This window comes from Miniopterus natalensis, chromosome 7 (assembly GCF_054644295.1).
Source record: "Miniopterus natalensis isolate mMinNat1 chromosome 7, mMinNat1.hap1, whole genome shotgun sequence".
NCBI classification, from domain to species: Eukaryota; Metazoa; Chordata; class Mammalia; order Chiroptera; family Miniopteridae; genus Miniopterus; species Miniopterus natalensis.
Window position 1 is genome coordinate 13,965,643 of NC_142087.1, and position 121,896 is coordinate 14,087,538.

The 121,896-nt window shown below is 53.2% G+C and overlaps 1 protein-coding gene across 4 annotated transcripts; it reads left to right on the top strand.

The window, feature by feature from the left end:
- Window positions 1–56,082: 56,082 nt before the first annotated feature.
- NOL4L (nucleolar protein 4 like) lies at window positions 56,083–121,557 on the top strand. 4 transcript variants are annotated; one of them, XM_087818800.1, is made up of 9 exons: window positions 56,083–56,141; window positions 64,609–64,718; window positions 93,789–93,930; window positions 108,869–109,146; window positions 111,367–111,552; window positions 111,630–111,821; window positions 112,111–112,233; window positions 112,640–112,841; window positions 117,009–121,557. In XM_087818800.1, the coding sequence occupies exons 1-9, from the start codon at window positions 56,108–56,110 to the stop codon at window positions 117,227–117,229; spliced, it is 1,488 nt and encodes a 495-aa protein (XP_087674926.1). In that variant the 5' UTR covers window positions 56,083–56,107; the 3' UTR covers window positions 117,230–121,557. The 4 variants fall into 4 exon arrangements, with proteins under 4 accessions (XP_087674926.1, XP_016056123.1, XP_087674927.1 ...); XM_016200637.2 differs by lacking the exons at window positions 56,083–56,141; window positions 64,609–64,718 and adding an exon at window positions 83,876–83,965; XM_087818801.1 differs by lacking the exons at window positions 56,083–56,141; window positions 64,609–64,718 and adding an exon at window positions 85,392–85,523.
- The last annotated feature ends 339 nt before the right edge of the window (window positions 121,558–121,896 follow it).

Sequence of the window (121,896 nt, forward strand, 5' to 3'; positions counted from 1 at the left end):
CTGAAAGTCAGAATAAGATCCAGATTACATGGAGAGGTGGTCTGGCTCAATGTGGGTCTTGGAACTGGACAGAGAAACATGGGCTCAAATGGAGGCCCTACCACCTAGGCACCAGGGGACCCTTGCTGAAAGTGACCATTAGCATTGCTGGGCTAGAGCACTTTTGCTCTCAGGAAGGAAGGCAGCTGCGTGGTGTCAAGGGGTATATTGGAAAAGTCAGGGCATGGGTTTCCAAATCATGCAGGAGCCCCTGCATCCCTGGAGCTGGGTAGCCTTTGGATAATGCCTTCCCCTCTCTGAGCCCCAGTGATCATCTCTGAAAAATGGGCATACCAGCATGGAACCAAAAAGAGCTCTTAGGAAGATAAAGAGGAAAAATGACTGTGGAGTTGTTGGTGTATATAAAGTAACATGGAAATGTAAATTATCTAAAAATAGGTCTATGTGAAATGCAGAGAGAGGTTGGGACTTGGACTACCTCTTGGGTTCTTTCAGCATTAATTGGCACCTACTGTGTGCCAGGTGTTGTCCTAGGTCCTGGGGTATAGAGATGAGTCAGACATGGGTCCTGAGCCCCCTGTTTGGGGGAAGGGAGCTGGGCATATACAGTGTTGGGATTCCTCCCAGTGGGGTGGTAGGGAGAGACTTCTTGTGTGATGTGGTAGCAAGAGCCAGATAGACCTGAGCTGAAACCTTCTCCTCTCTGAGTGACCTTGAGCAGGTCAGGCCACCACTCCAAGCCCCAGGCCTTCATCTGTAAAAATGAGTCCATCCCCTTTGCCTCTCAGAGTTGCCAGGACATGGTACACTGTAGGTACCAGGATGGGGGACCTTGGGGTGGGGGTAGTTAGTAGTTCCTAGGCAGAAAATAGTCCTGCACTGGCCAAAATCTGGGCCTCCGGCTTTCAGTGGTGACTTGCAGGAGAGGCCTGGGAATGTGTGGGCTAGACCCCAGGGAAAAGCAGGGAGAGAAACACAGCAATTCCTCACGACCTGTTAAGAAAGGAGGGCAGAAATTCTGGGAAATTGGCCTGTGCCTTTATTTTATGTTGGTAATTTCATTAAGGGGGAGGGGGCTGGCTCTATTCAAGCTCAGCCCCACCCAGGGAGGAGGGGGCTGGTAGGCCACCTGAATTTACCCAGCAAGAGATTCTAGGCCAAGGTGCACCCACGAAGACAGGTTATTTTAGGCTGAATTTATGGGTGTGTTGAGTGTAGCTTGAAGCCTTGGTAGGGTTGGCTTGAGTGAGGTCATGGGCCAGTGTTGACGACTTCCCTGGGGCCTGAGGCTGTCCCATAGCAGTGGGACTGGCAGAAGCAAGGTTGACCAAACTTTGGGGAATTTGGGGTGAGGCTTAAGGGAGGAAGTTGGGGGGCCCCAAGGGCGGCGGTTAGGGGTTCCCCTGGGGAACACTGCTCTTCTGGCCCCGGGATAGAGCCAGAGAAAGATCAGGCCAGTTGCAGGGCCTGGCCCTGTACGGCTAGCGCGGGTCTAAAATCGGCCGCCGGGGCGCCCGGGGAGGCAGGGACGCTAGTGGCCAGGCGGGGTCTGTGCCCTGCTCCCTGTGAGACCGCCAGGCCCGGCCAGAGGGAACTCAAGGCTGAGCACTGCGCGCCCGCGGCTCCCGTCCTCCCAGTGGCTGCGGGCGCGGCAGCCCCCGCGCCCCCAGGGGCCCGGCCGGGGCGGAGGCTGGGCCCCGCGGGCGGGCGCAGGAGGGGGGGCACGGCGGCGAGGGCTGCGACGCTCTAACAGGTGGGATCCCGCGGCGTGGTGGAGGCGGGCGCGGGAGGAGGAGGAGGAGGAGGAAGAGCAGAGGCAGCGGGAGCCTGAGCAAGAGCAGGATGAGCCGCGCGAGCTGACAGCCGCCGCCGCCGCCGCCGCCCGCGCCCAGGCTCGGTCTCGCTCCCCGCGCCCGGGGCCGCTCCCCGCCTCCCGCCTCCCCCGGCCGCCCGCGGGGCGGCCCGCCCCCTCTGCACCTCCGGGCCCGGAGCTGCCTCCATCGCTCCTGCATCCCGGCCGGGGGGAGGAGGAGGCGGAGCAGGAGGCGAGCCGGAGCCGCCGCCGCCGCCAACGCCGCCGCCGCCCGAGCAGGACAGAGCGCGCCGCAGCCCCGTGCGTCCGGCCGCCGCCCGTGCCCATCAAGCAGCCGCGCCGGAGCCACACCGCGGGACAGCCCCGGCCGCGGCGCGCCCCGGCCCGGCCCGGCCCAGCCCAGCCCAGCCCAGCCCAGCCCAGTCCCGGCACCGGGCGGCCAGGCGGCCGGCCCGCCCCCGAGGGCGCCGGGCGCGGCGGGAGGATGCCGAAGCCGACGCTGCTGCTGCGCGGGGGCTGGGAGCGCGAGCGCAGTCCCGGGGACTCGGAGCTGGGCCGCCAGTTCCGGGACTGGTGCCTGCGCACCTACGGCGACTCGGCCAAAACCAAGACGGTGACACGCAGCAAATACCAGCGGATCACCGAGGTCCTGCAGGGCGGCGGCGGGACCGGCGCGGGCAGTGGCCCGGCGGCCGGCGAGAAAGGCAAGTTCCAGTTCTGGGTGCGCTCCAAGGGCTTCCGCCTGGGCAGCGGCCGGGAACCCAAGATGGGCCAAGTGGTGTATGTGCCAGTCAAGACGGGCTCGGTGAGTGCGCGCGCGGCGGCAGCGGGCCGGTCCCGCCGCGGGGCTCGGGGTGGGCGGGGGCGGGTTGGGGGTGTGGATGTGTATCGGAACCTGTGTCCCTGAAGCTGTCCGTGGGTCTGGCCCGCCGGAGACGCACGCTTCCCTGCTCACCCTCCCGCCCCGGCCCGCCCAGGCAGCGCTCCGGGTTCGGGTTGTCCCTGCCCCCTCTGCGCCGCTGCCCGGCCCGTGGTCGTGCGGGGCGGGCTGTCCCGGGCTGCTCACCCCAGCATGTTCCGTCCTCCTGTCCCCTCCCCCCGCCAGCAGGCGGCTTCTGCGAAGCCTGAGCCTCCCCCCCGCCCGCCCCGGGGCTGCCTGTCCCGGGCGCCTCGCGCTCCCGCCCCCGGGCCGGCTGGGCGGTGTGTGTGTGCGTGTGTGTGTGTGTGTGTGTGTGTGGAGGGTGGTGCCGCGGGAGGGGGCGCAGGGGCAGCCACGGGACGGGGAGTCCACTCGCCTTCCCAGTGCCCGGGGAGGGGGCCCACCCGGGCACTGTCTTCCCGACCCCACCCGGGGTTGGCTCGGGGAGGGGCAGCCCGAGCCGCAGCCTGGCGCAGGAGCAGCCTCCCGCGGGTGGGTGGGGCGCCCCCTCGGCCTCCCGGGCCCCTAGCTTTCCCCCTCCCTGGGACGGGGGCGACCTGACCTATCCATCCCTTCCCCTCCCCCGTCCCCGGGGCCGGCCCGGTCCGGGCGGGGTGGCGTGGGGGAGGGGGCGGGGAACCGCAGCCGCCGGGAGGGAGGAGGCGGGCGGCCGGGCGGGGGCGTCCCCTCCAGTCCGGGGCGCCCTGGAGAGGGCGTGCGGAGCGGGCCCCGCGGCTCCCCCTCCGGGACCTCATTGTTCTGCAGCGGGTGGGGGCTTGGGGGGGTCGGCTGCTCCCGGGGCGCTGCTGAGCTTTGAACTTTCCGTCGCGGAGACCCTCCATTAGTGCGTTCAGCCCCCGGCCCACCCGGCCGGGCCGGCCTCCCTCCCTGCCCCCCTCACCCCCTCCCTGGCCTCGCCCGGCCCGAGCGAGCGGGGCCGCCCCGCGCCGGCCTCCCTCCCTCGCCTGCTCTCCCGCTCCCCCCTCCGTGCTCCTCCCCCGTCCGGCCCGCCCGCCCCGCGCTCAGCCCGGTCCCTGGCCAGAGCGGGCTCTTCACACACAATTGATTCGGTCGTTACGAAAAGTGCACTTGTCCCCTCCCCCTCCCCTTCCCCCTCTGGCGGCCGCCTGGGCCGGGCCTGCGGGGTGAGGGGGCCGCGAGGGAGGGAGGCGGGAGCCAAGGAGCGGATCCGGAGGCGCCTCCCCCCGCGCCCAGGGGACGGGGCTGCAGGCCGCGGGGAGTGGGGAGCCGCGAGCGCGGAGGGCGGGCGGCCCATCTGCGAGGAGCGCTGATAACCGCGCGGCTGCCGCTGCGGCCGCCAGCAGCCCATCTGCGCCGCTGCCGCCTCGGCCGGACCCAGAGCAGAGGGCCGGGCCGAGGGGCGCGCCGGGCCGATTCTCAAAGAGGAAGGCTAGGGCAGGGTCCGGCCCCGCGAGAGTCAGAGACCCCCTTTAACCTAAATCAGTGCTCTTCCCCAAACACCAGGCCTGGGTCGTTGCCCCCTCCCCCATCGAGTCAGGGACCCCTCCCCCAGCCTAAATCAGTGCCCACTTGCCCACATGGGGAGTATGGATCATCGCCTCTCCCCAGCCTAGGTCTGCCCTCCCCAACCTGCCAGTTCATACCCTCCTCAGTTCTCCCCCATCTTGGGCTAGTGTCCCCAGCCTAAGTGTGATTTTTGGAGGTCAGTGACCCACCAGATGGTTGGCTGGGTCTGCGCCCCCTACCCTGGGTCATTGCCCTGAGCCATCCAGCCTTCCCAGATCAGTTAGTTAGTGCCCCCCTACTCAAACATCAGGGTTATCCCTCCCTAGGGAGCTGGGAGTCTTAGCCCAATATCCTTCTTAGTCTGAGGCAGGAGCCCCCACTGCACCCACTCCTGGACTTGGGGGGCAGGTGACCCTCAGACTTGGCAACTGGTTCATGGTTCTCTGAGTGGGTCGACCTCTCCTCTAGGGAGTGGGCATCATGGGGTAGTGCCCTTAACCCCTTAGCCAAACAGCTGTCAAGGTGGAGCAAGAACACACACGCCCATACAGGCCACATGCAGAAATTGGGTACTAGGTCTAGGCCCCCGGTCCTGCCAGCCCAGCCAGTCTTTTCATAACCTTCATAAGGCCTACACTGACCCGCCCTGGCAGAAGGGGCCTTGAAAGCCTCCACCCTGGTTTCCAGACCAATAATAAGCCTTCCCCAAGGGACCACCTGCCTGGGAGGCAGAGAAAGGGGACCCAGGCCTCCCTGCCCAGGCTGCCAGGAGGACAACAAACACAACAGACATGCCCTCCTGTGACAGCCCGCCCCTCGAGCTCCCCACGCCTGCCTGCCTGCCTGGCCTGCTGGTCCCCAGAGAGCCTGTTAGTTACCTGCCACTTGCCCAGCCAACCGGAGCCAGCCGCAGGAGATACCCCTAGTCTTGCCACCCCCATCTTCAAGCACCTTTTTGGTGTTCAGTTATTATTTTTACATTTCCATTTTCCTTTTCACTGATCTAAGAGGAAAGAATCCTGCTGGGAATTCAGGGGCAACCATGGCCTCTTCCTGGGAGGGGCTGAATGGGACCTTTGAAAGGTGCAAAGGACGTCCCCCCCTTCACTTGTCTACATACATACACACACACACACACACACACACACACACACACAAAGTTATCATTGCCTCTGGTGGCAGTTGGGAGAGATCCTGTAGTTTTGTCCTGGGTGGGTTTTATGAAGGTCATTGGGCCATAAACCTTTGTCTAAGGCATTTGTTTAGCACCCACAGGCCTTGTGGGAGGCAGTGGGGCATTGGGATGGGTTGGACTCTGTGCCTGCTCATGGAGCACCCAGCTGGTCGGGGAGGTGGGCACAACTGAGGATGTGATCAAGAAGCCAAGAAGAACAATTTCAGGAAAGGGGGAGTGTGGGAGTTGGGTCGTCCAGCAGCTGAACAAGGGTCCCCTGCATGGGCTTGGTTCCCAAGGGTAGCCCTGGTGTGTCATCTCTTTTCCATGCTGCCGCCCCCTCCCTGGGCCCCCTTTCCCCCTCCCACAGCCATGTGCGGTGCTGTGGTTGGGGCCCTTCCCTGAGTCCCGGCCAGCAGCGGGTCGATGATCTGACACCACTTGTCCTGTCCCATCTGGCCCTGAGCTTTTCTGGGTGTGTGTGACAAAGGCTTAATCTGTCCCGACCGGAGGGCTGAGAGGAGGGCAAGGGGAATTACACTCTGCCTGGGCCTCCTGCAGCTGGGGCCCCGGTGGGGGGTGGGGCAGGGCGGGGGTCTAGCAGAAGCCTGGGCGTGGGGGGGTGGAGGCAAGTTGGTCTTTAGTTTGCAGGTTGTCACAGGAAATAGAAGTAGAGGCGGAGGGCTGAGGGGAGGAGGGCGGAGTCCCCCACGCTGGGCATGGGGTGCTCATGGGGATAAGATCTTTTTATGACAAGAGTCAGCCGGGCCTCCCAGCTGGGCAGAGCCTGGTAGGATTTATTATTTCTTGTATTTGGACTGCATTGGCCTCCTTGGCCTGCCAAGCAGGGGAAGCAAGCCCCTCGGAGGCAAGACCCTCTGAATCCGTTCCAGTGTCAGCCACAAAATGAACCAACCCCTTTCCTTTTCCTCTGGTCTCTCAGAGGGACTGTCCCCGGGGCCTGCTAGGGCCACAGGTTATGTGTGGGGCAGGGCCCTGGGCCATCTATCAATTCCCTGGATCAGAGAGCCCCAGGGCTTCTTGGAGAAAGATGTTCTCAACCCAACTCTACCATCTTCCAGATGGGAACACTGAGGTCTCGCGAGAGGAAGTTTCTGTTGGTAGGGAGCCAGGACTGGAACCATATCTCTGTGTTCCCTGTGGCTTCTCTGTGGCCCATCACATGCCAGGATCCCCCCATTATAGCCCCATTCCCTGAGGGGAAACTCCGGATTGCCAAACTCCACTCTCAACACCAGGCTTTTTCCAGCAGGACCCCAGGTGTTCTCCTGGCCAAATTGACTAATGGTGGTCTTTTCCCAGTTTGCAGACACGTTCATTTAGCGGAGAGCATTTTCACAGTCTTCATTCTTTCTCCCCAGAGCTTTTGTGTAAACCTTTGGCACCTGTGGCCGCTGGTCGGGGCGGGAAATGGCCTCTGACTTAGCACAGTGTAATATGTTCTGTGACCTTTGGTTGAATACCTTAATATTTCCTGCTTTTCTTCAAATTATCACCACGGCATCCCTTTCTGAGTTTCTACTCTGTGCCTGTCATTGTGCTGAGATGCAGAGATGCAATGACTTATTGAATTCTCACAGCAGCCCAGGTCAGCGCTGTTACTGTTGCCATCCTTCAGATGAGTAAACTGAGGCTGAGGGAGGCTCAGAGCTTCCCTCAGCCACTGCTGATAGGGGCAGGTCCTGAGCTTTGGTACTGCCTGCACACATGTCCACTCTGACCCTGTCTAAGGTGTCTTGCAGTCTGACCCAATTTGAAAACCTGGGTCTTTGATGACAAGCTTTTAGTTCATTACACCTTAATCTGAATTAGTTGGAAAGAATCCTTCTGGTCAACATGTCTGTGATCATAGGCTGGTGCTCGAGGCAGGATTGGCTCTGTGTGAGATGTTGAAGGCTTTCCTGGGGCTCACTAGGATGGATATGGGGTAAGAAGAAGAAAGGAGGCCTCTGTTGTTCTGGGTCCTGGGGGACTTTGGGGAGAAGGTTGATAATGGCATCCGGCAGGGCCCCATTGAGATTTCTCACGGCAGAAGTGGGCTATTTTGTTAATTAAGCCTCAATAATTCTGGTGAATATGGTCTTGGGGACTTTGGGGGACTATCTTTTGGAGGCTGGGTGATGCTGGAGGATCAGATTTTGCCTTCCTGTGACCTCCCTTCTGGGTCCCGGGTCACCGTCTGCTGTGGGGTAGAGACCACATATAGTGAAACCTAGCATGAACATCCTCTCGCTCATGGCCCAGTGTAGGCTACCTTCCCTTCCCTGAATGTCTGGGAGTCAGGAAGCCCAGCTGGGATCCTAAAAATGCTTCTGGGAGAACTAGGGATCAGGGAGCTGGCTTGGGCTGCCCAGGGACAAAGTGAGCCGGCTTTAGGCAAACCTGGGCTTCTCCAAGCCAGCTCTTATCTTGGAGGTGATGGGGTTGAGTACTGTGTCCGTCTGTATGAACTCATGTGGTAGAGCGTGTGTGTGCACGTGGGCACTTGTGTGCATGTGTGTGTGCGGGCACAAGTGTGACTGTGTGGGCATGAGTGTGCATGTGCCTGTCCATGTGCAGGCTGGAGATGCTGCATGCCTGGAGCAGTGTGTGTGTGTGTGTGTGTGTGTGTGTGTGTGTGTGTGTACAGGTGGAGGGGAGACTGCATGCTCATGAATTATGTGATTGTGAGCGTCTGTGTTGGCAGATGTGCAAGCACCTGGGGTGTGGGCATTGGCAGACCACGAGTGTGACTGTGTGTGCATGCACACATGTTCAGGATGCTGTTGAGAAGGCCCCATCAGGCTGGTCATACCATTATTGGTAGGGGTGTCCTTCATCATAACTGAGCCAGCCTGAGCTGCTGCCCTGGCTTCTGTTGCCCTTGGGGTCTCAGCAGCTGCTGAAGCCAAGTGTGAGAGAGGGAGTGGACATAAGAGGTAGCACCATGTCCCTGTCCCCATGACAGTGGCCACGGCACCTCCCTGTTTCCAGTCTTCTTCCTCCCTCTCCTCTATGCCTTGCCCTACAGGACAGCAGGGAAAAAAGCTTGTGACCTTCGCCATGGTGGCACTTAGCTAAAACCCAGGCACCCTGGGGGGTGGGGTGAGTCTCTCTGGGAGAGAGGGCTCTGAACTTGAAAAGAGGGGGCCAAGACCTACGGGATCCCAACTCAGCCACTTCCTTGCATGTGATCCAGGTAAGTAGCCTGCTTGACCTCTCCAAGTCTCAGTTTCCTCATTTGGAAAACGGACTCCAAAGCCTCACTTCCAGGAGGCTTTGCAAACTGGAAAAGGCTCTGCTATCATTTGAGGAGGTCTCTCTCTCTGCTAAGTTGTCAGAGCAGGTCTGGCCTCTGGACCCCAAAGCAGGAGAGGGAGCAGAAGGAGCTGTGTGAGGGCCCACCAAGGCAGGCGGCTTATTAGAACAAGGACTCCTGAGCCTGTTTTCTGCCCTTGGCCCAGCCTGACACAGATAAGAAGTGAAGGGCTTGGGGTTTCAAGCCACAGGGCCTTGGTTTCAAATACCAGCTCTGCTTTTTCACCAATTAGATCTTAGTTTTTTCATCTGTAAAATGGAGCTGATAATCCTATCTCCTTCATAGGACATGTGAAGGTGAATGCATTAATGCATGTAGAGCCCGAAGCATGTAGCAAGTCTTAGGAAATGTCAGCTGCTATGTGATCTCACTGAGCCTCACTTTTTGTCATCTGGAAAATGGGAATGGTGATTAAAGATATCATGGATATTAAATGGGATAGTAGAAATAAAGTACCCAGCGAAGTTCCTGGCATGTAGTAGGTGGCCAGCAACTATTGGTTCACGAGCTTGTGTCTTAGTTATTTCTCTATCTCCAGTGCCATTGGGAGCCTGGTTAATGTTGTAGTGAATTGCGCGGAGCCAGATAAGTCTTGGTGAAGAACAGAAGTTTGGCACAGGCCCCCAGAGCTGGGGATATGAAGACTTGGGGTCTCTCTCTGCCCTTGCTAACTCCTGCCCTGCGCCTCAGTTTCCCTAGTTATTGTACAGGGAACTCTCCCGTGGTTCCTTTTGCCACTGATTCCCTGGTGCTGCAGGAGCCAGATCCCAGAGGTCAGGGTGCTAGAGGGCAGAAGGTGGGGGCTTTACCAAGGTCTGTAGTCACTCACCCGGTAGAAGGATGAGCCTCCCGAGGCTTCTCAGACACACTCCCATTCCCACCGCAGCCCCAGTCCCTGCCTGGAAACCTGAGTTCTGGACTCTGGGATCCTACAGAGAACACAGTGAGGCTGGTGTAACGATTTCCTCCCTTGGGCAGGGGTCTGAGCACATCTCCCATGTTTTCAAGCCCCTGCCATGTGCCAGACACTTTATTTCATTTACTCTCCCCTGGATTCTGTGAGGTAGATGAGAACCTGGCATTAGAGGCCAGGGAACCTCCCCAAGTCCCACAGTAATCCAGTGGCGCGGCTTGGGTTCCTTGGCTGTCTGACCCTCTGTGCCCCGGGGCATGGGGGCAGGGCTCCACAGGTGCTGTAGCCCACCCCACCCCAAGCTTACGATGCCCCTCATGTGAGAGCACTCCACAAAAGCTTCTCAGAGCTCAAGGCAGCCCTCCCACTGGCCCAGACCCAGCCTGGTGGAAGACAGATGCCACACCTCCCCCCTGACCCTTCCCTTCTCATCTCAACTGCTGCCTGGGCAGGCTGCTGGGAGTGGAGGTGGGGGGTGGGGAGTTGGGAGGCTGGGCCTGTCCTCTCCCCACAAGGTCATCGACCCCCTCAGCATCCAGCCCTCTTGGACACCCTGGGACATGGGGCTTCTCAGCTGTAAATGGGGAAACTAAGGCCCAGAGTGGAGAGGACACACTCAAGGTCTCACAGACCACCAGTGCAGGGTGTGTGCCCATCTCATTTCAAAACCCATTGGGTCATTCATTCATTCACTTGCTCACTTACCTGCACCTTCCACTGTCCTCCCCATCGTAGCGGCTCCATCCTTTCCTTGCCCCGTCCATGCCTATGGTTATTTTTTACTTCTTTCTCCTACCGGCTGCTCTCCCCATCCAACCATTTGTAAATCCTGTTGATTCCACTTCTAAAACATCTCAGATTTTACCTTCTCACCACTGCCACTGCCGCCAGCCTCGTCCAAGCTTGGAGATGCATCCGTCTCCCCACCAGGCTCCCTGTGCTCACCCTGGTGCCCCTGTAATGCCCTCTGGCTCACACAGCCAGAGGAAACTTTGCAAAAAGCAAACCAGATTCTTTCCCTTCTCTATTCAGAACCCTACAAGGCTCCTGACTCACTCAAAGCAGAGCCAGTCTTTCCCAAAGCCTACAAGGCCCTGCATAATCTGGCCCTGGCTGCCTGCTGCCCTCTCCTCCTTCCAGTCTCCCATTGCTCACTCAGGCTCAGCGACACTGGCCTCCTTGCTATCTGCAAACCACCAAACACAATTCTGCCCCAGAGCCCTTGCACTGGCAGTTCTCCCAGCCCGGAACACTCTTCCCCCAGATCTCCACATGGCTGGCTCCCTCTCCTGGGTCCTTGCTTAAATGTTACCTCCTCCCTTATCACCCAGTGAAGACCATCTTAGGTCCCTTGGACCTTCTCCCCCTACCCCTTTCTACCCTGACATCATATATGTACACACATACACACACACACACACACACATGTACTTTTTTTTACTAGTTTATATATTCAGTGTATGCCTCTTCGTAAGGCTATGAGCTCTACCAGGGCAACCTGTTTTGTTCACTGATGTAGCCCCAGGGCCCAGAATAGCCCCTGCCTCTAGGAGGCTCCCCACTGTGGGGTGGGGGATGGGAGGAAACAGCAGTGACAGCAGATGTCTCAGAGCCAGAATCAGAGAACCACTCATTCAATTCTGCACTCAGAGGGCCTCAGGAGCCTCAAGGCCCAGACCCATGCTCCTGCCTGAGGGTGTCCAGGAGGTCCTCAGGGAGGCGACATTTGAGCTGGACCTTGAGGGCCGGAACAAATTTTTCAGCAAGAGCAGAACAGAGGAAGCTCATTCCATGGAGTGGAAATATGAACAAGGGCTGGGAGGTGGGGCAGGTTTAGGCACAGTCAGCGCCCAGTGTGTACAGTTGTGGCCTGGCCACTTTCCTGGAGAAGCCTGTTCCGCAGAACATTTAAAATGGGATAGGGGTGGGTGACTGGTCAAATCAGCTTGGAAGCGCTGTGGGGTACAGAAGGGGTGAGCTGGTGAAATTGGTTGAGGCCAGATGGAAGAGAAGGATCTGGAAAGCCACTCAGAGGAGCTATAGTGTGTCACCATCAAGGAAAGCAATGAGTTCACAGGACGGTTTTTAAGTAGGGGGGAGATAAGGGTCGATATGAGTTTTAGAAGGAACCCTCGAAATGCTGTGGCAAGAGGGAGATGAGAAACAGGTGCAGAGAGAGAAGGCCTGACCCAGAAGCTGGTGGCGGAGCTGGGATCCAAATGCAGCTCTGTTGTTGCCCACGTAACCCCTGGCCTTCCCTCTGGTTGCTCTGCCCGTCAGAGCCCCTGTTGCCTGGACAGACCTCTCTCCATGCCCCAATGAAAATGGCAATCCCACTGTTTAAGCATTTCACACCGTCCTTTGGCCTGGCTTGAAGAGGAGGGCCTGATTTCCTTGTAGGAGGAGAGGTGGAGTGGCTGGGACTGGGTAACATGGGAGGTGGGAGCTAGGGAGGCTTGAGGGTCATGGTTGGCCCTGTGTTCTTGGGTGGAAAGAGGGATGTTTTTGACCAGAAACGTAGGAAGATGCACAGGCCTGGGCCGAAGGCACAGGGACAGAGTTCAGTGGGCAGAATCCAAGAGCCATCCTCCAGACCGGTAGCATGTGGCATGGGAGGGCCTGGAGGAGACCTGGTGACTCAGGCCTCGATGGGGACAGCTTGGGAGTCATCATGTTCCTGGGGCCCCCTTCCCAGCTTGGAACGTTTCCCACCCCTGCTGGGACCCGATGCAGGCTCCTGGGAGGCCTATGCTTGGGTGGATGACTCATCGTTTTCTCAGCATCCCGGGCTGAGGAAATGTTCAAGGAGGCATGGGGCCCTTCCTTTGGCAGGCCGGGCCCTGGCTGGATGCTGGTGGGTTGAGAAAAATGCACTTGGGCCTCGAGCTTTGAGAGCATCTCGAGGGCATATCTCCAAAAGCCCCTGGCTTCCACAAACTTGCACAGTCCTCAACGACCCTGGGAGACCATTATGACCCCATTCTACAGGTTAGCAGACCAAGGTACAGTCTTCGCTGGGCACCCAGCTAAGGAGCCACTTGGTGCTTCAGTTTCTTCATCTGAAAAATGGGTCTGATGATTGTCCCTCCCCTACAGCTTTGTTGGGAAAAGCAAAGGAGAGAACTATGTGAAATGCTTAAACAGTGGGATTGTCGTTTTCGTGGGGATGTGGAGAGGGGCCTGCCCAGGCATCAGGGGCCCTGCCAGGTAGAGCGACCATAGGGAAGACCAGAGTGTAACATGGCCAACAACAGACCCTCTGGCCTTCCCTATGGTTCCATATCTGTGACATGGGGTTGTAATAGCTGTGGCTTCACTTATACCCTCCTCTGCTCTGTATTCTCTCTATAGCACTGCAATCTGTAGTATAGAAGCACCCGCACCAGGGTGTGGGCATAGCTTCTCAGTAAAAAGAAGCTGTAATTGGAATTATGATTGTGATTGCATCAATAACCCTAGAATCTGTAACGAGGCCATTTTGGAGCAGTGCTGCTGAGTTGGGCTTTGGAGCTCAGACCGATCCTAGGTTTGAACTGAGCTCCATGACTTACTAGCTGGATGACCTTGAAACAAGTAGTTGTTCCTCCCTGAGTCTCAGTTTCTTCCTCTGTAAAATGGGCTCAGTAGTATTTCCCATTACACGGGGTTGCTATGTGGATGTGAAGAGAGACTCCATGTCACTTGCTCAACACAAGAAACAGGAGTGTGCTCTGCTTGTGCCTGTGCTATGACCAGTGGCCTTCTAGAGCAGAGAACTGCAGAAGGGGCTGTGGACAGAGGTAGAAGAGAATGAAGGAGGGGTATGTGTAGGAAAACTGGAGGGAGGACTTCCAGGAGGTGGTCAGCTGGATCTGCTCCTGAGAGGAGAACTGGGCTTCAGAGTCCAGGCTGCCCATTATGGGATGACAAGTGGGCATGCTCCCTGCGGTAGAGAGCCCTGGGCTCAAATCCTGATTCACCAACCTGCTGTGAAAAACTTTGGACATGCCTGGCCAGGTGTGGCTTAGCGGTTGAGCATCGACCTAGGATCCAGGAGATCACGCTTCGATTCCCGGTCAGGGCACATGCCCGGTTGCAGGCTCGATCCCCAGTAGGGGGCGTGCAGGAGGCAGCCGATCATGACTCTCATCATTGATGTTTCTATCTCTCTCTCCCTCTCCCTTCCTCTCTCTGAAATTAATAAAGATATATTTAAAAACAAAACAAACAAAAAACCTTGGACACATCTCAACCTCTCTGAGCCTCCATTTCCACATCTGTAAAATGGGGATAGTAATAGCAACTACCTTTTAGGGTTGTTGTGGGGATAATTTGAGATACATAAAGTACTCAGTCAATGCCTGAAACCAAATAAAACAGTGACAGTCATGACACAGTATTTGTTGAATGCTTACGAAGGGCCAAGTGCTCTGCTAAATACTTTATGCCCATGTGGTTGTTCAAACATGGTTACCACTATGATCCTCATTTTGCTGATGAGGATGTTGCGGCTCAGAGAGGTTAAATAACATGCCCAAGGCCACACAGCTGGTAAGAACCAGAGGAGGGACTTGAGCCCATGCAGCAGAGAAGTATCGTGTCCTTGGCTCCTTAAGTCACCCAGCCTCTCGACAGCAAGGCTCAGACGTGGGGAGCCCTGTGGTAATACATGGGCTTGGACAGTGGCTATTCCCAGGATGGGGAGGCAAGCATGAGTCTGCCTGGCAGAGTGTGCTGACACTAGGACATGCTGCTTGGGCACAAACAGTACCTACTGGTGGGGGTGACCCTCAGGGGTCACCGAGGGATTCTTTGATTAAGGAAAGGCCAGGGAGTGGCATAGAGCCCCATAGCCAGCTGAGGAGGAATGGGGAGCTTGTGCCCACCTGCATGAGACAAGGCTCAGACTTACACCCAGGCCACAGCCAGCTGCTAGCAGTCCCAAAAGGAGATGAATAGTCAGTGCCCACTGTGGGCGGCACTGATGGGGATCAGTGCAGGGAGAGGGTGCCACAGAAGCTGGGGAGGAGCTAGGGTGGGCACTTATGAAGAGGTGAGCCGTGAAATGGGAGAGGAGGGGATAGGGCCTCCCAAGAGTGGGCAAGTGGCGCTATTGGACAAAGGAGCAGGAGAGGTTTGTTTTCAGGGTAACACACACATGACTTAAAGCCACAACCACCACAAAATAACACCTTCCAAGGGGGTAAGAAGTGCCCAGGCCACCCCATCCCCCTCCACCTTGTTCCCTGGCCAGAAGGGTCAGTCCTTTATGTGTCAGTCCCTCCCTGATATACATGGCCCTAAAGCTGGGCTGCCTGGGTTTGAATCCTAAATCCTCCATGTACTTGCTCTGTGACTCATTCAGTTTACTCAACCTCTCTGTGCCTCAGTTTCTGCATTTAGAAAGTGGGTGTAATAGTAGGACCTGCTTCTCTGGATTGTTGTGAGAATCAGGGCTGCTGGAGCCAGCAGAAGGCAGGGCCCTTGGCTGAGTGTTCTGTGAGCACTGGCCATTGGTATTGTTGTTGCTGTTACTATTATTACTGTGATTACTATTGTGCACTGCCCAGCTCCCCTTGGGGGCCTGAAGCTCAGTTTTTGTGGCTTCTACCCTTTTAAGCAAGAACCAAAGGTGAGAGGTCAGCCCAGTGGCCTTGGATCTTGAGACAGGCTTCCAGTGTGGAGGGGTTTTCTATCATCAGCTGGGCCCCAGGAATTAGCCACTGCCTCATCCAGGGCTCATGATGTGGGGACTCCATACGCTGCCCCTGTGCTGGGGACATGGGCTGGTTGTGGGGACAGGAGGGATAAGGGGGCTGTGGAGAGAGCTCTTGGCCAGGGCCCAGGAAATGAGCTTTCAAGGCCCTCCTCTGCCACTTCTCAGCCCTCCAGTTCTTGAAAAAGTTCCCAGCTCCTGACCTTGGCTGCTTTATCAGGAAGGTGGTACCAGGCTGCAGTGAGGAGCCAAGGCAACTCCTCAGATGTGAGAGAGCACTGGGGATGTTCGACCAAGGGACCAAGGGACGCACCTGTAAGGTCCCTGCCCTCAGGGGATTCACAGTTGATGGTGTCATTGATAAGATCCCAGTGTGGGAGGTGTTAGAGCGAAGCTGAGAAGAACCCATTCCTGGGCTTAAATCTTGGCTGTGCTGCTTAGTAGCTAAGTGAATTTGGGGAAATTAACCTCTCTGGGCCTCAGTTTCCTCCTCTGTACATTGGGCATAATAATAGAACCTGCCATGAGGGGTTGTTGGACACAGGTAAGAGACTGAGCCTGGGGCCTGGCTCACAGTAAGGCTCTGTGATTGGCAGCAGTTGCAATTATTTTAAGGAACTCAGGCTAACATGGGAAACTACCAGCAAACAATAGGAGGCTGCAGGCCATCCCTTCCTTCATTCACTGATTCGTTCAGCAAACTTATCTTGGCACTGCTATGTACCAGGTCCTGCTCATTCATTCCACAGAGGTTTCCTGAGCACCGGCTATGTGGCAGGAGTGATGGATAGACAGACTTGACCTCTGCCCTCAGGGAGTTGGGAGTCCCAGTTACCCCCACTGGTCGGTGGTCAGGGCAGACTAGGGGCTGGCATACCATCCAGCTAGTTGGCTCAGGCAGCTGGACCCCTATCCAGTTGTGCCAGGCTTGCCGAGCTCAAGGGGACCACTTCTGCCCGGTGTCCCAAGCCAGCTCTGCTGTCCCCAGGTCCAGCTCCTCTGAGTCCCCATTTCCTAGGGAAGTAGAACTCTGGGGGTGTGGGGAATACAGGGCCTTTTTCATCACTCCCCTCCCACCCCAGTTCTTGTCACCTCCTCTCCAGCAATAGCACTCATTGTCCTTCCTCCAACTCTATCCCCGTTTCACACCGCTGCCAAAGTGCTGTTAAAATGTAAACCTAGCCATATTCCTTCTCTGCTCAAAACCTTCTTGTGGGTCCCCCTCACCCTATTGGAAAAAGCCACCAAGGCCCAGGAGCCCCAGCTCTGGCCCTTTCTCCACCTTCCAGGCTCCTGCTCACTGCCCTTAAGCCACACTGGCCTCCAGGCTGTCCCCCCAGCCCTCACTGGGCCCTGATGAAATGTCACCTCCTCAGTGAGGCCTTCCCTGACTGCCTTTTCAAAATGCCCTCTGTCCCCCATTATTCTCAAACCCTTCACTCTAACTTTGGGACCCTCATCAACCTCTGATAAACACTGATTTTGTGTGTTTCTCTCGGGCTCCATGGGAGCAGAGATGTTTGCCATCTGGTTCATGGCTGTGTTCCCAGCACCTGGTGCATAGTAGGCAGTCAGTAAATATTTGTTCAATGAATGCCTCAAGCCTTTTCACTCCCATCTTTGTGCCTCAGTTTCCTCCTCTGAAAAATGGAGGGTCAGGCCTATTATGGGGCCTGCATGAGGACTGGCGTGATGGCCAGGGTCCCATCAGGGACTGTCTGACCTGCTCCACAAGCAGGCCCCTCTGAGAGAGCCAGAGGAGGCTGGCAGGTCAACAGGTGGTTATGAAGGCCCCAAACCTCTCGTTGAAGCATTTGGATTCGTGCCTGGCCAGAAGGGAAGCCCAGACATGGCAGGTATACAGCTGTAGGAAGAGAAGCTGGCTTGAAGGGAGCCCTGGGGCTGGGAAGATATCGCTAGGTGGTCTCTTAATGGGACCCCAGAAATCCAGATCTCAGGCATTGGGAGCTATTGAGTACTGCAGAGCAGGGGAACACAGGGATGGAGGTGTTTAGGGAGCTGAGTCTGGTCCATTGTGTACAGAGCAGAGACTGGAGTCCGAGGCCCAGAGAGGCTCTGGGTTCTAGGGGACAACAGCTCGAATGGGAGCGGAAGCTAGAGAAATGAGGTGGAGAGGGCTGGGGTCTGAAGGAACAGGTCTAATAGGCTCCCCTTCCTCCTCCTCTTCCTCCTCCAATCAGCTACTTTGATTCTCCACAAAAACCTCTTAATCATTCCTTTATTCATTCGTTTATTCATTCAACAACTTAGAGCCTCCTGGGGTGCAGTGGGGAACCTCATAGATGTGGGGTGTGAGGAGTGCAGGTCCTTTCCTGTCATGTGGAGCAGAGCTCAGGATGCATTGTGACGGACAAATGCTACAGGACATGGTAATGGTAGTGGTGGTGGTGGTGATGGTAATTACAGTAGTGATGGTGATATTGATGGTAATTGTGATGGTGGTGATAGTGGTGCTGATGGTGATGATCATGGTGTTGGTGGTGTTGGTAGTGATGATGATGATGGTGGTGATGGTGTGTCAGCTCACATTTATTTATTGAGTGCTCACTAGGTGCTGGGCCTGCTCTAAGTGCTTCCTGTGTGTTTGCACAATGGGCTCCTGCAACAACCCTGTGAACCACTACTGAGATCTTAAGCAACTTGCCTGAGGCCCCCTGTGAGCAAAGGGCGGCACCCGGATGTGAGCCCAGGCAGGCTGGCTGACCAGCAGCTGCCCCCAGCTATGGCCACCTGCCACTTCAGCTGTAGTTCGCTCCCTCAGGTCCTTTCCTAGCCTCCTAGACCCAGCACAGGGCTTGGTGCAGGGGAAAGTGCATGATTCTGACTTGCCCGAGCAGGGTTTGAGGTCTGGCATTGCCCCAGCAAGCTTGGGTGATTGGTGTCCTCACTCCTCTGCCCTCAGCACCTCATCTGTGAAAGGGGAGAACCGTCCTCCAGGGAGGCCACCAGAAAGGCAAAGAGCCATCACACACACTGTGGCAGTCAGTGTATCCAGGGGGAGATCCCTTTTTCTAAATCAGGAGGCAAGAAAGAAAAGAAGGTTCTATTCTGAGCCCTGCCTCTGGAATCTGCGATGGGAAGGGGGCAGGCAGGGAGCCAGGGTCTCCTAGATGGACACACTATACACCTCCCACCCCCTGCTGCTTCCCTTACACAGGCCTCTCTGGAAGGGGCTCTTCTCCCACCCACTGCTGACTCCCAGGCCTCTGGGGAGGGGAGGGAGGCAGGATCCAGGCACCTGCACCCCCAGTTCTAGCAAACCCAAGCAGATCCTGTGCCAGTGAAGGGGGGGGGACATAAGGTGGGGGTCAGGAGCAGAAGACCTGGGCATAAATGCTGTGTTCTGGGCTCGCTGTGTGCCCTGAGGTCCACCACTGTCCCACTATGGGCTCTAGTTTTATTCAGTTGTTCAGAGACCAGGGTGGGCAAAAGAAGGTTTACATGAGTACATGAAACACAGTTTATCTTGTATTATTATTTATTAATTATATATATGTTTTTTGTATTACAACTATAAGCCTACTTTTGCCCGCCTCTGTATTGACGAAGTAGCTGCTCTGTGGAGACACAAGTGAAAATCTCTGCCCTCAGAGAGTTGACAGTCTAATGAGGCTGACACGACATAACAGGCAAGGAAAGCACCCTGCTGGTCAGATGCTGGTAAATGCTGTGGAGGAAGATCAAGCGAGTGAGAGGAACCGGAGGTGCCAGGGTGGAAGGTACTGGAATTTTAAACAGAGAGATCTCACTGAGAAGGTGACATTTTAAACAAAGCCCTGAAGGAGGTGTGGGAGCAAGTTATGCGGGTATTTGGTGGAAAAGCATTCCAGGTAGAAGGAACAGTGGGTGCAAAGGCCCTGAAGTAGGAGTGTGTCTGGTGGGTTTAAGGAACAGCAAGGAGGCTCCCTATGTTTGGAAATCAAAAGACCACATTTACCGCTTGAGATCTTAAACCCTAGAACAAAATTCTTTCTGAGCCCTCCTAGCCCATCCCAGTGAGAGTGGTGATGCCAGCCTCCTGGGTGGGGCTGGGGCAGGGGACTTGCTGCCTGCTTCCTCAGCCCGTAGGGTGGATTTTAAGACCCATGGGGGCTTGGAAAAGAGAACACCATCATCCTGACCCCCAAGTGACTGACTCAAACAACTCTGGGTTCCAATCCTGGGTCTAACCACTTTCCAGCTATGTGACCTTAGGCAAATCATGCTCTGAGCCTCAGTGCCCTCATCTACAGAATGGGAATACAATGCCTGTGTGTAAGGTTGTGGCGAGACTCATGGGAAACACTCCAGGAAGTGTGTGTAAGTGCCCAGCCTTGTGCCTGCCTGTAGGAGGTGCTCAGTAAATGTTTAAAACTGGAACCTAACATTTGTGTGGCTTTGAATTGTTTTCATAACTGTTGGGAATTTATCCTGTTACTTGAGTCTTCTAAGAACTCCAGGAGGAAGAGGGATTGGGAGATAATAGACTTACAGAGGGATAAACTGAGGCCTAGAGAGAGTGAGTGACTTGCCCAAGGTCACAGTGAGGCAGGGCCGATGGAGGGCTAAGATGTGGGTCTCCTGGCTCAGGGAACCTCGGGGATCGGGGGAGTGGAGATGGTCCAGAGCCTGCCCTTCCTCGCCAGTGTGCGTGTTCACGTGCGCACACATCGCCACGCAATAAGAGCGACTTTCAGATTTGTGGTTCCCAAGCAGGTTTTGTAAGGCATGGCTTGGTGGGTCCGGAGGTCTGTCGTAAGGATGTTGAAAAGCTCAGAGGGTGGGGAGGCTCAGGCCACAGGCAGGCAGAAGGCAGAGTCTGGGCAGGTCCCTGAGAAGAGGAAGAAGTTCGGGCTCATGTGATCGTTCACTCAGCCTGTTTGTCCATCCAGTGTCTGGCTTTGCTGGGCAGGTCAGTCTGGGTCTCCAGACTGGTCTCCCAGCAGCCGGCCCCTAGTGTCCTGTTGCCCAGATGACCAGGACAGCCCTGGGGTGAGGGGCAGTACAAAAGAGGAAGCTAAGCTTCAGAGGGTGTGCCCAGCCCACGTGGGGAGCCAGGATCTGGACCCAGGCCTGCCGTACCTAACCCCAGCACTGGCATTCCTCCTGGGGAACTGGCCATAGCCAGGTGCTGGCAGCTGGGCCTTTTGCAGGAGAACCCCTTCCTCCCTTGGCCCACCTTCCTCACCACAATCTGTGCTCTTAGCCCTTGACGGAAGGCCCTGCCCACCGGTCTCTGCTCCTTAGTTGCTACAGCCTCAGCCCTCATCTCATGGGCCTTAGGGCCACAGGTTCTGGCCCCACCCTGCACCAGCCTGCTGTGGGCACTGGGCTGACTATCTGACTCTTGGAAGGAGAAGTCAGTGAGCCCGGCCTTACTCAGTGCCTTTAAGACCCTAGAGAGCCTTTCCCCTGTGTCTGCACAACCCAGCGTCTTCTAGGCCCATTTTCTAGATGAAGAAACTGAGGCACAAAGAGGAAAGGTTATGTCCTGAAGCACACCGGACTTGAGAGCAGAACTGGATTCTGAAGCCCATGCTTTTTCTATAATGCAGCCCCCTGCCCTCATTTTCTTCAGCTGTGATACAGGAGAATGGAAGTGGATGGACTCAGTTTAGAACACAGTGGAAACAGCACAGACTGTGGAGTGAGATAAGCTGAACTCAAATCCTAGCTCCTTCACTTCCTAGCGGGGTAGCCTGGGGTAGTCATTTCATCTCCCTGTGCCTCAGTTTTCTCACCTGTAAATGGGGCTTAGAGCAAATCCCCCCTTGAGCTGCTGTGATGTTCAGTGAGCAGCAGTACTGAGTGCCCAGAAAATGATGGAGCCACATATGTGGCCATTAGTTTTTGAAATCGCTGAGGTTCCTGTCTCCCCCTCCCTGCAGTGCTCGAGAGGATGGCAGGGGACATGGTCATGCGCTCTTTTGCTCCTCCTGAGGTGTGGCCCAGAGTGACTCACACTGGATGGGGGCTGTGTGTGGATGAGTCCTATGGACAGACAACCGTCTAGGGACCCTGTCGTGGTGGGTGGCGAGAGGTGGATGGTTCTGTGACAGGGACATGAGGCTGCACTGGGCAGCAAAGGGCGCCTTTGTCCCCTTTGTCTCCTCTCGTGCAAATTAGCAATTACCTTTTCTGCTCCTGCAAGCTTGGCCTTTCCTGGGAGGATTGCTCCAAAGCAGCCACTGAGCGAGCAGAGCCGCCTGGCTAATTAGCGGGCAGCCACCGGGGACAGGCTGAGGGCCTGGTGGCCAGAATTGGGGCTACAGCTGCCTGCCGCTCGCTGGTGCCAGCTCAGCTGGGAGACTAGGCAATGTCCTGGGCTCCAGGACAAGGTGGCCTTTCAATCATGGGGTTTAGATCCTGGCTATGTGGCTTTTTAGCTGTGGGACCTTGGGTAGGTCACTTTGTCTCCCTGGGCAAGTTTCCTCATCTTTAACTTCAAGACTCTGTGGGTTTGGAGCCCAGCACCTGAGTCTCCATTATCAGCAAGTAGCGTTACTACCACTATTATTGTCGCCACTGCCACTGCCAGTGCTGGCTTAGGTGGGAGAATATAAAAAAAACGCAAGCCCAGTGACAACCCTTGGGGACCCTGTAGTGCCTGCCACCTTAGCATCACAGGCAGCAGAAGCCCAGCTAGGCCTCAGGCCCTTAGGCAAGAGAGAGGCTAAATCTCTCTGAGCCCAGTCTTCCCTTTGCTCCTCTACAGATGGCATAATCCAGATCCTGTGTAGTCATGTGCCTAGAATAGGGCCTGGCCTGGAGCGAGTGCTAATGAGGGTGGAGCCCCTGCTCCCCGCCCCCTCTCTCTCCTCCATCCTTCCCCAGGCCTCAGGAACACACAGGAGGGAGGCAGAGCAACTCCTGAAGGAAAAGCCGATTGAAGGGCTACCTTGGCTTGGGGTGGTCGGGAAAAGGCTCCAAAGGGAGGGTCTGAACTGGACTCAGCAGGACCTGGAGGGGGGCTGCTGAGCAGCCTGGGGAGGACAGTGTGGTGGCGGTCCTGTGTGAGCAGAGAGAAGCATACATGGATAGTCTGCTCAGGGGCTGTGACGTTGTGAGGCTGGTGACCCAGGACAAAGGCTGCAGCCAGGCAGCAATGGCACGTTAAGGTGGGGCAGAGATTCAGGAGATAGGGTCTGGATGCCAGGCCAGGTGCATTTTCCACTTGGCCTGGGACCCCAGGGAGAAGAGTTTCCAGGGCTGGGAAAGCTCCTGGAGCATAGGAGAAGGGGTCCCTGTCTTGTCCTGGGGACTGGTGGGCTGGGAAGACTTTCTGGAAGAGTGAAACTTAAGGCCAAGAGTCAGCCAGGAGTGAAGCAGAGGACCAGCATCTAGGCAGAGGTGACAGCCTTGCAGAGGCACAGGGCATGGTTCAGAGCTGGGGTGAGCAGGGCCACATTGCAGAGGCCTCTAATGCTCACAAGTGAGCCTGGATTTTGTCCTGGTACTGGGGAGCCAAGGAAGTTTCAGGGCAGGCAGCATTAAGATCTGATTTTCAAAGTCAAAGAGCAGCTCCCTTAGCTGGGAGGTTGAGGAAGTGGTTATGCGAACTGGAAACCTGGTGGTAGGTGGGAGTCAGCCTAGCATCTTATCCTCCCGGGTGTCCGACCAGGGCAAACCCCATCCCTCTTGCAGCCTCAGCTTCCACGTGTGTCCAGCAAGTGGGCTGTCGACCTCCTGCCTCTCTGAGTGAAATCGTCCTTATGAAACACGTGGGGCAGGGCACCCTGAGGCATCTCCGTGAGCAGCACCCATGATCTTCCTCAAGCACTCACTCTGCTAGATATTCATAGGGATTATAGCATTTCATCCCACACCCTCCCCTTTAGGGAGGTCCTCCTCTTTGGTTGAGGAGGAACCGAGAGGAGACATGACTTGCCCCAGGGGCAGAGCTGGGATTTGAGCCCAGGCTGGCCTCTGGCCCCAGAGTCCTTGCTGTTAGCCCCTCCACACCCCGTCCCCTGGTGGGGTGACTGTGGCTGGGTTGTGGCCCATCCCCAGCCAGTTCCCCAGGGCTAGCTGATCCCCTCTCAGGGCCCACCATCACAAGAGCCAATTAGTGCCTGCCGAGGGGCGCCGCACCTGCCCCCCTGCCCTGGGCCCCCAGAGGCCCCACCCCGCCCAGATAACTTTGGCACCACCCTCAGCTCTAGGCGCAGATGCAGTCAGTATTGCACCATGAAAAAAAGGCACTAAGGCTAATAGTGTTTTTGTCAGAGGATCTGGGAGAAATAGAGGCCGTAAGAGAAGCACCCCAGCATCAGGCTTTTGCTAAGCCTTGGTCGGGCCGCCTGGGAAGCCCTGTCTCCCCTGCCACAGGCTCCCTCCCTGTCCCTCTCCCCAACCTGGCCATGGACCCCCTGCGGGCGCCCGTGATGGGGGCTGCTGGTCATGTTGGCTGCAGCCTCTCACCTGCATGCAGGGTCTGCCTCCAGTGAGAAAGGAGGAGGGAAAAAGGTCCTTGAGATGGTGACAAAGGTCTGAGTGTGGGCTGCCAGAGCAGCCTGTTTCCAGGCAACTGCTCTACCCCGGGCTCCCCACGGCGGCGGGCACATCCGTCATGCCGCTGCTTGGCTCAGTGAGGGAGCTCAGGCGCCCCAGCAGCCTGGGCACATGGCCCAGGGCCCCTCAGCTCCAGCCCTGCTGGGGACATGAGGCCCCTTCAGCAGGGGCTGCCGCAGAAAACACAGCATTGTCATGGCTACTGCCTGTCAAGCTCCTACTGGGTGCCCAGCCACAGGCCTGGTGCACACAGGGCAGAGCTCGCATTCATTAGTCAGTCTGTCCACCCATCCATCTATCCTTCCAACCATCAAGGATAGAATGGTAGCTTAGTGTGCCCACTCCGATGTCTGGGTTGAAACCCCATTCCACCACATATTTACTGTTTGATCTTAGTCAAGTTACTTTACCTTTCTGGGCCTCAGTTTCTTCATCTGTAAAATGGGCATTATAATAGTTCTTACCTCATAGGGTTGCTTTGAGGATTAAATGACTTAATATAGGTAATATCCTAGGTACAGTGCCTGGCATATATTAAATGCTCAATAAATATTAGTTGTTTCTATTTTTATCATTAATTAATTACTGTAAAGAGACAGGGCAGTGGGAAGCATTTGGTCTGTTACAATCAGTTAGACCTGGGTGGGGTTGTGTTTGCCCCACTCTTGACTGTATGACTTTGGGCAAGTCACTTGGCCTCTCTGAACCTCGGTTTCCCTTGGCTAAATCGTGGAAATAATTAATAGATGCCTGGATATCTGCTCTCTTCTTCTTAAGTCTGAAGCCTCATCTCTCGTGGGGAGGATCAGTGCTGCTGTGGCTGCTGAGCGCCCAGGGCCCCGCCCTGACAGCTCTGGGTACCCAGCGTGGTCATCACTCAGTGGACCTCGATTGGTGCCTGCTGGGTTCCAGCTTGGGGCCAGCCCTGGCCAGCGCCCCACGCGTCTGATTTCTGGGCTGCTCAGCCCTGTGGGATGCTCTGCTCATGCTCACTGCTTCAGCCCTGCCCTTGGGGCTGCCTGGCCGTGTCCCTCACTCTTTCATCCCCTCCTTTTCGAAAACAGCCTCAGCCAGTGCCCCCAACACAGGCCCGGAGGGAGAGCAGGAAGGAGCAGAGGAGGCAGCCTGAATGCCAGAGAGGTGGGTGCTGCAGGCCTTTGTCTGGGCTGCACCCCGCCAAGGCTCAGTCCCCTGGGGCAGCCACATTGCTGGCCTGCTGGCGGTTTAGGGAAGGCCGCGTGGGCGGCAGGGCCTGGGCAGGCCTGGGCTGGCAGCATCTCCCTGAGACAGCCTGGCCCACTCTGGCAGGAGGGAGACCCAAGCCTAAGAGGTGAGTGGGATCACAATGGGGCTCCCTATGGTAGCGGATTGGGGTAACTGTCCTTCTGGGGCCCACCACAGACAAGTCTCAGCACCTACTATGTGCCAGGATTAGTGGTAGCTGCTGAGCCCTCAGAACAAGGCCACATACTCCAGCCCTGAAGCCTGACAGCCTGGGGTCAAATCCCTGCTCCTCTGTTTGACAGTGTGTAGCTTAAGCAAATTCTCATACCTTCCTTGGCCTCCATTAGCTGGTCTGAAAAATAAACATAGTGGTCCTACCTCAAGTGCTTAGAGCAGTGCCAGAGCAAAGAAAGCACCCAGTAGGTGTTACTGCTATTGTTGTTGACTCTCTTCCCTTGAAAGGAAGGGGCTGAACATTTATTGAACTACTACTGTGTGTTAGATCTGCTGGAGAGACAATCCATTTTAAGTACCTACTCTATGCTCGCATCTGGGCTGGGCATTGGCGATACCCAAATGAAAGTCCTGGGAGAAGAGGTTTGGGGAGAGAAGGAGAAGGAAGGGGGAGGAAGTGATGTATGAGGTCCCACTGTGTGCCAGGCTCTTTGCTAAGCACTGGGAATCCAGATAGGAGTAAATTGGCCCCTGCCCTCATGGTAGGGAAGGGCACAGAAATCTGGAAACCAATTATTATGACCCAGGATAATCAGTGCTATGATGGGGGACACCCAAGGGGGCTGCCAACCCAGCCTTTGGAGTCAGGGAAGGCTTCCTGGAGGAGGTGGCCTGGAATCCTGACATTGTGGTCCAACTTATATCCCCAAGTAACAGCTCTATCATGTGTGGTCTGGGCTTGGTTGAAACATGTCCAGGGACAGGGAACTCACTAACCAAGGAGGAATATAATTTTTCCATTTGCAATCAGCTGCTCTTCCCTTGGACCTATTCACAGCTCTGCTCCCCCTCTGATTCAGCCTGCAGCCGCTTCTGCATCAGTCTCCTGTTCCCTCTTATCCCTCCAGTCCATTCTCCACCCAGCAGCCAGAGCAATCTTCTGAAACATAAATCAGACAACATCAGTTCCTAGCCTAAAACCCTTCAGTGGCTCCCCAGGGGCTCTTAGGACAAAGACCAGACTCCACACCACAGTCTACAAGGCCCAGCCAGGCCCAGCACAGCTGACCCTCCAGCCTCCTCAGGCTGCGGACAGGGCCACGGTCAGACCAGATGCTGCACCTGCCCAGGCAGCCTGTTGAGGGTGCGAGAGTGAATTTAGAGCAGATTTTCCCCACCCCTGATTGTGGCTGTCAGGGGATGAGTGGTGCCGGGTGATGGGGTGGAGATGTGCCTCGCCTGGTCGTGCCATTTGGGCACATAGTCCCTTTCCAGTTCCATGCCTCAGTTTCCCCATCAGTAAAGCAAGGGTGCTGGCTGCCAGGGTGATGCCCTCAATAGTCTCATTCAGAGTGCTGGGCCACTTGGGTTTTCATGAGCCAACCCCCTCACCCCATGGCTCCTACGATGGACTGTTTCATGCCTTCCCCACATCTGATCCAAAGATGAGACCAACTAATTGGGGTTCCATGATGACGTGGATTTTAGCAGCTCTCTTGATCCCAAGGAAACACGGAGGCCCGTGAAATAAAATGAGCCTGATTGCACTCACTCTGCATTAGCCCAGCCCCTGTGGCCAGTTGTCATTTATCTGCACTGATGATAGAAGGGTCATGCAAACTCCCTCCACTCAGAATCCTAGATTCAGTTATTTTTTATTTTAATTTTTGTTTTAAATACATGAAGTATTCACATGACTTGAAATTTGAAAGTTTAAAAACTATGGTAAAAATCCCCTTCCCACTCCTTTTCTTTCCCCCAGATGCTCAGCTCCCCTCTCAGAAGGCACCACTGTGACCAGCTTCTGTCTCTTTCCAAAGACATCTGATGCACATGTAGACAAATGTACAGGACCTGTTTTTAGAGCTAGAAAGAACTGGTGAATGCCCAGGTTTGTCCCCTTGCCAGAGCTCAGCAGAGCTTGGTAGGGTGTAGAACCCCCACCAGGCTTCCCCTGCCCAGGCACTGGGCAAACCCAAGTGGGGAGATTTGGGAAGCTGCTGGGTTGCTCCTGACTTCCCTGCAAAGAGGCTGAGGATCCTGCTTTCAGAGTGTCTCTGTGGAAGTAGGAAGTAGAGATCAAGGGGATGCTGAGAACATTCTGAATAACTACTTCAGCACCATCCTCGAAGCCAGCCATGAGGAGAGTTGGTGCCATGACTCAGCATATGGAACCACAGAGAAGCTCAGCAGCAGGGGGCCCAACCATAAGAGTGGTGGGGAGAGGGTGAACCCCCCTTTAGGAATAGGGTCAGTGGGTGGACCCCACTTTATGTGGTAGACCAGCTCTATGTTAGTGGCTTCACCCTTAACATTAACAATGAATGAATGTTAACCTTGACATTGTTTTCATTTAACCCTTACCGCATCCACACCAGGTAGACACAATTAACCCCATGTTACAGCTGTGGAAACACCCCCAGAGTGATGGAGTCTCTTGCCTAAGATCATGTGGCTGGATTTGACTCGGGTCTGCCTGATTCCTAAGATCCCCTATCTGCCCTGCTGCGGGAGTTTGATCAATAGAACATAACCCAGCTCCTGCATAGTCGTGCAGCGTCATGGAAGGGGCAGGGGGGCTGTGTGGTCAGCAGCTCAGGCTTCAGTGCTTCTAGCTCCAGCTCCTCTATTTATGCTGGCTGTGTGGCCTTGGACAGGTCACGATCTCTCTGTGCCCTAGGACCTTTGCTGCGCCTGAGGTCAGCTCTTGCCAGTCCCTACTCAGTCTAGATTGGATCTGCTAGGAGGGGTAAATGGAGGGGTAGGGCAGTTTCCCCAGGGCTGAGGACACTTGGTGGAAAGATGACACGGCTGATGCCCCAGAGCCGAGATTCACAGATGCGCCAGCCTCTGCCTGCCTGTTCGACTTTGGGTCACTCTCTTTCCCTTTCTGAGCCTCTAGTTCACGTCTCCAGGTTCCCAGAGGTGAGCTTTTCAGGGAGGGAAGCTTTTGGATGTAGCCCCAGTGAGTTGGCAGGATTTGGGCAGGGCTGGAACTGGGGAGCAGGAATAGCAGGGTTGAAGGAGGCCCACGAACAGGTAGCAGAGGGTCAGGCACCTTTTCTTTTGCTGACTGGGAATGGATTTTACATTTTTCAGCAAGGATTTGATATGAAGTTGCTGGGCAAAACCGAGCCTGGCAGAGCTGAAGCCCCTCGAGAAGAAATATTTGGTTCAAAAGAGGAATGAAGTTTAAAAGTCCCATAGCCTTGGATTTGCTGTTTCATGGCCAGGAACACAGAGGCACAGTGGGAGGCGAGGAGCTCCCCAAGGCCCGAAGGCTTTGCTTGTCCTTCACTCCTTTATCGCCTTAGCACATGTTCATTGAGTACCTACTATGTACAGGCGCTGTGCTAGGCTCTAGCGGAGGACATGGCAGACCTGTCCTTTCTGTGACCTCACAGTGCACACTGTCAACCAGGGGAGATAGCTGTTAACCGAACAAGCTGTTAGTCATACGAGTAAACAGAGCGTTGCCGTCGTGAGAAGCACCACGGAGGAAATGGTGCTCACAAGGGCCTGACCCGGGTATGGGATCAGAGGGGGCTTCTCTGAGAGAAATCCACTCACTCGTTAGGACCTCAGACCAGGGGGCTTTCCTTCCAGGCTTTCGGATGACTCCCTTCTCCCCGTGGCTTCACATGGTCTGCCGTCTTTGGGTCTCTGTCCTGATCCCCTCTTCTTATAATGACCTCAGTCATATGGCCCATCTATATGACCTCATTTAACCTTAGTGACCTCTTTTAAAGACCCATTCTCCAAATACAGCGACATTCTGAGGTACAGGGGTTAGGACTTCAGCACGGGTTTGCAGTCGGGGCAACACATAGTTTAGCCCATAACAGTAATACTTGAGCTGGGGCCTGAAGGTCAAGTAGAAGTTTATTTACCTTGTAATAGGGAGGAAAGGGTGTTTCAGGCAGAGGGTGCAGCAGGGCAAAGGCCCGGTGGCGGGAGGAAGGTACGGCACAGGCGTGGTTCTGAGAGAAGCCAGTGGCTGGAGTGCAGGGAGGGTGTGGAGCGGGGGTCAAGGTGAGGCCGGGGAGATCACACCTCAGTGCGGCTGCTTCACCACCATGGGACTGTCCCTTTCCAATCATTGGTTTCCCCGTTGGTGAAATGGTAGTAACCAAACCAGCCTCCAGGGGCTGGAAGCCTGGAGTGAGGTCACATGGGTCTAAAACGTCTTGTCATGTTCCAGTTCCTTTTAGGTACTCAAGACAAGTCCCTTTTCTCTTCCCTTCCTGGACCACTCTTAGTCTCCCTTAGTCCCAGCCTTGTCCCTCACCTTGATTTGTATGACCCAGCTTGAGATCCTGAGCTACAGGGCCAGGAAAGAACTCTTGGCAAACAGTATCATGAACTGGAGAGGCCATTTGGGTCTCCTGGGAGCCAAGGAGAAAAGGACAATTTGCTGGGGAGTTGCATGGGAGAGCATGCCTGACTTCTGAGCTTTACAGGGCCAGGCATGGATTCTCAATAAAACATCTGAGCCTCCTGTGATATTTGGAAAGAAAAGCTCCACCCTCCCCCAACACAACTTTGCCCTTTATTGCAAAGGAAATGGATCACCAGTGACGGGCCTCCTTCTCTTGGGGATGTTTGCCAGGTCTCTGCCCATGAGCCACTGCTTTTCATTGGCTATGTACCCTGTGCTTTCACTCAACACGTTTTAAAAATTTAAATAAATGGTTTGTTTTAGAACAGTTTTAGATTTACAGAAAGTTACCGAGATAGTCCAGCGAGTTCTTGTAGACCCCTTATCCAGTTTCCCCCATGTTAATATTTCACATTATAAAGATGTGTTTGTCACAGCTAAGGAACCAACACGAGTAATCACTATTAACTAAACTCACCCTTCTTTCAGATTTCACTAGTTTTTCCCTAATGCTCATATTCTGTTCCAGGATCCCAATCAAGGTACCACATTACATGTAGTCATCACGTCTCCTTAACCTCCTCTGGTCTGTGACTGTTTCTTAGGACAACATTTATTCCGACAAAATTTTTGAGCACCTACAATGGGCGTTGTTCTTGGTGTTAGAGAAAGACACAGAATACTGCCTTCCGCGAAGCCTACATTTGGGGGTGGGGAGACAGATCACAAACAAGCAAATGTAAATATTAAATGTGTCAGATGTTACACAGAAAAAGAAAGCAGGAACGGAGATAGGCTGGGACTGCTGTTTGAGATAGGGAGGTCTGGGAAGGCCTCCGTATAAGGAGATGGAGCAGAGGTGTGCAGGAGGTGAGGAAGCCTCCATGTAGATATCCAGTGGGAGAGTATTCCAGGCCAAGAGCACAGCGAGTACAAAGGCCCTGAGGCAGAAAGTGCCTGGTAAGCCTGAGGAACAGCGAGGAGGCTGGTGGGTTGGAGCCCAGGCTGTGGGGTGTGGTGGGAAGCAAGGGCAGGTCTGTATGGAGCATAGATTGGAGGGGGGAAGTTGGGAGTAAGCTGGTGTGGTGAGCCAGGGGAGCCCAGGTGAAAGGGGATGGCAGCTGGGGCCGGAATGGTGCCCACTGAGGGTAAGAAGTGGGCAGATTCTAGGCCTGTTTTGAAGGAAGAACAACAGGATTTGCTGGTGGAGACGGGGCTGGTACTGAAACCTTCTGGCAGGGCTTGTGTGAGGAATGAAAGAGAGGATGGATGTTAGTGAGGCTTGGAAAACTGTAAAGTTGGGTTCCTCTCTCCATCTCTTGTGTTTCAGAGCTGTCAGCTCAACATGTCCTCTGGCTGAGGGCCAGTAATAAACCGCTGTGTATTTTTTTTAAGTGTAACATTTTGAAAAGTTAATAGAATCTCATTATTTAAAAAAACAATTCATCAGTTACCAATGCATAGTGAAAAAAAGTCTCCTAGCCTTGCTTGTCAGCCACCCAGTTCCACTCCCCAGGGAAAACCATTGTTATTTCTTGGGTATCCTTCCAGAGGTATTTGACACGTATATAAACACATATGCATATATATTTGGGGGGTTTGTTTCTATTTTTACACAAAATATGTTGTACACTGTTCTGTAGGTTGCTTTTTTCCTTATAATGGCTTTATTGAGATATAATTCACATACTATGCAACTCACGCATTTCAAATACAACTCAGTGGCTTTTAGTATATTCAGAGTTGTGCAGCCATCACCACAATCATTTTCATCACCCCAAAAAGAGACTCCATACCCATTAGGAGTCATTCTCCATTTCCCCCTGACCCTCCCCTATCCCAACCTAGCCAACCACCAATCTGCTTCTTTGTAGATTTGCCTTCTCTGGACATTTCCTATAAATGGAATCACACAATATGTGGTCTTTGTGCCTGACTTCTTTCAGTTAGTGTAATTTTTTCAAGGTTTGTCCATATTGTAGCGTGTACTTCATTCTTTTTTATTACCAAATAATATTCCATTGTACGGATATACCATATTTTATTTATTTATTCAGCAGTTGATGGATATTTGGGTTGTTCCCACATTTTGGCAATTATGAATAATTCTGCTTTGAACAGACATGTAATAGTTTTTGTGTAGACGTACGTCTTTACTTCTACGTAGGAGTAGAATTGCTGGGACATATGGTAACCGTGTTTAACCTTTTGAGGAACTGCCAGACTGTTTTCCCAAGTGGTTGCACCATTTACAATCCTGCCAGCAGTGTATGAGGCTTCTGATTTTTCCACATCTTTGCCAACACTTACTATTGCCTGTCTTGATTAGAACCTAGTGGGTGTGAAGTGGTATCTTGTGGTTTTGATTTGTGTTTCCCTGATGGCTAATGATGTTGAGCATCTTTTCCTGTGCTTATTAGCCATTTGTGTATTATCTTTGGAAAATGTCTATTCACATAATTTTATTGTTGTGTTTTTTTTAAAATATATCTTTATTGATTTCAGAGAGAGGAAGGGAGAGGGAGAGAGAGATAGAAACATCAATGATGAGAGAGAGTCACTGATCAGCTGCCTCCTGCACGCCCCCTGCTGGGGATGGAGCCCGCAACCTGGGCATGTGCCCTGACCAGGAATCAAACCGCAATCTCCTGGATCCTAGGTCGATGCTCAACCACAGAGCCACACCTGGCCAGGCAATTTTATTGTTTTTTAATTGTGTTATTTGTTCTTTTGTTATTTAATTATAAGGGCTCTTTATATATTCTAGAAATAAGCACCTTATGAGATGTATAATTTGCAAATATTTTCTTCCAGTCTGTCAGTTGCCTTTTCTTTTCTTTTTTTAATGGTGTCCATTGGAGCACAAGAGTTTTAAATTTTGATGAAGTCCATTTTGTCTATTTTTTCTTTTGTTGCTGTACTTTTGGTGTCATATCTAAGAAATCATTGCTTAATTCAAGGCCATGAAAATTTAGCCCTGTGTTTTCTTCTGAGAGTTTTCTAGTTTTAGCTCTTATATACTTCAGGTTGTTTTTCCATTAAACAGTAAATCTATGTGCTGTTTGTGCATAAATATGTCAGAGCATAAAGAACTGTCTCATTCTTTTTAACAGCTGCATAGTATTCCATTTTAGGGATATACCATAATTTATTTACTAGTCCTCTGTTGATGGGCATTTAGGTTGTTTCCAGTATTTTGCTCTCATAACAAGACTTCAGTGTATATTCTTGAAGATAAGATGGCCATTTCATATACATGTGAGTTTATGTTAAGGAGCAGAATTGCTGGGTCTGAAAGAATATGCTTTTGGTCTTTAATAGATGATGCCAGATTGCCCTCCGCTCCTGGCAGCAATATCTAGAATATGAATCATTAAATAATAACCAGGGTTACTGTATGTTGCGTGCTCACTATATACTGGCACTTTTCATCCCCGCACAGTGACCCTGAAGGTCAGTGTTAAAATCTCCACTTCATAGTGATCTTAGGTCATATGGTTTGTCTGGACCCTGCTGACTTCTCACCATCCTATCCAGCCCCTGTGCCTTCAGAGTGCCTCACACCCCTTGGAAATCACTACAGAAAGAATGCAAATTCAGCATATGTTGCCTGGAAGATCTCTTTCTAAGACCACACTTAGAGGACGAAGTCTGTTCAGTGACTAAGGAATCTTGAAGGAGCACCTATTGTATGCTTAGCACTTTCACCGGAGAAGTGGCCTCTGCCCTCAGGCTGCATCCTCCTAGTGAGGCAGTTAAAACCCAGAGGCAGACTTCTGAGATGTGGGCTGACTCTGGCGTTTGGAGGTCTAGTTTTGGGTCAATCCTGATTTTGTCCCATGCCATTTTGGGCAACTCACTTCCCTTCTCCATGCCTCAGTTTCCTCATCTGTAAAATGGCATTGTTAATAGTACCTACTGGTATATCTCAGACATATTAACAATACCCTATTGATCAAGTGCTGTAGGAAATAGAAGGCAAGAAACATGGCTGGGGGTGGGAGAAGTCTTGTGGAGGGGGCAGGAGGGGTGGGTGGGGAGCGGGGAGAAGGGCATTTGAATGAAACTTGGAGGGGGCATGACTCAGAATCCTGGTGATGGCATTCTAGACAGAGGAACAGCTTGTATATAGGCACCAAGGCAAGACAGCCTCTGGGCTAATGGGGTAGAGAAGCAGCTAGGGTTGCTTGAGTGTCGTCAGGTTTGTACTGAGGCCTGAGGGAGGGGGAGAAGCAGCTGGAGCCACTTCCAGGGGCCTTGAGTCCAGAAGTGGGTACCTGGGTATTACTGGACTAGCAGTAGGGAGCCATGGAAGGATTGTTGAGCTGGCAGCCTTGCCCAGCATATTCCCATCTGCAACTTGGGCTGCCTCCTTGGAGAGACCTCATTTCTTCTTGAAGGGCTGCCTGGAACAGTGTTTAAGGATGAGAGTTTGGGGGGGAGGGGGCGGAAGGGGGCAATGGGGAAAAGGGGGGACATATATAATACTTTCAACAATAAAAATAAATTTAAAAAAAAAAAAATGAGAGTTCTGCGGCCAGGCTGGCTGGGTTGGTCTCTGGCTCAGTACTTATGAGCTGTGTGACCTTGGTTATGTCACTTAACTTCTCTGGGTCTCGATTTCCTCAATCATAAAAGGGAGTTGTTCCTATTTCCCAGGTTACAGTGAAGATTAAATGAGTTAAGATATGTAAAGCACTTAGACCAGTTCCTGGCACATAGTGTTCAATAAATGTTACTTGTTACAGAGACGGAAGGAAGGGTATCAGGTTACTCTGGTTCTAAGATAGGAAACTTAAGGCCCTCTGAAAGTGAGTGAATGCCCAGGGTCCTTTTGGAGGGCCAGGATAATTTGTTCATTCATTCATTCATTCTCTCATTCAGTAACTGTTTCCTCAGAACTACTCTTTCTAGATATTGGGAATCCAGTCAGTGGTGAACAAGACAGGGAGGAAGGGCAGGAGCCGGGCTCCAGGGCTCTCACTGCTGGCACATGCCTCTGCGCACACCCCCAGGCCCTGGGCAGGAGGTCCAAGCAGGAGAAGGCGGTTGGATTCTGGATATAGTTTAAAGGTGGAGCAAACAGGATTTGCTGGTGGATGGGATGAGCATGGAGGGATGTGGGAGAAAGAGGAAGGAATCAGGCTGACTTCCAGGTGTTTGACCTGAGCAGGTAGAGATGGAGAAGGCTTCTGGTGGAGGAGATTCAGTGGTGATAACTGGGCAGTGGGCAGGGTGGTGGTGGTCCACACACTTGTTGGATGAATAGATGGATGTTTTCCCCTGGCCCTCCAACACACACTCACTTTTAGATATGTCCAGTCAGCTGAATGGAGACAGGAGGAATGTGTCACCCACTGGAGGTGTGACTCTGGGCCACAACATGGTGAGATTCAAGGACTGGGTTCTGGGGATGCGAACATCAGGAGGCTCCATCTAAAGTTCAAGTTTTCTTCTTCTGTGAAATTTCCCTACTTTTAACTGTTAGTAATAAATTCAAAATTGTAATAAACCTCTGCTTGCCCCTAAAAATACATCCATAAGCCCGTTTGACCTGTGGCCTGGTTAGGACATCTGGTGTGTGGGTCTGGAGTCAGACTTCCTGGGCAGCCTGACTCTTACTTCCCAGCTGGGTACCTTTAGGCAAGTGATTCTCAGAGCCTTGGTTTCTTCATCTGTAAAATGGGAATGATAGTACCCACCTCTGGGCTGATCCTAAGGGTTCTATAGCTGACAGTTATGATGAAACACTATTTATGATGGATTTTGTTAGTGACCAAGACAGATGCTGCTAAAGGGGAAAGAGGTCCAAGCTTCAAGTTTGGCCGAGGGTGGGATCCCTTCTCTGTCTTGACAAGCCCTGTGACCTAGGACTAAATTTTAGACCTCTCTGGGGGAGAAGTTTCTGTTGCTCTTGGAATTGGGCGATGGCTGGGATGCCTGTTGAGGCCTCTGAGCTCCCACAACCACTGTCCCTCCCTGCCTCCTTCCCTCCAGCCTCGCCTACCCACCACCTGCAATTCTTCCACCCTGCAGCCAGAATGATCTTTCAGAAGCACAACCTTCAGCATGGGCTCTCTTCCTTGAGAAAAATGGTGTTGGTTTCTTGCTCCTTCAGGAAAAATGCCCAAGAGCCTCAGCCTGGTATGGGGAGGTGGGAGGTGGGAGGTGGTCCTCATCTCTCTCTGTTACCTCCCTCCACCAGCCCTGCTTAAGGACCAGCAGCACACAGCCCTTCATCAGGCCGAGGGTGCCCCATATTCTTCTGCCTGCCCTCATCCATCTAACACATAGCAAGCATCTGTTGTTTCTCCAGGCCAGCTACCCACCTCCCGCTTGCCCATGGTCTCCCTGAGTTTGCTCTTACCCCTTCCTCTTTTCAGCCCATTTTCCACAAGCAACCAGAGGGATCCTTAGGAAGTTAATTTGGCTGGTGTCACCCACCTGCTTAAAATTCTTTCAAAGCTGCCTATTTCACTGTGAGTAAAGCCACAACCCCTATCCCATCTCTCCAGCCACATCCTGCAGGTTCCCCACTATCTACCCTCCAGTGCTTAAGATGACATTGCCTGGCTTGTCTACCTGCGGACCTTTGCACATGCTGTTTCCCTTCCTAGATGCTTTCAGCATCTCTCCTTCAGAAGGGTCTCCTTGACCACCTGCCCTCAGGCACAAATCACTTACTGGGGAGGTGTGGCTGCAGGGTCTGCCTGTGTCTCAGTAGCCGCAGTGCCTGGCAGTGATATCCACCTTAATGTTGGCAAAAATGCCACTCATCCTTCAAAGCCCAGCCAAAAATGTCACCTACTCAGTGAAGCTTTCCTTCCTTTACACAGCCCTATGCCCTATGGTTCCGAGGCCCCTCCTCGGGATCATTCCTTCCTAGGCATCCCCTGACGGCAGAGACAGCTCCATCTTGGCTTCCTGTGAGCTTTCTTTTCTTCCCTTTCTGTCTCCCACACTCAACACTATAATTATCACTGGATGGCGAGCTCCTCAAGGCCAAGGAACATCACAATAAAGAGAGCTAATGTGCCGACTCCGTGCTGAGCACTTTCCTGTGCCCCCTCCTTAAATGTTCACAACCCTGTGGGGTCTGCTCTCCTCAAAGTCCCACCTTAAAGAGAAGCCAGTGGAGGTTTAAAGAGATTAAGTCACATGCCCATGGTTGCCCAACAAATCTGACACCAGAGAGCTGGAACTTTTAATGAATATTGGCAGTAACTTAGGTACAGCACCTTCCACCCGCCAGGCACTCTGCTGAGCCCTATTCAGGTTTCCTGCTCATAGTAACTTTTATTGCAACTCCATTTGTGGCTCGGGAAACAGAGGCACGGAAAGGTTAATTTGCTGAAGCTCAGGAAGCTAGTGAGGAGTGGAGTAGGAATTGAACCCATGCTATCTGGCTCTGAGTCGTGTTCTCAAACCTCATGCTATGCTAGCGATTGTGCCCCCCCCCCCCCTGCCTGGGAGGGTTCTCTGTATCTCAGCATCCCCAGCACCTGGGATATTAGCTGGCCCTCAGGTGGCACTAGTTAGCAAGTGTGTAATGAATGAGGAAGCAGGTAAGCCAGTGGACATGGGACTCTACCCCAGCCATCCCAGAACCCTGTGTCTGGAAGCCCAAAGATGTGGCAGCACCTCTCCCAGGGTTTGTGCCCACCACCACCACCCAGTTGTCCAGACAGCCCCCAGGGAAGGACCAGATCCATAAACATGAGGCTCCACTTGGGCCCAGGAGGGGCTCTGTGCACTGTACAAGTCCTCAATATTATTGCTTTATTGTCATTTAAATGGAGCCTGCCTCAAACAGGCCACCCAGTTCTAGCCACCAGCAGTGGACAAAACCCCCATTGAAAAGCCAATTACAATCACTCCATCTAAATTGTCATGGATTTGTATAGAAAATTACATCTCCATTTAGTCCTGAAGCGACATCCTGGGCTTGGACAGAGGGGAGGCTGGCCCATTTACCCCGCCGGCTCAGCGCGGGTGCCGCAGGCAGAGAGAAAGCCCAAGCTGCTGGGTCTTGGCCGGCCTGGGGAACAAAGGCCAGTTTGTGGGGGCCCAGAGAGAAGCTGGGCCTCTCAGGGCGGCTCAGATTCCAGGCCTGGGCCGATGGACCCTGCACCGCCAGCTGGTCTCCCCTGCTGGCGGCTGTGGCCAGACGAGCTCCTGACAGCCGGCTTCAGGCGGCCGTCATCCCCACCATTCGAGGTGGCTTGGCTTATGTCCACACTGCCAGGAAACGAAGGCGGTTTAGCCTAGGGAACACTGGACTGGGATCCTGGGATCTTGGTTTCATTCATTCATTCACTCACAAGTTATTAGGTGCCTGCTGGTGGCCATGAGAATCGCGGTAGGGTAGAAGTGAGCTCCAGTCTGAGTGTCCTGGGTTTGGTTCCAGACTCTTTTCTCAGTGGCTGTGAAAAGCAGGCCACTTTATTTATTCAGGTAGTTCTGAAATTGTTGAGCACCTACTATGTGCCAGAGAACGGGACACAATGGTCCTGACTGGGTCCTTAAATCCAGTGGGGGTTCACTGTTCTGCAAATGGTAAGCGTTCTGAGGGAAGTGAGTAGGGGATGATGTGGTTTGTGGGAGTAGCTATGTAAGGAGGCAGCTCTGGAGCCAGTCACACCAAAAGCAAGTGGCAAGGGCACTCCAGGCAGAGGCAGCAGTGCGCGTGTGGGCCGGTAGCAGGCAGCCTGGAGCGGCAGAGTGAGCATGTGGTGGGAGACAAGGTTCACGGGGGCACGCTGAGGACCCTGTAGGCCCCTTCTCTGAGTCTCAGTTTCTTCATCTGCAAACATGGGAGTGACAACCTTAGCCTCTGGGGGCTCAGGCCAAGACTCAGAGAGATAATGTGTGTAAGATCTTGGTGGGACCTGGGCACAGGATGCTCCTGGCTAGCTAAGAAACCTCAGTTAGAGGGTGCTCTCCATGGGCCGACAGGAATGGGGGCTCTGCATGTTGTCACTCATTAACCCTCACAGCAACCCTATGGGGTAGTGCTGTTATTCCCATTTCAAAGATAAGGAAACGAAGGGAACAGCATGGGTCAGCTAGTTATTTGTTACTATTTCCATCATTCATACTATAGGTTAGCCCAAAGCCTGACACAGAAGAGACCCTCAAAGAGTATTTGTTGAATTAGTGACTACATCTGGAAGTGGGGTGCTGGGTGAGTGTGGGAGCTCAGTTGCAGATGTGAGTGACTCTGAGACTAGGTGTAACTGTCTGTGTGGGATTCTGACTGTGACTCTGTCCAATGACTGTATAGTTGTTTGTGACTTTGAGTGCAAGTGACTGTGTCCAACGATGTCACACACTTGTCTTCTGGAGCCCAAATGCCTGTTGGCTGTGGGGACTCTGTTAGTCCAACTGTGTGTGTTGCTGTGTCAGACTGTTTATCACTGTCTACACACGTCTGTCTGGACCTGAAGGGACACTTGGCACCCTTCCTGGGATGGCTGGCAGGCCCAGAGACTATTGAGAGGCAGGATGGGCAGGTTCAGAGGTGAGGAGGGCAGAGTCCCCATCCTCCCCCACCCAGCTCCACCAGGCATACAGTCAAATGGAAAAAATGAAAATGTTCACACCCGGGGCAGGCCGGTGGCTGCCCCATCAGGGACTGCTCTGTGCACAGAAAACAAGTTCTTCTGGTATCAGCTCAAGTTTGGCAGGAAGTGGCTTTTGGGTGGCAGGAAGTTGGATTCAGCTCATATCAGCCCCGGACGAGGGGCAGGAGAGCAGTTATCTGGGGTTAAACAGAGTAACCGAGAAGTGGGGCCCCTACACACTATACCCGATAGAGCTGAGGGCACAGCCCACCCCTCCTGGTTATTTGAGATGATGGGTGGGGAGGGGGGAGGCCTTGTAAAGAAGAACTGCCACCCATCAAGTAGCTACTGGGCCCCAGACACCACACAGAACTCATCATCTACCTCCCATTACCCCCATTTAGCAGATGTACAGACTGAGACTCTGGGAGTCAGTGACTTGCCTGAGGTCACCAAGACAAGAGGAAAGGGAAGAGAGAGAAATTTATAACTACCTAGAGACAAGAGGAAAACCAGGACAGAGAACAAAGAGGAGAGGGGAGATGGGAACAGAATATAGCAGTTGTATGAATACAGGGAACACTGGGACTACACCAATGAGAAGACTTCGGGGTACCCACTGCCTGCAAGGCCTTCACATGGAGTCACAGCTGACCCGGAGATCCTGAACCCATTTTCCAGATGAGGAGAGTGAGACCCACAGAGCTTCAATGGCTGAGCCATGCCTGGAGTTCAGGTCTGATTCCAAAGCCCGTGTTCTTTGAGGCCATGCCCCTGTGCCCAACTTCTAGGGAAGAGCAGTGGCTATACTAAAACAGATGCCCAATCCCACTAGCCAATTGCCTGAGGCATTCACCCACTTGGCCAGTAAAGAATCAGGGTTCAAACCTGGGCAGGGTAGCTGCAGAACTCACATGCTTAACCACGTGACAGGGTGTGCCAAGTACTATGCCAGAGCAGGCAGAGAAGGCCATGGCCCTGCCCTCAGGCTGGGATCCAGAGGGTTCAGCTTCTAATCTGAAGCCCCAAAGCTATACCTGGCAAGAAACTGAGTCTCCCAACTCCTGGGACACCCTGTATCCCCCCACCTAGCCGCCACTGTAGTCCCGGGGAGTGGGCCACTGGTCCTTCTGTTCTCATCCCAAAAGCAGCACCCAAGCTGTTCCCTGGTTGAGTTGCCGATTTGAAGTTCTGTTTGCATGTCGTTTGCACATTACTCAGCGCATGTCAGAAGGTACGAACATCTCCCTTTCAGGGAGGAGGGCTGTTGGGCCCCCCTGCCCTCCTCCAGACAGCAAAAATGCCAGCCGGCTAGACAGGGAGCTGCGCCCTGGCCTCTGACAGCACCCGCCTGCTGCCACCTCCCCCATTCCCTCCTGGAGCCAAATTTAGGCAGCTCTGTTACTGAGAGATGGGGAAAGCGGAGGCAGGAAACGGTGAGGTTGGAGGCAGCTCAGCCTTGGCCCTTGAAGGGTGGGGCAGCCCCAAGGGTGCCCCTGTCCCTAAAGTCTTTGGCCCAGCCTCCCCCCATCCCTCCTCCCACAGGAATGCGACTGGGTTGGAGAACGCTGGGTTCTCAGCTGTAGCCCAGGGTGCTGGCTACTCTGGCTATGAGAGGGAGGAGGGAAAAATGGAGGGAGGGAGGAGGTCATGGCCGGGGCAGTGGGGAAGGGATCAGATAGCCTCCTCCTACCCCAGACACCGCTGCCACTGGGGACAGGAGCCTGCTCTGCTTCTCAGCACTTCCTGCCCCTCCTTGGCGTGCACCCCCCAGGCCTGATTGTGGGATTGGGGGCAGGAGGCACAGCTGAGCCTGTGGGGACTGAACTCCCCCCAAAAGGCCCCACCAGGTCATCTCCTCCTTAGGCTAGCCTTTGGCCTTGTGGACTTCGTTTCCTACCTGGGAAGTGGAGAGGTTGGCCTAGAATGATTTTCAAGTGGCTACCCGCACTGAGAGCAAGGGTTTCTGGGAGGCCTGGCAGAAATTAGGGACATAGCAGTGGCTTAAGGCCTAGAAACTTCTTAGAAACCTAGGATGTCTCAGGTATGGCTAAGAGAGGCAGCCCCTCACTGATGCTGGGACAGGATGTGGGTAGGCTAAACAGTGAAAAGGGAGAAGACCTAGACTGGATAACAGCCACCATTAACCCAGGGGTGGAGTTAACTGTGCCCAGTAGCTGAGAGCATGGATCAAGGGGTCTGACTGCCTGAGTTTGAATCCCAGCCCTGCCACTCTGTTCGTGACTGTGGGCAAGTTACTTCAGCTTTCTGTGCCTCAGTTTTCTCACCTGTAAGATGGGGATAACAAACCTCCCAGAGCTGCTGGGAAAGTGAAATGAGGCAGTGAATGCTTGGCACACATGAAGTGCACCGTGATGCCAGCCACCAGGTGTGATTGTTTTGTCTTCCTCAGCGGTTGAGAGGCCCCCCGGTGCTATAATGGATGTGGACTCCATGGGGAGGCGCTGTAGCGTGGTGGTTAAATGGCCATCGGGATGGAGGTTCAAGTCTGCATGACCCTGGGCAAATGGCCACACCCCGCAGAGCCTTGGGCGGGGAACAGCAAAGGCGCCTACCGCAGAGGGTCTGCGAGGATTACACAGATCAGGCTTGGCACCGCGCCTGACATAAAGCGGGCACTCCCTGAAGGAGAGCTGGCCAGGGCCGGTGGTACCGCCCCGCACACGGGACAGGTGGGCAGCGTCCCGGGGCTGGCTGGGCGGGAGCAGGGCAGGTGCCAGGGAATGGGCGAGGCGAGGCTGGGAGAGGGAGAGCTGGAGGGCGCGCGGGCGCGCGGGCGCGCGCTCGCAGCAGGTGCGTGAGGAGTGGGCGGAGCCCCGCGCCGGCCTGGTCTCCAGGTGAGCCGGAGCGAGCCCGGAGGCGGGCGCCTGGGGGAGGCACGCCGACCCGCCCACCCGCGAAAGCGTCCCTGTGTCTTTAACGCCCTCCTCCCCGCTTCCCCCCCCAGCCCCCTTTGTGCGCCCCCCCAGCCGGGCTGCAGCCGCGGAGCCGTCCCCCCTGCACTGACAGCTGGTATCTAATTACTGTGTGAGAATGGAAAGTCAGGCTGTCCCAGCTCGGGGGAGAGGGGATTAACGTCTCCTGCAGAATACACTTCCTCTGGTGGGTTGCCATGGTTACTCTCATTACCTGCCTGCCCGCGAGGAGCCCGCGCGAGCCGCTCCAGCAGGCCCTCCGAACCCGGGCCGGCGCGCGCGCGTCTCCGGCCCCTCCCCGCCGAGGCGCACGCGCGTGCGCCTTAGGGGGGAGCGCGGCCGCCTCACCCCTGCCCCTCGCCCGGCGCCTGGCGCCCCGCCCCCGCCCCCCGCCCTGGCAGCTGTCAGCGGCGCGCGCGGCTCTGCCAGCCCCAGCGCGCGCTGTCAACAGTCATTACTCGCGGGCCGCTCCCTCCCCTCCCGCCCCTGCTCTACCTCCCCTCCCGGTCCGGGGTGGGGCCCGCACCTGGGGCCCCTGCTCGTTAGCGCTCCCAGGCCGCCGCCACCGCCCCTCCGGAGGGACCTGCCCGCCGGGCCTGCTCGGCTCAGGGCCGCCCCCTCCCGCCTAGAACCCCCTCTCTTCAGTGACCCCATTCCCTGTCCTTGGCCACGGCGCCCAAGGGAGACAGGGGCCCCAGAGTCCTGGAGCTTGCCCCCCCCCAGACTACCCGTGACCCCAGTCATTTATGGGTGTCTCGCCCAGAGAAGGCGCTATTTATTTATCATTTAGGTCCCCACAGCCGTCCTGTGAGGTGGTGAAAGCCACTGTGCATATTGTGTCACCTCAACACAGGAGAAAAGTGAGGCCCAGGCAGGCTAGCCCCTTGCCCAGGCTCAGAGCTGAATTGTCCTCAGGCCTGTGACTTCACCCCTAGAGCACCTCCTGACACCCCCAGACCAGAATCCTCACAGTCAGGCCCTGACCTTGTCCTGCCTGAGAGTACCATTAGCTGCTCCTTCCCTCCATCCCTTAAACCGGGATCATTGCCCCTCTCCTGCCAAGAGGGGACCCTCGGCCCACTGCACCCCTTCTGTTCCTATCCCTCCCCCCCTTTCCCCTTTCCAGACACCTCAGAGTTAACAAAACCAAAAACAGGAAAAGAAATAATTCAGAGCTGCTTGAAGGATATGGCATCCCTCAAAGGTAGTCCTGCTATTTGGGGGCTGATCCCAGACACATTTCTCTGTGGCCCCCCCATTTGGGTCCCGGCGTGATTTGAAAGAAGATGGAGATTCAGTGAAGCAGAAAGGAGGTCTTGGAATATTTGAGGCCTGTTCCAGATGGCAGGTGCGACGCTGTGACGGCTCCGCACTAACAGTTGGAGATTGTGCACAAGGGTGGAGAAGAGGCAGGTGCTACAAAGAGTCCTCAGTGCCTTGTTTATGTACTTATTTATTTATGTGTAGGGGGGTCTCATCCCTCTGCCCCATACAGACCTACAGAGCTTGATGAAACTGTGTATAGGTCCTAAAATTCTGGTGTGAATCTTTATTTTGGAGGGTTTTTTGGATTCTAGCTCACAGTAGGTAGTATTCATAATCCAGAGAAATGCAAATACTGTCTTTGTCCCACTTAAGCAATACCCTCTTCTCAATCATCTGATTGCCCTTTACAAATTATGCCTGGCTTCTCTTGGGGATTCTGAGGAGAGAATTCTGGAGATTTGAGTGAGGGTCTTCATTCTGGTTTTCTATTCTTTTTGTTCCCTGCGTTTGGTTTTTAAATTTCTCTCCACCTCTTTCCTTTCCATCTGAGAACCCTTTGCAGGAGGCTGACTCCTCCCCTCGGGTCTTCTTTCAGTTCTGCCAGGAGTTAGAATGGGACTCTGTAGCAACCGCCCAAAACTGCTACCCAACCTTTCAAACGCTGGTCCTGCCTGATTTTATTCAAGTGTGGTTTGAGGGACAGGAGGAGAAGTTAGGAGGAGCATGCAGCTCATATTCCAAGTAGCATCTGCCTGTAATCTCAGCCACTTAGCCTGCTGGCCCAGATGGAATGGAGCGGCATCCTCACATTTGCCTGTGCAATCAACCCCCTGAAGTCCTGGGCTCCCACACAAGTGGTTGCCAGAGGTGTGTTTCCACTGGGGTGAGTTCTGCTGACTGACCTTCTCCTCTGCTGGCAATGTCGTTGATTTTTACACCTTCTGGAGAGCTAGATCTGAAACGCACCAAAAGGGCACATCCTAAGGAATCTGTTCTTTCTTCCTCTACCATAGGAACCCAGTTGAGAAATGTCCCTGCTATTTAGCCGCATCCTCTCAACCTTGGCTTCTTCATTGCTGGAAGGCATACACCACTGATGTGATGGTGGTGCACGAAACAGCACCCTGGTGGCCTGAAATGGTGAACCCACCTTGATAAGTATATAACTTATTATCAGCAAGTGGCTTAGAAGTTCCAATGAAGATGACAGAACTGTAATCCATTAGCATTTGGACCTCACCTGCCATCAAGGGCAGGGGCCCATTTAATTGGCTTAGTGGGAGATAGACAAGATGCAGTCAGATTCAGAGCTCACCTGAGGGATGACTCCTGACAAACAGCTCATGAGGCCATACTGGCATGGGTCTGTCTAATGGCCTGGTAAGACATGCTATCTCCTTCGTAGGTCTGCAGCCTTGGATGTAGCAGTCTTCCTTGTGCTAAGTATTCAGATCATTTGAGGAGAGTGAGGAAGCCCTAGAATACCTTTCAAGGGATGACCTGCTTAAGTATTAATTAACTGTGCCAGGGAGGACTTAAAAATCTGATGCCAGGATGCTGGGCAGTCCTGCCCTTTCTGTTCATAATCCACATTAAGTTTCTGGGTAGGTATTTTGAATTATACTAATGTTACCCAATAATTTCCTTTTGTTCTCACCATTAGGAAAATTGGCCTTCATTGGAGAAGAAAATATTAATATGTTAGGCCTAGAAGCACAGAGCATGCCTGTATTTAATGAGTCAATGCCAGTTTCCCTAGTAGTTACTTTTCTGCTCAATTATGGGGACATTCCAGTCATCGGTTCTCAAAATCTGCTGTGCATCAGAATTTTATGCCTTTTAAAACCCCCAGATTCAGTAGGTCTTGGGTGGGGCCTGAGAATTTGCATTTCTAACAAATTCCCAGATGATGCTGATGCTGGTGACTTAGGGACCACACTGTGAGGACCACTGTTTTAAATAGTCTGAAATATCAGTGTTATTTAGGTAGCCATTTGGTGATTTCTTCAGTGACTTGCAACCTGGCCTTTAGTGTAGAACCCAAATGGGCTGGATTTAAGAAAGATGGTGTTGTCCAAGAAAGTTAGTAGCTCTATGAATTTTTAAAAATGATTGCCATGTCTGGGTTTTCTTGGCCTGGGTCTGGCCGGCTGTTTGGAGTTGGCTGGTTCCAAAGGATGGAGTGTGTTACCATGGTGATATTCTTCCCCATGCAGGAAGGCCCCAGAGGTTGGTTTTTTGCAACTGACCATGTGTTTTTCTCATGGCTTTTCCCATGGGGTGCTGCGGGGTTCCATGCCATCACTCCTGGGTGGTGTTCCCAGGAAGCTGGGGCTCCAGGCCCTCTCTTTATCCACTCTGTAAATAAAGTGAGCTTCCTTTGTCAATCCAGGGCCCAGTGTGCTGAAGGCAATGGATTAGATTAAGCTCATTTGGGTACAAAGCAGAAGTGGTTGGCAGGGGCATCCCAAGGCTATGGGGAAGGTGCTTTCCGCTACTTTAATTAGCATCTCTTGCCTTGTAGAGCTGTGCCTGGATTCTCAGCTGGGAAAGGCATGCCTCTCCTTCAGCATTTAGCATGAAGGTTATTACCTCTATGGATGCAGGGCATGGCAGAGATGTCTGTGGCACGTGACTGCCATAGGATTTCTTTGTTCTTCTGCCAGGGTTCCCCTTGAAGGCCACACAGATGTCCTGGTGTTCTTCCCTTAGGGTATAGCACACATGGTGGCCAGGTGGCCACAGCTTGGCAGAGGACAGTTCAGGATGTGACTCTGCACACCTCGATGGGTTGAATTCTGGTTGCTACAGGCCTTCTCCTTTCCTGTGTGCATCTCTACAGTTGAGATAGACCAGTCACAGGACCCAGGTTTGAATATCAGGGAACATCACAATCAATTTTTAAACAGGGAGCTTTTAAAAATGCGCCCCTGAAGTGTTCCTCTGGGATAACGTTATGGGATAACGTTGGACCAGGTGCAAAGCTGTTGGTTACCCATGTCTGCCTAAGAATGGAGGTGGAAGCTGGGACAGACACAGGACAGGCACTGAGCAGTGTTTCACTATTTAATCCAGGTTGATTAGTTATACCTTGACTTTAGGAAAGCTTATTGCAAGTTTGTGCAACAGCCATAGCGTGCCATTTAGAACTTACATAAGACTATGCGTCTCTTTTTGTGGTGGGTATTACCTTGGGGTCCTGTTTTATAGCCTGAATGGATCAGAGGGACCAGAAATAAGAGTAGACTCCTAAACATAAAATGGTGAAACTCAGTGGGTCTAAAGCAGGGGTGGGAAACCTTTTTTCTGCTAAGGACGATTTGGATATTTATAACATCATTCTTGGGCCATACAAAATTATCAACTTAAAAATTAGCTATGAAAAAAGCTCCTAGATTTATTGAATTTTGACTTCCTTCCTGTGGTTGCCTTGGCAGGGCCAGACCAAATGATTTCAAGGGGTGTATATGGCTGCAGGCTGGACATTCCCTACCCCTGGTCTAAAAGGAAGAGATGGATGTTTACAATCCTGTATGTGACAAATGCCTGACGTACATTCTCGCGTAATCCTGGGAACATCCCACTAGGACTTGTTAGGCCCATTTCACAGGTGGGAAACTGAGTTTCAAGAGGTTAAGAGTGACCTGCCCAAGGTCACCAACCTGATTAGGGAGTACTTTCCCACTCACCTAGCTAAAATATTGTCTTCCAACAGATTTTCTTTCTTCATTCCTTCCCACCAAAATTTATCTTCCTTTTTCAGAAGTATCTGTGGCCTGAAACAATTTTATAAGCAGAGAGGCTATTCACTTTTAAGCAGCTAAATCCATCATTATGCCTCTGGATTCAGATTATCAAAATGTTGTGGAACTACTCACTATACTTTTTAAATATACATTTTTAAAATTAAGTTTTAATAGACATACATAAAGGTACACAGATTATAAGTGTTCAGATTAATGACTTTTTATAAACTGAACACACCTATATAACCACATCAGATCAAGAAATGAAAACTTAGTTATACTTTCATTCTTAAGATTTTTACTTTTTTTTTTTTTTGGTCAATATGAACCTCTGGGTAGAAGTATCTTATAACTGACCTGTTGTAATATTTATGCCATCCAACTCTGTCACAGCAATATTTGAAGATCCCCAAAATGCTGGGTAGTTACAAGTCAGCTAATGAATGAGTTAGTCACTGATAAGCCCTATTTACAGATGGTCCAGAACTTCAGAGGGGGACTTCAGATACCCCCAAGAAAGAGAGAACAGTAACTCCTGAGAGAATTTAAGAGCAGAAGAGTTATGGAATTTTACAGCTCCTCTCATAAGTGGAGCTCAGGGAGGTTGAAAAGGTTGTCAGGGAGGTTGAAAAGGTTGCCCCCAATCTCACAATAAGGAAGCAGGACCAGCAAGCAGCTAGACACACACACACACACACACACACACCAGATGCATGCTATCTGAGAAGTTCCCATTGAAATGGATCCTGACCAGGAAGGAAGCCATTGGCAAGACTGCCTGTACAGGACCAGTGATGTCACCGCCTATGGTCACCACTCACAAATGCTGCCCACTAGCTCTAGGGTTTGGTAACTTACACCCCACCTGCCCTCCCCCATTTGCTCTCAAGTGGGTCGCTGGCAAAGAGACAACCCTGTTCACCCATCACAGCATGCTGGGAAAGTTGCTGGATAAAACTAAACCCTGTCTGTGGCCAGAATATATTGTGAGTGAGGATCCCATTCAGCACAGCCTCTATTCTCCTCAGACTACAAAGACTGAGGTGCTAAGCCAGCTGTGCCCCTTACCAGCCACCATATCACAGGCAGGTTCAGACCCTGACAGCCTCCCAGGTCTATGATGTTCAGCCCTATCATAGCTAGGAGAAACTTGGCAAACAGCAGCATAGTGCTTCTTAATGACGATATTTATCCAGCAGCCCCTCTGGGCTGGATTGGTGCTAAGTGCTACACATATCTCATTTATTCCTCTTAGTAGCTCATGGGAAAGGTGCATCTGTTATCCCCATTTTCCACATAAAGGATTGGAGGCTCAAAGAAGCAAAATAACTGCTCGGGGTCACACAACCACTTAAAGGATGGGGCCTTATTCAAAGTGGGGAAGAGTGGGTCTAAACTGCACTGCCTGGCTGCTTCCAGTCAGTAGTTCCTTCCTGAGTCTGCTGTGTGCCAGGCATTGTCCTAGGTGCTGCGGAGACAGCTGTTAGCTAATAGGTGAAGCCCACACCCTCACAGAGTCAACACTTATTGCATAGGATCCTTTGGGGAAGAATTATCTTGGAAATTTGTGTTTCAGGAACTTTTATAGAAAAGCCTTTTTCCCAAATTGTCCCCCAGCTTCCTCTTTATCTTTGAAGCCCCCCCGAGCCCTCCAAGTTTTCCCTTAGGGAGATGATGGCTGAGAGCCAGGTGTACCTCAGCCTGTGTGTAGCCTTTGCCCTGTGAATAAGGAACTCGCTGAGCAATCTGCTCCCTTAAAGTCCATGCGCGATCCTCACACCCCCAGCCCCACACCCTGCAGTCCCTCCCCTCCATCCCATCCCTACTAGTCGGAGAGGACAGGTGTTGGCCCAGAAGCTCTTCTATTGAAGGACCCCATCTCAATCCTGGCACACCTTGTCAGGGCCAGCTGACAGCACTCATGCCAGCCTGACAAGAGGGGGGGGCTCTGCCACCCCGCTCACGCGGCCCTGCCACCTCCACGTGGCCTCTTGTCTGTTATGCTCTACACCACACACAAAGGGCCTGGGTGCTGTTGCTAATGCTCAGCTGCTGGAGTGGGGAGGGTGAGTGGTGGTGAAAAGCTTTTCTGAAAGGCCAGGGTGGAGGCAGGAGTCACCCAGGTGATCCATCCTGTCCCCTGGGACTCCAGCCCGGGACCACAGTGAAAGGTTACTGCTAATTGGTAAGCTCCTGGTGGGGCTGCATCTATTTAGCACTCCCCCCTCCCCAGAGACTTCCAGGATGGTCTTGGCACAGCGTGTGATTTGAGAGCTCCCCGCCCGAGTCTGGCACAATCTGTCTGAAATTGTGAACATGGAGCCTCTTGGTTTTTTAATTTGTATTTTTGTTGTTGTCATTCCCTGCCCATTGTTTCTGGGTAGCAGCAGCCACCCTTACTCTGGTGCCCCCTCCCTGGGTCCCTTTCAGTGGGCTCCTTCCACCCCTAGCCCTCCCCCTCTATCTATCATTAGAGGCCTTGCTGGGGTCAGGGAACAGCGCTGTCCTGCCCCCGACCCACTGCCCATCCTCAGGGCCCAGCTCTCACCCCACCGTCATCCCTGACACTAACACAGCTTGTCCACCCTTTCGCAGGGGGCAGATGGCCTGTCGGAGCCGGAGGGCATCTCTCTGAAGCGGGTCGCTGTGGTGGAAGATTTCTTTGACATCATCTACTCAATGCATGTGGAGAGCTCAGCGGAGCCAGGCAAAGCCCCCAAGCACGCTGGGCAGAAGAAAACCTACCGAGCGGTGAGATTTCTGCCCCTTTGCCTCTGCTGGCAGCCCCAGGCCTTGGCAGGAGGCCATGGGCTCCGCACATGTTGGGCAGGGGGGTGGGGCAGGGAGCTGAGGCGTGATGAAACGGCCTTTGGGGACTCAGGGGGGCACAGGGCAAGGGCATGGCAGCCAGAGATGGCTCACAGGGCCAGGGGGCGGGTTCTGTGGTCTGAGCACAAAGGAGAAGCAGGTTGAAGGGAGTGAGAGGGAGGGGAGGGGAGGCACTGGGGCAGGAGGGAAGCCTTTCTCTCCCATTTCTACTTCACTCGTTCCCCTCCTAGCCCCTCACCTCCTGCTCTGAGGCTGAGGGGGGCAGGGGGGCTAGATAATAATAATCGTAAGGGCAAGTGCTTCCGTGGCATTTACTGTATGCCAGGTCTGTCCTGAATGCTTCCTATGTGTGAGTTTTTTTCATACCCTACTGCCCTGTGAAGTCACTACTGGGAGTTCCCCAGGGGAAGTCTGAGGACCTAGTCCCCAGCCTCAAGGAAATTGTTTGATTTTGGATGAGGAGTTCTGAGAGCAAAACCAAAACACAAAAAACAGAAATGTCTCTAAGACTAGCTTTGAGGAAACAAGAACCTAGATACCTGAGCATTTAGCAAAGGTCCCTCCAGATACTGTACTAATCCAAGGGGCTTCATGGAAAAGGTGGCATGGAGCCCAGCATTCTAAGCTTTGGGTAGGCAGAAGGGAGCAGAGACAGCTGGATTGCTAGAGATGGGAACCAGCACACATGGGGAGGTGGAGGGGATGTTGGCCTGAGCATGAGGGGCCTGCCTGTATTCTGGTCCCATCTCCCCTTTGACCCCCATCACCATGATTTATGCACAGTTTTGAACCATTTGTCCAGTCCCCACCACTAAACCAGTAAAGCCAAGTACTTTACGTTCATTTAAACCTGACAGCAGTCCTGTGAGGGGCTGTGGTCCCATTTCTGAGGACCCAGAGAGTTAAGCTACTTGTCTAAGGTCACACAGCACCTGAGTGGTAGTCAGCCAGTGTCCTCATGCCCCCTCTGTGTTGACTTTCTCTTTGGCTTCCTAGAGACCTGCCTCTCTGTGGCCAGGCTTCCCCACCCAAGGCAAATGCGACACCCATCCCAAGTTCTTTGTATAGATAGCCTTGGACTACAGTGGAGGTGGCCTGTATAAGTCTATAATTTCTTCATATGGCGTGATTTTTTTTAAAAATCCAACAATCTGCCCTGCCCTTCCTCTCTAAAATCATTAAAAACATATCCTCTGGTGAAGATTTTTTAAAAATCCAACAATCTGATATGTCAGAAGGTGGCCTTTGCCCTAAACGAGTCTTAAGGATGGACCTTTGTGCCAAGGACTTCAAATAGGTGAGGGCTGAGGGAAGCAGATGATTATACCACCTGGCCCACCCCTCCTGCTTCTCAGTACATGTGGGAAAGTGGTGGGAAGGGAGTTCTGAGGGTATTTCCACCAGAGGGTCATGGGTGAAGGGGGAGGGACACCCAGGCTGAGGCCAGTGTGGGCCCTTGGGTATCAGTGAGACCCAGCACATTTGCTCAACATTAAATTTGCCAGTCCTGGGCAGGTAGCATGTGCCAGGCCCTGTGCTCAGCACTTCCCATGCACCAACTCTCTGAGCCTTTACACACATGAAGATTGTATGTATGAAGCAGGTGCTGTAATCCCCATTTTACAGATAAGGAAAACAAAACTCCTGTATAATCTGCCTGAGGTCACCCAGCTGACATGCAGAAGCAGGTAGCTGGCTCCAGAGCCACTACACATCCTGTCTTTCTACAAACCCCTGTGGTCAGCTAGTAAGGTGAATGACTTGCTGTTGTCCAGGTAGATGGGCTTGAGGCATCCAGACCATGTGATTTACCTGCCCAGCACCAAGCCTCACCTGCACGCGCTCCCTGGATATTTATGAAAGCCAGGAGCTGTGGCCTCCATGCTGTGGAGAGAACAGAGCCGGGCTGGTCCTGGCAGCATTTGCATCCCGGGGCCAAGCGGACGTCCAGGCTTTGCTCTGCATTTCCTGGCTTCTCGTCCATATGCCCGCCGCGTGCCCCACTTCCCGCTGCCCAGCCTGGAGCTGGCACATGACTGGCGGCAAGCCAGCTGGGCTGCGCACAGAGCTGGAATTTCAGCAGCAGGGCCAACGCTGAGTGGAGCAGGCCAGGGCCCTCCTGCAGTGGGTGTGAGGCCAAGGAGGCCGCAGCACCTCCCTCCTCCCCTGTGTGTCTCCTCTCCCTTCCCCCTCTTCTCCATCTGTCACCCTTCTCCATGCCACCCTTTTCCTTTCTGGGGGTTGGGAGTGGTGCCTGGATGTTTATGTCCCCCTCTTTTCATTGGCTGCCATTTCTTCAATCCAAGCCTACCTCTTTAGCCTCACTAGTGGACATGCCCCACTCCATCCACGCCTGTGGACAGGGAGCTCCCAAGGAAACTGTGCTGATGGCTGCAGGGAGGCACAGCCTGGCACAGGGTTAGCATCAGGCTCTTGGCTAAGGTGTTTGGGGACCTGTCTCTCTGTGTTTTGCCAAACCTGAATCCTGGGACTGCCTCATCGACTCTTGGGCACCTGGACTTTTGGATCCTTACTGGCCTGGGGTGCCTGTGGGAGGCAGGGAACTGGAAAGGAGATGGGTAAACTTGTTCAGGGCATTAAAGGAGGCACATTCTTCAGTGGGAAAAAGGACTTCCTAGCACCTACCACTGTTCAGCAGTGGATCGGGATCAGATAATGAGCTTTCTGAAGCTGGAGGTATATGAGTAAAGAGTAGATGGCCATTTATAATGGCCAATGCAGGGGGATTCCCACTTTGGGTAGGCAGCCCTTGGCTTTACTTTTTGCCTCTGATGCAGTGTGACCTGAGGGCCAGAGGATCCCAGGAGATCTCCAGTGCCGGGGCCTAGGGAGAGTTCCAAGTGGTTCTACAAATTTCCCTGAACCCACATGGAGGACTGGTCCTTTTTCAAGGGGCTTTTCTGGTGTCTGCACCCATCTGGGTTAGAGTGAGCCTGTTTGCTTCCTCCCTCGCGCCCAGGGTGCTGGTAGGCTAGATCGGGTTCCAGAACTACTTTGGAGTTGGGGCCAGATGTGGTCAGTAGCTACTCCAGGCCCACCATGTGCTAATCCACCCACAGGGCAGAAGGAGGATCTTGTAAAGTGGTGCAAATCCTCCCAATTGGCCTCATCTGTCTTTGTCGGCCTCTGAGTTGGGGAGCGAAATGGAGCCTTACACGTTAGCGACTCTAAATAGCTTCTGCTCTTCCTGCCAGCAAAATCTCTCTTGGTTTTTACCACTAGGAAAAACATAAGAGGCAAATTCACGTATGGGTCCCAAGGTCCAGGAAGGGGGCCCCGAAGAGAGCAAGGCAGCAGGCAGCCCAGGGCAGCTGAGGGAAGCTAGGTGGAGACAGGGGTCCTGGAGCATCCCCTCCTTAAACACAGCAGCTCTGTCTTTATCTGTTTCATGTTGTGGGCTTCAGCATAAGAGTCTATTTCCAGAACAGTGCCTGTAGCTCTAAAACTATCTGAAAACCCCCATCGTACTAACTAGAGCGTCCACTGGGATTGTATTCCTCATTTCAACTCAACCTGTGGTCCCGTGGCCTTGGGCGTCTATGCAGTCAAACAGAAATGGAGGTTCCTTTTCTCATGTGCACAAGCCAGGAGGGTGAACCAAGAGATGCCCACAAAAGGTTGCAGGCCCCAGTGCGGGGAGGGCATCCTCCTCCATGTGGGTCCCTACAGCAGTGCAGAGCTGGGCTGACTCCCCAGGGATTTCTTAGCAAGGCTGCAGACATTCCAGCCATGCAGGGCAGGGCTTTCTCCCTGGCCTTCAGACAGCTCCAAGGACTTCTCACCTATCTGCCTTGGGTCCATCCCTCCTTCCCCTTGTGGAACACAGGGTCAAAAGGGGATGCACCCAGCACTCCCTCTGCATGTGGCACTCTAGCCAGCCTTTGCATACTGCTGGGTTTCTGCAAGGCAAGGAGAGCTGGGGCCACCATTCTGGCCCATGGTCCTCTCTGGGAACCATTCCTGTACTCTCAGCAGGCCAATGCGCAGCCCTCAGCTGAACAGCCAGGCCAGAAAGGCCCTCCCTGAGCCCTGTAAAAATGGTTTTTCTGCTCAGCGGCAGGTGAGCTCTGTGTAGAAAACTAGGGCTGTCCCTATGGTATGAACCTCCCTTCCTTTTCTCAGCAGACTGCAGCCCTCCTCCCCAAGTCCTCTGCTCAGTCATTCTGAGGTCTGGCCTGGAATGCCATACCTGGGGGCACCTACAAGGTCATCTGTTGGCCCAAATTAGCCACAGCCCTCCGCTTTGCCCAGCAGACGCCCTTCCCTCTTGCCTATTTATTCCTACCGCCCTTAGCCCTTCAGCAAGACCTATCCCTTCCAACCCTGCAGGCCCGAGAGGGATGTTCTTCCCCTAAGATGTCCAGGCAGCTTCAGGCTGGGATGAAGATGTGCTTGTGTGTGGCAGGAAAGCTCCCATCCCTCAGCCCTTATTTCCAAGAAGGACTAGTGCATGGCTGACCATCACCTTCCCACCCACCAGCTCCAATCAGAGACCAGGGTTTTGCCCTTGTCCCTGACCTCCAAAGAAAGGCAATCAGACAGGGAATTTGGAAGGGAGATAACTCATCAAGGAGCCTGCCTGCTCCGCAGAGCATCAAATCAGCTGAGAAATAACAATTGTGTCACCAAAATTAACTCTGCTTTTACAGCCGGCTGCCAGGCAGGAGTGGTCCCTGGTGCTCCACAGGCCGGCTGAGCTGGGAGCACAGCCTAAGCTGGTCCTCTGAGAGCCTGGCCACAGCCCGGGGTGCCCCAGGCCTCCTACATCTTCACCCCCCACCTCATTCATCCACTCTGCCTTACCCTACTCAGCCCCCTGGCCACCACAAAGATGGAGCAGGGCGTTTGTGCATCCCAAAGGAGCAGCTCTGCCAACTTTCCCAGCTGGGCTGCGGCAAGGACTGTGGAATGCTGGGGTGATGCTGCCCCTTAGTGGAGAAGAGTGGGAGGGCCCGGGCTCTGGGAACTGGGCAAAACCCAGCAACCTGACAGCTATTGGCCTCAGCCAGGGAACCTGGGCCTAAGAGGTCCCTCTGGGCCCCTCAGGCAGCCAAACCAGGGCCAGTGGGTTTCCCAAAACCCAGAGCAAGAAAAGAGGGCTGGGCTCCTTGGCCCATCTCCCCTTCCCTACTCCCCCACCCAACCTTTTTCTTGTGTTCTCTCCCACACCCCCTTTCTCTTCTCCCTAGCTAGGGGAGGCCCTCTGGAGGTAGGTATGGGTGGTGTGACCTGGAACCTGGGCTTTAGTCTGGCAGTGCCTCTAAATGGCTGTGTGACCTTGGGCCGATGGGTTCACCTCTCTGGGCCTCATGCCTAACCTGGAACATGGGGGTTGTAAGAGCCTGTCCAGTTTAAAAAGTCCGATCCCTTGGCATCAGCCTTTCACAGCTCTCCCTAAAAACGTCTTGATCTGTTTTTAGGCCCAGAACCTGTGGATTTATAAATGGGTCTCGGTTTATCTATCTCTAGGAGGGGAAATTGTTCCATCCTACCCCAGAGCGATGTTCATAAGCTCATTTTTCAGTAACAGCAATAAAATGTTCTGAGAGGAATATTACTTACTAGAATATAGGTTAAAGACTAGATAATTTCAAATGCTTTGCTTTTTTAATTGTTAAGTTTATTCAAATTTTTTAAACAGCCTGACCGGTGTAGCCCAGTGGTTGAATGTTGACCCATGAACCAGGAGATCAGGGTTCGATTCCCAGTCAGGGCCCATGCCTGGGTTGTGGGCTCGATCCCAAGTAGGGGGCATGCAGGAGGCAGCTGATCGATGATTCTCTCTCATCATTGATGTCTCTCTCTCCCTCTCCCTTCTTCTCTCTGAAATCAATTAAAAAAACATACAAAAAAAAATTTTTAAACAAATGGTTTTCTGCAAAATACTGACTCATTTCCGTGGCTAAGAATCGAGGACATCTGCCCCTTGTTCTTCAAGTCCCTGCCCTTCCTGGCAAAGGCCAAGGGCCTGCCACCAAAGCACAGCCCTTGTTGACCCCATGACTAAGCAGCCTCCTCCCCATCGGTCCATTTAACAAGCGAACCTCCTCTCTCCCGCAGATCGCAGAGACCTACGCCTTCCTTCCACGAGAAGCCGTGACCCGGTTCCTGATGAGCTGCACGGAGTGTCAGAAGAGGATGCACTTTAATTCCAACGGCCTGGAGCCCAAAGGTAGGAAAGGAGGCGGGCATGCTGGAGGCTCGTAGCAGGGAGGCTGTGCAGGGAGAGGCTCTAACAGCAGGGCCAGCACAGACAGAAAAGTGCACGTCCAGCAGTTGTCACAATTCCCAGAGTCTGGAGTGGGTCCATGGGGCTGCCCAGAGAGCCTCGTTTTGTTTTGTGGTTGTTTTAAGTCCAGTTTCACTGAAAAACCAACAGTACGTTCCTCCTGCACTTCAAGGCCCAGGACACATCCTCCTCCCATCCAGGTCCTGGATGGGAATGTCCACCTCGCCCCATTCCCTAAGCTCTGTAATTCCTGCCACCCAGGCCTCCCCTCAGCAGCGTCCCCATTGGTTTGGTTTTGCTGGCCCGACTGTAAGCTCTCGGAGGACAGGAGGACAGGCGCACAGCCCTTGCAGCATGCACCCTCCCACCCTGTAGCCACATACCTGCCAGTAGTAGGTCCTTCCTAAGTGTTTGTCTCTTCTTGTGCACAAACTGGAAATCTAGGGAGATTGATTAGAATTTAAAATGCCCAGAGCACTTGTGATCAGCCAAAGTTGATCCCTTGGACAGACACCCATGCTCTCCAGCTCTGCCCTATACAGTGTTATGCAGCAAAGACTCCACAGTATCCTCCCCATACTCCTAGCCTGAATGTCCCAGAGGCTTCCAGTAAATCTCCAGCCCATCTGTTCGTGGCTGGCTTTGGCACAGTGAGATGGGCCAATATATTTGACTGGTGTGATATAACTTGCCCTGAGAAATGGTGCCCAGGTGGGCGATTTATCAGGGCTTCTAGGCTGCTCCTGGGCATCAGGCCTGCAAAGGTTGCTGAAGTCCATGGGTATTTTGCCTGAGGATGGGAACAGACTCTGAATGAAGGGTGAGCCGTTTACTCAGGTGCCATCCTCCAAGTCTAGAGAGGGAAACACCAACAATGAAGCCCAAGGAGGTGACCATGAGGAACTGGAGCACAGGAGCAGAGTGGGGTTTCCCTCTCTCGTTGGTTGTCCCTGATGCCCAGGAGCAACTTCTAACACCAGCCAACTCATCAGATGCAGAGGCTCTCCTGCTTGTGGGGGCCATTAGGTCACTCCTGCTTCATCAGGTGCGTCAGATAGCTTGAGGGACAGGAACAAATCTAGTTAATCCCCCATAAGTGCTGGGTTCCTGGTTTAAGAGCAGGTCCTCTAGGGCCACACTGGATGAGTTCAAATCCCAGCTCTGCAGCTCAACAGGTGTGTGTCCTGAACAAGTGACTTTATCTCTGAGTCTGTTTCCTCATCAGTAAAATGGGGTTAATAATGGTAGCCACCTCAGGGGCTGATGAGGTTTGAGAGTTAATTTCTGTACCTGGTACAGGGCTACCATGCAGGAGGGGTGACCTGTGGCTGTTGTAGTTATTGCGATAACGCTGGATGCTGATGTGAGGCCCCTGCCCCATGTGGCCTGGTTCTGGCTGACTGGCTATAACCCCTGGGCCAAGCAGCATTAGGTACCTGCAGACGGGCCAGGAGGGCTTTCCCTGCTCTACTCCCTACCCCGCCTGGGCCTGGGTCCCAGGGGTGCCCACCCATCCACCTGTCCCTCTTGTTCTGTCCTAATTGTTTCCATAGCAACTGGGGTAGACAGATACAGAATCTGTTTGCCTGGGGGAACAGAGGCAAGGCCAAGAGGTGCAGTGTTTGTGGCTGCTTGGCTGTGTGCACGCTCCATTTCTGCCGCTCCCCTGCTCCCTGCTGGTATGGAGGACATTCTCACCTCCCCCACTCCTCAGAACAGGCTGCGAGGCCTCCAAGGCTGCAGTTCCACTCCTCATCTGTGGGCTCCCACTTGGCCAGGAGGGTGACGCCAGCACAGCAGCCGCCAGTTTCTTCTTGGTGCTGCCATCACCATGCCTCCAGCCCAGGGCAGAAGGGGGGGGGAGGGAGGTGGAGGGAGAGAGAGCACACAGCCTGGAAGAAGCCGCCTAGAATATAAACCAGCTCTGTGGGCTCTGGGCTGGAGCCTCTCTTCCCAGGGGCTTGCTCCAGGCAGGACGGGCAGACAGAGTGAGGCTGTGCCTTGCTCATCCTCGCTTGGTGCTGGGTGGAATGCTACTTCTTTGTCCCCAGGAGCTGAGCTTTCCAGGCAGGGAGAGGAGGAGAAGCTGAGGGAACAGGAGACAGGTGACCTATGGAAGGGTGTGAGCTTGGGGTCTAGCAGGCCTGGGTGTGTCACCTTGTTCCCTGTGTGTCCCTCAGCAGGTTAGAGGACCTCTCTGAACTTCTCCTGCTCATAACAGCTCCTACGAGCCTATGAGGTATCTGTCCCAGTTTACAGCTGAGGAAACGAGGCACAGAGAGGTATCGTGGTGAAATCACTTGTCCAAGGTCCCCAGAAGGCAAGAGAATTTATCTTCCCATCAACACTTTCCTCTTGGGGTTGTTGTAGGGATGCAGTTGAATTAAACAATCGCGTTCTGTAGGGTACCTGGTGCATTGGGAACATCAGCCTGTACCCCATGTTGTTACATACTGAGCCCAGACACAGACTGCCAATGTCCAGGTGGTCCCACGGGGAGACACACAATCAGTCACCCCACCCAGGTGAGCACCCTAGGTCTATAGCCTGGACGCTGGGCAAAGGGAAGGGTTTGGTTTCTGGCAGCTGCCAGAGGAGAGTCTTAGAATCTGAAAGGCATCCATGTCTGCTTAGTGGCCAGAGGCATTAGCTTCCTAGACCACCCTTGCCAGTTGGCAAGTTCTCCCTTCTCCTGCCCCAGCTGAGAGCATGGAGATTCTATCTCCACCCATCATGCTGGCCTCTCTGGATGCGGTCAGCTGCACCTACCCCTCTTTCACAGGCACCCTTGCCATGCCCTTCCTCCTCCCTCTCCCACCTGCCCACAAGGAAATCAGAGCCTGCATCTGGCCACAGAGGCAGGCCCTGTGTTCCTGTCCCAGGAAGGTAGGGGGGAAGGGGGAGAGGGAACAGGATGGCGACTTCTTGAGGGGCTTCTGGGAGAACGCCTCGCTTCCTGGTCGAGCGTTAACAAGAAAAAAAGGAAGCAAAGCAGCCTTCCCTGCTCAGTAGTTTGTCGGGGGGGGGGGGGGGGGGGGGGCTGGACACTCCCAGGCCCTCCCCCAGCGCCAGGAGCACAAACAAAGGACGCTGCTGAGGATCAGGAAGTCTGAGGATGGGAAATTCCAGGGCCTCCTGACTCCATGCTCTTCTGCCAGCCCCTGAGCAAGTCCAGGTGGAGAGGAGACAGAAAATGAAAACCAGTGGCCCCTGGAGAGAGGTCTCTGGGGGCACGTTTCTGTTTTCTCTGATGTGACAAAATATTGTTTGTATGGCTGCAAACTAGGAGTTAGCAGTGGGCAATGCCAGTTACCTATAGAAATGTCCCTTCTTCCATGGCAGAGTTGTCCACTCAGATGGAGGCTGCTTTGCAGCCAGGCCCAGATTCCTGTGTGGTTTCCAACCTCCTCGTGTCTGGCTCCTTCAGATCCCCCCCTTCCAGCCCGTCCTTTTGCCCCTGCAGAGGCTCCACATTGGCCTGCTTGCTGGCCTATCCTCTCCCAGCTCTCATCCTCCCTTGCTGGGTAGCATGGGAGGTTGCATAGCTCTCCACGTGCTTTTGACTCTTCTGTAAAAGGGGGTATTAATACTAGCACCCACCACATAGAATTCTTGGGAACATCAGGCAGAAGGGTCTGTGTTGAGCTCCTTGCGAGTGCTCAGTAGCTGTCAGCTGAGTGATGGGACATAAGTCCTGTTCAGATCTCTCCACAGAACTGCCTGAGTTTTTTCTCCTCTGAGCTCTAATGGACTCACTGCCAGTCCCACCCTGCTGAGCACAGGGATTGTACCTACAGGGTTCCCCCACCTTCCCCACCCTGAATGCTTACACATCAGTGCTCCTTGAAGACTTGCTGGTCCCGTGATTTACTTCCCCCTAAAGAGGTTTTTTTCATCACCTTCTGAGTTGACCTCAGGCCTAGATCTCTATTTCCAAATCTGAGACCCATGACAGGCTCACTGTTCTCAGGGTCTTGTGTGTGCCAGGCCTTCATAACATACACGTCCTTCAACACTCTGCCCTGCCTAGGACAGCTCTTGCCACTGGCACCTAGAACCAAGGGGCTCTTCCATTCCTTAGGTGAAGCTTATGAGAGTTACCACCTTGTATTCCACCTGGAGGAACGAAGGTCACCACTTCAGTTGAAATTTGCCCTGATTAATGAATGCTGTTGGAGCCCAGCTGTGGAGGTCAGAGCTCAGCTTGGCCTGCGTGGCTTGGCCTCGCTCAGTAAAGCCTCTGCATCACTGATTATTTTCAAGGCCTGTAAAACTAGGTCTTTCGCTTGGGCTGGTTTCAATTTTCCTTGGCAAGGAGGTGTTGAAACATTTCTTTGGGTGGTTCCTCTGCCTTTCTCACCAGCAGCCTGCCTGATTATTTCGGCTCCGTGACCCCTGCTCTCTTGTAACTCACCAGTGGTATCGGGTTATTTGTGGTGGCCTGAGCGTGGCCACTGTATGTGTTGATCACAGCAGGGGCCTGGCCTGTCTCAGCAAAGCCCAAGGAAGCCACTTGTCCTCATTGACATGCCCATCTTAGCTCATCCCCCGTCCTGGCATTTATCTCACCTGTGAGTGCCTGACTCCTCCATGGAGCTCCCACTGGCCCTTGCTCCTTGCCTCTTTCCCACTAAGCTGATCCGCTCTGTGTACAGCATTTATCACCTCCAGAGCCATGGGGCTCCCCGCTACTCTGTGCTGTGGCTGAGCTCTGACCTCCCACAGCCAGCTCCCTGGCACATTCCCTCACTTGGAATGTCCCCTGCCCGCCAAGGTCCTGCCTCCCCGACAGAACTCTCACTTCTGGAACTGAAGACACGAGCATTTCACTGCATGCTGACCTCTGCTGTGTGCGTGCTTCAGGATGTCCCAGCTTTCCCAGACAAGGGCTCCCACTTCTTCTTTCTGAGCCCTTCAGGCTCACCTCTGAGCACCAGAAACGTTTTCTGATCTGTGGACATGCTGGGGAGGGAACAGGCCAAGGAAGACCCCTTCTCTTGCCTCCCAAGAGTGCCATCCAGCCATTGTTTTTTTTGTACCTGGCTTTATTAAAGAGACTTTCTCATAAGCAGCCGTGGTATTTCAGGCAGAACATGGGTGACTGTCAGTAAAAGAACACAGTGCCCAGCTCCTGTGGACGCCCGAACACTCAGTTTCCCTGACACCAAGTGAAGCCTTCATTTGCGCCTCTGACCGGGGACCCTTAGGTGAGAGTGGGGAGGCCTTCTTACATACCATATTGTCTAACAGCTTTTCACCAGAAACCCCATCTTTGAGGAAACGAAATGGAAACGGCAGAATTCTTCATCTGAAGACCCATGATCTAAAAACAGGAACCATGGCTTTTTTGAGTAACACCATCTCAGTGTCATCGCTGGAATGTCTGCCTCACATCCTCCATCCACCCCCATCCATCTTGGGGGGCCAGGTCAAGTCTAGGTTGATGGTGGGGCAGCAAGGAGAAGAGGCCATGAGGACACTGAACACAACTTAGTTCCCCTCAGCACTGTGTCTGTGCCAAAGGGGCCGATGTGCATCTGCGTCAGAGAACCCTTCTGCCACCAAACGAAGAATTCTCTAAAAAACAAAAGTTTGGTCCACTCAAGCCACTTTCTGAGACATTGTCTATTAGTGACATTTACCTCTTCCTTAAGAACAAGTCTTCATCAAAGGACACGAAAATGTTATAGGTGACAGCGTAGCTTTAAGAAGCTAAACAAATTTCTTTATTTTTATAAAATTTGATAAGAAATGTTATTTAGGCTGTGCGGTCACCAGATGTACACCACCTCAAAATAGCACCCTTAGCCTGGCCGGTGTGACTCAGCAGTTGAGCATCAACCTGGGATCCAGGAGATTGTGGTTCGATTCCTGGTCAGAGCACATGCCCGGGCTCCATCCCCAGCAGGGGGCGTGCAGGAGGCAGCCGATCAATGACTCTCTCTCATCATTGATGTTTCTATCTCTCTCTCCCTCTCCCTTCCTCTCTCTCTGAAATCAATAAAAATATAGTTTAAAAAAATAGCACCCCTAGTCCCCGGGCCCCATCTGTATGGACCCATTTTCTGCAGGCCTATTTCTATCCTTGCCAAGCTGGAACTTCCCTTCTCCCCGTTAGGTGGTCCTCCCCCTCTCCCATTTGCAGGGGACTTTCTTTCCTTATTCTGGTAAGATACTTATAACATAAAACTTGCCATTTTAATAGTTTTAAGTGTATAATTCAGTTTATATTCACATCATTGAGCAACTATCACCATTGTCTATTTCTAAAACTTTTTCATCACTCCAAACAGAAACTGTGTACCCATGAAGCAATAATTTCCCATCCCCACGTGGCCCCATCCCTAACAACCTCTATTCTACTTTCTCTGTGACCGTGTCTGTTCTAGATATTTCATCTAATGGAATCACACAGTATTTGTTCTTTTGTGTCTGGCTCCCTTCACTCAGCATAGTGTTTTCAAGGTTGCAGGGGCCTTTCTCGCCTGGTCTCCGGTGCCTGAGCAGCAGGTTTAGCACATCACCTTGGATGTCCTCTACATTCCTCCACCTGGGCCCTATCACTTGCTTCCCCTTCAGCCCGTCTCTTGGGCATGGTTGTAACACTGGAGGGCAGGCTTTGGCCAGTCCAGGAATTGCTCACACACTCAAGTCCCAGCTCATGAACGGAACTAAGCAGCAGGGAGAACTTTGGTTCAAAGGCCTAGAGCCCTGGAGGCAGGAGGAACAAGCCAGAGAACAGATAACCAAGACTGTTTCCCCAGGTAGAGGGTGAAAGCAGGGTCAAGTGACTAAAAGACTAAATGAGATGGGTCCTGGCAGGTGGCTCCAGGATTTCAGGCTTGGTCGTAGCAAAAGACATCAGAAGCAGAAGGTGGACTGGGGAGAAGTGACAGGCTCTCTTTTAATCGTGCTTCCCGTCTTCCTTCACTTATTCCTATGCCATTTTCATCTGCCTGTGTGCCACCCACAGTGGTACCTGAGATGCAGAACTGGGCAGTATCCATTGGCTGGCATGTCCATGGCAGCAGCCTTTGCAGAAGGCAGCTTGGCCAGAGATTTTAAGAGTTACCGAATATTCCTGCCCTTTGACCCATGAATTCCATTTCTTGGAATCTGTTATAAAAGGAAAATGATTAGAAATTTGGACCAATATCCACACACAAATATGTTCCTTGCAGTGTTGTTTATAATTGCCCATAATAGGAAACAACATAAATAGCCATTCATAAGGGAATGACTTAAGTAAACTATGGTAAAATAGTACACAGCTATAAAAATTATATTTATAAAGCAAAACAAGATTTTTGGTGGAGAAGAAAATGCCTATGACAAAATGTTAAGCCCAAAATAAAATTTAAGCAGACTATAATTTTCTGTATGCATTATGATATCAAGGACATAAAGAAGAGAAATCACAGGGGGAAAAATAAACGGAAGCATATGCCAAGCTGCTTAGTGCAATTATGGTTTGTTCTTTTTTCTTTACATCTTTCCACACTTTGCAAATGCTCTACAAAAAGAACACACATTACTTTGATCTTTAGAACAACAAAGCAATAAATGGGAGGAACAATGTTCCATGTGATTATTAAGGAGGAACCAAAATTTTAGGGGTGGGGCCCCAGAGCTGTGAGCCATATGGTACCTGACGGTGCTTTTGGGGGGGTACTGCAGGGATAGGAGATGGGTGGGGTGGCAGCGACATGTGTGCACCAGGAAGAGAGCTGGCTTAGCTCCAGGTTGGAAACATAAATGCTTTCAAGGGCCTGGCCAGTATCACACCTGAGTGAAAGTGTACAAAATAATAGGGAATGGTAGGGACTGTGGCAAAATGGAGAGCTCACACCTTGTCTAAAAGAAGCGGCTGCGCCTGGCCGGGCGTGGCTCAGCGGTTGAGCATCGACCTAGGATCCAGGCGATCGGGGTTCGGTTCCCGGTCAAGGCACATGCCCAGGTTGTGGGTTTGATCAACGACTCACTCTCTCGTCATTGATGTTTCTATCTCTCTCTCTCCCTCTCCATTCCTCTCTCTGAAATCAATAAAGATATATTAAAAAAAGAAAGAAAAAACAAAAGAAGCGGCTGTTGCACAGCTGCAGTGGTTGTTTGTCATGTGGGAATACGGGCCCTTTGTGGCCAGACCTTCCATTTTTCAAAGTGAAATATCCCTAGATTTTTTAATGTGGGCTCTCTTATTAAACACCGGCACCTAATTAAAAAATATTTTCAGTGGCATGTAGTCCACATCTATGGGCCAGTTACGGTGGGTGAGCTGCCCATTTGTGACCTCTGGCCTATTTCCTCCTCGCAGGCTCTGGGTTGAGTTCTCCGTGTGGGTGACGGTGCGCTGCCCCATTGGTGGCCCACAGCACAGACTGAAAGGGGTTCCTTTTGTTCTTTCCACCAGAAAACGAGCCTCCCTCTCCTCTGGTCTCCGGGATTATTGATTACAACATGCCCCTCACCTCCACGTATCTGAAGCAGATGAAGTTACGCGTGATGAATTCCCAGGAGCAGGTAAGGCGTCCGTCTCCCCTCACCCTACCTGGAGGCGTCCTAACTTGCCTGGATGTGGTTGATCCTTCCCAAGATGTGGGGCCACAGCCTGTGTAAACACACTGGAAATCAAAGGGGCCCTTATCTGGTTATCTAGGTTGTGCAGTCGGGGCTGAGAGGGGAGGGAAAGAATGTGTTCTAGTTACAGGGTCTGCTGGGCAGACAGCCCTGTTGGGTCTTCAGTGAAACCCAGGGAGCTCATGCTTCACAAAACTTTCCCCAAGGGCAGGGATAAGGGAGGGGGAGGGCTCTTGGGTGGTTCTGTGTCTGCTCTGCCCTTTGTCTGCTACATCACTCACCTCCTTTCCCCAGGGAGAAAAAAGAGGAGGGGCCCTGCCAGCCAGCCTGTGGCCTCTGTCACTCTTGGGGCCCAGACAGGCCAGGAGGATGGGCCTTGGCGGGTGGCCCATGTGAGATAAGGCCCCTGGCTGTCCAAGACTCCCCAGCTGTGGATTGCCAAGGGTTGTCAGGCACCGTGGAAACAGGCTATTAAAAGAAAACCACTCTTGCCTGCCTCCCCACACGAATCACCTTCTAGCCCTTTGCAAAGCAAGTAGCCTGACTGTCTTTCAAAAGAGGGCGAGTGAGTGCCAGTCCTTCTTCCACCACTGCCTAAACCGGGATCATAATCTTTCACCTCCAGCTTCAAGTGTTTGCATCTATTGTGACATCTGAACTCACTATATCTCTGTGGCCTGACCAGGGGAATAGGTTCTTTCATTGAAAGTCTGACTTCTAGCCCTGGATGCATATTGTCTCTCTTACCACTTGTCTCCTTGACAACCTGAGCATTTGTTGTCAGGGGATCGAGGGGAGTGAGGGAGGGATGGCTCCAAGGCCAGCTCCAGGGTGATATAGCAGGATGTGCTCAGGTAGCATCTGGGCCTGTGGCACCCAGTTTGAGGATTAAAGCTGGTTGGCTTGAACATACCAAGTTTGCACTCCCCTGAAGAGGACTGGCGAGCTGGCCATGATCAGCCCCTAAAGGTTGAATGAAGCATGCTTTGCTCTGGGTGGCAGAGCTGTTTGCATCTCTGTGTCTCCGGCGTTTTCTCTCCTGAGAGTGTCTGTTCTGTGATGGTTGCATCCCTAAGAAACTTCAAGTAATCGAAGATAATGTCAGTGGGGAAAGTGGTGCTGGAGTTTCATACTCACAGAAACAATTTTGCCATGGCATGGATCCAGACTGCCGCAAGACCAGCAGTGGTCAGCACAGCCCACCTGTGATCCTTCATTAATGGATCCTGTTGCATTTCGTTTGGTTGTACAACTTCTTACTGTCTGTGGGGGATTACCACTATTGGCTAGACATATTAGCAAGGATTCAGGCATTCCACAGATACTTACAGAGCCCTACTCTGTGACCTGGGGATGAGCAAAGACAGAAGCATTCCTAGTTCTTCTAATCTAGGGGGAGACAGGCATTAATGAAAAAAATCACACACACTAGCCAGCTCATAGCAGGTAGCCATAAACAATCGAGGGAGAGATTGATCAGCCATCATGGTGCAGCTGTGACAAGTGCCCTGCAGTGGGACATGTGGTGCTGCGAGTACTCAGATGTGGGTGGGGGTGGATCGAGGCAGGGGTCAGGGAAGGTTTGCCTCAGAAGGTGATGTCTGAGCTGAGATCAAGATCTGAAGGGAACAGAGAGCTGTAGGCCTCAGCTTGTAGACCCTGTGGCTCGAGGGAAGAGAGTACCAATGAGAATTTGAGAGGCTGGTGTGGCTGATGCAGAACCTAAGGAGTTCTGCTGCTGAACGAACAGGAAAGCAGCGTGTTAGGCACTTGATAGATATCTGTGAATGAACTGAAGTTCATGAAGTGAGATGGATAGACTGTCCTGGTGAGGTTCTGGCTACTTCCAAAGGAGGGGAGGACTGTAGGAAGGCATTTGTCTCCATGGTGCTCTGAGAGTCCAGCTGAGGCTGAGCCTGGGGTGGCCTCTGCTTACAGTGGCATTGACTGTGTCTTCCTTGCCTTCATTCTTAGCTTTCCAGATGGGGACCATCTGGAAGTAGCCAACTTTCTCCTGGGTGCTGCAGAACATCAAAGGGGTGGACCCTCCTTGCACACCTGGCAGGAGAAGCAGAATCCTGCCTCATGCCTAGGGCCTTTCATCAGTCTCCAGCACTCCATGCCCAGCAATGAGCTCTCAAGGCCTCAGCCTCTCAGGCAGCACCATTATCCCTCTTTTATAGCCAGGCATGTGGCAAAACAAAAATCACATTGTCACCAGATTATTTATCTACAGCAACAAGGAAGGGTGAAGGACCTGGAAGTCTTTGATTCTCCAGCTTGTAAAAATACATATATTTGAATTAGTAGGTTCTTTCCTATAGAAAAGTCAGAGGAGGGCTCCCCTTGCAGTGGGTGGATGGCCCCCTATTCAAACAGCCACAGGGCTGGCTCCACTGCTGTCAAATCCCATGTCCCAAGACCAGGCTCTGATCGTGGTTTCATTCCTTGCTCATCACGCTGATCATCACATGCAGAGTACACCTGGAGCGTTTGCAAGTCACTCACGCAGGCTATGTGGAGAGTAAACCAAATCTAAACTCACTGGGAGCCAGGATAAATGATATTTTATTAATGCTGAACAAAGCTCTACATCTAAAAACTCTGGTGCAAAAAATCCCAATCATTCATTTTCCCCCAGCATTAGATATCCTAGAGACACACAGTAAAGCATGTAGAACATCTGCCTCACTTTGCTTTGGGCCGACAAGAACAGGTGGTGGGGTTGACTTGCGAAATGGACAGAATCTCATTGCTTGTGGTCCAGTCATGTTAGATCAATATGCTGGGACATGGGCTCTTTTCCACGGGGGTATTAGGTACTATTAAAATCCAATGTAGCAAAATGCACACAGAGAAAAAAGATGCTTCTGAGTTCTGATTCAGTGTGGCAAGAATTTATGGTGCCCTCAGTGTGCAAGACATTTGGGGGTCAGATTCTACCCTCGGAGTACTTCCATCCTAAAATACAGACCCCAGGTGCTGTCATCGTGGTGGCTACATTGAGCTGAAAATAGGAGAATGTAACCTGAGAAAATCTTTTTTTTTTTTTTTATTCTTACTGGGGAACTCCCATAAAGATATAAAACTGAAATCACTTTGAGCTGTATTGATGATGAACACTTTTCTTGTAGGGGGCAGGATATGAAGGGCTGCATGAATGTGGACTTACTCTGTGCATTCTGTGATGAGAGGAGGTTCCAGGGAGGAATGCAGGCAGCGCTCATAGGGCCGGGACAGCTAGCAAGCGCCATCCCCAACAGCTGATCTTTCAAAGCCCTTTCAGGGCTGTGTGCAGGATACACCAAGAGGAGTACTGAGCCTCTTCCTCACATAGCCACTGGTTTTGTTTTCTGTTTCATTTGGGTTTCTTTGCTACTTCTAAAAAAATTTGATTATACAAGTAATACACAGCCTTAGTAGAAAAATCAGTAGCCAAAAAAGCAAAAGTCACTATGATCCCACCACTCAGATCACCGTGAATATTTGGTGGCCACCTTTCCAGACTGTTATTAGAAAGGGGATTATCCTGTAAGCACTATTTTACAACCTGCTTTGTTTTTCTGGTGCTGATTCTCCATATTATTTGAAGTCTCTTTGCCCTTCGGGCCTTGATGTTTCCACCTACCAAATAAGCTGGTTATATAATTTTCCTGCCATTCGCTCACTTCTTTGCCCACATCCATCCATCTATCCATCCATTGTGCACCTGAGCCAGGTCCCAAGGAGACAGTGATGAATAGAGCCAAGTCTCTGCCCTGCTGGCTCTCACAGTTCAATGAGAGGGACATGGAGAAACAAAATCAACACTGGAGTCTGTAGGGAGAGCTCAGAGGAGGAAGGGAGGGAGCAAGCAGGGTGGCTGCTGTTTCAGGCAGGGGGGTCATTAATGGGACACCTGCTCTGCTTTACACACTTTGCCTTTCACCCTCACAACTCTGCAGGGTCATGTTATTATCCTCATCTTACAGGTGCCACAGCTGAGGCTCCAAAAGGTTCAGCACTTGCTCAAGGTCATACAACCACTAACATGAATTGAAACTCAGATCTTTTCCATTGCCAAACCTGTGCACCTGCCAGGGCCCCAAGCTCTGCTTCTCTCCACACTTACAGGAGTAGGATGTGCTGATTAGGATAAGTATTGCCCATGGCGCTGATGGAGGAAACCGTCCTTGGCAGAGCTGCTGGCAGAGCAGGCTTTGTTTGGCCTGGGAACTGGGACTGCCTTAAATATCGGATGCCTAAGGAAATACCCAAGGAGGAATTGGCAGGGCACTGAAGTTTGGGCGGGGCAGTCTCCCCTACCTTGTAAAGGCTCAGTCATCTGCAGAGGCACATATGTAATTTGATATCCACATTGTGGGTGACGTTATCCTGATTGTTCCTGAGATCCCAGTGTTTGAACTGCTATAGAAATCAGATCCAGATCCGGAAGGAGAGAGACAAATCATCTGTGTTCCTTCCCAGACACATACTTTCATTTTATAGAAGCGGACGCTGAGATGCGGAGGTTTGGCGACTCGCAGGGCACCCACCCCCTGGCTCCACTCTCTTTTGGTTTACACACACACACACACACACACACACACACACACACACACACACACACACACACACCTCCTTGCCAGACCCCAGAGTGGGAGGGCTGTCAGCACCTTCCTCTGCCTCCCCTCTCTCCAGTTCTTGGAGCAGTGCTAATGTCCCGTTAATGGTTTTAATGGTTCTCCCAGCAGTGTGTGAAGTGGTGCACAGCTCCATTGTTTAAGCCTGCGTGACGGAGGCTCTTGCTTGCTTCCATTAACCTCTGCCTCCCTCTCCTCCACCTCGCGCTCTAGACCCAGAGTTTTCCTTGGGTCCTGGAAGGTCAGGGAGAAGGGCCAGAACTCTCCTCCCCCGACACATAGTGGAGTCCGCAGAGTCGGAAGCCTCTGCCCAGGGGTCTTGGGATTGCCAAAATATTGTCCCTCCTGCTCCTTTCAGGGGGACAGTGTAAAGCAGCCAGGATCCCAGCCCACCCACTTAAACCAAAGACCCTGGAGTCAGGCTAGCATGACCAGTTCCACCAGTACCAGCTGTGTGACTTTGGACAAATTGCTGCACCTCTCTGTGCTTCTTTTTCTTCATCAGTTACTTGAGAGTAATAATAATAACTCTCTACCTAATAGAGTTATTTTTTTAAGTAAATTTATTTTATTTTTTAAAATATGTTTTTATTGATTTCAGAGAGGAAGGGAGAGGGAGAGGGAGAGGGAGAAACATCAATGATGAAAGAGAATCATAGATCAGCTGCCTCCTGCATGCCCCCTACTGGGAATTGAGCCGGAAACACGGGGCATGTGCCCCAACCAGGAATTGAACCATGATTTCCTGGTTCATGGGTTAACACAACTCAGTGGTTACTGAGTTGTCCTGGTGGGGCCCCATAGAGTTATTTTAAGAATTAAATGACACAAAGCAAACTTGGTGCTGAGTATAATGCCAGGCACATTAGAAGCATGGAGGAAATTTCAATGACCCCTACTGCTATTGACAGTAATATTATTATGCAGCTTTTGTTTAATAGACACAGTGAATGACCTCGTACAAGAAACCAGGGCCACAAAGAGGAATAAGACAGTGTGGTTGCTCTCAAGGAGCTCTTCTCAGTAGAGAGGACAAGACGGCAGCCATGAACTATAACCCAGGACAGAAAACAGAAACAAGAAGGGGCCAGGAACCTGCCAGTTGGTTCCAGGGACATGCACTTACTTCACATGAGATTTTAACAGTCAAAGAAGGTCCAGGTGAGGGAAGCTGAGAGGTAACAGCTCTGGGAGGACCTGGGCTGGGGAAGGCCAAAGCCAGTTTGGCAAAGGGAGGAAAGAGGAGGAAGAGAGAGGAGGAAGCGACGGAGCATGGGCCTTTCTTGGAAGTGAGGCCATGAGACAGCCCTTTCCGTAGTCAGCACTGGGGAGCCAGGCAAGAATTTGGGCAGCAAATGAGCCCAATCAAGGGTGGAACTCTCTCAGTCTCCCATCTCTCTAAGTGGAGAAGAAACAAGCCCACTCTGAATAGCTCTCCACATTCACTTTATTTTTAATTGTAGTAAAATATATGTAACACAAAATTAGCCATTTCAACCTAAAATAATGTACAATTCAGTATCATTAAGTATATTCACAATGTTGTGCAACCATTACCACTATTTGTTTCCAAAATTTTTTCATTACTCCAAACAGAAACTCTGAAACCATTAAGCAATAATTCCCCGTTCTCCCCTTTCCCAGCTCTTGGTAGCCAGCGTTTTACTTTCTATCTCTATAAACTTGACTATCTAGGTACTGCATATATAAGTGCATTCATATATTTGTCTTCCTGTGTCTGCCTTATTCCATTTAATGTTTCCAAGGTTCATCTGTGTTACAGCATATAGCAGAACCACATTCTTTTCATGGCTGAATAATATTCCACTGTGTGGAGAGATCACATTGTGGTTATCCATTCATCCAGTGACAGTTGTTTGGGTTGTTTTCGTCTTTTGGCTAACACATTCCCTTTTTTACCAGTATCTTTTGGACCAGGTTGTGGGACAGGAAGATACTAAAGCAGGGTTCTATTCCTTCTTCCTCTAAGTCCTTACCCCTTTTTGTGGCTTTCTTTTCTCATGAACACTGGCAACCTCCCTCCTGCTCAAAAAAGCCCCAAGAAAATGAGCAGACCCAAAGGAGAAACAGAGTTGATGGGTTTTATAGTGAGAGCCTATCACGTACTTAAACAGTACCTGACTCACAGGACTCTTACCTGTGGAGAGTCACTTTACCAGAGTGCTGACTCTGACACCCAGATTTTAGAGCTTGATAGCAATGATGATTTCCTCCTTCCCCTTCCTCAGGCTACCCTGCAGCTCAGGCAAGGTACGAACTCAGGGAAGAAATAGCAGAATGGAAAGTGCCATGTCCCCTGCTTTGGCTTAGTGTGTATAAAGCTTTGATGGTCTCTTAAGAAAGGAAAGGTTCTAATGTGTTTCTTTAAAATTAAAGTGTTATCTCCATGAAATAGAAATAGAATGTAGAACTTCTAAGCCACTAAAGAAAATAAAAGAGACAAAGAAAAATTGATCAGCCCAGCAAGAGTAATTAAATGGGGAAATAAAAGAAGAAACAACCAAAAGAGATATAATGAATAGAAAACTTTAGTAAGCTAACAAGAACGAGACCAAACACCAGTAAATTATAATAAATGTAAGTGGGTTAAATTTCATTACAGAGTAAACAACACTCAGATGTGTTTTGTTGTTTGTTTGTTTGTTTTGTTACCCCTTACCCAAGGATATTTTCTCCACTGATTTTTTAGAGAGAGTGGAGCGGGGGGTAGAGAAACATCAATGTGAGAGAGACATATGGATCGGTTGCTTCCTATACACACCGCTACTGGGGCCAGGAAACGAACCCTCAACCCAGGTACATGCCCTTGACCAAGAATCAAACCCACAACCTCTCAGAGTGTCAGGCTGACACTCTAACCACTGAGCCACAACCAGCCAGGGAAAAAGACATTTTTAATGACACAAAAAGGAAGATAAAAACGAAAGAGAGGACAGTGCTATTAATGTGAAGTAAGTAAATGTTCAAGGCAAAAAGGGCATTAAATAGGGCAAGGAGAGATATTTTATCTTGATCAAAAGCATAGTTTCCCAGTAAGATTTCAGAGCCTCTGCCCTTGGGGTAGGTTGAGAAGGTCAGTGGTTCTATTGAACATAAAGAACACCTTAGACTTCACCATGGGAAGCAGCATCTTTCCTTCACAGCCCTCAGCATCTTCCCCATCGTTGGTCTCATCACCTTTTGTAATTTTTGCTACTGTCTCACTGTCGTCCCTTCTCTAGACCAATATCTTCAAACGTTGAGCATCTGTGCCTGCTCTCTAGAAACATGCATGGTGTAGACCCTGTGGAATTTGTGAGAATGTGGGGTCTACTGTCTTAGCCACCTAGTCCCTCTCATCTCCTTCCTCATTTATTATTCAATCATTTCTTTATATGGTTATTTATATTTTGGGTTATAATTCAATACTACTTTTTCATTTTATTGCTTAAACTGTTTTAGCTTTGGCCATTGGGAGCTCTTTTAGTTGGCTCCTGTGATATTTTGACAATACCCTATAGATTCTTGGGGGTGGAGGTGTTTTGTAGGATTTCATTTTATTTTGTTTTGTTTTAATGTTTGTCTACTTTCTGTCACTACGATAAGCTCCAGACTCATATATTTCCTGCCCCAATCCTAGAATCAGCCATATCTCCAAGGAGCTCTGATTCCTTAAATTGGAGAGTCATGTTAAATACCAAGATATGGGTGCTAGGTGAGCTTATTGCTACTGGGATGTTCTTTATTTTAGACCCTCTCAGCTAACAGAGGGAAAAAATATACATGTTTTTATTTTTCACATTTAATCTTTGATCCATTTGGACCTATCCTGGTATATTCTGAGTTGCAGATCCTGCTTTACCCTTTGTGTCAGCATCATTTATTAGAGAGTCTATTTCCTTCCCACTGATTTGAGACACCACCTATAAAATTTACTAAATTTCCACCTGAAACAGAATCTATTTCTATTCAGTCTTTTGGTCTCTTTGTCTGTTTATGTACCAGCTCCACACCGTCTGAAATATTAATACTACTATGTTTTAATATTTAGTAGAAACAGTTCCCCTTTGTTGTCCTTTTTGAAAGTTTTCCTGGCTTGAAAAAAAAGTTATTTGGGGGAAAAAAATGTTTAATCCCTAAAAATTTTTGCATGTCCTTGTTGGTGGGGGAAAAATACCCCAGAGGGCACCGTTGATCTGACCATTTAAACAAGACACTTTCACTGCAGGCCTTTCTGTTCACACACAGAAAAGACAGGGGGCTGTGGGCCAGCAGCGTTGTGAGCCCAGTGTTGGGACCAGGGGCTGTAAATATTGTCAGCCCGTGTCCCATCCTCCTCATGGCCGTGCCAAGGAAAACGGGGCGTTTCTAAACTTGAGAGGACATGTTTTCTTGGAAACCTCTATTTTGAGAAGGCAAAGGGGAGTGTAAAACCTGTTGTCAAACATCGTTGTTATGAGGCATTAATTTAGTGATCAATATATATTTTTGAGAATCTTCAGGTGCTTTCTGGAAACTTGCTGCAGCTTCCAAACACTCAAAGAAAATGAGCATTGCCAGGGCAGCCTGGGTTCAGAGAGGTCTGTTTCTCTTCTTTCTTCCTGCTTCCCTGAAGCTGTGTGGGGGAAAAAAAGCAGAAAACAACTGACATCCTGTCCTCTCCAAAGCCAGCTGCCTGATGGAGTTAGTAGATACCCCGAACCTAAACAGCTCATTGTCTCCATCAGCTCCTAAAGGCTCAGTCCCCTTCCAGGCTGCTGACATCCCCCCATCCCTCCCCACCCCCCCACCCCTACCCCACCCCCACCCCCTCATGCGAGGATGCCGATGTGGCCTTTCATCTTCATTATACAGGAAAAAATGCACACAGTGCCCATAATTTACTGGTGCAGGCAGGAGAGCTGCCTGGTGCCATGAGCAGAATCCTGCAAGCAGGGCTGGCCTGGGAATGCTTTATTTGTGTCAAAGGAAAAGCTAGGAGCAAGGTCAGGAGCTGCTACCTGGGCCTCCATAAATGGGAGGCAGCAGCTCTTCTCAGATCGCTCACTGTAAACACCCCTGCCAGGCACCCTAGGCTGACTCCCTGCTCTGTCCCTAAGGATAAGAGAGATCCAACAGGAAAGGAGGCGTCTCTCCCGGTCTGAGCCAGGAAGGGGTAGCTTGAAGCATCCAGATGGTCACTGAACCTATTGCTGACCTTATGACTCCCCCAACTCTGGGCCTGGCCTGACTGAGACCGAGGGGCCTTGGTGTCTTGTGGCTAAGCCCTGTTTTTGTTGTTGTTTTTAATAACTAATCTCCTAACCCCAGTTTTCAAAATGTCTCCTTCATCTAGAGCAAGTGGGATGCTTTGGGCAGGGTGCTTTTTCCAGCCCTCCCTGATTTTTGTCACATTTTTTTGAGGATGAGACTCTTGGTGGCTTTGTCAGGACTTAAGACTCTGAAATACTGGCTTCTGGCGCTGAGCATTTATATCGGTTGTGGCTTTTACACAGGACCTTGACCCACCCTGACTTGCCAGTCTGATGGTTCCTTCTCATGTGAGCCCCAGACAGTTCCCAGCCCCCAGCAAAGAGCTGTTCCAGGAGACCTGACCCCTCTTGGTGGGCAGGTGGGTGGGCTGGGGCTTTGTAACCAGACCTGGAAGATGCAGGAGGGTTTCAGACACTTCAGCAGCTGATGTCTGGAGATCAATTAGAGATAATAGCTTTGGGTGGACTCAAGAAGCATGGCCAAGATTTTTCCTGGTTATGATTGTGTTTACCTCATTAACGGGCCTTGGGCCTTTTTTTTTTTTTTTTTGAGAGTGGGACAGCACAGTGTTGTACCATGAATTTGTGCTGGCTGCATTGTTTTTGCTCAGGGTGATCAGCCCTGGATCCCCAGGGGGCTGGTAGCTCCCCAACCTCCACTCAGACCCTTGCCCTCCCTGTAACCCAGTGTTTGCATAGTTTAAAAAATTTTCCTCCTTCATTCATTCAAAAAATCATTTAAGTTTCTACTATGTCCTAGACACTGTTCTAAGCACTGAGGATTCAGCAGTGAATGAGACAGATAAGGAGCCTCCTCTCTGGGAGCTTACATGCTGTAGAGATGATAAACAAGTCGATCAGAAAAAAATACACAAAAGTGAGGAGTTTGGGGCAGAGAATTAAAACAGGGTCCGGTGATAGACTGTGCCTCTGGGTGAGAAGGCCTCTCTGAAGAGGTGGCATTGAGCTCAGACCTGAATGATAAGTGGCAGGCCCTGTGGCTATGAGGAGGAGAGGGCTTTCCAGGTGGAGGAGGCAGTAAGTGCAAAGGCCCTGGAGCAGGAACAACAAGGGGACTAGACTAGGATGGAGGGAGAGAGCGAGGGAGCAAGGGGGAGATGTGCTTGGGGTGAGCTTGAGCAGTCTGCAGAGGGCAGCGCTCGCTGCTTGCTCGCAGGGCCTGCCAGCTGGGTACAGGGTTGGTTATGCGCAGTGTGAAGCCTCATGGTGCATCTTCCTCTGACAGAGGAGAGCAGATGCTTAACTGGGGGTGATCATAAGTGGGAGTCCGGTGACTCTGGTTCTAGTTGTGGCCCTGCCCCTGACCAGCTGTCTCACTTTCATTTCTGCGTGCTGCAGCCTCCCTGGTAGTGGAACAGCAGATTTGGGTCAGACTCCAATGGTTTACAAAGTTTGCTTTTTGACAGAGGAACCCCTTTCTTAATGGAAACTCTTCAGTGGAGGAAGTTCAGTGTATCAAGGGGTCAGCATCGGGCGCACATGTCACTGTCAAATCTGGGAAAGAGGACCAGATCTCTGCCCACCTGTCCCTCCCATCCCCAGGCAACCCCTCTCTACCTTTCTGCAGTGACCTAATAACAGGGCCTGCCTAGCCCTGGGCTTTGGGTGGGGGTACAGAAGACAGCCAGGGAGAGAGGCTCAGCCAGCATGACTACAAAGAAGCCTGACCTCAGGCTGGGCCTCCTCTCTCTCCTGCAATTTTCTCCTTGGCAGAAATGAGTAACTGACCCCATGCTTTGCTAGGCCCAGGGCCATTTTAAAGCTTGGATGTTTAGAGTGACTTCAAGTGCCTCAAGAAAAAATAGGATAGAAACAGAAGATGCTGTTTAACTGGAGCACTGCTGTAGCTCAGGAAGGGCCCAGGCATACCTGGGTAGCAGCCCCAACACCTTCCCTCCTGCTGAGGCCACAGGTAAGGGAAGCAAGTGCTTGTCTTCCTCCCCACCCCCCAACCACAGTGCACACAGCAGATGCCCAGACACAGCCCTTCCTCAGTCTCTTCAAGGAGTCCACACTCTAGAGAAAAGGCCATCTGGGAGTGGGGGTCCTTGCTACCCAGTTTACCCACAAGCAGGAGCACTGTGAGTCAGTCAGGGTTATTTTTTACTAAAAAGTACAAAAGCTCAGCTGACTGTACAGCAAAACATGAAGTTTTTTTTACTCCTGAAACAAGAATGGAGGAGCCACTGTTTGCTAATGTTGGCAATGTTGGGCTGGTGTCTCTGTGATATTGTTGACCTTTTCCTCATGGTTGCACGTTGGCTGCTGTTTCTCCACCCAATGTGTCCACATTCAAGGTGAGAGGAAGATGGGAAGTGGTGGTATAAGCTTAGTCTAGCAAAGCAAAAGCTTCCCCAGAAAGTTGCCAGTAGACTTTTGTTGACATCTCATTGGCCAGAACAGGTCACACGGCCATTCCCAGATACAAGGGAGGCTGGGAAGGAAAGAATTGCATTTCCTTTCCTAAGCACACATCATTAAGCACTATAACTACTCCTGTTTTTAGGTTTTCAATAAATGGAGTCATACCATAAAGTGAGGGTAGGGACAGGCCAAGGCCCCCCGCTGAACCAGCACCACCAACTTCATGGGGGCAGGCCCAGGTCAGCTTATGTCACACCACTGTCCCTGCACCTGTCAGGCCTAATAAATGTTTGTTGACTGATGTCTATAATATTAATTACTTATTTTTCATATTATCATCATCATTAACGATAACTAAGTTTTGGGCAGGTGCTCTGTGCTGGGCACCAGTCCAGCCTACTGCAAGCATTACTGCATTTTCGCCTCACGGCAGCCTTCAGAAACAAGTCCCTGTTGTTGTTGCCCATTTTAGAGATGAGAAAACCAAGGCTTGGAGCGGTTCTGTCACCTACCTGCCTGAAGTCACACTGAGGAAAGGCCTGGATGCAAACAAAACACATCCCCAGTCGCCTGCTCCCCTACTCTGCTCCCCTACCCTAGTTCCTGACCACCAATCACATGACTCCAGCCACCAGCAGCTCTGACCCCAGAACCCTTGGCTGTTACCCATCCACCCACCACCCGTGGGTTCTGTCATGACAGGATTTCAGCCAAAATCGGAAGTACTGCCTGTCCCTTTCTCTGGGTAGTCTGCTCCCATTTCCCAGCCTGTCTTCCTTGGAGCAGCAGATCAAATTAGCATCTTACAGCCTGCAGAGGGGCTCTCTCCTGTCCTCCAGTCACCTGCTGAGGAGCCAGCTAGAGTTTCAGCCCAGTAGACTTCCCAGGCCCAGCCCCCTCAGGGGTTGCATGGAGAAGCCTTGGGGTCTGGCCAGAGGCTGAGTGCCTCCAACAGCCCCAGCCCACTCCCAGTTCCCAGCCCAAGGGAAACCACTGGCTGCACTGTGGGCCCAGACTCGCTCTGGTGGCTTCCTCTTTCTGCTCTGCTAGAGGTCTGCCCAGGGTCACGTGGTCCGCCTCAGTGGTCCCCCTCAGCAGGTGCTCTGCGGAGCAACACATCCTTGTTCAAACCCCAGCATGGCCACTAGCTTCCAGCTCTGAGTGTGGACACGTCCCCTGAGTGCCTGTATCCTCGATATTGGGTGACCGGATGAGTCATTTAATCTTCCTCAATGAGGCCCTACTCTTCCTGTGTAAATTGGCAATTAATACAGACCTTGTTATTTGGCTGATTAAATAAAGTAACATGTACCCCATCCAGCACAGTGCCCGTATAAAGTTGGCTGCAGTCATTGACTCTGCCGAGCTCTAACTGCTTGGCCATGGTAACTGGCCTTGGCTTTTTTTTTTCCTTTTTCAAACTTTTATTGAAGCATAATACACATACAGAAGAGAGCACATATCACTAAGTGGATAATTCATTAAATTTTTACAAATTGAATCCCCCTCCTGTGACCAATTCTCAGATCAAGAAATAGAACATTGTCAGCACCCTAAAGACCCTTTGTATCCCTTCTACTCACTACCCCCCAGCCAGGGGGACCACTGTCCTGACTCCTAATAGCATAGGTTGGTTTGCCTGTTCTAGAACTTTATAAAAAGAATCCTATGGCACGTGCTCTTCTGCTCGCAAGCGTAAGTTTGTGAGAATGGCCTGTTTTGAGGCATGCAGAGCTAGTTTCCTCTTTTCTACTGCTGAGTAGTGTTCCACGGTGTAGATGTACCAGCGTTACCCATTCTCTGTTGATAGACACTTGGGGCTACTGTGAATGCCGCCGCTCATGGCCACTCTAGATGTGTTCTTTAGGAACTGCCAGTCCTCATTTCTGTTGTGTGTACACCTAGGAATGGAAGTGCTGGGTTGTGCCCAAATTAAGGGTCACATGCTCAGCGGAGCCCTCCAGTATCCACTATGTACTTCTCACATGCTGGATACTCCCTTCCTAGCAGGTCTCACAACTGTCAAATACAAACTAAATATACATCCGATGACCAGAAACTGTGTGGTCACTTGTTTAATCTCTCTTTCCTGCTGGCCCGCGGGCTCCAAGTGGGCAGACCTGTGTCTGTATTGTTCACTGCTGTGTCAGTCATACTTACGGTGCCTAGCATGTGGTAGTGGGTTTATGCGTATTTGTGGAAAAAACATGTGCCTGAAAGCATGCGCGGTCAGAGGCATGGAGAGGGTCACACATGGGTGATTGAAGGGCAGAGATGGTGAGTGTCTGAAGCACAGCTCACAGTTTGGAACAGAAGGCTGTATAGCCAGCAGAGCTGTGAGAGACCTCGAAAACCAGGCCAGAAAACTATCATTTGATTCTGCCAGCAACTGGGAGCTGTTGAAGATTTCGAAGTAGGAGAGTGAAATGAACAGAGATTAATTGATGACGTTTTAAAACAACATATTTCTGAAAAGATTGATGAAACTAATTTTGACCTTTGTTGTGGTTGTTAGGAAAGTGTATTTCAGTAAGTCAGGCTCTTTTAGTTATATCCATCGTGGGAAATTATCTAAATAGAAAAGGAATGAGGAAACAGAATTGGACAGTGTCTCCTAGATTTCAGCAAAGGTGTCAAACTGACTAGGAGGCTGCAGCCACCTGTGCAAAAGTCAGCGCATGTGAAGAATAAATGGATGAGCTGAGCTACAGCCCAACCTACAGATCAAGTCGTTTGAATTCAGGCACATGTGAAGCCGGAGTGCTTCCATCCGTGCTCCTCCTCCTGCCTGGATACCCTCCTCACTTACCACCTGTCACATTCCTCCTGCCTTCTTTTGGTTCAGAGTAGATGTCACCTCTTCCAGGAACGCACCCTCCCCCTTCCCTAGCCCCTTGAGCGGAAACATCCCTCCTTTCTGCATGATTGTGCTTCACCTAGAGTGCCTCTCTGCTGTGGGTCTCTCTTTATTATGCTTGGGGCAGGGACAGTTCATGGGGGTAGAGGTGCTAGCCCCACCAGATATTAAAATATATTCTAGAGCTATAATATTGGGACAGGAATAGACAGATCAATGGAATAGACAATTCCAAAAATAATGGAAAATTAATGTAGTGTAAAGATGGTGTTTCTAATCAGTGGATGAGCTATTTAAATGATGGTATTGGGACAACTTGGATAGCCATTAGAAAAATAAGCTAGATCTTCACCTCACTACTTATATGGAGATAAATTACAGGTGGAATAAAGATTTAACTGTAATGAAGCTATAAATGCTCTAGAAGAAAATATGAGTGAATTACTTTTATAATCTTAAAGTGGAATAGGACATTTGTTTTGACCTGAAACCCTAAAGGAAAAAAAATTAATAGGATGATATAAAATTTTCATATGGCAAAGAAATCCCTTCATAAACAAAATAAAAGGACAACAAAAGGAAAACATATTTGTAAAATATATGACAAAAGATTAATTTCATTTCCAAAGACTTCTTAAAAATAAAAGACCACCAACTCAAGTAGAGAAATAGACAAAGAATATGAACAGGTTATTCTAAAAAAGAAAAGAAAAGAAATACAAGTGACCAACAAACACGATTCACAGAAACATATGCTCACATTCCCAAATGAAGACGGGCAAAGGAAAATAAGATGCCATTTTTCACCTTTCAGACTGGCAAAGATAAAAAAGATGGCTGATACTACATGCTGACAAGTGTGTAGTGAAATGGGAACTGCCAGATATTGCTGGTGGCTGAGTAAACTGGTACAGCATTTGTGGAGAGGGCTATGACCATCATTGTGAAAATTTAGAATCCTGTTGATGATAAAAGCTCCCATTTACCAATGTCATTTTCCCTCTGGGGAAAAGATCAAGCTGTATTTTTTTTTTTAAATCCTCACCCGAGGATATTCTTTCATTGCTTTTTGGAGAGAGTGGAAGGAAGGGAAGGAAAGGGGGGACAGAGAGAGAAACATCTATGTGAGAGACACACATCAATTGGTGGCCTCCCGCATGAGACCTGACCAGGACTGGGGATCCAACCTGCAACCCAGGTACGTTCCCTTGACCGTGAATTGAACACATGACCCTTCATTGCGTGGGCCGACACTCTAACCACTGAGCACACCAACCAAGGTTCAAGCCATGTTTTAGGACCTAACCTCAGAAACCATACACCCTCATTTTCATCCTATGCCATTGGTTTCACAGCCTATTCACTGTGACAGGGTCTAGGGCACTGCACCAGGAAGTGAGGATCATCCGGGCCATCTTGGAGGCTGGCTACCACAGTTCCTAATTTCAGAGGGGACATTTTGGTGTCAAATCCTACATTAAACACACTGTCTTATTATTCACTTTGTAGATGAGGAAATTGAGGCTTAGAGCAGTTTAAGTACGGTACCCAAGGTCAGTCGTCTAGTGTCAGAGCCAGAATTTGAACCAGTCCCATTTGGCTAGACTCTTATTTCTAGACTCTTGGCTAGACCTCCTTACTGGTCTCCCCTCTGCCACTCTTGCTCCTCTTATCTCAAAACATAGTTCAGATTGCATCATTTCCCCTCTTAGAATAAAACCCACATGCCTCACAGTGGTGTACAAAGCTCTGGGTGCTTGGCCCTGCATGCCTGCTCCCCCTCACCTCCCCCACCCTCCCCCTGGCCCGCACTGCTGTAGCCACACTGATCATCTTTCTATTCCTCAAACATGTCAAGCGCCTTCCTACCTCAGAGCCTTTGCACCAGCTGTTCCCTCTCCTGAAAGACTGTGCCCCAGGTCTTCACCCAGCTGTCAACTTCTGCCATCCCAGGTTCAGGGCACATGTGGCTTTCTCCTAGCAGGGGCCTTCCCTAACCACTCATCCCAGAGCCCACACTTGCCTCCCCTCTCAACCCCTGGGTCCACTCCACCCCTCACTCCCCACTTCCTCTGTTTCTCCTTCACGCTTCATGAATTCTTATGTCCAAGGTCCAACCAAGATTCAAACTTTACATTTAGTTGCTATTTTTCTTTAGTCTCATGATTTAGAACAGTCAAGTTAATGACAGTGGATCTTTTGAAGAATTCAGGACAGACCCAGGTTATGATCAGATCCAGGTGAAACATTTTGGGGGAGAACACAACACAGGTGATGCTGTGTCTTCTTATTGCATCCCTTTAGGAGGTGAGCACATTGTGTCAGGTGGCCCCACTTTGCTGTATTTGATTGCTTAGTTGGGGCATGTCTGGCAGATCTTTTCATTGTGCAGGTACATGTTCCCTTCTGTCATTCATAAGTAATTTGTAGGGATAAATGGTTTTTTTAATGTTTTGAGATGCTTAAACAGAGTCCACTCTGGTTACACTAAGATCCTCAATTATTCCCAATAATAACCACCCCTGGTTCCCGTGGCTAGGTCCCCACTTGTGGAGCAGGCCCATTTCATATAGGAAGCTGCAAAGGAGGGATTGCTGCTTAAGAAACACCATAGAGCAAATGCCCCGCCAACTGTTCACTAATAAAAGTACCCACTGTTTGCAGAGTCTGGTGGAGACATGAAGTCAGTACTGTCCCCGGAGGCAGACAGGAGGAGCCTTCTCTGCCATGATCTCCCAGCAGACTGGGACACATCACTGGGAGAATTAATGGTCAAAAAACTAGGTCATGTCATTCCTTGTTAGGACCCATGCTGTGGCCACTTTAAGGATGGAGGGAGTTGTCCAGAGGCACAAGGACGCTGAAAGCAACCTACACAAGGTTACTCAAGGAGTGGCAGCTCCTGCAGATTTCTGCAGGCTTCAGCACACATAAAACTTGCCTAATTCCTGGTACCGCTAAACAGCCAGGTTACTCCAGGGCTCCCAACTGCTTTCTGTGGGTTGAGCGGGGCTGGGGCTGTTTTATCTCAGGGATAGTAAATGAGTTCACATTTCATGCTTAGAGAAAATCATTGCTCTGCCCTTCTGGGCAGTACTATCTCTCTTTTATTAGTCAGAGAAGAAGTGGGTTATCTGGGTTCAATTCCACCTTTGAACTTCAGTTGGATTTGGCTTTATATTTCAAGCCCAGATGTCCACCACTGCTGTGAAATAGTGACTCAGGCCAGGGGAAGTCAAAGGTCTCTAGAAATGTGGTGGGAAGAGATGGGAAATCCTGGGCCTGAATTATCTCATTTTCAGAGTGAGGGAGGACAGTTTCTATATTGGAGATGTTCACATTTCCCTGGATGAACTGAAGAGGTGTGGCCACTAATTCTAAAAGTCATTATTGGGCACCAACATGTGTGGATGTGAAGGTAATGAACTGGCCCCCACCACATAGGATCGAACAAAGTAAAAATTCCCAGAAACTGGGAAGAGTGAATTTGTTTGAAAACACATTCGGTTTCAGGGATAAAAGGTGCTAAGGTGCTAATGAGTAACATGTGAGTGGTACAAATCTTCAGCATGTGCAAAGGAAGTCTGTGTGCCTTGAGTTGATGCGCTGTCTTTTCGTTTTTCTAATGGGCGAGCGTACTGAGCTCTGAACCTGTGGTGGTGTCCTTCCAACTCTCACCTGTAGAGGGCGCCTTGTTTACCTCGGATTGTTCACAATGCAAAGCTTTCAGGGGAAGAAAGAAAAAGGCTTTTTACCAAAAAAAAAAAAAAAAAAAAAAAAAGTTGGAGGTTAAAGGCAGTCTGTTTAAAAATTGCAAACAATCGCGGCGGCTGTCTCGTTTTTTCTTCTTTGCTGGTTCCACTGTGAATGAGTTGTAGCGTAAAGTCAGTAGAAATTGCCCTTCCTTTTCGGATGCGACCAGATGCCCCGGGAGGTGGGATCGTTACTGGGTTTTGTTTTGGTGTTTGGCCGTCTCCTCGCAGAATTCCACGAGAGCAGATCTCCACCCCTGTCAGAGCACAAGATTTTTCTGGAGGCTGATCTGATATAAAGGAAGGTGTGAATTTGGGGGAGGTAGGCATCTGCCCCTGACCCATCTTCTCTGTCGGCTCTAATTCTGCTATTTGGGGACAAGCGTGTTGTTTCGGGCTGAAGCTGAGGTAGCTCGGAGGTCCGGGACCCCCACCCTCACCCCGCTCCGCCCCGCCTTCTCCAGCACCCCGGGCTGGCGAGGTCTGTGCCCGGAGGACGGCGTCCCGGGCCCGCGCGGGTCGTTCCCCTCCTGCGGTGCCGCGTCGCCGCGTGCAGAGCGCGCCGGGCTGGGGCAGGGCTGCAGCCTGGATTTCATCCTGTTACTTTACAACTGCAGCTAGCGCTCGGCGAGGAGCCCGCCCCGGGCGGCCTGGAGGGGCACAATGACCGGTGGGGGGAGCGGGGAGCCCGCCGGCCCTGGGCGCTCGGGGTCGCTGAAATGTTTGGGTCGGACAGGTGAGCCCAGCCTGCACTCAGGCGCCTGCCGGGAGGAAGGAGGGGTTTCTGGGGAGGGTGTAAAATAAGTGGTGGGAAAGAGACAAAGGAAGAGTGAAGAGTCGAGGTGGTGCGGAATGGAGGGAGGGGGAGGGAGTGGGCAGAGCGCCTTGGAGCCCGAGCTTGAACTTGATCGAGAAAAGGGGGGCCCTGAGGTGGGGGTAGGGCGCCCGGGAGAGAGCCAGCCAGGTGCCTGGCTTTCCCAGACCTGGGTCTCGCTCCCACAGCCCTGGGGCCCAGCCCCCGGCCCAGCAGCCCCGCCCAGCGAGGACCCGCGTCCCCGGGGAACCAGGAGACGCGCGGGGGTCGAGGGCTACCTGAAGGCCCCGGGGTTGCCCAGAGTTCCTAAAGGTGCCCGAGTCACTTTCTTTGAGCCAAGTCTCTCCTCTCCTGGCCGGAACGCGGGGAGCCGGCTGTGTGCCCTCCAACCCCCACCCGAGACCCGAAGACCGCGGCCTTGGGAAGCGAGGGGAGGGCACAGACCCCAGTGCCTTCTTTCCCGGGCTCAGGCCCCGGCCCGGATCTTCCTCGAAGCGTTTCCCCCTTAAGAGCGCTCTCCCACAGAAGCGCCTGGAGGTGCGTCCAGGGCGCCCTCGTCCCTCCCCCACCTGGCCCAGCACCCCCTTCTCCCTCCTCCTCCCCCCCAGCCCGCCTCTCCCAGCTTTCTTCTCGCTCTGGGTGCCTCCTCCCCCTCCCCCTCCCCGTGCCCACTACTCCCGCTCGCCCGCCCCTCCACCTCCTTTTCCTGCGGCTCCACCTCCTCCTCCCCTGGCGTGCGCCCTCCCTGCGCTCCCCTCCCCCGGCCCCCGCCCCGCGCTGGGTCCCGCCCCCGCCCCCGCCTCCCCGTGCCCGGTGCCCCCCTCCCCTTCCTCCCTCTCGGCCGCGGCGCCGCCGCTGCCGCCGCCGCTCGCTGGGCCCTCCCCCTGGCCACCCCCGCCCCGGGGCCGGGCAGTGACGCGCCGCGGCGGTGCCAGCCCCTCTCCCCGGGCGGCCGCGGCGGCAGCAGCAGCGGCAGCAGCAGCTGGAGCTGTGGGGCTGTCACCGCCGCTCACTCGCGGAGCCCGACCTCCAGTCTCCGCCTTGCCTCGCCTCGCCTCCCGCCCAGGTACGGAGTCCGGCCCGGATCCCCGAGATCGGGCAGTTTCTGGGCCCCCGGCCGCCGCCCCCCTCCTCCCGCCGCTGCCGCCGGCCGTTGAGAGCTGCGGTTAGGGGGGCGGGGGGCTGGGGGGGTTCCGGGGAGGGGGGCGCGGGGGAGCTTCCTGCGCCAGGGCTGAGGAGGGGGGCGCAGGGAAGCGGCTGCGCCCTGGGCGGAGTGGGCTGGGGCGGGGGGCGGGTGAGTGTGGCCGAGGGATGCGGGCGGGGAAGGCTGCGCTCGGGGCTGCGAGGTGCCCCAGAGGCGCGCCCGGCCCCGAGTGCGGGGACCGCCGGGCGCACTGGGCTCCGGGGGGCGGCGATTGTGCGCCGCGGTATTGTGCGGCGGCCACACGGCTGGCGGCGAGCTCGGCACCGCGTCCCGGGGAGGGAGGCGTTCGCGGGCGGGGGGCGGGCTCGGGTCGCCGCCGCCGCCGCGGCGAGGAGGGAAGTGGACCGTGCTGAGGGATGTGGGCACGGGAAGCTCCGAGCGGCCGGGAGGGGCCCCCGCCCGGGCGCGGGGAGTTGAGACGGCGTTTGCAGAGTTGAGCCCACTTCGGCAGCCCCCTGCCCCTGCTCGGAGCGGGCGGACCCGGTGCCCCTCGGGGGTACGGTGGGAGCGGAAGCCGGGGGCGTCGGCCACCCTGAGTGAAGGGGCGGGTCCCTCCTAAAGGGCCACACGGGGCGGGGGCGGCTGTCCCGAGTGAGGGCGCGCCCCGGGCTTAAGTTGGGTTTACGCGGCCGCCCGCCGCTCTCCACCTACTCCTCCGGGGCCCCACACTTTGTCGGGGGCGGGGCGCCCCACTCGCATTTCTAGTCCAGCCGTTCAGGTTCAGAAGTGTCCCCCTCCCTACTCCCACCTGGAGCTGCGTGTGCCCGAGCCTGGCCGCCCCTACCGGGCCGCGCTTCTTGGGGGAAGTTCTCATTAAGCCTCGCTAATTAGCGTTATTCCTGCAGAAAGGTTAAGGTTAGACCGTCCTTCTCGAGAGGCCTCCCTCCCTCCCCATCCCCTGCTCCCTCCTTCCTCCCCAAGAGCACAAAAGCACAAAAAGAAAGTGTGAAGAGGCGCAGATCAATGGAGAAGCCACAAGCCCATTAATTCAAATGGAATCTTTCCCCCTCTAAAACATTGATTTTTCTTTCTGTCTGCTCGGAGGGGAGATTAATAACCTCCTGATTTCACCTGAAATGGTGTTTGGACTCTGTGATTTCCTCCTCTTTTTTGTGGCTTGAAATAGATTCTCCCTTGAGATAAAGCCCTACTTATCCCAGAATCAGCTGGAAACCCCAGCCCGGGCCCCACCAGGTGGGGCTTGTGACAAGGAGATGGGGGGCTGGGCGGGGTGCTCTCAACTCTGGGAGAGCCATCTGTGGATGGGACCTGAGGCCCCTTCTTGCCCCTGCTTCTGGGATGCAGGTTGGTATTCGAAAAAGGCCTGTTTATGACCCCAGGGGTAGTTTAACCCCCAGGTAGTAAATTACCCCTTCATTGGAAAACCATTAGGGCCTAAATGTGTCCTTGAATAATATCAAGCTCCTGTCTAATCCTAGGTCAAGGTGGGCTTATTTTATAGAGTAGGGTTATAAGACAGTACCTCCTCCCACACCCACTGCACCAAGGCTGGGTGATGCCCATTTAGCACCTTTCTGCTTCTGAAGCTGGGAGCAGAGCACCCCAGGACCTTTCTCCCAGCTAAGAAGGCTGACTTTGGGGAACTTATCCAGCCTGAGCCACCCTGGGGTTATGTGGAACTGGATTGCTCCTGAGTTGCTCAAGAACTTTTTTGTCTTGTCTGGGCCCTTTTCTTGGAAAGAAACTCCTGAAGGGGGTTGTGTCAAAGTGGTTCCTCTCCAGCCCTCATCTGGCTGGAAGAACCTTGTCTGCTAAAGCCCATCTCTCCAGCCTCCTTTAAAAGAGACCCCTGTTAATGGCAGGGCCTGGGGTATCAATGGGGCCCTCATGGTGAGGAGTGCTGGGAAAACAGCCAGTTGCCTTTGCTTAGGAAACAAAAGCCTGTTTTACACTCCATACACTAGTAGGAAGGTGTTGAAAATGCTCACTCCCAGCATCCCGGCGTCCATGACAGCAGGGACAACAGAGCATTCCCATGTATATGTGAACATGTTTCTGGCAGACCGTGTGTGTGTGTGTGTGTGTGTGTGTGTGTGGAGAGAGAGAACCTAAAATATGGTAGGTGATTGGCTATGTCTCAGCTCTCCTCATTTCACATTTCCCAGAAGAGCTTTGCTTGTAAGCAGAGGAGGTATGTTAGCAGGAAGGAGTGGAATTGTGCAGGGTGTGTTCCTGGGAGGCTGGCCTCCTCCCCTGGTGGCCATATGGGCTTGGGGTATAGCATGAAGCAACAGCCTTGGAGGACCCCACAGCTCCCAAGAGTGGTGGGTGACTCAGAGCACCTTAAGATTTCACTTGTGCAGTCCCTTCACAACAGGGATTTGAACCCTGGTTGCTTTAGATCCTGGCAGGGAGGATGGAGGGCTCATTTTCCATTAATAAGCCATCTGATGAACCAAAGTGGTTAAGTTGGGGTCATATGTGGTTCAGTACCTTCTTGGCATGCTCAGAAGGCTGTATATGTAATGCTCTCTTACATGGAGACGTGGGAAGAATTGCCTTGTACTGAAGAATTTCCAGGGCCTGGAAGGGCCTGCAGGTGTTCCAGAAGGAGGTACTCACTTTCTACCTCTTGGTGCCTGCCTGCTTGGGTAGAGTAGAGCTGATGCTGGCGCAGCTGCCTGAGCCTGGTGGTCTTGTGGCAGGAGCTTCAGCCTCTTATCAAACATACCCACGGGCTTAATGGAGAGGGGTCTGTTTCCTGCCAAACCCAGAAACACCCCCTGCAATCCCTACCTTCTACCCCTCCTCTGAAACACATACCCAAGGCTCCTGGTCAGGGTTTGTGGCTTACAGTTGCACTAAATTCTCAGCAGGTCCTCCTCCTTTTCTTTCTCAAGCAAGTGGTAGGGATAGAGTTACAGCTCTGGGGACAGGCCTGGAAAATGTTCTGCGAGGCACGCCCCAGGATCCCTGTCCTGGAGGATGCAAATAGCTCGACTTGCGAGGCACCAGGAACCCAGTTCCTGAGAAATTGACCCCAGTTGTAAAATAATCAGGTTACTGATAGCACCTGCCCATAGTTACGCACCGTGGATGCAGGTGCGTCGCCACCGGTTCCCTTCTGGTCTCCCATTTTCCCCTGGGCTGGGCAGCGGCTGGTACTAGTTTGCTTGCAGAGGAGGAAGGGCCTCAGAACCTGGGTGGAGAGAAACTGAACCTGCCCATGAATTTTGGACTGCAGATAAGAGCAGGGAGGGCTTAGGCTCTTCTCCTTCTGCCCAGATCGGGGTGTGTCCCAGGGGCTGGCCGTGTGCTGTCTGCCTGCCCCTTCCCATTCTTGAGTTCCCTTTTCAGAAGGTCAGTTGGCTCTATCCCTCTGTGAACCACAATGGCTCAGGCCCTTTGGTGCCAAATAAATGATGGAATTTACCGACATGTGGGCAAGGCTGCAAGGCTTCAGGGTGTCCAAGGGCAGAGGTAAGAGGAGTCCGGGGCAGCTATTCAGCCAGTCACGTGGGGCTCTAGAGAGAGGGGGCCCAGAAGTAATGGACTGTACACACTTATTTTCTGATGCAAGTTTCATTAAAGTTTTTACAGAAAGAGAGAAATTAGACGACCAAATTCCCTTGAAATTCCAGGAGGAGAAAGCAAGAAGTGCCTGATTTAAGACTTATGACCTCTGGGTGAGCAGGGGGAGCACTCTAGGTCTATGCACAGGCCTGGGACCCTGCCACTTGCAAAGCTGCACTACTACTACAGGTCCCTCTGGACTTGGGTGTATTTTGCCCCTCTGCACAGTTGTTGATGGGCTCTGAACTGTGTGCTCCTAATTGCCTGTGTAATTAGCTTACTCCTGGAGCCTTGGCTCAGTGTAAGTGGCTGAAGTTACAGTCCACCCTCTGCAGCTGGGGGCTCTGTTGTAGCAGGTGAGTTGCAAAGAGGTCTTGTGAAGGCTTCTCTCCTAGGTCAGCCGTGAAAGTGAAGGTGTGGAAACTAAGTTTGATTGGAACTTTCTCTTTTATTTGTCCCCCCCAGGTATGTTTAATGGACTTGGTTACTCACTTCAAAAATATTGCTGTAGCAGTAAGTGTCAAAATCTTACATAGAACCACCACTTACAAAATAGGGACTCGTATAGCAAAACCCTGGGGGCCATGAAAAAACTTGCTGGAAGAGTAAGATTGTCAGTAGTTAACTGTGGAGGGGATTCCACAGCCCCCTTCTCTCTCTGTGCTTACAAGTGGGTCAGAATTTTTTGCTGGTCTGTTTCCCTAGATAACAGGGTCCTGGGGGAAAGGAACCCTGCCTTAGTCATCTATATCCCTAGCACAACACCAGCACATAGTATATGCTTGATAAATGTGTGTCAACCTAGGAGAGAGTGAGTGTGTGTGTGTCAGTATAGTTTCATCTCCCATGAGTTGCCTTTGAGTCTCATCTTGAGACACGTTAAGGAATCTGGTTCTTCCTATGAAGGGAGGAAGTGTGGCGAGGCAGCCTCTTGGTGTGGTGGCAGCCACTGTGATGTGGGTTCACAGACTGTCTGGCTTCAGATCCCAGCTCTGCTACTAGCTATGGTGCCCTTGGGCAGCTGGGGCAGGTACTAGATGTGGAGATAGGCCTGGCATGGGTGCCTGCTTTTTTGGAGGGGGGCTGTTGCAAGGAAATCTCATAAGACCCTTTCCCTGATACCCCTTGTGTATGGGCACTGGATGCCCTTCATGATCAGGTGATTGCAATGGCAATGTAAAATTTAGCCCACCTATTTCCAATTTGAGCTGTCAGAGCAGGGAGTGTGGGGGGGTAATTTTGGTGCACAGTTAAGTGATCAAGTGATCTGAGCCAGAAAGACCTTGAGAGGCAGCTTACTGCCGCTGGCCCACCTGCCAACCAGGGTCCAGGTTTCATATGGTCTCCATTCTAGAACTGTGTGCAGCCTGGCCAGCGAGGCTCAGTGGTTGAGCATCGACCTAGGATCCAGGAGATCACTGTTCAATTCCCTGTCAGGGCACATGCTGGCGTTGCAAGCTTGATCCCCAGTAGGGGGCGTGCAGGAGGCAGCCAATCAATGACTCTCTCATCATTGATGTTTCTATTGCTCTCTCCCTCTCCCTTACTCTCTCTGAAATCAATAAAAACATTATAAAACAAAAACAAAACAAAACAACTGTGTACAATGGGACCAAGTCCTTAATTGTCAAACTAATGCCACATTGTCATTAAACACCAGTATCATGGCAGGCAATTCAGTCAATTCAGTGAGCCTCCTTGGCTTTGTGGGGGGGTCTAGGGAACATACAGCCTCATCCCCACTCTTGAAAGGACTTAAGGTTTTCTGGGGAAAAACAGGGCAGAGACCCACAGTGTGTTTACAGCTGAGAGGTGTGTGTCTGACTAACTGCCGGGGCTAATGGTACAGGCAGACAGATTGTGTAAGAAGAGGAACAGTAGAGACTGAGCTGGAGTTGATGGAGAAGGGGGGAGTGTTTGGAATTTGGGTCACGGAGCATCACAGTAGTATGGAATCCCAGGTGAGAGGGACAGCTGAGCAGAGGCTTGGTGTGGGGAACGAGAGTGTGTCTGGGCCTTCAGGATGGTACACATATGACTCTGCCACTTGTTAGCTCATGACCTTGGGCTTGTGCCTTAACCCCTTGGATCCTCAGTTTTCTTATCTGTAGAATGGGGCTGGTAACTGTACCTACCTGGTCGACCTGTGGTGAGGGTGAAATGAGATGACCCAAGGAGAGCACTTGGCACCTGATAAACTTTGGCTTGTTATCGTTTTAAACTTGACCAAGTGGGGCTAGAATGTGGGAGCCTTCAGTGCTGCACATAGTGGTTCTGGCTTTTTTCCTGGTCCTCGGTGAGAACACTGTGTGTTTAGTGTAACACTCTACAAGCCTTTCTCTGAGCTGGAGACAGTCCTGCCCAAGGTTATGTGCATCTTGGGAGGGGACACTCCTGTGTGGCTACTCCTCAAATCAACCAGCATGTGCCGGTGCCTGGAATGCTCCCTCGGTAGCCCCCACACAGCCACCTTCCTGCTTCTTGCAGGCCTCTCCCCAATGTTCCCTGGCAGTGAGGTCCTCCTTGGCCACCTAGGCAAACAGTCCTGCTGGTTCTTCTCCCCTCTTATTAGGCTTTATTTTGCTTTGTATTCCTGTTGATTGTCCATCTCCCCAACTGGGCAGTGAGCACCAGGAAGACCAGGACTCTGTCTTGTCCACAGCAAAATTTCCCAGCACCTGGAAAGATGCCTGGCTCATAGTAGGTGTCCAAAAAATACTGCTGAATGAATGGATGGAGCATTTTGAGTAGGTGGTGCTTCCAGATGTTAATAGAATACTCAGTCTTTTCAAAATAATGAATGTTTCAACAATCAGAGCCTGGAGAGGGCCTTCCTACTTCAACCAGGACTTCAGGTCATACCCTGACCACAGTGTCCCTTGGGCAGCCAAAAAAGAGCAAAGGGCCCAAGAGAGGATGTCCCTGGTCCTGGCTCTAGGAGCCTGGATGGGCTCTATACCTCTAAGGGTCCTTCTCCCCTACCTAAGAGCATCCGGCAGTCTCGGGTTCTAGTCAGTTAGAACAGGGGGGTTTTGTTGTCCCTTTGGACCCTTTGTACAGAGAGAGCTTTTTGAACAGGTGTGCATCCCTCCGAGTGTGAGAACACTGAGCAAATGTGAGTGAGTGTGAGTGTGTTTTCACCCAAGAAAGAGTGTGGGTGGATGTGCCTGTGGGAGGGAGGCAGAGTAAGTGCATGTGTGTGTGGTGGGGATGGAGAGGGGGTGGAGACAGACACGTGGTCTCCATCCCCTGAGGCTCTGAGTGTGCTGTGTGGGGACCCTGGAGCTGGGCAGAGCTGGTGTCCTGGCCCAACTGGCGTCCTCTGGATTCAGCCGCAGAGGGTACACACTCTTACTGCACAGAAGCTGTAAATTCCAGGAAACTCCCTGCCAGCTCTGTGTGGTGGGGGAGGGCGTGGAGGCTAAGCCTCGCTGGTTCCCTAGCACTTGGAGAGCAGATGTGTCTGCCTCAGGGACAGCAGCAGAAGAAAGTTCAAACTAAAGTGTGTTTGCTCACTATAAAAGAGATGTTTGTGAGGAGGCCTTGGAGGGGAGGCTTTGGTGGGCGGTGCTCTGCCAGAAGTCCTTACTGGGGGCCCACAGAAGCCATTGTATCTTGCCCGAGGGGACAGGGGAGGGGGCAGAGTCAGAGATCTGGGGTGTGGGAGCTGCTAGGTCATCTTTCTTGCGATTTACAGCCAGCTCCCAAACACAGTTGCTTGCTTCTCCTGAAAGAGGCTGGGCCAGAAGGAGGTGGGGTCCCTTCCCACTGGAGGGCTGGATTGAAGAGGCCCCGCCCTGGGGGTTCCCGGATGACTGGCCAAGGGCTCACTGAAGCCAGTGAGGGGAGAGGAAGCAGGCGTGGTCCTCTCTAGCAGGCCCTCCGGCTGTTTGGAAGGCCCTAGCGGTCCCCCAGGCCCTTGAGCGAACCCCCTTTGCGGTCTGATCTGAACCCTCGCCTGCCCCACCCCCTTCCTTCTCTGCACTTCTGGGGCTGGCCTTTCAGCTCTGGAAGCTGCCCAAGAGCATATCTTTGAAGCACAGCAAAGGTTAGGAAGAAGGAAGACAGAAATGTCCTCTGGGCTGGGGGAGTGGGAGAAAGGAATTCCATGCATGCTCCATGGGAGTTAGGGTGGCAGGCCTGGTGGGGCGACTGGCTTGGCCTGGGAGGTGCCCGGCATGTCCTGCTACCCACTTCTGGCTGCCTGGCCCTGTGCGAAGTGAACCCTCTTCCCCGGGTTGTGGGTAGGGAGCAGGGGGCTGTGGCCCTTGTTTACAGTGTGTGTTTCAACCTTGGCTCACAAGGGTAAGAGCCAGGCCCTGTCATCCGCCCCTACAGGATGCGAGACCTCGTAATTGTCTTCAATTACAGAGCTCCGGCCCTCAGCCCTGGCTTCCGACAGGAACCAGAGCCTCAGCCACTTCCACCGGGGGCAGGGGAGCAACCCAGACCCCTCGGGAAGGTTTGGGGGCTTTCTGTGGTCTCCAGGGCACTTCCAAATGCCCACGGGCCCTGGGGTTCACTCACAAGGCTGCCTGGGGGCTGCTGAAAGCCCATTCCTATTGAACACCCACCTTCTTTGTCCCTGATCAGGATGAAACGTCTGTGAGCAGTGAGGATTTTGATATGAACGACTCCACATGGATGTCAGCTGACCCACACCTGGCCTCCAGCCTGAGTCCCAGCCAGGACGAGAGGATGCGGAGCCCGCAGAACCTCCACAGCCAAGAGGATGGTGAGTGTCCCTTGGTGGCTGGTCGAGGAGAGGCTGTGCAAGACAACAAGGGCCTAGGGAATCTGGGGTGGTGGAATCTGGGCCAGGACCTCTGGTGGCGGCCCAGGCTTACAGCTGCCCCATAGTGTTCTCAGCATCTCTGTGGGCCCCACTTCCCATCTCCTGGTTCCAGGGAGACCAAGTCATTCCTCCGAAAGACAAATGAGTGGAGCTCTCGGGGACTAGCAGCCTGACGGGTGTCATCCTACTTTGTTTGTCCTGATGCTCAGGAGCTGATGGGATACAGATTTTGAAGTTGTCACAGTTCAGGTCTGGTAAGGTTAACAGTGCCTGACCCGGAACAGTTCATCTGTGTAGCAGTAAAACAAGAGCTGGGCTTTTGCAGTCCCGATGGAAGGCTATAGGGACAGGGTCCCTGCCTGGCCCCTGGTGATCAAGCAGGCAGTGCACTTTTCTATGTGTGCCCCTAGCCCCTTGCGATGAGATGTGGCCTGGGCTGAGGAGCTGTCCAGACTCTTCCCTACCCCTGCCACCCTCCAGGGCCTGCCAGGCAGCCTCCTTCAGCCTCCCTGAGAGCAGACTTCCTCTTTGGGGTGGGAGAGTTGGGCTCAGAAGTCACACCCTAGAGGTCTACTCCAGTGCCCCCTCGTGGAGGCCCTGGGGTGCTGGGGTCTGGGGCTCCGGTGCCTGCTTCACTTAGGTACAGTTGTTGGCCTCGGGTGGCACCTGTGGTTTTGTTTTCTGGGGAGGAGGTGACTAGGCCAGGGGATGAGCCATATCAGGCCTGAGAGAACTGGGGTGTAGAGCCGGCAATTAGGAGGGGTCGAAGGTCGAGGACTGGAATGTGAGAGGGAGGTACAGGGTTAAAAAGGGGTGTAATGTTAACTCTGTGAAACGGGTTAGCCTTAAAGAGTAAATAAGGGGTAGGAGCCTTGCAGTTTGGGTCAAAGTTCATCTCCATGGCAGAACCACAGGCTCTTGACTGCCCTCCCAGGCTCGAATCCGAGGGCAGGCCCGAATCTGGCTTTGTCTGGAGGAGACTCAGCCTGGAGGCAGCTGGGATGGCTGGGCCAGGGGCTGGGGAACCCAGGAGGTGGGGTGCAAGGCTGCTGGGAAAGAAAAGGCTTTTGTGCCTCACTGCCTTGTGAGGTCAGCACAACCCCCTCGTGCTTCGAGCCTCCCAGATCAATACTGCCTTCCAGCCCTCCCACCAGGTGGGGACCTGGGGCAGGGGCAGCCACCTGCGGCTGGGATCTCGAGCTGGAGCTGGAAAGTGCCCAACGGCTGACTTCCCTCCTCATCTGAGCTGATTGAGAGCCACACCCAAAGGCTACACGGAGGGCCCCTACAGCAAAGCTCAGCCAAGGGTGGCAATTATACCTTCCCAAGAAGGATCCAGAGCACTTTTTTAAAAACTCAGAGTAGTAGGACTGAATGGGGGCCATATTCCCCTAACTTATGTCAGAAAAGTCTTGCGGTGGTGTCCTCACAGCCATCCTCTGGAGGGCTGAACTGTGTTGGAGACACTTCCCAGGGAGACTTGGTGATTTGGGGGGCCTCCAGGATCAGGTAGCAGAAGGGAGTGCTTCTGTGGGGGTCACAGGGCTTCCTCAGCATTGTTGGCCTGCTGCCCAGAGGTAGCTGATGATGAAGATGAACTAAGAGAAGCAAAGATGCTGGTAATGGCAGCATGTCCTGCAGCTGGTCCCACAGGGGCCTTGCAGGGAACCCAACCTGGGTGTAGTCCCAAGTATTCCCCCTCACGGCTTCCACTCAGTTCCCTCCTGGCCTGGGTGCTGGGGCCGAGGCAGGCTGCCTGCTGACAGAATGGGGGTGTTTATCAGGGCGGGCAGCCAGAGCTGGAGACAGGGAGGATGGTGTTGACCATGATACCATCAATTTAATTATTTAATCAGAGGCTGTGTCTGGAGGCTGTGGGCTGATGTGCTGGCCAGAGGCCAACCTAGACCCAGTGCAGGGGTCGCAGGCCCTGAGAATGCCCAGCCTGCTGGCCTGGTCTCTGCTGCCCCTTCTGGTCCTAGATCTGTTGGTGATAGCCATGTCTGCCCAGAGCAGTGGGTTCCCAAAGGCTTTTGGTTGGCACAGACCCAGCCTGGAACCCTCGTCCAGCCCTCCAGCCCCCACAGTGGCATGCAGCCAGCTTCCTTCTCTGAAAGTACTCGCAGTGCAGACACAGGCTGAGATCCCTGTCCCATCAGTGAGTCAGTGGGAAACCGTCGGGGCTTCAGGGTGCTCTCGTGTCCCCTCTTGTTACAAAGGTGGGGACAGGCCAAGCAGGAGCTCTAGTTGGTGCTGCACTCTGCACCTAGCCACAGCCCTCCACGGTCTCCACTCCCTGCTCATGTGCCTTCATCTGGAAGCTTCCCCAACCCCACTGACCCCCTAGGGCGGCTTAGTGTGTGGTCTCTGGCCCTTTGTCTTCTATGGAAGGTGGCAAGTTGGAAAGGTGATGATGTCGGAGGCCCCTACTGTGAGCCTGAGGTATGGACCATGTAGCTATTGCTCTCTGCCCTGTCGGTGACTCGAGCTGCATGCCTGGCACGTTGGAGGGGGCTGCTGAATACCTGTGGTCTGAATGAATGGAGGGACAACTATTTTTTGAGACCTACCCCCGAGCACACCATCCAGAGGGGGTATAGGTCTGCCCCTTCTTGGGGACAAGCTGGGTTTTTGTTCCTGGGGACACCCCCAGTTTGAGCGTCTGGGTCTTTTAGCCAGAAAGTGTCGATACTCCCAAGGGCTGTGCTGCTGGCCAGTGATGCAGCCCCGAAGCCATTCAAAAGCCGGGCAGTTCGCACAGATTCACACCTTTTGGTGAATGTGCTGGGGCCACTGCTGCTGCTGCTGCTGCTTCTCCTAGTAGTGCCCCCCCCTCCCCTCCTCCTCTTTTTTCAAGTTTTAACAAAGGCAGATGAAGGCAGGGTCTTGGCAGGGCAGGTCCCAGGGCTGCGACCAGGAATGACTGGTGAACGACCAGGAATGACTGGTGAACGGGCCAACTCCCCCCCACCCCCGCCCACCTCCAGCTGGTCTCCAAGGTTTACCAGCCAATGGGAGTGTGCTTGCCGGGAAACAAGCTTATTTTTCTTCCCCCAAGCCTGCCACTGCCTGCAAGGCTCCACTTCACAGATCTCTCTTATAGTCCATTCCCAGCTCCCTGAAATCACAGCAGCTTGGCCGGGGAGACCACTTGCAAGGCACTTCCTCACTGGGGCTGTAGCTGCCGGGAGTAAGCACATACATCACCCTTGTCTCATGTCACGGGAGGAAACAGGATCAGGGAGTGTATTTGGGCAATCTGGCCAGAGTCAGGAGGTGCTGAGGCTGCCCTCTTCCTCTTTAGCAGGTGTTAAGTCCATGTGTGAGGTTCTGGGGACCAGGTCTCAATAAATAGTTGTTCCTCTATTCCCCAGAAATGGTATGGGAGCCTGGGAACCAGAGGAGGCTCCCCCACCACATTCAGAGCATTGCCTTTTCAGGGGCCCAGAGTGACCCACTCCCCTGATACCCACACACAGCCAAGTCCCTTCCAAATCCGCCACTAAGCCGACTGAGGCTTTGGGCTTTCTTTTGAGTCCAGACAGCACTCTGGCCTCATCGCAGGTGCCTGGATAAACACCCTGGCCCAGGGGCTGCCTTCTGGGGATGGAGAGAGGATACCTTGGGAGAAGTCAGCTGTTGAGGCTTTGCCCAGAGGTACTGTGGTCTGAGGCTGACTTGGGACTGAACAGCACGTCAGTCTGGAATTACGCTCTGTCAGTGGATTATCTGATGTCCATCTCTTCCCCAGATACCGTGAGCACCCTGAGCTAGTGCCCAGCACAGGGCCTGGCCCAGAGCAGGCAGGCTGAAGTGTCTGTTGAGTGAAGGAGTGAATGAAAAGTGAACGAGGCAGGTACACAGGCAGGTGAGCCAGTGGGCCCCCTGACCAGCAGATACGTGACCAGCTAGGGTCCCGACGACAGCAGGCAGCGCCAGGCGAGGGCCCACTCCTTCCATTTCCCCTTGATGTGCTTTACCAGGCCTCTTGGTCTGCCCCTTCCTGAACGGAAAATGTGAGGCCTGGCCTCCAGAAGGGACGCATGGGGGTGGAGAGCGGACATTACTCACCTCCCGGGCAGACAGGAAGCCAGCACCAGGGAGAGCCGAGGGTCCTGCTTCCTTTTTCCTGCAGGGTCATCAGGAGTTGCTGGGGTGTGTACTGTCATGGGACGTTTTGGGCATTTGGGGGCCGGTTGTTTGAGTCTCTTAGATGAGACACCCCTCGGGCCTGTGGGACCCAAAGGGCCCCAGAGCTTCCTTCCCTCTGGGGATATGGTGGCAGCACTTCTGCCTGCTCACCCGAAGGTCGGGGCCTCCCCTCCCGTGCCCATTACCAGGTTGTGAGGCTGGATAAAGGCAGTGAGGGTCCTGGTGCTGAGGGCTCTCCATCAGTTTGTCATGTGGATAGTGACACGCAAACAGCCTGGCCAGCCCATCCCTGCCTTCTGGGAGCCTGCCCCTGGGAAATGGACAGGCCCACTGCTCGTGGTGTCCCTGCTGGTCTCTAAGCTTTCTGAGGGCAGAAGGGGTATCTCTGTAGAAATGTATCTTATTTTCCTCCTCATTTCAAAAGTATTACATTCATTGTAGAAACTTTAGAAAAAAGAGAGGAGAGAAAATTAAAATTAAAAATATGATTGTTTTGGGCATATTTCTCTCCATCTTCTCTGTGCATATACTTAGTCTCATTTTCTTTGAAAGGGGAGAGGGATCATGTGCGTTGCAGTTGCCTTTTTTCCCCACTTCATGTCGTTTGCCTCTGCCCGTCACTGAAGTGGCCTTTTTAAAGGTTGTTCGGCTAGCCTAGTGACTGGAGCCCCCTTCCTGGGCCATTGTGTGCTTGGTCCCAAGCAGGTGACAGTTTGGGAACACTGTGAGCTCAGGGCCATGACCCTGCTTTTCCTACACACAAGGAAGTAACCTGCCCCGACCACAGGGGTCTCTGACTCCAGAGCCAGCATTGGGGCCACTCATGGGGAAGGACATTTGAGTCCCCCTTTTGCGTCATTAAAAACAGTGCCTCAGGGAGCATCCTCAGGGCTAAGGCTCGAATCCCGAGCCCCACCACAGAGTAGGTGCTCAATAAACAGCTGTTGAGGAACCAGGGGCAGAGGTGGGCCCAGTGAAAGCCTCGGAGCAGGCCGCCTTGGCGTGATGTGGCAGGCAGGCGGAGCGGGCCTGAGGCCTGCCTGGGAAGCTCGGGCAGCATGTCAGGAGGAAGATGCTGAATGCCAGGGTTGAGGTCTCCTGGGTCTCGTGTCTCCAGAAGCTTCCTGCGACTCCCAGCTCCAACCAGGAGAGATGGAGCAAGGAGGCCACAGCCAAGGCCGTCTGGCGAGGGTGGGGCCTGCAAGGATTCTGGGAAGATGGAGAGAGGTGGGGTCACCTCTGTGAGCCTGGGGTCTCGACTAGACCCAACTCCCTGCAGGCAGGCCCCTGGAGCTCTGCTGTGAGTCTCCTGAGCAGGCCCTGGCCGGCCGTGCGACCCTGCTCTCAGCCCCCTAGGGCCTTACTTTGGAAAGGGCTTGGAGGGCCTGGATACTCAGTTTTTCTTGAGTTGCCATCCCATTCCCCACCCACATGTGCCAGAGCTGAGTCCCTGAAGATTCTGCTCCTTGATCTGCAAACCCCAGACCTGTCCCAAGCTCCCATGCTGGCAGGCAGCTCAGAGGTCAGCTGCGAGTTTGTTCTGGTTTCCAAGGAGATGGTGTTTGGGCAGTCACTGTGCTGGGCACCAAGGATTCCACAGGAGTGTCAGTGGCCAGTGGTGGAAGCTGCTCATGCAAGGGGACAGGCAAGGGACCATATGCTAGTGCGGAGGGGCGAGTGGGAGTTGGTGCCATGCCACGCCACTCAGAGACAGTCACCTGCATTACCTCTGAGCCTTGGCCACCTCTAGTGTTCTCTGCAGATGGTGCTTGGCCTCTCACAGGGCACTTCTGGGGTTAGCAGCTCTCTCCCTGCCAGGGGCCATAGGGCTCCATGGCCTCTGCAGCCAACTCCCCACAGAGCCAACACTCGTGGTTGGGCATCCACCCTGGTCATTGTCAACACTGGGAGGCTTGTGGCTCCTTCACCACAGCCGCCCTGGGATGTCTTCTGAGGGACTTTTCCTGCAGTGGGCTTTTAAGCTGAGCTTTCTCTCTCCGACACCTGCACATCTTGGCCCAGTCTTCCCCCGGCCCCACTCTGAGGTGAGGCTGGAAAGCGGGCCTGGGCCTCCTTCTCTGGCTACAGGTCACACACACCCTTATTCTAGAGCAAGAGCTATTGCTTCTATTTAAGGCTCTAAATATCCACACCGGATGGAGAGGCAGTGGCCTCCTGCCCTCCCCTCCCCCCAGGAACAGAGAACTGGGGGCCCAAGCCCTTCCGGGAATTGGCCATGGGCCACCCTGGCAGTCCTGGGTCACAGGAAAGTGTCCATCATCAGCTGGGCCGCAGGCAGCACAGACAATGCTGGGCTGTCCTGGCCTTTAGCCACCAAAGATTGAGAGAGGCTGGGAGACAGCACCAAGAGATCCCTTTATCCCAGGAGAAGGCCAGGCCTGCACAGCCCTGGCCTTGTGCAGGCTGCAGGGTCTTAGGCCCACTCAGGCTCCCGGACACCTGGTGAGGACATTAGTGCAGGACAAGCTCCAGGGCCTGAGAAGTGAGGAAGAGGGAGAGCCCCCCAGACACACCTGAAGATTCACCTAGGCCTTCTGGGCCATCAGGGCATCAGAGCCCTGCCCCTCCCTGTGCCCCTCCGCCCAGGACGCATGTGGACCCCAACTGCCTATTGACCCTCTGGGGAGGAAGGCCCTGCTGTGCTGGGGAGAGGCTGCGGGAGGGGTATGAAGGAGAGGTATTGCCACCCTGAGCCTGTCCAAGGGCAACTTTCCCAGGAACCAGGAAGTGACCAGGGCCACGTTGGCGTCATCACTCTGACCTAAGGACTGGGATACAGCGAACCCAGACCGGCTTCCGGGGCCCTCAAACGCCACACACTCACAAGCTCGTGCACACGCACACACACACATGCTCACACGCACACACACAGGCTCTGGGGCAGGGCCCTGCCCCATGAATCATTCACACATGGCTGCCCGAAGGGGCTTTGTTTGCTCTCAGAGCACATGATTTGTTTTGGGGTGGGAGGGTGCAGTGGGCATCTCATCTAGAGCTTTCCACATCGAATTAGCATTGATTTCTCTCCGCCTATGCTTGGCCCAGAGGGTGGGGCCAGGGAGAATGTCGTACTTGGGAAGACACAGACCTGGGCAGTCTGTACCGGGACTGTTTCCTGCTGGGCACTGTTGGCCAGTGTGTGTTGGAGAGGCTGTAAGAAGTTTGGTGGTGACGGGGTGAGGTCTGTTTCATAGTACAGATGGGCAAACGGAGGCCTGGAGAAGAAAGCGCCAGGGGTGAGTCAGGCAGCACTGAGGCCCATCTGGGCTCTGCTGCTCACTCAGCGTGAAGGCTGAAGGCTTCCCTCCGGCCGCGCCCTTCTGCCCGCCGTGGGGGCGGTTGTGCATATCAGGCATGGTGCGTATGCTGGCGGCTACACAGACTTGGTGTCCACCCCACCAAAGGTGGCACCTGTCCCCAGTGCCCCACCACCGGCCCTGCTCAGACCACCTGCCCCAAGACCCAGACTCTCCTCTTCGGCTTGGGTACCTCTCTAGGGGCCAGGACCTGCACTGAGAGGAATAGTTTTAGTTTCAGGTGAAAGTCACAGATCTGTAGGTCTGCGCCGTGGAATACAGGAGCCACCGACGGCTGTGGGGAAGGGCTCACGCGCACAGTGTGCTGTACTCCACGTAAAATACAGAGCTTCAGAATTGGCGTGGGAAAAGAATGTACAATACCTCAGTTTTAACACAGTATTAATTACTTGTTGAAATTATAATGTTTTAAGATATATTGAGTTAAACAAAATAGGTTATTAAAATTCATTCTGTTTCTTTTCACTTTTTAATGTGGCTACTAGAAAGTTGAAAATTCCCTGGGTGGCTTGCGTTTGTTTCTATTGGCCAACACTGCTCCAGACTCTGGGAGCCCAGGAGTTGGCACCTGTTTAAGGAATGAGTCACAAAAGCTCAGGCAGGAAGGTGGGTGCTGTGGAGTAGAGGTGCTGGTGTCCCTGAGCTGGTGACATTAGGTGAGAGTGGAGCCACACGGATGGGTGGGGTGCACAGGAGGAGCAACAAGGCAGGCAGTTGGGACCTGAAGGCCAGAGGGTGGAGGCAGGCGCTCAGTGTGACCCCCCCCATGCTGGGATCCCAGTGGCACTGCCTCACCCCGCCTCTGAGTGTCCCCACCCCCACCCCCCATTTAACCCGGGTCCCTCCCCCTTCTCTTTCCGGGAGGAAGAGCAGGGTAGCCGGCCAGGAGCCTAGTGCTCCGGGGAACTATGCATCATGTAAACACGGCCCTGGCCACTGGCCTTTGTCAAAGCAGGCGGAGACCAGCCCAGTGAGGTGCACACCCCAAATTCAGAGCAAAGTCTGCCCCGGACTACAGCCCAAAGCCACACTGGCTGAGGGAGGAGAAGAGCTGGCTCTTCAGACATCCAGCCCCCGCCCGGCCGCCCTGGTGTTCGCACCTCCCTGGCCCGGCCCTCGGTGGGGCTGCTGGCTCCAGCACCCTACACTCCCCGACCTTCTTTGTGTGTGAATTATTGATGCCCCTGCTCTCCCCTGCCCGCTGCTGCGGTGACAGAGCCATGGAGGAGGGAGGCACTGCCTCCAGCAGCTGCACCTCTGCCCACAGAAGGCGGTCTGCGCCGGGCTTGCTGGGCTGGCGTAGCCATATGCCCGCCCGTGCTCCCAGGGATGGTGACTGTCCCGCCTTTCCCCAGCCCGCCTCGGGAGCCAGCGTGGGTCGCCACCGGGAGAGGGTGCCACTGGCTGTGGCCCCAGAGCCCGGTGTGGCGATTGGCGGCTCGCACAGTGCTGGGCTTGTGTGGGCTGCAGGGTGCTGGCGCCCACATAAGGGCATTGTTTGCCGAGGTAAAAGGGGTTTTTGTCTTCTTCTGGAGACGGGACAGAGGGAGAAACAATTTCCCCCATTCATCACTAATTCCCCCATTCGAATAGCAGCATATTGCCCCACGTTAAATAGATGGGCACGCGGGCCTTCCCTGCCGTAGGCATTCCGGGCACAGGTGGCGGGCTCTGCGTCCTGCCTAGATCAGAGCTCGGGAGGCCTGGGCTTGTGGAAATGTTCAGGGGGTATGGCCCCCCACTGCCTCCCTGCAGCCCCTCAGTGCACCCTTCCCTCTGTGGCTGGAACAGTCACAGGTTGGGGGCAGTCTTGTCCTGCTGGCATTGTTCTGGGCTCCAGCAGGCTGGCCTTGGGTGGGGTGCTATCCTGGAGGGCCTTCCGGCACCTAGCACAGGTGCTCCAGGTTTAACCAGAACACCCGCCGTCCAAAGAGCCCTGAGGCTGGAGGCCTGCACCCCTGAAAGGCCCAGCTCCTACACCCCAGTTCCCAGTACCCATGGGGCCAGCTGGGTTCTTTCACAGGGTCATAAAGTGTCAGAGCCCAATAGGGCGTCTGCGGCAACTCCCCGGATTTCAGATAAGAGTTGCCAAGGAGGCGGGCTGTGTCCAAGGTCGGGAGGCAGTGAGGCCCTGCACCTGCCCCCTGCCCGGGCATGGGGTTGGGTGCGTATGTGTCTTCCTTAAATCACATTTTTTTGGAGGGGGTGGGAGGAGGAAAGAATTAGGAATGGATCGGAACCCAGTTTGCCCAGCCTGGAATACTGACATTTCTCTCTGTTCCTTCTGTCCCTAAACTGTGACAGGCCAGCTCTCTGTGCTGGGGAGGGGCCCTCAGCCAGCCTTTCCCACAGGTACCAGCCACCTCAAGACTGAGGGGGGCTATGGTGGGCCACAGTAAGGACAGCTGGTTGGGCTCCCATCTCTCGGCCTCTCGGGGTTGTGGGGAGGAGCATGAATTACTCAAGAGACCAAACCAGACCCTTGTGGCACAAACCTGCCTTTCACTAGCTCCAGCCCTGAGGAAATTATTGGTTCCCATAAGTGAAGTCTGTGGCCTTCTTTGGCTTTGGGCACAGATGGGTCTGGGGGGGTGTCAGCCTGTGAGCCCAGCCTCCTGGGTGTGGACCTCCCTGCCCAGTGGTCTCAGCCCCAAAGGGGAGAGCACTTCTTCCCAGTCATCTCAGGAGAAGCCCTAGGACTGACTCCCCAGGTAGAAATTGGCCTGTCACTAATCACTGTGATGGGCTGTGCTGAGCGGCGAGGCCTGGGACACATTCTTACTCTGGAAGACTAGGGATCCCTCACCAGATGGACGGATGTGGTTTCTAGAGAGGCAGGGATGGCCCGGGCCCACCCAGGACAGCCCTGCCAATCTTGGGTCTGACCAGACACAGTATGTGAGGAGGTGATAAATACTCCAGGAAAAAATGGTAAAGGTGTCAGAGTAGGGGCAGAAGGCTAGTGAGGGAGGTCTTACTGAGAAGGTAACCTTTAAGCAAAGCTCTGGAAGGGAAGGAATGCGCCAGAGAGAGTGAGTGAGCCAACGAGCTAGGGACAGTGTCATGAGAAGAGGGAACAGCCAGTGCAGAGACTCTGAGCACAGCTGGAGTTGGGGGTGGAGGGATAGATTAAAGTTCTCGAAGCTCTTTGGAGCCCCGCCTCCTCTAGAACCCTTGTTTGGTTTCTTGCTTACTAGAGCATGAGTTCCCAGGGCAGTGGCCACCCCTGTTTTTTCACCACTGTGTCCCCAGTGTCCCTCATGGGCCTGACACCCAGTAGGTGTTCAAGAAAGGAAGAACCGACGGTCGAAGCAGCATCTTTCAGGTTCTGCCCTGTGCCCTCCTCAGATTTGGCACCGACTCCTAGGGATCCCAAGCAGCCCACTTTCCAGGCTGGGAAAGATACGTGTGTGTGTGTAGGAAGCAGGTCTGTTTTGAATTGAGAAGGTGGGGTGGAGGGAACCAAGGTGTTTTTTAGTGCCTACTGTCTGTATGTGGTATTATAGACACAAATACTACTTTACTGACGTGACCCCCATTTGGAAAGGAAACGGAGGCTCAGTGTGGCTTCTCCAAGGAGACACAACCCATGTCCATCCCCCTCACCGGCCCTTCCATTTTCTGCCTAAAACCCAGCTGGCAACGAGAGGCCCCGCGCTGTGGGCAGCCGGGAGCAGGTGGCGCCGGGCAGGCTGCGCGGGCCGGGTCCAGGGGGCTTGAGCAGTGTGATGGGAGGGCACCCCTTCTGGTGGCTCTTGTCCCTCTGATGTGGGCTCTGTGTGTGGTTGGCTTTCTCTCCCGCCAGGTGCCATGTGGAGGTGGGAGAGGCTTGGCCTTTGGGTAAATGGGGTGGGAGGAAATGGAGCTTTTGAACTGGGGCCCACTGGCCTGCTCAAGGTTTTTTTTATTTTGGGGGGATTTTTTGTGAAATATGTAAAACAGTTTTTCCCTTTGAACCATTTTTAATCTTGCAATTGAGCAGCATTAATCTTTCTTAAATGTATGTATAGCTCACATTTATTTCAATGTTTAATATAAGTCTTTTTGGGTCTTTATTTAGAAGTTTGGTGATTTTTTTGTGTGACCAGAAATAAGCCGTAGGAACTTGACTCTTGTACATATCAATTGGCCTGTGGTAAAATGTTTTCTTATACGTTGTTTTGAATCAGTTTTCTTATACATTGTTTTGCTTAAAGTCGCAGTTGCCAAGAACCTATAGATGACTGTAGAGTTAGTATCACTCTGAACAGAAATTCTGTATCCATTAAGCAATAACTCTCATCCCCCCTCCTCCCAGCCCTGGTAACCTCTAATTTTTTGTCTATGAATATGCCTAATCTAGGTATTGTATATACGTGGACTCATTCAGTATTTGTTTTGTTGTGTCTGGCTTATTTTACTGAACATAATGTTTTCAAAGTTCATCCGTATTGTAGCATGTGTTAGAATTTCATCCCTTTTTTACGGCTAAATTATATTCCATTGCGCAAATAGACCACATTTTGTTTATCCATTTATCTGGCAAAGTTTTTCAAAATGTAAATATTGTATGTTAGTCACCAATATTTTAAAATCTGGATATTTACATACTGTTTCAGATTTCCAGTTTCTTCTAAAAGCTTAGAATGCTTGGCCACATGAGGTCTGGGCTCCTGGCGCCTCACAGGTTCCATCTGCCCAGCTACTTTCCTTACGAAACTGGGGTGGCTTCTGTGTAGTGGGAGGGGGATGCCAGCGCCTGTGGCTCCCTGGCTGGGCAGCCCAGGTGCACAGCCCTGGGAGAAGGGCATTGGCACCTCAAGAGTCTGGGCCACCACCCTGGGCTTCTGAGCTGGGAATGCCTGCCCTTATATCCCCATTGCACCTGAGTCTCCTGCTCACTCAAGCCTGGGGAAGCATAGGGCAAAGGGGGTCCACACTCCTGGGAGAAAACCTGGTCAGGGGGACAGGTGGTTGGGGTGTTGCCTCTGGACCCATGCAGGGTATGGCACTGTGGAGGAGAAGGGGAGCCTGGGCCTCATCCCCGTGCTGAGTGCAGTGACACCTCACCATGGGCCAGGTGTAGTACCCATTGGCCCTCCTAGCAGCCCTCTCCTTCCAGAGGAGGAAGACAGTGCCCTCCAAGGTCCAGCAAGTGGCCTGTTGGTGGTGGGGTGCTAAGGCGTGAAGTGACCACGTGTAAGGTGGGCTAAGATAGGCACCTGCCAGAGCTCAGTCAGTTGGCCAGTATATGTCCATCCTTGCCTGGCAGAGGATCCTGAACCTCAGGTGTGGGGGCCTCTCCAGCAACAGGCCCTGCCCTAGTGGGTGGAGGGCAACTCTCAGTCCTGGGCCATGTGAAGGAGGCCTGACATGTCCCTGGGCATACCGCCTTCCTAGCAATGGAGGGAGGAGGAGGGCGGCTTTGAGCCAGGCCTCAAGGTTGACTGACATTTACTGAGCTGGAAGCAACATGGCAGGCAGGCAGCAGTGCCCAAGCCAAGTTCTGGAAAGGCAGGTCCAGTGGCAGCCAGTATAGTGGGACACGGGCTGGGAGAGGCTGCAGGGCTCATGGGACCAAGAACATACTGGGCAGGAGTCTGGACTCTATTCAGCAGGCTGTGGGGAACAGGAAGGTTATTGATCAGGGCAGTCTGATGATCAGGCCAGTGCTGGAAAACAGTTGGGTGGAGACACATATGATGGAGGGAAGCTGGGGTGCTGAAGAGGGAGGGCAGCCAAGGAGATTGGGTGGGGTGGGTGTGGTCTGGAAGTTGGAGGGTGGTTGGTGGCCCATTGACTTTCATGTGGTTGAGGGATTCACATTTGCCCCCCAGGAGGGCCTGCACCTCGGTGGCAGTCACTGTGTGCCCAGTGGGGACCAGGCCAGCATGCAGTAAACACTGCTGGGTAATTTGGTCATTCCCCAGACGCCTAGATTGGTGCTGGAGATAACTGCCAGGAGAAAACCAGACCCATCTGTGACGGAATGGGCAGTGGGGCCCCCGAGGTAGCAGGACTGCCGGCCTGGGGACCTGGAGTGCAGCTTTTTGAGGGAGCGGTGGGGCGGCGTGGGGCAGACGCTGGAGCTGCCCGGCAGGACGGAGGGAGCCGGGGCCGCGCAGAGGAGGGCGGGCAGCCTGGCCCAGGGGACCCGCGGCAGCCGAGGGGGAGGGGTGCCACTGGGCTTAGGCTTTTCCCATCCCCCTCTGCCCAGGGCCCCGGCTGCAGACGGGCAGCCCGGCCCCGCCCCCGGGCAGCCGGGAGACCGACGATTGGTTGCGGCTCTAGAGCCGCTCTGTCGCCATGGGGACGCTCTGGAGGTGCTGGTGCCCAGCGCCCAGCCCTGAAGACTCAATCTTCATAATCTGCAGGGTGGGGGTGGGGCTCTGCGCTGTGTGACCCTAGCCTGGGATGCGCTCTGGGTGCAGGTGCAGGTGCGGAGCCGCGCGGGCACCGGGCACCACTGAGAACCACTTGGTACTCACCTGATAGTGATCTGGGAGCTCGAGTGTAGCAGCTTCGGCCTTTGCTGTCTCAGCAGATCAAGCAGGAGGCTGGGGCTGGGTGAGGGAGAGGGGCCTGGAATATATCTGAAAATGTCTAGCCGGCCGGTTCAAGTCAGTCCTCCCGACGCCCTGGGCAGTGCTGCGCTCTCCCCAGCAGGGGGCGCCCTCGACAGAGCTTTGTTGGGCTGTCCCCTCATGAAAGCTGGGATGGCCCACTGAGGTGCAGGGCATGCAGACCCCATACCCTGCAGCACCAGGTATCCAGGGTTACTCTGCCATACACAGACGACAGATCTGGGTGGTGCTCTGTCTGTGCCCAGGCTGCCAGGATTGGACTGGGCCTGCTTGCAGGAGGAAGTGGGTAATGGGGGGTTACAGTGGAGCTATCCCTCCCTCCTCAGGCAGAGGAAGGAAAGATTCAAGGGTCTGCTGTGGGGAGGAGGTCCTGTGGGGAAAGGGTGTGAAAGGGCAAGGTTATAGTGAGCTGGGGGGGGCACTGGCCAGACCCCAAACAGCCTCTGGGGTGATCAAGGACCTCTTGCAGGCAGTAGGCCGGTCAGATCTATGGTCACAGCCACTCACTCCCAGGCCCTTGAAGCTGGGCCTTCCATGAGCCTGAATGTGGCATTTGTGGGTGTGGAATGCAGGAGACCACCACACCCTGCATACTCTGTGCCACTCTGATCCTGATGGGCCAAATTCATGGCAGAAGGACCCTGCCCCCACCTCTGGCAAGGCTAACCTCTTGGAATATCTTCAGTCTTCACCTCCTGCCCAGGGATGATTGACACAGGGCAAGTCCTCCCTGTGGCTATTGTGCCTACGATACCCCAGGGGGGAGGGATCTTAGGGGACGGTAGGTACTGGGGTGGGGTCTCACACCCAGGCCTCTTGTTTCAGACGACTCCTCCTCTGAGAGTGGCAGCGGCAATGGCTCCTCCACCCTGAACCCATCCACATCAAGCAGCACGCAGGGTGACCCCGCCTTCCCCGAGATGAATGGCAACGGTGCTGTGGCCCCCATGGACTTCACGGCCACAGCTGAGGACCAACCCATCAACCTGTGTGAGAAGCTCCCACCAGGCACAGCACTCGGCACGCCCTCCTACCCCTCAGAAAGCTGCGGCACAGATGGGCTGCGGAGCCGTGTCAAGTACGGGGTGAAGACCACCCCTGAGGTGCGTGGCGCTGCGGGCCTACCTGAGCCTGGACACTTCAGGGTGTGCAAGGCTCAAGTGAAGTTGTATGTGCCCAGAGTTGATGCCAAGTCAGGGTGGGGGCCATGGGTGCTATGCCATCATTTTCCTAGGGAGGCTCTGGTATGGGAGCCCACGCTGTGTGACCTCAGCAAGGCCCTCACTTCTCTGAGCCTCCGTCCCCATCTATGAAGTGGGGCTGATGGCCCTTGTCTTCGAGGAGGTGGTTGGTGATGTGTGGTGTGTCCCCTCCCACAAGACGGAGTCAGCTGTAACAGCATCAAATGGCCACAGAGCCCCAGGGCCACTCTGCAGGCCCACCCCCTGCATGGTACAGAAAAAGGGTGAGGCCTTTGTGGCACAAGCGATGTAGCTGTGGGAAACTCAATAGGCCAGGCTGATTGAGGGTGGGGAAAGGGCGGGCAGGGCAGGTGCCCCCCCATACTTATTTTTAGACAGGAAGGAGGAGAGAGAAACATCGAGGTGAGGTAGAGATACTGATCGGCTGCCTCCTACATTCCCCCTACCAGGGATCAAGCCTGCAACCCAGGCACGTGCCCTGCTGGCCACCCTTGGGTGCACGAGACAACGCCCAACTGAGCCACACCAGCCAGGCCACTCCCCCATACTTCTGGAAGCTGCCTCTGGGCCACTAAGGTTTCTTGCAGTGCAGCACTGGGTGCATGAGCACTCCTGGGAGCAGTTTCTCCTGCCAGGGCTGGGGGCCAGAGGTGCCTTCTCAGAGCGCTGTAGGTGTGGGCTCTAGCCACGTAGCCCTGCAGTTTCCTTTCCCTCCCTCGGCCTGTTTTCTGCAGGGGGATGGCGTGTTTCATGAGAAGATCCTGTACGAATGCCTGTGTTTAGTTGTCGCTGTGTGTCTGAGCTCTGATGTGGAGCTGTACTGGCCAGAGCATGGCCTCCCCTCTTTGGGTCTAAGGAAAAGGCATGGCCGCTGTCTCCACTGAGCGAAGCACTGGAGAGGGAGAGTTTGCCACCATGGCCTCAGGCCACATGTGTGGGCCCAGCAAGTGAGAGCATGAATGCCACCAACGGCTCTCATCTTAAGTTTCTCTGTCTCTGACTGGCTAAGGAGCAGTTTAGGAACGTGACTTGTACTCAGAGGATCTGGGTGTCTCCCCTTTAAAGTCTGTGTATGGATCAGGAGAAAGGCACAAGGCCAGTGGTTCTGGGGCAGCCAACCCCTGTGGGGATGGTCAGAGGAAGGCCTGATGGTGTCCATTTTCTTCCATTTGTTCGTCAACAAGAGCTGGGATTCCCTTCTGAACCACCATGTGGCCACATCGCAGGGTCTGACCTGCAGCTCTTTGTTTCCTGGACCCAGTTACCTGCTAGATGCCCACCACCTTGAGGACAGGAACCTTGTCCAGGACGCTGCTAGTCAGGTCCCAGTGAGTAAAGTCAGGACTCGCCAAAGAGCAAACTTTCTAAAAGGCAATGACAGTGTTCCTCAGGTGGGAGGAGAGTGGGGAGTGCATTCCAGACTTGGGGGGTGGGGGAGTAGAGGGCTGGTTCCCTTCTCTGCTCTAGGACCCAGTGAATGCCCCATGCCCTGCGCTACACCTGGTCCCCTCTCCCGCTCTGCATACTCCCATTCCGCATCGGGGGGAGTGGCAGACAGAACCCCAGCCTAGAAGCTTTGGGAATGCACTCTACCTAACAGACCTGTTGCCTTGGCTGATTCCCTCTCCCAGCCCATCTGTTCCTCCCCAACAGACAGTGCACTGGCTGCTTTTGTGACAGCTCGGTTGTCAACTCAGGGATGCAGCCCCTTGGGGATCAGGGAGAAAACCTGGAAGTCAGAACAGATCTTGGCACAACCAGAAGAGGCTGGCTGTTGGTGGGAACCCTTTCTGTGTCTGCCTTTCCCTCACACAACGTGGCAGGTCATGGTGTGGACACTGCTGCTTAGTAAACCACTAACACTCTCAGCTCAGGGCCTCCAGGACACCAGACCTCTGCGTGAACTGTTATAGGCATCCTTCCTACAGCCACCCAGGGAGGGGGTGGCAGTGTAGCTGTCCCCAGTTCACAGATGAAGGGAAGGGAAGATGACTTGCTCAGGGCCTTGCAGCTGTGGCTCATGTGGCAGTTGGGTGTGCTTGCTGTCCGTTTCCAAGCTCACTGTGGCTGTCGGAGTTGACGAGAAGGCCTGGCCTGACTACATTGCCCATCCTCTCTCAGTCCCCCCCCTACAGCTCTGGGAGCTACGATTCCATCAAGACCGAGGTCAGTGGCTGCCCTGAGGACCTGACTGTGGGCCGGGCTCCCACAGCAGATGACGATGACGATGACCATGATGACCACGAGGACAATGACAAGATGAACGACTCTGAGGGCATGGACCCTGAGCGTCTCAAGGCCTTCAACGTGAGTGCCAGTGAGGGGCAAGAAGGGTTGGGGCAGCAGCCAGGGCCAGCCCTTCCCACAGCCTGTCTCTCCCACAGATGTTTGTGCGTCTCTTTGTGGACGAGAACCTGGACCGCATGGTGCCCATTTCCAAGCAGCCCAAGGAGAAGATCCAGGCCATCATCGAGTCCTGCAGCCGGCAGTTCCCCGAGTTCCAGGAGCGGGCCCGCAAGCGCATCCGCACCTACCTCAAGTCCTGCCGGCGCATGAAGAAGAACGGCATGGAGATGGTGAGCCCCTCCTGGCCCAGCCCGTCGTTCTTGCACTGGACAGACCTCCAGCCCACTCCAGGATTGCTGGGCGTCCCCTTGGCCAGACACTTGACCCATAATCCTCCCAGTGTCCTGGAAGCAGGCACCATGATCCCTGTTTCACGGGAGGAGGGGGGGCTGAGGTTCCTAAAGACAGTACAGCTCCACAGATAATGGCGCCAAAGCTGACCCCAGCCCTGCACTATCCACCTTTATGGCAGGGTCTCTGTGTGAGCCCAACAGTGCTCTGTCCCTGTTCCGCCTACAGACCAGACCCACCCCTCCCCACCTGACCTCGGCCATGGCAGAAAACATCCTGGCAGCTGCCTGTGAGAGCGAGACGAGAAAAGCAGCCAAAAGGATGCGCCTGGAGATCTACCAGTCCTCCCAGGTACGTGCTCACTACCAGCCACTGTCATGGGGTTGCTCCCGGGCTGGTGGGCATCAGCCATCTCACAGACATGGGGGCCCCAAGTGCAAAGGCACCTGCAGTCCTCAGAGGGTGGCGGAGCTACCAAGAGGGCAGCAGTAATGGAGTGAGATGGGGAGGAGCCTGGTCACCAAGGCCCTGCAGGCCCTAGGAGGGTTTTCAGTGGGGGCGGGAACAATCAGACCCATCCCACAGAGAGGTGAGCAGAGCCAGGAGGCCCTGGGCGAAAGAACCAGGGAGAGGGAATAGTCCTGCAGGATGCAGCACTGGGTCCCAGGAACTCTGGGGCCACAGCCTTTGTGCCCCTGTCCAGGGACAGTGGCCAGGGCTTGCCACTGGCTCCCCAGTGCCTCCCTTCCCCTTGCAGGACGAGCCCATAGCCCTGGACAAGCAGCACTCCCGGGACTCCGCAGCCATCACCCACTCCACCTACTCACTGCCAGCCTCCTCCTACTCCCAGGACCCCGTGTATGTCAATGGTGGCCTCAACTACAGTTACCGAGGTTATGGGGCCTTGGGCAGCAACCTGCAGCCCCCTGCCTCCCTGCAAACAGGAAATCACAGTAATGGTGAGTGTGGGAGACTACAGCCTTGGGAAGGAGGAAAAGTAACTCCATGGCACAGGGACCCTCCCCATCTCATAATCTTAGCCAGTCTCTAGATTGGAAATCCAGGGAAACTTCAGCTGATTAAAATAAAACCTACCCTCCTCTCCCAGGAGGTGTGCTTCCTTCATTGCACTGGGGGGCCTCTCTCTGGCTCTGCTCCCCCTCGTGGCCATTGTGAGCTAAGCACTAAGTTCCATGCAGCCAAAGCCCTGCCTGTTCCCCGAGTGGAATCCTCTCCATGCCCCATTTTACCCACCCTGACCAAGGCTCAGTGAGGTGGGGCGGGTGGAGCCAGGACTTGGCCCAGTTCAGTTGTAGCCTCAGCTCCAGACCTTACTTGTGAGATGAAGGTTCTTACACCCCATTGCAGGGCCTCAGCCCTTGTCCCAGCTAGGTCATCCAGCGTGGTTCCCCAGGTGCTCCCCTGTAGCTTCCCAGGCGACTCTGATGCCGACTAGACCTAGACCAGTACTGGGGAAACAATCCCTGAAAAGATACAAACCTCCCCGTAGAGTTAGGTGCTGCCCTGAGTGGGGAACTGGAGTGGAGATCTCGGGGCCATTCACACTGAGGCCAGGGTGGGGGTGGGGGGCAGGGGAATAGCAGGTCCCGTTGGTGGAAAACAGTCTGGTGGCCTTGGGGAGCTGGCAGGGGTGGCTGGGGTGATCTCTTGGGCCAGGCACTTGGATTTTTGTTCTGTTTGCAATGATTGATAGATTTTATGAATTGTACTCTGTCTGCCCGCGATGAGGTTTGAAGGGGAGGGGAAGAGCTGGGGGTGGCACCAAGTTGCTGCTTGAGGAGTAGGCTGGAGGCAGGTGCCAACCACAGGCCAGGGAACCCTGGTTCTAGGTCTTGGCTGAGAACATGCCTGAGAATTCCTCTCAAGCCCTTGGCTGCAGGAGACCCTTGGGTGTTCCTGGGCAGTGAGGGACTGGTCCCTACCCATGGCAGAAAGCCCAGGCACCTTCCACTCACCTTGACCCCACCAGGAAGTGTGTGCAGGTCACTAGAAGATTCCTGCCTGGGCTTAACTTCTCATCCCCTTGTAATGCCTCTTAACCTAAAAATACGAGGCTGTCTGGTCCTAATCCCTGAGACTGAGGGGTGGGATAGCTGTCCAGGCAGCTGCTTTCCTTCTAGAAAGAGCCATCTGGCAGCCCTGCTGAGTGGGGACTCTGTTAGTATGTGTCTGAAGACAGGTCCCAGGGCAGGGAGGTAAGAGCCCCTCATACACAGGGAGCCTGGAGCCCAGTCCTTCCTAGGCAGCAGGCAATGGTGATAAGCCTCCACCTGGCGCCAGGAGGCATGGCCTGTCTCAGGGCTGCAGCTGCCAGGGCTGCTCCTGCCTCTTAAGAGCACCGGGCCTGCTGCCTCCCTGCCCTCTTCACACCCGCCAGAGAGGCTCTGAGGGAGGTCACTGGCTCTGCCCTGGACCTCCCCAAGCCTCAGTCTCCCGTCTGTGAGCACCCTGGTTCCTTGGAGGTGGGTGGCAAGATCACTGAGAGAGATCTGCTGATTTACCTCCTCGCCTTGGGCAGTGTGTCCTGTGGGCACTGGGCTTGAGTCGAGGAGTTGGAGAGTAACTAGCAGCCGCGTGTCTGCAGGGGTCCCAGTCCCACTCCCCCCCCAACCCTCTAAATGACTGTTTAGGCAGTTTGGCAGCCATACCAGCGGCTCAGAGCTCCTCACTGTGCTCTTTAGGTTGTCACCTGGAGATGCAAATCAGCTTAGATAGGATTGGCTCCGCCTGCCTTGCCTAGTGTGCTAGGCTACTCACGCTGCCCCTCCAGCAGCCACCTGGCAACCTGAGCGTCCTGCAACCAGAGCCGGAGGGAGGATAGCTCCAGATCAGATTGGCCGCAGGAAACAGGAACTTTCTCCTTTCTAGGCTGTAGCTAAAGTGGAGGAGAGATGAAGGGCAGCTCTGAGCACAGGGTGAAGAAGACAGGACTTGGGATGGAGGGAGGAAAGAGAGGCTTAAAGCCCAGGGCCAGCTCACAACCTGTGGCAGACGGCTCCAGCCTTCCTCTACCACCTCCAAGCGTTGTGTGGAGGGGACAGGGAACCACACCCCCCCTTCCCCTCTGGGTCCAGCCCCTGCAGCATCCAGGAGTCAGCAGACACCCCTGCTCCCTCCTAGCCTGTTTCATTTTGATCACCAATCAGTCACCTGCTTGGCTGCTGATTTCAGCAAGTTGCAGCCCTGCTCCTTCCTCCTGGTTTCATTTTAACAGACTTAACTGTTCCCTTGACTCACAATTCCAAGGATGTTCCTTAGCAAGGTTCCTAGGACCTCCTTCCTGATGTCCATGTTCTCTAGAGAGAAAAATAACCCCATGTGACAAACCGTCCCATCTTAGACTCCAACTTCCTTCCCCATTTGGGCTCTGCACCAGCTTCCTTTTAGTAGCAGTCTAGCTTTCAATATTTCTCTCAAGATGTTACTTCTGGTGTAGGTGTCTGCAATGACAAGAGCTTGTCCATCTCTCTTTATAGCAGCATTAAAACTGCCCTGTAAATGCAATAATGAATGAAACCGCTATCAGAGCCTCCAGGGTAGTAGGGAGATGGCTGATAATCGAGAACAGCCTCACACACCATGTAAGATAACCTCTGCATAGGGGCAGTGGGGGATGGAGCAGGACTGACCTAGTTGAGTCAGAGAAGGCCTCCATAAGGAAGCACCAGCTCCCACAGCCCCAGATTCTCACTTCTTGGATATTTTCTTAATGAGCACCTCAAAAGAATGCTTTTCAAATTTCAGGAGGATCCATGTCTCCTGAGAACCCATTCAGGGAGCCTGACACCTCTCTGAAAGTCCTTTCCTGGTGGGCCTGTGCAGGCCATGCACGGGTTTCACAGGCATGGCTCAGCCCCACAACAGCCTCCTCATGTTGCAGATGGGGACCTAGGCTCAGGGAAGTTGGAAAATGGCCTTGGAGTGGCAGAACAGGCCTCGAGCCCAGGCAGGCCTGGTTCCGAAGCCAGTGGCCCACCCTTTAGAGCTGCTTGGAAAAGGCGGAAAGGAACCGGCCTGGTGGGCCCCCAACACCCCTTCTAGTATACTTCAGAAGATGTCAGGCTTCCTCTTTCCTGCAAAAGGAAGGTGACTCCTCCAGACAGCACTTCTGGGTCCGGTCCTGACCATTCAGACCCGCACACACCTATTCCACTCTCTCCTGTCCCAGGAGAATTAACCTGCCCCACTTGGATGCAGAAGACCTCAGAGTGAGGGGGACTCAAGGCTCCGCAGCTCCTCAGAGATGGGCTTACAGCCCCCGCCGTCTGCTGTGCTGCAGTCAGTCTTGGCCCCACCTCTTTCCCACAGCCGAGCAGGCAGCTGGCCTTTCTTGCTTCTCTCCAGCCTGACTGCAGCCCCTTCCCTGAGCGCATGCATACATATGGGTGCTGGTTTTCCTGGTCTTCTGTGGCTCCACTCTGACTCTGGGACTGCACACTCGTCCCTCTCAGGGGTCAGGCCTCTGCTTACCTGCATCTTGACCCCCACCTCTGCTGACAGGCACCCTATTGGGGAAGGATCACATACACACCTGTACCTCCACCAGACACACTGACAGCCTTCTTCTCAGGCACAGTCAGTTGAAGCTCTGCTCACCACACTGGGGAGTCGGGGAAGTTCCTTTGCCTTGAGGTGTCCTCTTCACTTGGAGACCAGAGCTGGGTTGTGTGCCTGTTGGGGGAGCACCATCTACCTGATGGTCCTCAGAAGGCAGGGTGTGATCAGTGCCAGGGAGCCCTGTTCCCCACCTGACACCAAGCCCATGCCCTTGTCCCATGCCACGCCGCCCTGAATGCAACACCATGTGTACATGGTATCTTGGTAAACCTCACAACTGCCAGCCTCAGCTTCTTCCACCTGTCACATGGTGATGACAGGTTTCCTCCCTTGCAGGATCACCCTGAGGGTTAATAGAGAACCCCATGTCTCGTCTGCTGGTCCCAGGCCCCATTCTAGGCCCCTAAAGGTACAACTATCAAAATAGACAAGGGCCTCAGGCCCAAGTGCCTGACCCCCAGCAGGCCCCAAGGACAACAAAGGATGACAGCACCTCCCAGGTGCCAGGCAAGGTGTCCACTCCCTCACCCTCCCCTTCCTTTCCACAGGGCCCACGGACCTCAGCATGAAAGGTGGGGCCTCCACCACCTCCACCACGCCCACACCCACGCCCTCCAGCAACAGCACCAGCAGGACCATGCCCACCGCCCAGCTCAGCCCTACAGAGATCAGTGCTGTGCGGCAGCTCATCGCTGGCTACCGAGAGTCTGCTGCCTTCCTTCTGCGCTCAGCAGATGAACTGGAAAACCTCATTTTACAGCAGAACTGACCCCAGCGGCACCTGGAGTGCACTACCCTAGGGAAGGAGGCTGTCCTGGCCCAGACCCAGCTTCCTGCCTCACCAGTTGGTACATTTCGTTTTTTGAAAGAGGTGGGATCCAAGAGAGCTGTTTCTAGCCACACTCCAAGCACCTGAGACTTTGGGCACAAGGACACTTTTTTTTGGAATCTCACCACACGGGTGCTCTGACCTGCTTGGAAGAGGCCAGTGGGGCAGCTTTGGAAGGGCTGGGCTCCCTTGACAGGGCACTGGGGCCACGGCTCTATTTAGTATCATCTTTGTGGACCCTGATGTTAGAATCCCACTCCCAGATAATTACCTTTCAAGTCTTAGGTGAGCAAAATTGCATATTTATTGAGAAAAACAAAGTGGACCCTTTCTTCCTCTCCCCTTAGTAATTTATTTTTCTGAAAATGGATTCTTTTGTGTTTGTACAGATTGCCAGTCTGTGTCTGTCTGATCAGAAGGATGTCTCCCTGTAACCTAACATTCCATATCACTACACTGGCGTGGGCGGGGGGCCAGCAGGGCAGGGTTGTGGTGGGACAGGCGCCAGGCGCGCTGTCCCTCTGAGTGCCCAGCACACCAAGCAGGAGGACCTCACCCACACCCACTGCAAAGCAAAGACAAACACACGGCTCTCCCCAACCAAACCAATTCCACAGAAGCCCCAGCCATGGCCACCTGTATTCTACCTCACACTCCGGCAGGGCTTTCTCCAGGATGTGCCCTGAGCCTGTTCTGAATGGCTATCTCCCAACTCCCCCACACAGTGTGTCTGCCTGGGAGGTAAGTCCAGATGGGTGGCAGGAGCAGCCGGAGCCTACAGAGGGCCCCAGCCCTCCAAGCTGCAAGACAGGACAGAGCACTGGGAGATGGCAGCCAGTCAGTAGGGTCCTGGCCCTCACCCTGCCCCCAGGGAGTCAGGTTGAACATTTCTCCGCACAGACCCAGGGCCCTCAGATACCTGCTGGGAAAAGCCCATTTCTTCAGGGTGAGCCCCCAGCCGACAGGCAGCCACTGAACAGGAAAGACAGCTGTGAGCTCCTGGGCCGACTCTGTCTCTGTCCCCTGCCCCCATGGTTGAAATTAAGGGACCATCAACAACTGGAGTAGCCACTTGGGTCCTCCTAAGACCAGCCCTTCTTCTGGAGGGACCAGTCCTAGAAAAAAGCTATAATCCCTGGAGTGTGAAAAGAGACAAAGAGAAAAGGCTGGCCTGGTTTCCTTCCTCCCGATAGGCACTTCCTCTTGCTCAGTGCAATACCTACCAGTGCTGCTAAAACCAGGGATTCGCCCAGACCTCAGAAGGCCCACGAGGCCTCTCCATGCAACACTCCGTAGCCATGACAGCAGCCCTCTGCTGCCCGCCCCTGCCCAGAGCTGGCAGAAGCCCTCTGTTGCCTTTCCTCCCTCAGAGCAAAGAGGCCCCAGGGGAGCCAGGGCTGAGTGGACCCTAGGACGGCCACTGAGAACGGCCTGACCCCAGAATAGGTATCCCTTCTCAAACCAGCTCCTCTGCAGCTGTGGCAGACCACCCTCAGGAGGGCCGGGGATGGGGCTCCAACGTGGGTGTCCCACCCTGCCTCAGGTCCAGAAACTGAAAGGCAGGTGCCCCACTCCGTGCCTACTTCCAGCCCCTAGAGGTTGGGGGTGGTCTTTTATCTCTCAAGTGGCCTCCAACACCCTATCCCACCACACCACCTCTGCCTTGCACCTGACCCATCCCCAGGCCTCCGGTCGGGGCCAGGATACCTGAGACCCCCTTAGCACAGCACAAACTCCAGTGCCCAAGGCCTCTCCCACACCCAGCCATCCACATGCCCATCCTCCACCTGCTCAGTACACTCCCTGACGTTTGAATTTGTGTAAATATTTATTTTTGTGTGTGAACAATATTACAAAGTAATCAGTAGATCTTTTGCAAAATGTTACCCCAGGCAATTTGTGAAATCTTAATGTTAAAAACTGGCAGAGACAATCGCCGCCTTAGAATTCATGGTATCAATTGCTTAACGTCATTTCTCCTCCCAGAGGCAGTGCCCAAGCCAGGCATGAACAGTTTGCTTTTAACAGACAGGAGTGAGGAGGACTGGGGAAGGGGCTCCTGCCACCACCACACAAGGGATTAGACCTAAAGATCACATAAGCTACAGTTTGAAGTCACATTTTTCTGAGTTCAGGCTGCTCTAACTCTGACCACCTTCAGCCGACCTAATACTGCGGTAAGAGCTGAGGTTCAATGTGTGTTAAAAAGAACACCAGTGGCACTAGTCCACAGGGGCTCTCAGAAGCTCCTCCAGGACGGATTCTGAAGGGGGGTCCTTCCCAATGGAGCTACACCAGAAGCCCTGGAGATGGCAGCATTAGGAGCAAGTTACTATGCGGAAACAGGATTCCATTAGCTAGTTCAGTCAGGGGGCATGTTCTGTTTGGCTTTTGTTTTAAAAGATGCAGCTTCAACCCCACCCCTCTCCTCCTGACTTGGGAGAGCACCCAAGAGCTGGTTCTGCTGAACCTTGCTTCTGTCCCACCATCACCCCAGGGACAGCCTTCTCCCAAAGCTCTGCCCCACAACCAGTTAAAATTCTTATGGAGGGAGGGCCTCAGCACAAATTAGTCATTTGGAATCCAAAGTAAAAGGTGATTCAAATGGAACACACCAATTCCAGAGTCTTTGCAGGGGCCTAATCCTGAGAGAAGGGAAGGGCAGAATCCAGAGAATGGGGATTGGTCTTCGTGGCGGGTCATCTAGTAAACCAGAAATCGTGTAGCGCATCTAAAACTCATTTACCCTTACCACGCGTACAAACAGACAGCGTACATCCAAGAACAGCATGGAAGGGGGCAGGCAAGGGGCTAGGAGGGTTTTAGAGGACTTCAGACAGGTGGAAGCCAGCCATCCCTATTCCCGAGGGCCACTTACGACTCCAGGGGTGGTTACTGGATTAACTACCAGTTCATTTTCAAAATGCTGCTTTGAACTCAGAGGGTTGATACATTTAATTTGTAATTTTTTGTAAAACTTTTTACAAGATAGTAAAGTATTTCACCAGAATACCAGTTTCAATCCGTCCATGGTCTGATTTTTATATAATTTAGTGGTGCTTTAGAAACTTTGTTTTTGTTGTTTCTGGGCTAAACAGCTCAATCTTTTTTCGCCTGTATCTACCTAAGACCAATGTGAACCTTTGTATTTTTGCTCCTAATTTTGGACTCAGTGAAAGTGTACTGTTTACATGTACAGATGCCCCAGTCCCTGTGTGTTCTGCAAGACTCGCTCTTGAGGAGGAAGGTGCACCTCACTAAGCTCATCTGCTTAGCAAAGCCACAAACAAAAACCTCTCACTTCTTACCTATGTTTCCACCTAAAGACAAAAAACTTACACCACACAGTACTACTCAGATTTACTGAAAAACACTTTTCTAAGCCAGAAAAATCTCTGTGCAGCAGATGGCCCGAATTCATCTGTCTACATGTGGTCCATTTAGAAGCAGGCTCAGAACAGAGACCTCCCGTGGCCATTGGTGGGTGACTGCACGGACAGATGAAAAGTGAAAGCAGGATGTGGCTGCAGAGCTGTGGGATAGATACAATTCTCCAAGCAGCCTGGGAATGGGAAGACTCGTGACCAGGGTCAAGCCATCCAGGATTTAGGGACAACCCACAGTCATCAGTCCTCTGGCATAATTCAGACAGGTTTTGGAAGAGCGTGAGTGCCCTACCTGGGCAAGATTTTAAGAGTCTCCAGTGCAGATGGCACGAGCATTTCTTCAGGGTTCCCCTGGAGGTAGCTGGTACATGAGGCATCACCTCTGGGGAGGAGAGGGATCCAGACGGTAAGCATATGGCACTTAAGGCAAACAGTGGATGGCACCAACTTTTAAAGGTGACTCTTTATTACTTAATCAATGGCTTCACCTCTAAATTATATTTTTACAGATATGCACCTATGCAACTTAACGTGGCTCTTCTAAGCAGGTGAGAACTTCCTCTTCAATGCTCTATAAAAATTCTTTGTGTTCTATATAGTGAGTTTTTCCAGTAAATGTGGCTTAATATTTTAATTCTTAGACTGTGTCTTCTCTATGTGATGCAACTAAATTCTGTTTTGTTTGTGGAATGACTAGCACAGGCCAACTCCCTCTCCCCTCACTTAACAAAAGACCAATGAGCTGTTAATCGAGCTGTTATCTCCATGGTATTACTTGCTAAATGCACTGATTTCATAAGTATGTGGAATCCTTCTTCTTTTGAATCTGTATATCATATATAAGACTGAATCTACTTAATAAACACTGAATAACAAACTGAATGCTTCATTTCCACTGTGTCCTCTCAATAGCAGCGCTGCCAGCTACACCTCTTCCTCCCAAATCTAGTTGAGCGCCGAAACACCTTTCTACTAGTAGATTCCACCTTTTCCTGGCCAAAAAGCTAGCACACAGAAGGTCCTCAGTAAGTTTTCCTCAACAAAGGAATTTGTCATTTCCTTCGGCACCTAGCCGGTTAGAAAGGGAAGGAGATGAATCTTTCCTGGTGTTCGACAATCTCGCAGTAATATTCCCAGGGAGATGCCCTTGCCTCCACTTACAGGTGAGTTAGCAGGGGCACACTGGAGGCACACCTCACCTCGATTCAGCCAGTGACCAAG

What these genes read in the sequence shown, in the direction of transcription:
- NOL4L (XM_087818800.1), top strand. Translation starts at nt 56,108, where the DNA reads ATGCACTTTAATTCCAACGGCCTGGAGCCCAAAG. An exon ending in CCTCCACAGCCAAGAGGATG is followed by an intron (nt 93,931 to 108,868) that starts GTGAGTGTCCCT and finishes CTCTTGTTTCAG; the next exon opens with ACGACTCCTCCTCTGAGAGT. An exon ending in AGATCTACCAGTCCTCCCAG is followed by an intron (nt 112,234 to 112,639) that starts GTACGTGCTCAC and finishes TTCCCCTTGCAG; the next exon opens with GACGAGCCCATAGCCCTGGA.